This window comes from Motacilla alba, chromosome 14 (genome assembly GCF_015832195.1).
Source record: "Motacilla alba alba isolate MOTALB_02 chromosome 14, Motacilla_alba_V1.0_pri, whole genome shotgun sequence".
In the NCBI taxonomy this organism is placed as follows: Eukaryota; Metazoa; Chordata; class Aves; order Passeriformes; family Motacillidae; genus Motacilla; species Motacilla alba.
In genome coordinates, this window is record NC_052029.1 from 8,382,078 (window position 1) to 8,505,603 (window position 123,526).

The 123,526-nt window shown below is 44.4% G+C and overlaps 3 protein-coding genes and 1 long non-coding RNA gene across 6 annotated transcripts; all 4 read right to left on the reverse strand.

Moving 5' to 3' along the window:
- Positions 1-14,571: 14,571 nt before the first annotated feature.
- On the reverse strand, positions 14,572-18,864 carry RPS15A (ribosomal protein S15a). Of its 2 annotated transcripts, none has more exons than XM_038151386.1 (5): positions 18,771-18,864; positions 17,581-17,718; positions 17,348-17,427; positions 15,862-15,947; positions 14,572-14,707 (listed from the first exon to the last, which is right to left on the reverse strand). In XM_038151386.1, exons 2-5 carry the CDS (start codon positions 17,711-17,713, stop codon positions 14,614-14,616), a joined length of 393 nt encoding a protein of 130 aa, XP_038007314.1. In that variant the 5' UTR covers positions 17,714-17,718; positions 18,771-18,864; the 3' UTR covers positions 14,572-14,613. The 2 variants fall into 2 exon arrangements, with proteins under 2 accessions (XP_038007314.1, XP_038007315.1); XM_038151387.1 differs by lacking the exon at positions 18,771-18,864 and adding an exon at positions 18,124-18,276.
- A 479-nt stretch (positions 18,865-19,343) lies between these two features.
- On the reverse strand, positions 19,344-25,886 carry ARL6IP1 (ADP ribosylation factor like GTPase 6 interacting protein 1). The gene is made up of 6 exons (XM_038151385.1): positions 25,777-25,886; positions 24,080-24,213; positions 22,294-22,413; positions 21,369-21,486; positions 20,643-20,727; positions 19,344-20,418 (listed from the first exon to the last, which is right to left on the reverse strand). Exons 1-6 carry the CDS (start codon positions 25,810-25,812, stop codon positions 20,300-20,302), a joined length of 612 nt encoding a protein of 203 aa, XP_038007313.1. The 5' UTR covers positions 25,813-25,886; the 3' UTR covers positions 19,344-20,299.
- A 4,198-nt stretch (positions 25,887-30,084) lies between these two features.
- On the reverse strand, positions 30,085-90,728 carry SMG1 (SMG1 nonsense mediated mRNA decay associated PI3K related kinase). Of its 2 annotated transcripts, XM_038151041.1 has the most exons (63): positions 90,401-90,728; positions 81,341-81,504; positions 78,217-78,372; positions 75,556-75,692; positions 73,275-73,333; positions 72,364-72,577; positions 71,500-71,625; positions 71,336-71,408; positions 70,552-70,649; positions 68,898-69,071; positions 67,693-67,917; positions 67,480-67,581; positions 66,771-67,040; positions 66,083-66,213; positions 65,225-65,386; positions 64,647-64,765; positions 64,136-64,223; positions 63,952-64,053; positions 63,288-63,428; positions 62,806-63,005; positions 62,367-62,563; positions 61,548-61,715; positions 60,596-60,750; positions 59,983-60,128; positions 59,118-59,319; positions 58,092-58,201; positions 57,556-57,703; positions 57,030-57,189; positions 56,321-56,441; positions 55,418-55,666; positions 54,848-55,132; positions 53,701-53,845; positions 53,299-53,437; positions 52,777-53,007; positions 52,503-52,680; positions 51,719-51,880; positions 51,230-51,447; positions 50,900-51,054; positions 49,764-49,986; positions 48,570-48,816; positions 47,720-47,949; positions 46,914-47,162; positions 46,407-46,545; positions 46,210-46,319; positions 45,414-45,632; positions 44,791-44,981; positions 44,004-44,176; positions 43,347-43,626; positions 41,865-42,137; positions 41,523-41,757; positions 39,859-40,085; positions 39,050-39,200; positions 38,768-38,957; positions 38,073-38,542; positions 36,939-37,076; positions 35,916-36,068; positions 35,409-35,588; positions 34,979-35,206; positions 34,338-34,549; positions 34,039-34,145; positions 33,531-33,710; positions 33,309-33,415; positions 30,085-32,653 (listed from the first exon to the last, which is right to left on the reverse strand). In XM_038151041.1, the coding sequence occupies exons 1-63, from the start codon at positions 90,487-90,489 to the stop codon at positions 32,576-32,578; spliced, it is 10,989 nt and encodes a 3,662-aa protein (XP_038006969.1). In that variant the 5' UTR covers positions 90,490-90,728; the 3' UTR covers positions 30,085-32,575. The 2 variants fall into 2 exon arrangements, with proteins under 2 accessions (XP_038006969.1, XP_038006970.1); XM_038151042.1 differs by lacking the exon at positions 81,341-81,504.
- Positions 90,729-92,313: 1,585 nt separating this feature from the next.
- On the reverse strand, positions 92,314-102,562 carry LOC119706737. Its single transcript, XR_005258597.1, has 3 exons — positions 102,432-102,562; positions 96,450-96,518; positions 92,314-92,449 (listed from the first exon to the last, which is right to left on the reverse strand). It is a non-coding gene; the product is annotated as an uncharacterized LOC119706737 (long non-coding RNA).
- Between the last annotated feature and the right edge of the window lie 20,964 nt (positions 102,563-123,526).

The window sequence follows — 123,526 nt, forward strand, 5'->3', positions numbered from 1 at the left end:
TGTGTGGGAGATATGGTTTAGTGGCAGTGCTGGGTTAATGGTTGGACTCAATTATCTTAAAGATTCTGTCCAATTATCTAAAATATTCTATTATTCTAAAATTCTGTCCCAGCAAACGGCAGGAAAGTCCTTCCCCTTCAGACACAGAGACCTGTGAGAAGGCAGTGGAGCCACCATCACTCAAGCAATGTAGATTTTATCTGCCCTGCAATTCCTACCATCCATCCCAGGCAGCCCAGGCACAGGAGAGCAAAATGTCACCCACAAATGGGATATCTTGGAAAAGGGATAGCACCACAATTACATTAAACACCCAAAAAATCCTGCAGGGAATGTGCAGCCTGAGCAGGAGCAAGCCCTCCAGGGGCAGCACGGATCTGAAGGGTGCACACAGAACAGCAAGGCACAGGTCAGCAAGAATTTGGTTTCCTCTCACCCTGACTTTGATGAGGTGCTCAAAAAAAATGGCAAAATTGGAATTTGGGTCTTTTTGAAAGTCAAGGGACAGCTATAAGGTAGAGCAGTGCTTCAGCTGGTATTTAGGGGCTGGATTGTGCTCCCACTCTTAAATCATAGAGCAAAGAGCCCAACAAATGCACTGCCTGGACAACCTGCTCCTGGCCAGACATTATTGGGTGGCCACTGCCACCTCGTGGCACTGTCACCTGCAGAGGGGCCCGAGACCAAGTAAAGGCTCCTTCACCCTGTCACTCAGCCATGAACAACACGGCTAAAAACAAAGGAGCTCTCTGGACTGCACAGTGGCATAGAAGCAAGAGGAGATCAGAGTGTGTAGTCTTCCCCAGCTGGAACACCCTTGCAAAACATCCTCTGCCTAATTCCAGGCCAGTTTATTCAGGCCAGGGCTTTGATGCCTGTCTCTGTCAAGACATTTTCACCAGTACAACAGAACAAAGCAGGTTCTGCTGTATTCAAAGCACACTTGTAACTAAGATTTTTTTATGTATGGTACAGTTGCCCTTTAAAAAGGGGAAATTTAACATTTACAAGGAGAATAAGGCCTGGAGAGACACAAAGTTTTCAGTCCTGATGCATGGCTGAGAAAATGCAACACCTGTACCACTAGAGAACTTGTTCAGGGTGTGTTGGGCAGTATCTCCTGCAGATAGGGTGCTGTTGGCATTATCCCAGCTATCCCTGCTGTCTCAGAAGTTCACTCAGCACATATTTGGTAGGAGCTGATGCAGAGAGCTGTTTTCATGGTCTGCACACAGTTCTTTGGGCAAGAGTCACCACGGGTTAAGCCAGGCAGCACAACAGCACACAACATTTCCTCTAGGGACAAATAAAACCTTTTCCAACCTTCCCCTCCACAACTCAACAACATAGCAAAGCTTTTGTAAAAATGGGGATGAAACAGCAGGTTATATCCTTGAAGATGTAACACCCTCCTTCAGGTGCCCAGCAGAAGCCAGTCTGACCATGTCTTGATTTTCCTGCCAGGTTATGTGGGAGGGTACACACACAGAGCAGCACCCCTGTAATCATCACTTTCATCTGCCCAACCCCAGCTCCTGGGGAGATGGAAGCAGAAAACCTCCTCTTGCTGCTGTGTGACCCCTGCCTACTGCCTGCAGTGACATTTACTCCTGAGGTCTCCCTCTCACTGTAGGCTGACTCCCAAAGTCATTTCATTTTGGAACGTGTCAAGTAAATGGAAACACTGACAGGGAGAGTAATTTAAGCATCCAGAATCCAAACTACCATTAAAACACTGGCACACACAGGAACACACACTGATATACTAAGAACTATAGCCAATCTGGAGAACAATAGGCAATTTTCCTCTGTCTCCTGCTCTTTCTATGGCTCATACTACCTGCCATAAGTAGCTACTAAGGAGCCCATACCACAGCATGGCAGAGAGGAGGGGGAAACCCAGAGTATACTAGAAAACATTCTCCCTCAAATCCTGCCCATCAAAGGGAATTTAATCTCCAGCTGTCCAACATTTTAAAAACATCAAGTAAAATTGTGAGAGTAGACTGCAAAATGCTGGGCTTTGCCATTATGCTCACTGCTGAGGGAAACATTTTTGATGGGGTGACCTTTGCATCGAGCTGCGTTCATACTGAAATGCATTCTGCAGACCATGAAAAAAAGCTGCTCCTTTTGACAGCTGAACTCAATACATACGAACTATTTAAGAGAAGCTGCTTTACAAGCAGTGGGTGGCAGATGACAATTAGGTTTTTTCTTCTGTTATGGTACTGGGGGTATGGGAAATTATCACCATTAGTCACAGTGTGCTTGATGCAACAACAAAGAAGGACCAGGCTCTCTCTGTCTCCTTTCCCATGTTTTATTTTCCCAGTGTGTCTGCACACATTGCCTTGATTCCTCCCTACATGCACACACACACTCATTCTCCAGTCTGCTCCCAATTTTGTCTCCCTTTGCTTTAGTTCAACCCTAAATATGTTACATATTTAAATATTTAAATATGCTAAATGCAAATCTGACCAGCTTCCTGAGCTGTTGGAAGCATTTTGCTTCGGTCCTTGAAGATCAGGAAAAAAAGTTGAATCCAAGCAAGACAGGGATTAAAAGAGGAGGAGGGGGGAAAGAGAAGTGCAGGGAAGAGAGGAGGCACAGCACAGATCCTGCAGCAGCACTCAGCTGACGGGGACAGCAGGAGTGGGACAGGGAATGGGGAGATGGGACATAGGGAATGGGGAGATGGGTGAGCGGGAATGGGGAGATGGGGAGATGGGACAGAGGGAATGGGGAGATGGGACAGAGGGAATGGGGAGATGGGTGAGCGGGAATGGGGAGATGGGGAGATGGGACAGAGGGAATGGGGAGATGGGGAGATGGGAGAGCAGGAATTGGGAGATGGGAGAGCAGGAACAGGGGAGCTCCAGCTGGGCAGGGCTGGGGGGTCCTGCCTGCAGCCCCTTAAACCTTGTGTGGGCCAGGAGCTGTGCTGGGCCATCAGCCCATCCTCCTCAGGAGCAGTGAGGGCCTCCAGATGTGCCCGGCCCATCTGAGCCCACAGCTGGACTCAGCACCAGGAGAGCAGCCTGGAAAGGGAAAACATCCTAAAATCCCTGGGAGAGGGGCCCAATGTGCCCTCAGCCATGGACAGAGATGGCCTGGGAGGGAACAGCAAACCCTGGTGCTTGTTGGCCACAGAAAGGTCATTTTCAAGGTTTTGGAAGCACCATCCCATGTGGGGATCCCCAGAGCATCACCCACCTCTGTGAAGAGCTGCTCATGGCTCTCCTCTGCCCCACCAGCTGAGCCTGGAAGCACCAGTAAAGCCCAGCTGGGCTCAGGAGCACCAGTAAAGCCCAGCTGGCTTCCCACCACTTCCCCTTCCTTCCCAATGACCCCACCAGCAGGGAGCCTGCTCTGAGCTGCAGTCCTCACCAGGAGCAGCTGTAGCACTCCCTTGTTGTGTTCCCTGTTTGTATCAGCACTTGGTGACTTCATGCTGTGCTGCACTGAATTTGAGGACACTTCCTGAGCACCAGACAATGTCCTGGGCTGAGTATGTGGCCCCTTTTTGCTAAGGAAAGGACTCATTTCATCAGGCTGTCTCCAGTAAAGTGACTTTTTTCCTCAGCTTGGCACACAGCACATCAGACAGAGGGGGCAGAGGCCACGAGGGCTGCAGACCCCAGTTCAGCACGGGCCCGAGGGTGCTGTGGGGGACACACACAGAGACATTTATTGAGCACATTCCCATCAGGCAAGAGAGTACACAAAAGGGCAAGAAAAACTAATAAAAAAATCCTATCAAAAAGTTATTTGGCCATAAATGAACATCAGGGTGGCAGCATCAGATATGATGGTTCTCAAATACTTTCCTTTCCCCTGAAGGTCAGGCAGCCCTTTAATAAAATTTGAGAATCACAGCTGTAAAGTCTGCTCCTGCCTCTGTTCTTTGCCTGCAGAGAGAATATATATGCATGAGTCTGTACTTCAGATAGCTGGGGCTAAGGATAACTCAAAAGATCTTCAAAAAAGGATAAAAACATCCTTTGTCATACGGCAGCTCCCAAGCCATGATTTTGGTAGAAAATAGGCACAGTCGTATGAAAAGCTACACAGAGCACACAAAAGGCAACAAACAAAAGTATGTGAATTCAGGACACGGCTGAATCATTTTAATATCAGCTGAGGCTTTGAAAATGTGATTAGCATATAGTTAGGAGACACTTCTCCTTTGCATCTAAAAATACCATGCCAGCTCGGGAAGAGAGCAGCCACCAGCAGAGCAGGAGTTGCATAAGCCTCCCTCAGCCATTGTCTGCAGGAGCAAAAGGGCCCCAGGTGCTTCCTTGGTGTTGTGGAAATAGCAGCTAGTTAATTTAGCAGTTTGATTTTTATGACACTTAGCATAACAAACACATCAAGGTCAGCCTGAAATAGTCAAAAGATATACATATTCACATTAGACACTGACATCCTTTGATAAAAGGCTGTGCATCTCCTGTACCACTCAAAAACGAAGGAGGAAACAGCACAAGGAGCTCAGTTTTGTGGCTCTGATCTGCCCAGGTCCGTGCTCCCACACAGCAGGGACAATGACAGGCCACGGGCTGCTCTCAGGTCAGCCCAGCTGGCAGTGCTGCCTCTCTGGGCCTGCTGGGGCTGGAGCTGGGCCAGCAGGAACCTTCCCTTCCGCTGCTGGAGCCCTGGGTGGGTCTGGCTCGCACAGCCTTAGCTGTGGCAGATTAGCTGAGGAGGGGCAGCTCAGCACAGGGCAGAGCCCCAGGCAGGAGCCAGGATCAGCCCTTGTCCCTCAGACAGGTCAGAAATCACTTCATCCCTCACACTGGGAGCCAAGGCAAGCCCCTGAACGTCTCCCAGGCTGCAAGGGAACCCTGAGATCCTGATCTTCCTCTTCCCCCCGTGCCCTCCCAGCTGAGCACTGGCACGGCCCCAGCCCCGCTGCTCCCCACACCCCCTGTGCCTCCCAGAGGATCCCAGGGGCTGTTCTGGGCAGCCAGCTGGTTTCACTTAAGGCAATTCCATGCTTTTCATTGTGTTTTTAATTTTCATTTCACCGAGATTCACTCCCACGACCATGTTTTCTGGCTTCTTCCAGTTTCTGTCCTTTATTTTTACTGCTGGAGTCAGAGATGATTATCTGCAAGAAGGAGATTTCAGCTGTGCTATACTGATGGTAAACGCTGTTTTTCCTGCTCTGTCTGATTTTCCATGCAAGATGCTTTTGGTGTAGCTTGAACTGTTGCAGATTGCCTGCCACGTCTCGGAGTTTCCCTTTCCCTGCTGTGGAAGGTGCCAGCATTCCTGCAAGAGGGATTGCAGCCTCTGGCAGCCCCAGGGCAGCAATCTGCTCAGCCTTGGACAGGAGCACAGAAACCCCCCACAAATGCAGGCTGCTCTGGGGCACCCTGGCCTCCCCAGGTGGTGTCCTCAAGCACCTCTTTGCGTGTCCCAGGCAGGAGGGACCTTCCTGTGCCAGGCACGGGACGCCAGGGGATCCTAGGCTCCCAGCAGGCAGCATGTTCCAGTGCTGCTGTACAGGCTGGGACACCTCCATGCTTGACAGCACGAAATGGAGATCCTCCACCCCACTGGAAAATGCCCAGGCAGCAGGGAAGCACTGCTGAAGCCCAGGACTCAAGGCATTGATGCCACCAAAGTCACTATGAACTGGACCTGGCCCAGACTATCCTCCTAGAGCATCACTTTCTCCGCCACATGGATCTCCAACTCCGACTAAGCATCTTCCTCCTCCTTTCAGTCAGAGATGCCTTCCCCACCTCCCCAGCAGCACTCTGTGTTAGCCTTGCCCACATTTCTTTCCCAGCACCACTGCTGGGTGCTCATGCTCCAGAGCACCCGTCTGTCACTGACATGTTTTCTAAAAAATTCCCTCACGCAGGATTTTCTCCTGGGAAGCTGAGAAGCTTCAGCTTCTCCCCCTGCTTTGCTGCTTTGGAATGTGATTTGGAGATTGTTTAGCCAGCATGTGAATTGTTTGAACTTAATGAACAATCACTGTCCAGCTGTGTCAGGACTCCAGCGAGTCACAAGGTTTTATTATTTATTCTTGTTAAACCTTCTTATGTATCCTTTCTCACTCTTTAGTACAGTTTTAGGATAGCACTCTTTAATATAATATAATATCATAAAATAATAAATCAGCCTTCTGAGAACATGGAGTCAGATTCTCATCTCTTCCCTCATCCTTGGGACCCTCACAAAGACCACACCTGTCCTCAGCTGCTTCCCCAGCCCCCTTTCACAAATGAAATCTGCATTCTCAGCCACCTTTCAGAGCCCCCAGCAGTGGAAGTGCTCCCCTGCTCTGGCACACCCTTGCACAGAGGCTGGCAGTGCCAGTGTCACATCCCTGCCCTGGCTCCCGCAGCTGGGAGAGCAGACAGCCCTGCAGGGGAAGGCACGAGCAGGAGAGCAGCGTCCCCGCGTTGTCACAGGTCACCAGCAGCACCAGAGACCAGCAGGTTCCCTCAGCTGGTCAGGCTGCCCCTGCTCTGCAGGACACACTCTGTGACTCCAGCCCAGCCAGCGCTGTACCCCAGCACAGAGCTGTCCCTCCCTGCCAAATTGTCAGCCCCCTCTGCTGACATCAGCTGCCTGCTCATCCCTCAGCCCTGCAGCGCCTCCCACACAGCAAAGCCAGCAGGACTGTGCCCACAGCAGACCCTCACAGCATCCCCCAGGCTCGGGAAATAATCTCTGTCAGGGCAGTGCAACAGAGCAAGTGCTACTGCAAGTTGCTGCTGCCTCAGCATTTTATTTTCAATCAAAGCAGCATTTTTTACTTTTTTTTTTTTTTGTAATCGTTTTTCCCCCTTTGGCATTTTCATTAAAAGACCAACAGGAAAAAAAATCCTCAACAATCCCAGAGTGGAAGTTACAAGCAGCCTGACACCTGGTAATGTGATATTTCAAGCTCTGGTCTGGCACTTTTATGGTGTTTCTGAACCAAGCACTCAATCAAGTGGGCTTGAAACAGAAAGTTTGTTACTCCCAGGTTTTTCATCTTGCATTTCGGCAATGGAAGAATGCAGTACAATAAGGCAGGGAAATACCTAGCAAGTAAATACTTTTACCACAGTATAATTATTCCCCTCAACAAAAAGGCTTGTGAGATGGCTCCTGAGACAGTGCTCAGCACTCACAGCCCACCTGAGAACCCCTTGGCTTCTTATTTGAAATGCCTCATGGCTTTTCTTAAGAAAAGAGGGCTCTGGCAGTCCCTTTGTCTGCCCACCCTGCTGTCTTCCCTTCCCCAGGCAGCTGTGCAGCCCACCAGACACCTTCACTCCAAGCTGCAGCAGGACAGTAGAGCTCCAAGACTGTCCATATCCACACATTCTGACATTAAAATGCAGAAGAGGGGAGAAATGGCTGTTTCAAAGCAACAAGGCAAAGTTGATGCCCACTCACGTGCCAGATGTGTCTGGAAGCTCTGGCAAGAAGCTTCAAGAGCTCTTGCAGGCTCTTCCCCCCGTGCTGGCTGGCAGTGCCTGCCCAGCACAGACTCCCAGCAAAGCTTTCCCTCCCTCCTTGTTCCAGGACCTTGGGGAGGATATGGCAGCAGCAGTGTCTGATGCCCTCACTGCTTTTTAAATCACTGCAGGCCCTCGCTCCCTGGGGGTGAGAAAGGCCAAACCCCGTGGAAGGAGAAGGGGCAGGGCTGCCAGAGCCTGGCACAGCCAGCACCACCCAGCACCAGGCACCTGAACAGAGCAGCAGGGCAAGGCTAAGGTGGGCAGGCTCCCCTGGGCAGGAGGGAAGGGAACCTGCACATTCCAGCAGCCAGCCTAGCTCCACCTGGCTCCTCAGGAGACAAGAAAGCCTTCACCCAGCCACCCTCACACCTGGGCTGAATTCCTGAGATAATCAGAATGTTTCCACTCCCCTCCCAATCCAGGCACAGTTCCAGCTGAGCTGCTGGCTGTGGTCGCCCTGCCAGGAGCCCTGGGGAGGCTGGCAGGGCTGCTTTGCTCTTGCAGGAGCCCTGCAGCCCCCCGAGGAGAGCAGAGGCACCGTGGGCAGTCGGGCACTGAGGGGGGAGAGGAGCCAGCTGAGCTGCTCTGCTTTCTGTCCAGCTCGCCACATTCCTCTTCACAGAGAAAGGCAGGGCACAATTCTTCCCAAGAATATTTCTGGGTTTCACATTCTCTGAACCTCAGAGAAAGGAAAAACAATTCTTATCTCATTTGCTGTGCCTGTGTTTGTGCAAAGCAGAATGCAACATGGAGATTGTTTGCCCCAATTGATGGTGTTTTGTTTCCTTGGCCTGCCAGGGCCAGGTGTGTGTGTGTGTGTCGGGACTGTCGGGACACTCACGAGATTCTGTGCAGTGTGTGCAGAGTTGTGTGCTTGGCAGATTCAGTTAGCTGTAATGTAATATAGTGTAATATAACATGGACTAATATAGTATAATAAAGTAATTAATTAGCCTTCTGATAAGACAGAGTCAGATGCATCATTCTCTCCCCCTCGTCGGGGGTGAAAATATCCACTGCACTCCTGCTTGCCACAGAGAAGGGAAGGTTTGCCCAAAGCACAGGAAGGGAAGGTTTGCCCAAAGCACAGCCATGCCTGGGCCCCTCTCTCACTGCCACAGCAGCTGGCACCACCCAAACAGCAGTGCTAATTGCAGAGACAGCAGAATCATCTGCATTCCGCCCAAAACAACCCATTGTTATTTTTATGCACGCACACAGAGACACAAGTAAAGAACCCTTCTCATTTCAAGCTGTGCTATTATGCTAACTACAGAGAAATAAATATGCCACACTGTAGCTAATAAGTGTCATTCACATCAGTATTTATTCCAAACATGTTTCCCCCATCACGTCTGTTCTCCTGGAACTGCTCATCACTAAGGAGAAGACCTTTATTTCTAGTGATTTAAGCAGACAGGAGAGACTTGGCAATTAAAGCACACTTTTGTACAGTTTAATTCTTTTTATTTCAGCTATCAGGGAGCGTTATGTGCTACCTCTGTATCTATTTCTGGAGCCAGCACCCACCAGCACTGGGTTTGTAATTCAGCAATTTGCAAGATGGGCTCTCTGGCCTGGGCCTGGGCATGGGCCTGACTCCTGACGTGCCATGGGCTTGTGGCTCTCAGCCCCACGCCCTGCTCCACAAGACAGGGTCTCTCTCAGGAAAATGGGCTCAGAATCATTTTTGTTCATGCTCAGATGCCTTCCTGCACCCCAGCACTTCTCTCTCAGCCCGTGCCTGCGTTAGGTGGTGGCTGCAGCTGGCTGCTGTCCCGGGAGCTGTCCCAGGAGCTGTCCCAGCCCTCCCACAGCCACACTGGGAGCTGCCAGCAGCCCAGCTCAGATCCAGGCACCTCCAGCTCTTCCCTTCAGGGATTATTTCTCTGCTCCTCAAAGGCTGGCGAGGACTGAATGTCATTCAATAAAAGTATTTCAGAGCTAAAAATAGTCTCCTGATTTTTGCTTCCCTCCCAGAGCAAGCACCTGCCTGCAGATGAATTCAGTGGTCCCATGCACACATCTCCTCTTTCCCCTGATGGAACACACACTACACAAGGCTTCCCATAAAACCCCAGCTCCTGCTACCTGGGCTGGACTAGGATGTTAAACTGGAAATGGAACCGAGCCAGAAATCGCCACCAGGCATGGAAAACAAGCAAGGCTTTGGCTTCTGCCCAAGAGGAGCAGACCCATGAGCCCATCCTGAGCAGAACGCAGGTCCCAGCGCGAACACCACGAGGTGTGCAGCCAGCTCTGACACCCACAGCCTGCCCCAGTGAGGTAAAAATGGTTTCAAGCTTGAGGAGGGCAGATGCTTAGCTGAGGGGCTAATGGTGCTGCCCTAAGGAAGGAATCCCAAGGAGGGCCAGAGCTAATTACCTGCCCACGCAGACATGGGGATCACGTGCTGAGGATCCTGTTATGCAGGAATACAGCTGGGCATGTTACTGCAGGTGAGGAGACAAGCATCCACGTGAACTGCAGAGGGGTAGGGAGAAAAGGAAAAAATAGCCTTTAATTTCTCCTCTTGTTTTCATTCTTATGGTTAAAGGCCTGATTTGTAAAGATACTGAAAACCTAAAGTTGTCTTTGACATTCCTGGACTTTGCTTTTTAAACTGGCACAAACAGCAGTGGACCAAACACAAACTGAGCTCCATCCATGAGACTAAGACAGTGCCCAGGGGTGGGCTTCAGCTGCAGCTTTTCTTTAACCTCATCCATCACCCACTTTTCCCCAACTCCCAGATATAACCCCTGCCCCTTCCTGCTTACAGCCTGGTCCAGCTGAAAGCAGAGTTAACCTGCATCAGGGGAAGACAACAAGAATGGTTGTGCCACATTTCTTCCCCACAAAAGAAGGGGGGAATCCCCTTCTCAATCCCACTCTAATCCAACGGGGACGTGAAGATGGAGGAGTGCTGCACATACACATTTCTATCCAAGATCACATACCAAGTATTTCAGTACTTTCGTCTTTTTCATATTTTCTTACATTAAGGCAAGAGAGACATCTAGAGATGACAGGCAGGGGATTGCAAGCTCCTGGAGAAAGAGTTTTCTGGAGAATGTGTAGCACGGTTTGTTCACAGAGTGGACAATCAAGTGAATTAAATACAAAAAAAATCAACCCCTAGTCATAAATTATAGAAGTCCAAGAGGAAATAGCAATGCATTACAGAGTGGCAGGAATGTTCTTCATTTCCATGGCCTCCACACAGAATTATCCCAAATCTGTTAAAAAAGCAGTCTGAAAGCTGGGGAGGGAGGGGGTCACACACCCTGCTAGAGCACCTTGTCCAAAAGCAGACGATGCCACAGGAATGCACACACAATGAAGTGCAGCACCAGCAGATAAAAGCCTCAATAAAATAGAACTGAACTAGACTAGGAGCTTGAATCCTACCCCAGCACAAATGTACCAACAGCATCACTGTTCCCAACTCCATCACATGCCTGATCAGATGGGCTGTCCTGAGGATCAGTAAAATTACAGCCCATTACTGCATTAATAATACAAGAGCAGCACCTGAGCAGAGAAAACATCAGAAGCATCAACAAGAATGGAGGCCATCAGCCTCTGAAACCCCTTGACTTCACTAGAACAGTTCCCCAGACTAAACTGTGGTTAAATCCACCCAGATATTTACTGAGAGATGGATACTTACATTAACTGGAGTAAGACATAGCCTTGTCATAAATCTAAATCAGCTGAATAGCATCAGACAAAAGGATGAGGAGGAAAAGGTGCATTTCCAGTCCAGCCACTGTCACACACCAGGCTCCTTAGCCTGCTGCAGTATTCTGAAGATCTGCACTTATTCTCACCTCCAGTATTACCTTAAACTAGGCTCAACGCATCAAAGACAGAAAAAACTCTCCTTGTGGGCCCGGGCACAGAACACCAGGATCTCCCTGCACGGCCCCCCTCGGTCTCCAGCGGCTGCAGGTCGGACGCTGCCCTCTGCTGACACCTTCCCAGCACCAGGGAAGAGGCGCTCGGATCCACGGCAGGCAGCTCAGCTCGTCCGAGCATCCCTCATCCCCTTCTTCAGCCACGGCATGAGGAGCAATGGCACCCAACATACTGATCTGGCTGCAAGATGAGACTGGGCTGTACGGGGGCATCACCAACCCTCTCCCAAAGACTTTCAATTTACTCATTTTCACAACTAAATTAAGTTCTGACCCATTGTGTCCCTGGGACTGGACAGTGATGCTCACACGAGGCTGTGAGCAGCAGGGCAGCAGGAAGGGGCTGCAGGCAGGGCAGCAGGAAGGGGCTGCAGGCAGGGCAGCAGGAAGGGGCTGCAGGCAGGGCAGCAGGAAGGGGCTGCAGGCAGGGCAGCAGGAAGGGGCTGCAGGCAGGGCGGCTCCAGCACGGGCTCAGGGTGAGCTCCGGGCTGCTCCAGGCATGGAGAGAGGGCCCAGGATGGGTGTGCAGGGCACAGAGGTGACACCATCGCCTCCACTCCACTGTGTTAGACCACAGGGGACCCAGGACAGCCCCAGGGCAAAGCTGGTAACTCAGGGAATTCCTCAGGGGACACCCACCCTGCCTGTCAGCTGTTCTGTCCCTCAGGGACTCCTCCATCCCTGCTGTTCCCTCTGCCCCGCAGGCACCAAACCCTTCTCTGAACTGACCCCTGCCCCTGTGCAATCCACGCTGCACCTTCAGCTTTCTGCCATTTCCCCTCCCACCTCTATCAATCCTTTTCTTACCCAAAACGTTTTACCTACAAACTGCTTGCCCAAGGCGTATGCATGCCCTCAGCCCACTAAACATCACTGAGGTTAAAAAAAATTCACCACTTTCAGATTTTAAACATATCTGGGAGTAAGAATTCCTGCAAACCCGTTTAAAGCTTGTGCAGCCGTGGTCTCTCCTGTCAGCTCCCAACGTTCATGGCTCTCAGCCAGCAGCCCAGGAGCAAAGCTCTCACCAGGGAGGTGCAAGCTCAGAGATCATCTCATGAACCCAAATCAGCCACATCAGCTTCCACATGTGGTCAGCCTGGATGCAGCCACTTCTGTAGATATCCTGTGGAAAAGCTGCTTCTGCTGCTTCTGCTTCCTTTCCTCCAAGTCATTCTTGTTACATCAGAGCTCTAATTTCCATTTAGTAAGTCTATAAAAGTTGCTGGGCAGGCTTGTGGAATAAATTTACAGTTCATTCCAATTGATCTGTCAACTGAGAACATCAGAAAGTGTTACCTCAGGAGTCTCTGTGGGAGCAAAGGACACAGGGCTAAGCTGGGTCAGAAAAACTACCATGTATGTCCTGTGTAAAAGTGATTTAAAACACAACTGCTAAGCTAGCAGGGAACTTGCCATGGTTAATTCATCTAAAGGAAGCTTTGAAACTGTCATTGGCCTTCTTCCACTAGGTATGAGAAACATGTTCTATTCTGCACTTGATAAAAATCAAGACTTTATAAAAAAGAAGAGTGAGATCTTGATGCAATCTTCAGGGTTACTCTGAGCAAGTACAAAACCTCAGGTGCCAGTGCCTGGTACTGCAGAATGAAATCCACCAAGGCTAAGAAAACCCCACCTGTCACTAAAGAGCTCCATTTAACAAAGTGAGGGTTGAAACGGACTCTTGATTTGGTAACTACTCTGAATCAGTGTACAGAGCTGTAGCTAAGCAGATTTGTTTCCAGTCAAACCGAGAACCAGTGATCCCATTTGAATGTTTTGATGCTGTCTCCAACCCATCCCAGCTGTGACCCAGCAGGTAAAGCAGCTACATCCTGTGCCCCTGCTCTTCTCAGCCAGGCTCAGGTCAGGATGCTGGAGCCACCACATCCCCTGTGAGCACCTTCAGAGCTCTGCAGGCTCTCACATTCCTCGGGAAGCTCCACACCAGTGATACCGCAGTGCCCGTCCAGAGTAAAGACCTTCTGCTCAACAGTATCACCTCCTCCTTTCCTCCATAAAGAGTAACAGACTGAACCAGCAGAGGTTACAGAGTTACTGAGCTCAGACCCAGCGCCTGAAGAGCTGAAGAGCCCCTTCCATGCCAAGGTCTGCCATGAAGTATCACCTTCAAGGCAGGACACCTCCAGCCCAAGCAACTGCACCCGGCGGGCATGGGGATGCATCACCAAGCAGGAAAACTGGGTTTCCAACTGTTTGTATCAGAATCACAAATTTCACCAGCTGCTTTAGAGTGAGTTGAAACACCTGCTACATCTCCAAAGGCTCCCTCCTGGTGGGACTGACTCCAAACCAAGTGAAACAAGGCAGGGCAGCTCCAGCTGCTGTTGGAGGACAATGCCATCAGCCCAGCTTGCTGCCCATCCTCCACCAAGTTGTACAGCTCCATGTAGTGCCTTGAAGCACATCTGATTTCTCTGCATCGAGGACACTGTGCCATCATGAAGAAAACCAACTCATTCAATACTAAATATTCCCTACCTGTAGGTTCAGACAACCTTATTTCCTCACTCTGAAAACGTAAAGAAATCCCAAACAGTTGTTTCTTTGTGCCAACACACAAAGCAGATGCACAGCAACTACTCTACCCAAAATTCTGGGGTTTCAAAACACTTTCAAAGTAGAAATTTGAAGGAAAAGAATTATTCACCTCCCAACCTCAGTTACTCCTTTCACCATATGATGTAGAACAAGTTTGTGATCTGAAATCAAAACTTCAACCATTTTAATTATTCCAGAATCCCACATCCCACAGCTTTTCTAACCATAAACAGGAAGTACCTTCTGGCAAGGCATCTCTATTATTGAGGCAAAAGGTGAAACTCTAGAATCACACACAGGTAACTGCAGACACATGTCCTGGACACCTGCGAGGTGAGCCCAAGCAGGACAGCTGGGATTAGCATTAGTTCAGCATTAGAGCTCCCCTGCTGAGGCTCTCCTGTACAGTGACCCCAAAATGCCACTCCAGTGGTGACTTCCAGAAGTACATTATACCATTAACAGAAACAGGATTGTGACCAGGGATGGTGTGGAACCCAAACATCATTTGAACTGAAGCTGGACCTCAAGCATTACTGAAGAGCTGTTACAAGCACTGTCACAGGCAGTGTTCAAAGCCATTAAAATACCCACTGGAAACATCAGAGTCCATTTGAACAATTTATTAGTATCCTCTTTTTTTACAAGTTTTAGAAAAAGAATCCCAGGATTTTGCCTCCTGTGTGTTTTCGTCTCGCCTCCTCATGGTCCATGATGCCAGCTGAGGTTGTCAGTACAATATACCTGCCAAGAGAGAGCAGATGTTCAGTTTATCTCCCCGCTTCAGGCTGCTGCAGAGCTGACAGCACCAACTTCATCTGTGCCACAAACAGCAAGGCCTGTTCCTGCAAGAATGGGCCCAACACAGTGACACTGATTATCAGCAGTGCAAAGCAGCTCCTCTCACGAGCACAGCCCCGCAGCACACACAGGACACTGACAGCCTCCTGCTCCCTATTTGCCTCTTCCCCTGCATACTCCTACTGCGCAGTCCCTGTCCAGCTGCTGGACAGGTTTGTAGCCCAAGTCCCTTTCTATCCTCCACAGATGCTGCTCCCCAGAGCAGGCAGAGGTGCCCCAGTGGCAGACAGCTCCTCAGCTGGGATCTCTGCCTCAGTGCTGAACACTGCCTGGTGCAGAGCAGCATCTGCACCTGCTGCCACTGCCGATGCCAACATCTGCATCAGCAACACACCCCACCCACACAGCTCCAGGTCTGAGAACCTCCTGTCCCAGCACTCCAAATACTCGTAACACTCCCAATGACAACAGAGCAGCTGCACAGGGCCAGCTGAAGCAGGAGTTACTGCTGGAGCTTTAGGAACAGAACTGTTCATCAATCCTTCCTTTGATGGGACAGACTGGCTGGGGCCCTGGAGACTCTTCCTGCTCTGCCATCCTGTGCACTGGGAATTACAGCTCTCAATTCAATGCACTTTGTGAAGAAAATACACACTGCATTACAGTAAGATTTCCTGTGCTGTGGAGGTTCATTCAACAGAAGCTCCAAGTTCCTCCTCACTTCATATCTGATTAATGTGCACAGTCAGGACATGTGAATTCAAGCAGTACAATTTACTTTCACTGACCTGGTAACTCACACGAGTCCTTCCCCATTTAACAACAGCCATTCATAAAACCAAAACAAGTATGAGAAAAGTCCTACTTTCCATTAAACTGTGAAATGGTCAAACAAGGATTTTACCAAAGCCAAACAGAAACAGATCCTTGCTTAGCAGTGCCCCTGTAAAACTGGTTTAAAAGGGCATTGATATGGAGGATGGATTTTTACACTGGAATTTAACTCCAGGCTGATCAGAGGAAAAGGTGCCAGGTGAGTCTAACTCAGGCAGTTTGTGAGTGTAACATTTTTACATTTGACCCTTCCTCATACTCACCCAAACTGACGGGAAGGCAGCAGGTTGTTCTGCCACTTTTCCAAATCCTTCAGCTGCACATCAAATCTGGGACTGATTACACCACACTGTAAGTAAAAGAGGATTCCATCACAAACTGAAGAACTTCATGGATTTGAGGATGTGTGATCCCAGCTCCCTGCCTGAGGGACCTTAGCAAGGGCTGTCACACACGCTCGGTTACAGCAGGACCTCACACCCAGCACCTCCACTCCCGTTCCTGCCCAGCCTCAGTCCCTGCCCCTCTCCTGAACAGCCCTGAACTGCTGCTGAAGCCACACCACCCACTGATGCCCACAGCTGGGGGAAGCACTAAAGCATGCTGTAACATCAGCAACATTCCTGGGATTGCTCAGGGATATTCCACCTCTAACCATCACACACAGTTAGCAAAAAAACCAAAAAAAACCCATGTACATTTTAACCAGGAAGGAATTAGCATGTTACTGGAATTTTCAAGGCAATTTTATCACTGACCAAGGCCCCCAGTTACCTCACTGGCTCCAATTATCTTAACAACTCTCCAGCACCAAACCAGCAGCACACCTTCCTGCAGCATGCACATTTTTCTGAGCTAAACAACTGTTCCCTTACTGCAATGATTGAGAGAAACATTATATCCATTAGCCTGGAAGATCCATCTCATCCTGGAAGAGTCCAAGGAACACTACCCTCACACCTGACCTACACCACTTCTGTAACAGACACATAACACTGTCTGCTGTAACTGCTACAGTGATTGGGGCTGTCAGCATTATCTGCCTCATACACTCCGCAATTTTCAGCTGGCATCTTTATTCATCATGAGCACAGCCCCCAACATATTCTGACCAAGAAATATTTTTTATTTCTTTACTGAAGAGCCACTCTCACTGGAAGAGCTTAACTGTAAACAATGATGCACAGCAAGTCACTCAGCCCAGTAGTTTGAGACATAAGCACTTATTTCCAAAACACACACGAATGCCTCACATGCCCCAGGAACCTCACAGGCTCCAATGAATGCAACATTCAGCATTTCCTCACTGCAAGCAAAGCCCACCTGGCAGCAGGAGAAAGTCTGTCTACTCCACATCTGCAGCTACCAAACATCAACTGGAAACCAACTCAGCCCCTATCTCTTGAGACCAGTCTTCCAGACAGCTTAAACACCAGAGAAACTGAGAAAGCACTAGGTAGCCAGAAAGCCTTTGAACAGAAATACACAGCACTTGCAAGCAGACTTCCCTGAAAGCGTACCTTCCACAGTCAGAGTTCAAAAGAAATGTAATTAGTGACCCATACCACTCTGAACGCAGACAGATTAACACCCTTTAAACTGGTAACATCTGTGCCACTCTTATTTACACGATTCAACAAATACCACCGCCTCTACAAGCAGATCTTTTAGAAATGGAGCAGACAAACATTTATTTTTTTTAAGTCTAACACTTCTTCGGAGAACTGAATTCAGGAAGACAAATCCTACCTTGTTGAGTCTGCCTGTGAGGTTGACAACAATCTTCCCAGCTCTGTGGTCATCAATTATCTCGAATTCACCGATGTAACCTGCAGAGACCAGCAGACAGAGACACCCGTAACACGCAGCTACAATAGCACAACTAATCAACTGTGTTGCACCAAACTACTTCCAGCACCTCGATTTACAGCTTTTCCCGCAGCAGCAGCCGCGGACAGCGGGGGAGCAGGGCCGGGACTCACCGTGCTTCATCATCACGGTGAGGAAGCGGACGATCACCTTGGAGCACGGCCGGATGAGCACCTGGCGCTTGCCGCGCTTCTCTGCGTTGTTGATGCTTTTGAGAGCATCGGCCAGCACGTTCATCCGCACCATGGTGCCTGCAGGGAGGGCAGCAGCTGCTGCAGCGGCTCCTCGCACAGAAACGCCGAGCAGCGCTTCTGCCGGGGCCGATTCACATCTAAGAGATCCACCGCTGACAGAAAGCTGTACCAAACCTTAAAAAGCACTCTCAAGCTAAAGCGAACCGAGCCACACGCTGAGCTGTGATCCAGAAGAGTCACCACGACCAAAACACGTCAGGAAACCTGACACTGTGAGCTTGACTTTATCAAAGCACACACACGATTTCAAAACCACCCTCCAGACACCTTGGCAGCAGTGACAGCTCCTCAGGCGAATCGGTTTGGCCTTAAAACCCAATTAGGACCCATCTGCACGGTACCGATCCTGTGCAATAACTAGATCCTACGTGATATTAAACCAACAGATGCTGCTCAACTCACTGATCTGCACAAACCCTGAAGGAGGCTGCACAAACACAACGCCTCGCGAAGGAACCCCGGCAGCAGCGCTGAGAGGCTCGCGGGAAGGAGCACGGCGGGGATGACACGGCACTGCCACCGCTCCGACAGGGCCCGGGCGCCGCCAGCACCGTGCCCGCGCTGTCCCTACCCCGGCACCGATCCCGTGGTATACGAGGCGTTTCACCGCGGCGGCAGCAGCACCGCGCGAGCCGACTCCCGCCCCGGGAGGGCCGCCAGCCGCCGCGCCGGGGCCGCCTCCTCAGGGGGCCCGGCCGCGCCCGCTGCCCGCGCCCCGCTGCCCCTGCCCGGCCGGGCCGCCCGCTCCGCACTACCCGCAGCGCACCGGCCCCGCCGGCCCCGCGCCCCGCCCGGCCCGGCTGCGGCCCGGGCCCGGCTTCCCGCCGCGCATCGCCGGAGAGCGCGGGGCCACGGGCGGGAGGAGCCGTCCCCCACCCCGCGTTCCGGGGGCTCCGGACGGCGCCAGGGCCGGTGCCGGCGGCTCAAAGCGGGCCAGGCGGGTGGCGCGGTGCCCGCTGGGCGCGGCGGCGCGGGCGGGGCGGGCTCGGGGCGCGGATGGCGGCGGGACGGGGCGGATGGAGCGCGCCCGCGGCCCCGGCCGCACTCACCGAGAGCGCGATGGCGGAAAAGGAAGAGCCCGGGCCGCGCGGGATGATGGGAGCGCCAGCCGCGGCACGAGATATCGCGAGACTTCGCCCTCAAGCCTGGCCCTCCCCATTGGCCGAGCCCGCGCATCGCACTTCCGGCGCGACTCCACCGCCCGGCTGCCATGGGAACGGGGACGCTTCGCACGCGTACGGCGGGGCGCGAGGGACAAAAAGCTGCGCTCCGCGGGCAGAGTGTGCAGCTGAGCCCCCGGCCCGGGACACGGGGACACCGCGACACGGGGCTGCGGTGAGCACAGCCCCCGCTGACGGACGGGCTGTGTCCGCACTGGGCTCGCACTCCGAAGGGGCACACTGTGCCCGCAGACGGGCAGCACCCAAGCCGGTGTCAGCGCATTCTGCACTCTCGGGGACACAGCGGGGACACCGCGCGCGTCTCCGCTCGGCTGCACACTCCCATCTCCCCACCCACAGCTGTGCCGCTCAGCACGGCACCTCCTCAACCCTTCCCACATCTCCTGCTACACCGAGAAATGCACTGACACTCTTCTCTGGACACTGACGAGGAGCAAGACATCAAGTAGTTTCTCTTTAGTCTGTATTTACCTATTCAACAGTTACAATAGACACTGGAGAGAGTTCATTTAAAACAGTCAACTTTTAAAACATTAACACAGGTTTCAGCTTTTTAAAGAAAAACAGTTCAGTTTTAAAAAAGGAGGGAGAGATCATAGAAAAGCACAAACAATTCAGGCTTATTTACAGAGTCGAACTCAGCATATTCAGAGTGATTTTGTATACAGACAAACATTCATAAAACCAAACGTGCTACAAGGCTCCGTGACAACAGCAGTTTCCAGAACAATCGGCTCTTAAGGTTACACACACCTCCACTCATTTCCTACAGTCTCAGTGCAATGAGTTTACACTACAGCTAAAAACCTGAACTACAAATGTATATATTCCAGAGCCCTGCTCCACACATTCTCAGGTACACGCAGCCAAAAGAAGCAAACGGGTTCAGTGAGACAATGGAACCACCTTCTGCCCCCATTTTGGGTGTGCACCCTCAGCCACGGCCATTCTCACTCTGCCAATTGTCCTCCTGCCACAAGGATCAGTAGTAACAAGCCTCCAGGAAGCGTCAGCCTTCAGAACTGCCTCTCACACTTGCTGCAGCCACAATTAATGATCAGCAAATCTAACACGGTCACAGAAACACTATCAGGCATTACAGCTCTGCTGTCGGGGTAGTGATGCCCAGGGTCTGTTTGATGAAGACACGTAACAAGCTCCACACATCAAAGAAGAGGCTGTCTCAGACAGGATCAGCTCCAGGCTGCAGAACCCTACTCAGCACAGCAAGAGACAAACCCACAGCAGCTGCTGGAATGACTTTTTCACTTCATCAGGGAGCCAATTAAAAAAAAAAAAGTCAGTGAGCAATACAACTTCTATTGTCTTAATTATACATTAATTCTCAAAACTGTTCCCAAGAAAACCTTCTACTAGAGTGAACAGCAGTTAAGCCTTCATTCATTTTTCTTTTCCTTGTGCTTGAGAAGTTTGTTGATCTCCCTTTTCGCCATTCCGATGTACTTTGTGATGATCCCGTGTTGGTTTAGTCCAGGAAACAGTAACAAGAAGCTTACTAAAGAGGAGAAGGAGAAAAAAAAGAATTAATACTCCCTTAACAAGCTTCTGTCACTCTGCAATTCTTTGCCTCCCTTAAGCCCCATTAATTGCTTGAAAAGAGAAACATAACCCTGCAACAAAAACACCCCACCACGTTTAATCAAAAATTACTTCTGCCGGGCTCAATCCATTTCAGGCAGCTAACAAGAGAGTTCTTGTGCTGTGCGTGCCCACACTTACCAATAAGGTAGGTCAGGAAGAGATTGTGAACTTGCTGTCCAATCCAGGCAACCACAGCAAGAGTGAAGACCATGGTCATGAAGTACTAGAAGCGAAAAGAGAAGAGTTACCACAGACCTGCTGGGGATTCTCCCTTCCCTCCAGTATTTGGCAGAACTTCAACATTTCAAACTAACGTGACGCTCTCTGGCTCTTCCACACGTGCTACCTAACAGTATGTTTAACAGGCGTGTTAAAATTGAGATTACAGGATCTGCAATTGTCTATTCTCCCTTATTTTCAGACCATCAGCTGGCCAGGGTGCACGTTCTTATTTGCCCAGGTATCCCTTAGTGCCAGACTGTGCCATCCCCAGTGCTGCACCCACAGCTGCTCTTGGGACAGCAGCTCATGTACCACCTAAAGATCCAGGTTTTTGGACAGTTTGTGCAAACACTGGAAACAGCTTGTTTCCTAAAATGTACCTATCCAGAGAAATCCAGTCTTCCTTTATCTAATTATCAAGGGTATGCTCCTAAACTACAAGCACTGCAAGTTTTTAAGCTTTGTATCTTCCCATTCCAGGTCTGAATAAATGTGTGACCAGTATCAAGTCACAGCCACAAGTGCCAGTTCCTGGTTTGGAGTACCAGTTCATTCAGGCACGTGCCTTGCTAAAACAGCTCAGACAAAGGTAAATCACACAAAATCTTAACTCAGCAGAGATTAATTCCTACAACTCAGTACCATTTTAGGCTTCTCTTCCTTCAGAGTGAAGAGGCGCTTCCACCAGCCAACAATCCTGCGGCGAGCTTTCACCAAATTGCTGCAAATCTCATGAAATCTCTGCTGCTGTTCCGTGGTCCTTTTATTAAAGGGAGGGGAAAAAAAGCCAGAAATAAGAATTCAAGATTTATTTTAATTTTTTTTAAATGGAATTTTTCCAGCAGGAAAAATGTACCCAGTGCTTATCCAGCATTTGCTTTGCTTAGCTTGATACCTTATTGAGCACTGCAAGGAAGTGCCCGTGTAATTTTCCTGTATGCTGAGTGTTAATTAAACTGACTCCCTGACCTTGATCTGCTCCCAGTGTGACACACACAAATAATGCTTATCCACATAGGAACATTCATCCATCAGTCATCCTAAAGCAGATACACTAAAATCCACCTTTAACTCAAAATGTTGTTCAAATTAGGTTCTTCTTCAAGATACTGCTTTTATACAAGACTTGTCCTTTTCAAATCTGTTACAATCACATTCATACTCTGCATGACTCTTTTTTATCACACTACTGCTTTTTTCCAAACATACAATCAACACTCTTCCACATAATTTTACTTTTCAGTATATATTATCCATTTATTATTAAAAACTAGCCTAGCAGAACTAATTAGCATGCTTAATGGAGAGCAAAGAATGGGCCTACTTCTTAAAAAGCAATCTGATTTTTGCAGAAGGAACAATAAAGGTATGTTGCAGTAGTAGTTATCTTCCAGAAAAAGAATGGAGAATATGTTGCCACTGTCCTCACTTCATGTATTAGAGATTGCTGATTTCTCACTACAGTGACTCTACAAAGTAACTATTTGACAACCACAAATCACATACCCATTTTGATAAAGATCATAATTACACACTCAAATAAACTTTCAACTGAAGCTTTCCTCACCACTTATTAGAGCCAAAGATTCGAGGAGCAAGAGCAGGAACCAGGTAATCAGCCAAACAGAGGAACATAACCAAACAGGAGACACCCGAGAGAACTGATGGGTCCAAATAGTAGATCATCCTGCAGAAAGAAGAGAGATTATTTCTGAGTGCTGCAACTGCTCAATACTAGACATGCTCGGTCACTTCTTCAGACTGGCTCAGAGCTTCCAACAGCAGACCTGCTCTCTTGCCTAACCTCAAACAAAATTACAAAAAATGCCTTTTTCTCTTAATTTACCAGATAAGAATATGCTACAAGCACATAAGGTACAAAGTTCAGTAGAAGTAAAAATTCATCATTATTATTGTCTCAGAAATAGACCAACAGTGGACTTAACACTGATTGAGGGATGATGATGAGTGAACATATGAAACAACCAGGTAGAGTAAAAGCTCTAATTTTGTTGCTCAAGTCACAGAACTCAGATCTACTAAAGGTTGTCATTTGCTCAGTCTCTCCTGGGAGAGCCAGCCAAACCTGTTCTGGACAAGAGGCCATCAATCTCCACTTAAAGCAGCGCTGCATTCTCCATATTCAGTCTGCCACCACACAAACACAGCAGAAGGGCAACTGGGTAAGAACCAGCTGATCTCCTAAGTGTCTGATAACACCCAGCTGGGCCCTCTGCTATCCGACTGTACTTCACAGAACTTCCTGAAAACTGAACCAGTAAAAGCAAAGAGATGACCCAGTCCATGGTGGGGCTGCTCTGTGCCTCTGCACAGTGCTGCTGCAGGGCCATGTGCTCTGTGCATCCGCAGAGTGCTACTGTGCTGCGTGTTCAAGGTCATTCTGTTGAGTTCAGAACCTGAAGCAGTCCTGCATTTCCATAAACTATTACTCAGCACAAGATCTTCCCCTATTATAATCACAGAATTTATAACAGAATACCCTCAACTTCACACAATTACTTCTTTTAAAAAGTTACTTTTCAGTTTCTATTTGATTTCCACCTACATCATCTCCCCTGAAAGCAAAAAAAAAAATTGTATTAGCCAAAAGACCAATTATCCCTGCTTCACCTGGTTCAACATTTATTTTTGTAATTTCTCTCCTTATTGCAGGAACAGATACAGCTGGCAAACTGCAGAGCTGGCACAAAGAGCTGTCTGTGCAAGGCAGGTCATCTTTACTACCATGTTACATAAAGGCACATCCGAGTGCCTCCAGCACCTCCAATCAGACAGGCAATGTCCTTCCACCCTGCTGACTGAAGTTACCTGCAGTCTTGCCTTTTCTCCTTTCTCAAAAGACATGACAGAGAATATTAAAAAACCCCAGCTGTGCAAAAACCCCCTGAACTTATCCTGAACCCAGGGCAAAGAGGCAGAATAGGATATTTTGCCCTATGGAAACAAGCTTTCTGTAAGGATACTGCTGGTGGTGTGGGGGGGAACCAAAGCAGATCATGAGATCTGACTAAGAAGCAGGGGACAAAGAACGAGGGCAGAACATGAATGCACCACTGGAAAACATTCAGCTGAGCACGGTAAAACCCCAGCAACTACTGCTGGCAAACAGCTTTTGCAGAAACCACTCTGAGCAGGATGTGAATCATGTTCCTTCCTGCTTTCACTACTTCTGTTTTTAATTTCCAACAAAGTTCACACGTTTTCAGAAAAAGAACCCAGAGTAAAAGCCTTCCTATGAGACTTCTCCAGGCGTCCTACTAATTTTCTTAACAGGTTTGTTACCAGCCATGAAGAGGCAATGATGTTGCAGGCTCCCTCCAGAAGGTACTCACAGGAAGGAAAAGGAAACAACACTCATCAGGGCCAGAGGAAACCAGGCTCGCTCCCAGCGAAGAACTTTGTCACTCAGCAGAATCACTTCTCCCCATCCTTGCAACTGCTCTTCCAAGCTTGCGGTTTCAGCTGCCTACACAAAAAGAGAAGAAAACTCCTGTAACTAACTAGACTATCAAATTCATTCCCACACTGAAGTAGCTAAAAAAAAAAAACCCAGTGTAATAATTAAAGATCCCAGACACAAATCTGAGTAATTAAATTAGTAATAATATTGAGAGTTTTGTACTAAGTTTTGACATTGTAGCAGTGATGCCTTTAAAGAGTCAAGATCCTAGCAGCATGTATAGGCCAGACAATAGCTCCTCCCAGATTTTGCCAAGGTGTTTTCCCCTAATCTCCCATTTATCACACCCCATCCCCCCAGATTAGTAGAAAGTCAGGTTTTAAAGCCTCTCAAGTTTTCAGTGTCAATGACTGGAAAACTGTAACATGAGAACTGTTTAAAAATAAATGTGTTTTCCAAGACAACTCTACCACATTAAATTGAAGCTTTCTAGCTGCTGTCCAGTGCCAGTTTATTATGAGGCAGATGGATAAAGACTCAGAATCCACAGTAAAGTTATCCAACTGATCACATCTGGACAGCAAGTTTTCCCAAAAGCTGCCCAAGACAGCCTTTCAACTCCACTTCCTATGTGATTCCTACATCCCTCCCTACACCTCTCCTGCAAGGAGGCCCCACCTGTGCCACCATCAGCTTGCCAAGCAGTTCACCCGAGGTGCTCCACATATAACAGAGCTTAACAGTCTCCCCTCAGTGGGAGATGGCATCTCAAGAGATTACAAACCCGTGAACAGAACCCACTGCTGCCTGAGCGGTAAGAGGCGAAAAGCCATGAAGACACGCACGTCTGCCGTGCGGAGGTAACAGAACAGGTTTCACTCCCAGCTATGTGCTACACTTAACTCCAATGGGAACTCCGACGCCACTAGAATAACAAGCACAACACAGCTCACGGACTTTCTACAAACTCTGGAGCCTCCCTGCAAGCCCTGAGCTCCCGGAGCTGTTCCCTGTGCCCAGCCCGGGCGCGCAGCAGCGCAGCGCTCAAAGCCTCCAGCCTCTGCCCCTTCACAGCTTTTACAGCCACTTCCCCCGCCAGCCGCTTACCAACTGAGGCATAACTACATATATATAGCCTTGTGTTTATTTAACTATTCAAGCATATCTTGGCACGTTTAGTTAAGCTGAATCACCCAACGCCTGCCGCTCTCCGGGATCGCTGCGGCGCTCGGTCCCGCAGCGGGAGGCCGCACACACACAGACAGACACACAGGGACACGGACTGACAGACTGCCACAGACAGACCCAGCCGGGGTAACTGCCGCGGATCACGTAACGCCCAGCGCTGCTGGGGGCGAGCAGCAGCGCAGCCGCCGCTCCCGCGCCCCGGGCCTGCACCCGCAGCACCCGCGGCACCCGCGGCACCCGCAGCAGCCGCCCCACGCGCGGCCCCGCCGGGCCCCGAGCCCACCCCACACCGAACCGCCAGCGCCGAACCGCGTCACACAGCGCGGGGCCGAGCAACCGCTGCGGGTGGGGTGGGGTCGGGCAGGGCAGAGCACAGCAGGCGGGCCTGGCTCCGCCGCCGCCGCCCCCCGCAGGCCCGAGCAGCCGCCCGCCCGCCCTCACCAGCTGGTAGACGCTGTTGTTGTCCCCCTCCGCCATCTTGCGCTGCTCCCGCACCGCCGGCCACGCCCTCCCGCGCCGCGCCGCGCCGCCGCCTTTTATAGCCTCCGCGGGCCGCCTGAGCGCTGTGATTGGCCAGCGCCGGCGCCCCGCCGGCCGCCGATTGGCTGCTGGGATTCGAACCGCGCGGCGCGTGCGCGCGCCCCCCTCCGCGCCGCAGTGCGGCTGAGGCGGCGCCGGGCCCGCGCGGGGAGCGCCCTGGCCCGGGGAGGGGCGGCACCCCCACCGAAAAGTCGCGTTGGAAAACAGTCCTGAGTCCAGCCTGCGAGCGAACACCGCTTTGTCAGCTGCGCCACGGCACTGAGCGACACACATCGGCTCTTTCCTTAAAATACCTCCAGGGACGGTGACTCTACCACCTCCCTGTGCCGCCCGTTCCAATATCTAATCACTCTGTGAAGAAATTCTTCCTAATGTCCGACCTAAACCTCTCCAGGCTCAGCTTAAGACTGTCCCTTTGTCCTGTCCCTTGTTTCCTGGGAGCAGAGCTCTGCGCCGGGCAGGCTCCAGCCCCACTTGACCAGCTCCCTGAGGTCACCCCGAGCCTCCCCGTGTCCCCAGCGAACACCCCCGGCTGCTGTTCTTCACTGCACTGCTCCAGCCCTTCCCCAGCTCCATGTCCTGAACTCCCTGTGTCCCCAATAAACACCCGCGGCTGCTGTCCCTCACTGCGCTGCTCCAGCCCTTCCCCAGCTGCATGCCCTGCTCTGAACTCCCTGTGCCCCCAATAAACACCCCCGGCTGCTGTCCGTCCCTGCGCTGCTCCAGCCCTTCCCCTGCTCTGAACTCCCTGTGTCCCCAGTGAACACCCCCGGCTCCTCAGCTGCTGTCCCTCACGCCGCTGCTCCAGCCCTTCCCAGCTCCATGCCCTGCTCTGAACTCCCTGTGCCCCCAATAAACATCCCCGGCTCCTCAGCTGCTGTCCCTCACGCCGCTGCTCCAGCCCTTCCCCAGCTCCATGCCCTGCTCTGAACTCCCTGTGCCCCCAATAAACACCCCCGGCTGCTGTTCTTCACTGCGCTGCTCCAGCCCTTCCCCTGCTCTGAGCTCCCTGTGTCCCCACTAAACACCCCCGGCTCCTCAGCTGCTGTCCCTCACGCCGCTGCTCCAGCCCTTCCAGCCCCGTGCCCTGCTCTGGACTCGCTCCAGCCCCTCAGTGTCCGCTCCGAAGCGCGGGACCCTGAACTGGGCACACCGCCCGAGGTGTGGCCTCAGCAGCGCCCAGCACCGGGCCAATTCTGCCGGTAACATCAAAGCCCAGCAAGGCGTTTTACTTCCTTCAGAACTTGTGGCAGCATGGAAATAAATAGAGGAGAAAGGCACTGGGATATAAATATTGTTTCTGACTCAGCTTTCTAAATGCTTCAGGCACGTGAGCTAATGAGCGTAATCACCATGCCCAGGATGCCACCAAGGCTATAATGAGAGCAAAGAAAACATCTCGGGCACCAAAACTGCTCTGGCAGCAGCTTGATGGAGACAAAAAAAGAGAGGGACTAAGGAGGACAATATAAAAGCAAACATATGTCTGTCCTGAATGGTTTGGTCTTTCACAGGGTGCTTCTCACTCACCTTAGAATATATGTAAAGAACAGATGCCATACCGAATAACTTTCAAATTCATTCACATGCCAGTAAATGCTAACAGTATTTTCATGTAACACTTTACACTTATAAATGGTGGAGCTCATTCTCAAAATCTGTAATTTTACCACAGTAAAGCTCACACAAAAGGTGATTTTGTAAGGAAGTGATGATGCCAGCAATGATTTTATTAGTCTTTTAAAAGAGCATGGAGCCATATGGAGGCATGACCTCATAGCAACCTTCCAGTGTCTGGAGGGGCCTACTAGGAGGGATTCTTCATCAGGAACTGTAGTGACAGGCACGGAGTAAGGGGTACAAACTGAAAGAGGGGAAATTTGAGTTAGATATTAGGAGGGAATTCTTTACCGAGGGTGGTGAGAACAGGTTTGCCCAGGGAGATTCAATGCTGGGAATGTCCCTGCCCATGGCAGGGGTGTTGGGACTAGGTGGTGTTTAAGGTCCATTCCAACCCCTCACCATTGTGTGGTTCTATGATGCATTACAGTTTCTACAGACATTTGCAGTGCCCTGCAGCAACACTGCTCTGGCTGTGAGATACCATCAGCTCCTGGTTTCATCCATTTATGTGATTCTCACCACAAAAAACCCAAGCACTTACCAATGGGAAAAGCAGGCACTGCCATCATCTCCAGCCAGTCTTTCAAACACAGCTCCCCAGCCAGGTGCCTTGCAGCTTTTCTCCATCCCAGAGGGCCCGTGGAGGTGTCTTTCCCTCCCATCACATGTTGCTCCATACCTCAGAGGGGCAGTGGGACAGGTGAGCATTGCTGGGCACCCTCAAGCCCAGAAATGCCAGAGAGGCCATGGAACACAGCACAGGGCAGGGCCCTGCCACCTGCCCACCCCTCCCTCGCTGAGCAGCCAGGCCTTGAGAGGCACCACGTCAGATTAAAAAATGCGTGCCCAATGTGCAGGTATTCGCAGATTCCACTGTTAAATCTCAGCCATGGTGCAGGAGGCAGAGGGGCAGCAGCAGCTCAGTACCTCCTGCACCCTACCTGAGCTACACCCAACTGCTTTGCTTGCCTCAGTGCATGGCACAGACCATGCTGCAATGGGATCAAGTCTTCCTGCAGCAAGATTCTCTCAGCAGATGCACAAAAAATTAAATCCCCAAGAGGGCTTCAAAGCACCTTTAAAAGGGGCAGTGCAATTGCTCTGTGCACTTAGAACAGGCACACATGTCAAGCCTCCACCCTTTTCAGCATACCTAATACACATTTATTATGCTATTAATAAAAAATTAGCCTGATGAATGGCAGAATTGCTCTAATCAGCTATGCATTTATGTACACAGCAGTAGTTTGCAGCTAATATCTGTAATTTCTGTGAAATTCTTTAGCTAAAATGTTAACAGTATGCTCACAACTTTGCTGAACAAAAAATGCATTTTATAATTTGGGACCACATTAACAAACACACAGATGGCAGGTGTCATCTCAAATATTTTTCCTAGTCAAATTCTTTAATGTATAAAGTGTGTCTGCTAATTTTACGAAAAGCTTGACAAAAAAAAAAAAAAGAAAAAAAAAAGGGAGCAAAGAAACCTTTGAAGTACTTGAGTGCACTAAAACAGAATGGCTAATGTACCAGGCACAGAACATATTGATGAATAATTGAAGTAAATTAACCTTAAAGACTACAGCACTTAGAAAAACAGAGCTTGAGCTTGGGGGACTCGAGTCTTTTACAGACATTTGAAAAATTAGACAAAACATTACTATTTAAACAGAATAATCCTTGAAGGCAAAACCAATTGTTGCAAAGCAAAACCAGACCATGAAACCCCCACAAAGTACAAAACTAATTTCTGTTAACTGCATAGATCTGCTGCATTTTCCATTTGTTGTATTGACTGTGCCACTATCCCACCAAGATAACCTAGGACACCACTAACAGCTCCAGTTTAACACATCCCAGCAACCCATTTGGCAGAGCCTTGTTCACATCCCGGCCTTCCAAAAGGGCAGAAGGAACACAGGCCGACAACAAACTCAGTTTTCAAAGGGCATCTCAACCATGAGCCTTTAGAATTGTGAGGGGGTAACAAAACTGCTGAACATAGGCGGAATTTGGCTTTGAGAAATCACTTTATAGCATGGGCCCTTAGTTAATATTTAGTGCAGGGAAGCAGCAGGCAAAAAATTGCCCTCAGTTGAACTGTTTGACTTCTATAGCTTCAGCTGGTTTGTATGTATTTAGAGGTGATTCTAGACTTGCGTTATTCTAGGTGTGCCTCACTGCAGAGAAAACAAACACCAGTTCTACTGAAAATAAAGGAAGGACCCTTATGTCTTTGTAAGGAGCATCTTTTAAGAGAATGTAACTAATGCAGTCTTATTTACTATGCAGGATGTGTGAGCAGAACCTGAATTTTCGGTTTCATCAAGACTGTACCAACCTCCCATACTGTCAACATTTCCAAGAAAAATGTGTCAGCACACAAGTCAACAGTGACAGTCCCACTAACTCCTGCACATCTGAGCTGTCTCCTTTGCATTAGTTATGCAAATTTAAGTCTCTGGAGAATCCTGCTCTAATTTGGGGTTTGGTTGGTATTTGTTTGTATCAGGCACTTTATTCTCCCCTGTAATTTTCACAACCACACAGTGTTGCATAGAAAGAAATTAAAAACACGTCTTCTTTTTTATTTTTTAAAACTTTATTAAATTACGCAGTAAGAACCCATCTCCACACAAGTGTTTCATTTCTGGATGGCAGAGGTATAATACATGAGCCACAGGTGAGTGCATTACCCCTCCCTTCCCCCCAGCTTCCAAGAAACAAAACAGCAGGTACAACACACTCCTGTCACTACACTTCTCCAACAGATTGTTCATAAGGTCATTTTGAACTGGAGAAAAATGGAAAGGACCAACAGTGTCAAGTGTCCTGTTCTGCATATGAATGTTCTTCACTGCAACATTCCAACAGCTTTTCCTGCGACGAGCAGAGGGGCAGAGGGTCAGGAAGCAGTGGCAGTGGAATGCGTTTGCACGGGGACTGTTAGATGCAAAGCCTGTGACTTCCCTAGAGGTAATCAGGCAATCAGAGTGCAAGGCAGGCCATATGACTGTTGAAAACTGTTACACTTCAAAGTGCATGTCCACAAAAAGTTGGCAACAGAGGAGAAAGTGAATTCTAAGACCTACTGCGGAGGCAGAGCAGTCAGCATAGTGCAAATACTGAAAGGAACAGAAGTTTGCTGGCATTATCCAAAAACCACCAGCCAAGCTTCCTACTCAGATGAACTGCTGCAAACCCTTTCAATTAAATTAATTTTATGCCAGTAGTGGGCTTGGCTCAAATCTTTTAATACTTGGATTTTGACTGAAAAATGCTGTATTGGAAGTGTGGTTTTACTCTGAAAAGTGACTAAAATGGCATTTTGGATCTTCCCACATTTTTCAGCAACTGTCCATAATGAATTTACCAAGTTTGCAAAAGAGAAACTTTTTATACAGAGCTACAACAAATTTATCTGAGTTCACGACGCCAGGGTGCATTTCTGCTTTAGCTACCAGCACCTTTACAATTCCGCAGTTGTAGCTGAATTTTGTGAGGTTTGTTTCTCTAAGAAAAGGAAGTTGCCTTTTCCTAAACATGTCCTGCTTAAAAAATAAAGCAAGAAGTCTTTCAGACAACCAGGAGACAAGCAGGACCTTGATCCAAGGAAGATGATGCCATTTTTAGAGAGACTTTTCTGACTGTAATCACACTTTGAGAACTGATTAAAAAAAACCTTGGAAGATTCCCTATGGATGCATTACTGAAGAGCCATCTATAGAAGAAATATGGCAAAGGAAAACTACTTGGCAGAAACCTTTACAGATCTAGTTGAACAAAAATTTGAGAGTCCTTCATTTCTTGGATTATATGTATACCCCTGTGAAGTGAAGCACTAGAATTTACAAGTGTGAACTAAAAGGATTAGGAAAATGAAGTAAAAAGCATATCACTCTACCTCCACCAGAACATCACTTTATTGTTTATCTGTCATCAACAATGTAAAACTCTACTAGATACTCTATCCTGGTTTTTAAAAAGGTAAAGATTACATTGGATTAGCTACGTACGAAAGAAACTACAGCAATCACAGTAGAATGAGATTGGAGGGACAATTTGAATTACAAAAAAGTGTACACTGCAAGCAGAGGGAAGTGCACATTAAATCAAATGCCTGTAGGAATCATTACTTTTAAATGCACAGTGACAATTTTGAGAAACTGTACATAATAGAATCACAAAAATGACTTTAAAATAACCAAAATTACATTTTGCATTTGACCATCCAACTCATAAGTAATCATTGATGTTCTATATTTTCAGTGCTTTTGGAGAAACTGTTTACCAAACAGAATTTAAGTTGTTAATTTGACTAAACTGTGAAGTAGAAGGATTGAAATAAAAAGTATATTGGAAGTACGCCTAACCTACAAGAATAAGCCAAGAGGGGTGTATGCAAGGAGAGGCTGGGAGGGAGGAGAGAAAGGAAAGAGGAAAGGGAGAAGAGAACAAAGGCTTTTTCTTCTATCTCAGAAGTTCTTCCAATGCAGCGTGTATCTGATGTACAGCTCTTTGCTTTCAGTCCATTTCTGAAGTTTACGTTTTGTAGCCTTTTCCCGTACTAACTGGTCAACTCAACCAGCACTGCTGCCACAGAACAAGAGGAACAAGGATCTGAATGCATCAAATCCGCCCTTGCTGTGATTTCTTCATGGCCCCATTTTCTGTTTTTCTTTGAACAGGGTTCGGTGTTTCCTGAATTGTTCACAGGGTCAGGTGGAATTGAGTTCCAAATCACTCTGCCGTTTGTAGCATCCTGATTTCTTTCTGCAGCTGACCCCCAGACACGTTTGCAGTTCTTCCGTAGCAGAAAGACAAACCGTGTTGCTCAAGCGGTGAGCGTTCACCCTTGACCGTGGGGGTTGCAGACCATTGTGTTTAGCGTATCCCTGAGTGCAGCTATCCTGCAGGATTCACTTCCCAGTGCACCGAGATTTCCTAGGTTTCCTCAGATTAAGCCCCAGTATGCATCACCACCGACTGTGGTGCGGCTACGGATGCCTGAGGCCGAGTTGATTCTGGTGGATGTCTGACCTCGCTGAACCAGACCGAGCTGCTGTCTCCCTACTCATACCCAGGCAGTCCAACCTTCATACAGCTGAGCCAAGTTATCTAGATTAGTTGCTTCCTTAATCACAAAGTCAACCTATTAAAAAGGTCAAACAAGGAATTAAAAATAAGCTAAAATTTTAAAAGTGTTTAAGTGATCTTAGAATTTACTGTCAAATGCCACCTGCGAAAATTTCACTGAAAAAAATCTGAAGTAACTGTAGATGTAACTTCGTGCGGTCCACATAAGAAACAGGAAGCTGTACTGCAAAAACAATCACATTATCATCTCACTCACAGCCCCTATCTTGGAAGTAGCCACACCATTCTCAAACAGACGTGGACAACTGTGTCCCCCGACTCTGTTGCCCAGAGACAGGAGTGGCTGTGTTGTGTTAGTGAACACAGTAAAGTTCTGTCCCTTGGGCAGCTGTACAGATCTCGTGTTCTCCCTGGCTATCAGCAGCTGTGGAACAAATGTTAGCTTACTGACAGACAAAAGACAATTTTATCTGATTCATGGCTCTACATAAACGTCCCATATGAAAAACAAAAGCATATGACAGTTTAAAAAAAAATGCAGCAACACAAGGCAGCAGCAACCTTGATTTGCACTGCAATAGCTCCCACCCCCACAGGAATGCCCATTCACAACAGGATTTCAGCCCTGAAGGCACCCTTCAGCATACACACCTCCTAATTAGGCTATATTTAAAGCAAGGACCAGTACTGGAACTTTATTTTCAACTCACCTGTTCAGCCACAGACATTCTCCTGTTGGGATCCACATCTCGGCCCTCTAACTTGGCTTTGACCCGCTTCCACACGCTAACTGCGTAGGAATTCCTCTCCTGCACAGCTACAGGCACAAAACAAAGTTAATGCAACTTGACACTCCTGTACAGAAACCCACTGAGGTATTTTTTTGTTGCTGTCAGTGGTAGGGTTGCTGGTTTTTTAAGGTTTGTATTTACCTTTTCCTGTTTTAGGGTCCCTGGCTGTCTTTTTGGGACTACAAGCAACACTTTTGCCCGTTCCTGGGACTGTGTTTGGAGGAGTATCTGCTGATGTTGCAAGATTTTTCTGAATTATCTTTCTTGCATTCTGTGACATCACCTCTGGCTGAGTTTTCTGCCCCGTATTGCTACGAACAGCTGTAAAGAAGGTTTAGAAGTGCTTAAAGTCTTCAAAATAATAGCATATTATAGAGGCAAGAAAAAGCACAATTAAATGCACATCAAATAGACCTATCAGTTTTTCAGAAAGAAATGCATTTTAAATTTGCATTTTAAATTCTGCACCAGTTTTCAATCTTTCCATTTTCTAATTTCTTTCACTTCATAAACAAGAAGTTTTATTCCACTGCTAAGAATTTATTTATATTGAGCAAATTGTCTGCATTTCAAAGTTCAGTAAGAGCTATGATCCCTTCTCTAATATCAATTCCTGGTGGTTTCATGTTTGTACTTTTGCAAGCATTACCTGCAGCAAAGGTTGGCTGATATGTAGCAGCTGAAGTTGGGCTGGAGCATTCATTTGCTGTATCCGTGACTAAGGGTGATGCAAACCCCACCAGATTATTGTAGACACTGGGAAACATAATGGACTTGGTAAATACTCATGCAACCACTTGACTTACTGGAAACCCAAAAATTAAATTAATTCAAATTTTACAAGAGGATTTCTAAGAAAATCATCAAGCATGTTCCCCATGATGTGTCCTGCTACATGAAAGCAGATATGCAAAATGCCTTCTCACCTGAGAAAGGTAACTCTCTTACCTTTGGCTCTGTGTTTTAAGTTCTTTCAAGGTGGGAGTTATTTCCTGCAGCATTTCAGCATGTTCCTGACTGCGGACTTGACCCATAACCTGAACTAATGTAAACAGAACTGTCTGAATATTATCTTGCCATGATTTATATTCACCCAGGAACTGCCTAACACTGTTCTCATAGGGAACATCTTCACCATCTGCCAGGGCCGCTTCTTCATCCTGTAACCAAGATGTGCAAAAAGGTCAACTGCTATATTTTGGCTAAGAGAATCAAGTGGAGATTTCTAAGCCCTTTCAGTCCTTCAGTTTGTCATCTGATTACAAATAACTACAGTTTTCAGTAGTTATGTATGAAGAAATTAATTTTTAAATTATAAATTTTTTACAGATTTAGAACCAAAAGAATTTATAAACACAATGTTTCAACTGCCAAGAGAGAGAAAAGGTTCAGTTCAACCAAAGCCTGCTAAGGCTAATACTAGAAAGTGTTATGAATTCTTAAACATGAACTTTTTGTGTTGAACTCCATATGCACAAACATTTTACTGTTTCTAGATACTTTACAAAGCACATAGCTGCAATTGTTATTCTTCTTAAACTGCATGGACATGGGTTTGAGGAATAAATTTAAGGATGTTTTAGACATACCTTTGCCATAGCTTTCAGTAGATGTTTGACATCTCCAAGCTGTCTGTTATGACCCGTGAGCACAGTTTTAATACTATCCACCAGATTCTGAATTGTTTCACAAACTGTTTCTATTTGCTGTTCTCTTTCAGTTTGTACTGTTCTCTGTGTAGATATCTCCTGGGTCAACTGCTTGTGAGCTGAGTGAAGCCATTCAGAGCTGCCAATAGGATGTTCGAGACCAGTGCCCTAAAAATAACAAACATTTCTTTATCTGTACCCAGAGATAAAATGCACTTGCTGTGTAGACAGCACTGCCAAGTGTCTAACTGACAGCATGAACTCTGCAGCCACGCTCCATGTGCAGGTATACATAACACTGAGAATGGAGGACAAAGCTGAGAAGGGCCTGCAGTGACTCTGAGAGGTTTCATGCTTTGCCCGTGCTTACCACCCTCTGCAGCAGGCGGAGCTCCAGGTCGGACACGGAGCTGTTGAACTGCGATGCAAAGGAGCACATCTGCTGGCAGCGTTTGAGGAGGTCAAACAGTGCAGTATCAAGGTTCAGGGCTTCTGCTGTTCTGGTACGTAAACTCTCAAAATGAATGATATTACTGCAAAGGAAAGTGACCTGAAAATCAAAGAGTGAGAAAAATTATTTCACTTCAACTGTCTATTAGACAAACACTGTTTTTTTCATGTGCTTTGAAGTGAGGATTTTAAACACACAGATACTGCTCTGTTCCAGCAGCAGTATCATCCCAGGGTCATCCAAGCCTGCAGCAATTCTCACAGAGATTATTCCTATTGCTTTCAAGTGGGATTCCCAGAAGTATTTGGTTATCTATGCTTGCTCTTTAGATGCAGAGCAGAAAAATATCTTCTACATAAACCTCGAGTAGGAAATGAAGAGTGAACACACTCATGGAATCAAGAGCACTGTACTTATCTGTACTACCTGGCTTGCTCTTTGACTTTCTTTCAGTACAAGGTTTCTTCTTTCAGCAATAGTGGCATCAAAATCTTGCAAGACTGGGGCCAGTGCAGGATTAGCACCTCCTGCCCATTTTAAACGCTGCTCAATACTTGCTTCAAGTGCTGCTAGCTTCTCCTGCATTGGGGAAGAAAAAAGCCCATATAGCTAATTCATACTGATATACAGCATTCTAAGCCTGGCTTTAAATAAATTATGCATATATAACACATGCAGACATTTTCTTGTGCCATATATGTAAAATACTGAGGCATTCATGATTAACAAATGTTAGATTATGCTGTTTAAAAGTTTATTTCCAGTACACATCACAACTGGATTTGATTGTTTGTTATATGAAGTCTACCTGTCTAGACTTTAACTCACCAAAAAAAAAAAAAAAGGCAAAAGTAATCAGATTTCTATACTAATAATTATATATCATAGGAGTTCCTCCATTATTTTGCAAATAATTCAATGAATTATTATAAACAGCACCTTCACAACTAAAAACATAAATTAAAACTCAGGAAGCTAAGCAGTATTTAACAAACAAAAAACATTCTATATTACTGGCACCAAAGAAATCTAAAATACTGAGCAAAGCCACAGCATACAAACCTTAACACACAGAAGAATAAATTTGCCCATTTCTACAAAGGAAACTTCTGACATTTAGCTATGAAAAATAATAGTAAGGATGATCTAATGCACACAAACTTAAAGAAAAGGAGCATTAGTAGCCTTCAGAAAGAGAGGTACTTTGAAGAAAAATACCAATCTGTGAAAAACATTTACTGCCATTCCAAAGAACATTTTGGATGAGACAGCAAAATCAAACAATGTAACAGTATCCATCAGACAGACTGAAAGAGACCAATGCCAATACCCCCACATTTGTGTAAGACAGCAAGCCAGATAACATCATTTGAAGGTGGCAGATGATTTGCAGTTTGTGTTTGTCACATTTCCATGTGCTGCTGGACAATCCTCCCCAAACAGTCATACCTGGACCGTGGCAATGGAAGTTTCAATCTGACTGAGCGCGTGGAGTTTCTTTTTCATGTTGGTTAAAATTGCTGAACGAGGAGGAGGGGTGACAGAAATAGCCTGGGGGCGACTGATGAGGAGATCTTCATGCTGCCACTGTAAGAAAGCAACAGCAACACTTGAATAGCAATATTGCTCAGCACAAAATACTTTGCATCCCAAACAGCAATTCCAGTGCTCTGGTACCCTTTGTAAGTAAGAGCACTTTAAAAGGCTGTGTGTCAGACTTTACCAGCACAGCTCAAAGTGCTAAATCATTCAAGGGCATTAAATTACACAACTAGTTGTAAATGATGTTTTGCTGGCTTGGATGTTTATACCATTAATCAGTCCACTAACTTACTAGATGTGATTTACATGTATCTTTTTAATCTAAAGGAAAAGCCATCAATATTCAGAAACAATTCACTTGTGATACCTTAAAACCAAGATAATTTTGCTTATTGGTCTATGAAATGGTTTATTAACTGACCTGGAGAAAGCCTTGTCCCTTATAAAATTAAGATCACTGATAGTACAACACAACTGCATACCCGTGTAAAGGTACACAATGGCATTTATCTAAAGCCTCAGAAGAGCATTTTTCAAGACTGATACTGCTGCTGTTTAGATTTTTAATGAAGCAAAGAGTGCAGCAAGGAGACAGTCAATGCATTAAGACTTTGAAGGAAAGGTACAAAATGACATTCAGCAACTCATACCCTCTGTTCTAAGCCATCTCCTTCCTTAAAGTCATAATCTGAGAAAAAGGGGGAGCACAGGACAGCATTGCTTGTAAGAAAGCCAGAGAATGACCCATTTTCTAAAAACCAACTTAATAGCTATTGAAAAACATTACATGTATTGATTAAAAAAAATTATACAATGCAGAATTTGCTTCTTGCAAAGCAGCTAGTCTTCCAGAAAAGCTAGCAATAACACTGTTCCTTATATATTTACAGCATAATTATAACCAAAATACCTTATAAACTCCATTAAAATACCTTAGAATTTATCCAACCAAATACCATGTTTGCTGTGCTCAGACACTGTGAGTCACACTCATCTTTCCCAGAGCCACTGTGAAGTCCCCAGCCTGTGCTGGGCTCTCACCTGGAACATGGCAATGTGCAGCTGCACTCTCTGCAGGCTGGTCTTGCACGAGGAGATGCTGGTTTCCAGCCTGCGCACCAGGTCGTGCTTCTTCCAGGCCGTGTCGTAGGAGCTGGCCAGGACCGTGGCCCTGTTCATCACCAGCTGGGAGAACTTGCCAATCTGGATGTTGTGCTCCACGGCTTTCTTGCACAGGTCATCCACAGAAACTTTGCTTTCTGCTCCAAAGTCTTTAGCCTCTACCTGAGCAATGATATCGACACCCAGAGCGCTGATGAAACTGCACAAGGTCAGTCCCAAAGCTTGATTTGGAAGGCCAATTAAAAGCTGCCTCACAAAGTCTGCTGTAAAAGCCTTAATTGGCTTGGCCATTTGATCTTCACTAAAACAAGAGTTCCTGTAAAGGGCCTTCACATTTACAATTTGAACAGGTCCATTTACTGCATTCTGGTCTTCAATTGAACTGATTCCTTTTAAAGGGAAAGAAATAGTACTTTTGTTATAAATGAAACATTTGATGCATCCAGAAGAATAACACCCAAATTACAAACACAGCAAAAGCACGGGAATTCATTTTTAGTGGCTGCTTCCTTACCACTTATCCAGGGTAAGTTACAGCAAAAGTGACCACTTTATGTTCTTCTGAACAGGACAAGAAGTGGATAAAGGCATACTGAATATTTGATAACATTTACCTGACAGTGTCTTAGAAAAGGTACCACAGAGCCTGAAAAATTCTTTAATTGTTTGCAGTCTCTTCAGAAAGAAAATTTCCTCCAGGACTTGCCGATTATTGTCATCATCAAAGAAGTTCACTTGGGTGCTGCGGGCTTCCCTAATTATGTCAATCTTACGCCAAGCAAGAGGTATCTCCATCTTATTTAGCTGAGCGATGTAAAGGAAATTAATTAGTTGGGTTTTTTTAGAGGTTTCCTAATTCTGACTCAAACAGTACTCCAAAAAGAACAAATCCATACCTTTTCAATCAATAACCCAAATGCAGTTTCCACTTGAGCAAACATTCCATCAAAAGCTACCAAAAGCATCTGACCAGCTGACATTTTGGGAGTTTCATCAACTGAACCATTTCTTGGCTGAATCAGTTCACCATACTGAGCATGAAGAACTCTTAACAGGAAAAAAAGAAAGAGAAATTTACATGGTTTCACTTAGTCAACAATAAACAGAATTTTCTTAAACTGACTGATTCTTCAGATTCACTGTACCACTGACAGAGCCACCACAACTGGCTCAAGGGAAACGCCACTTGAAGATTCTGAATTGGTTTGTTGTGTACCAAGCACCTACCCAGAAATTTACTGTCCTATGTTACAAGATGCACAAGTCTTTGTTTGCTCTGTGTTTTATCTCATTTTGCTTTTTTAATCAAGTCACTGACTCGTTAAGCAAAAGCTGCTCATCAAACCTCCAGATGAGGAGTGCCATGGTTACAAGCTCTCCCTTTCACAGGTTCCTCCCACAAGCTAATGAACAAATTCCTATTTTTAGCATCCTTTAACTTCAAAATCACAACTACGTATTTTGGAAGAAGTTGACTACCAAAAGTCAGTTTTGAGCAGATGTAAGTGTAAATTGCCACAGCTCCATATTTCTGTGCATGCATGTGGATAAACACACAAACAGGAAACAAGTGCACACTTTACACCCTGCACTCTGCTGAAGGTATTCTTGGGCAAGAAAAGCCTGTACATCAAACAAAAAATAACTTTAAACATAATGTTCTTCAGTCTTCACTCTCACATAAAGTAGAAAAAAGGTGATTTACCTTGCAACATCAATGTAATGAGTGTGTGTCTCCTCCTCTATACCCATAGCAGCATTTCGTAAGTAGGCTTGAAGAGATTCAACCAGCGTTTGCAAAGGGACTCCATCAGTTGTTTGCTCTATAAGATTATCCAATTCATGGAGCATACTTTCTAAAGTATACTCTCCCTTCATTAAGCACCTAAGTGCTTCAGGGAAAATGATCTGCCGGAAGTTTGAGTTCAATTCCTGTTGGGAAGTAGGTTTGAAAAAGTAAGAACTTTCCCCCTCAAAAACGATCATAAGAAACATCTTTTGTCATTTTAGTACTACACCACCATGCAGCAGACATTATCTAAAACATACCATGATGGTGGGCAGCCAAGAGTCAAAAGTCTGCTCTTGGATCAACTTTGAAGAAATCAGGAATACATTAAGCCCCGTACAAAGCCAAAGGTTTGATATCTGTAGCAATGTAGCAACAACCATCTCCACAGCACCAGCAGCAACTCCTGATAGCCATCCTCAGCAGAGGCTGGGGGGCACAGAGTTCATCATTTTTGAATTGGTTTCATCAATGTCAGCTTTTTCCATTACATAACTATGAGCAAATTAAATTATTTATGATTTGCTGAATTGATTGGACTAGACAAAGAAAAATAGCAGAAACTTGCCAGGTGGTGATAATTTTGCCACAGAAATCAATGCTGGGAAGAAAAACAGTACCTTACGTGGCACAGAGCAATTTCCCCCAAGCAGAATGCAGCAGAGGGCTAAAGGCAGCTACAGAAAGAACCAACGTGCTCTGTCTCCAAAAGGAGAGGAAACACACCAAAGGCTGGTTATCTTGACAGCCAAGTGAGCAGGGAGCTCAGTGAGTACATCCTCACAGGGAGGACAACAATGTGTGGGTGAAAGATCCCCACTGCAATGCAGTGAAAGTGCTGCTGTGCACATTTCTGAAACAGTTCTGAAATGTTACAACTTCAAAGAGGGAAAAAAATAAACTGATAAAAATCCAAATGCACTTATGCAGCTTGAGAGAAAAATATTTCTCAAATACAATACAATTGAACCAAAAGCCTCAAAAATCTATTTATAAAGCACATTAGTCTTCAGCAGATATTCACTCAGACTGCCCTTCATGGTTTTTTTTGTGTTTTATTAATGTGGAAGCATTTCTGAACCACAACATTATAAAGGCATTTTTCTCCTACTCAATACTGGAGACAGGGGTCTGTACAAAAGCTTTTCTGAGTTTATCTGAAACTATTTGTTTCAGGTGAAAATAAGTAAAGTTTAGCAGGAGCAGAAAACAGAAAGAACACAGCTTGAAGAATTTGGAAGTCGATCTGGACTGCCAGCAACAGAACAGAAAAATGAAAAGGAAACACGAAGATGGTGTGCCTATAAAGCTGATACCAATGTCTTCCTCATGGTTACTTACTTGACAGATTTTTTTGCAATTTGTCATGTATAGATCAAAACGGTTTCTTTGAACCAACAAAAATGTAAATGACAGAAGCAAATGCCTGTTCAGCTCAATCAAATACAGCAATCAGGAGCAAGACTTACGAAAATATCTCAGCAGCATCATAAACATTTAGCCCATTAAGGAAGAATCTATTAAGAATGACTTTGCTGAAGCCTTGAAGGATGGGGGGAAAAGTAACACAAAAGAATCACCTGAAGTGAGATATATACTCCATTGGCTAAGTGAACAGCTTCTGACGCTTCCATGGGGTTTGGAATGTCTAAGTCCTGGGGTACAAGATGGCACTGCTTCAGCAGCAGCACAAGGCACGTGACATTCCCACTCATGCTGCAAAGCTCCTCCAGGAACCAGGCTCCATCTCTGGAAGTCAAATCAACCAGCTGCTCTCCAGCACTGGACGCCGCACCTTCCATCATCAGGTTTCGCCTAGATGAATTGAGACACTTAGACACCGTGCCTGCTGCCACACTCCTCACCACCACTGACGGTTCCTGTGGTGTGGCCTCCACCGGAGCTTTCCCGAGGGCACTCACCTGGTCAGGGCGCACAGAGCGGAGATGATGACGCTGGCCAAGCTGAGCGAGCCCTCCTCGCCGTTCTCATGCAGGAACACTTTGATGCAGCGCTCGATCTCCTTGAGCTGCTCCTCGCACACGGGCACGGTGACGGCCTCCTGCTTGAGGCGCTCCACCTGCCGGATCAGCCGGCTGTTGATGTCGGCCGCGTAGCGCTGCAGCGTCATCTCCGTGGCTGTGATGAACTGGCACACGCTGGGCGGCGGCTGGGGAGCGTACTGCATCTCGTACCTGGGAAACACAAGCACAGGGACTGCATTTCCCCTGCTCAGGGGGCAACAGATTGCTTTCTGCTCTGCAGGTAGAGAAACAATCCATGTTTGAACCGTTCCTAAATCACCTACAGTGTCCAGTGCTGGCCCCTCAGTTTAGTAGGGATGTTGAGATGCTGGAGCGCATCCAGAGGAGGGCAATGAGGCTGCTGAGGGGCTTGGGAACACAAGCCCTGTGAGGAATGTTTGAAGGAACTGGGGTTGTTTAGCCTGGAGAAGAGGAGGCTTAGAGGTGACCTTATTGCTCTCTACAGCTTCCTGAAGGGAGGATGTAGACAGGTGGGGTCGGTCTCTTCCACCAGGCAGCAACTGACAGAATAAGAGGACGCAGTCTCAAGCTACGTCAGGGAAGGTATAGGTTGGATATTAGGAAAAAAATTTCACCGAAAGAATAATAAAGTACTGGAATGCTCTTCCCAGGGAGGTGGGAGAATCACCATCTCTGGATGTGTTTAAAAAAAGACTGGACATGGCACTTGGTGCTAGGGTCTAGTTGAGGTGTTAGGGCATAGGTTGGACTCAATGATCTTAGGGGTCTCTTCCAATCTCATTATTCTGTGATTCGTAACTCTAAATACCGCAAGAGATTGATGACTACCCTAACAATGCTTTTATAAGGTCCTAAAATGCACCATATTCCAAACCTATTTGCAAGAACATAAGACAACTGTCCTTGAAGCATAGAATCAATAGAAGATAAAAAGAAAGGAAAGAGATTTCAGAGGAAATGCTCAAATATAATCTAGATCTTTTAAGCCTAGCCATAATAAAGTTGACTTAAGAAGAAAAAAAGAACCAGAAACTGCTTGAAAATCTACTAGATTAAAAAAAAAAAAAAACAAAAAACCCTTTCCACATTGACTTTTAAATACTAGAAGTTTCTAAAACTCAAAATGTCACTACCCTGAAGCCACAAAGGTGAATTCTCCATTTGTTCATTACAGGACATTGTTACTTGATTTTCCTGCTGAAGTACACAGATCAAATTCTGGAACGGTATTTTTAAAGCAGCTTTTCATATTCACTCCAAATTTCTAGAATTACAACTTAATGTTGGTTTGCTTTATAATTAGCTAGGTCCTTGCAAAACTACGTATTTAAACTGCAAAATTATGGTGGTAGCTTGAACATTACGTTCTTTGAACAAGTCATTATTCTGTCAACTTACTTCCTAAAGATATCCTGACAACGCTCTATTGTCATGTTACAAATGAGCTCTTCCATCCAGGTTTTCCACTGCTCTATTCGGTGCTTCTGGAACACAGCTTTTGGATACTGCAGAGCTACTGTTGCATAGTTGTGCAGTTGTTCCAGGCAACCACGTAACACGGATCTTCTCTGCTGCAGAAGAGTACCGACCTCTCCTTCCAGCTGTTCACACTGGCTGATGAGATGTGCCTGGCCTGCATTTTGCAGAAATGCTGTTGCTGGGACATAACTTGGAGGACCTTTAAAGAAAGAAGGTTAAAAATAAAGCCATGTCTGAACACACGTTTTATACCATACAAATACTGAGCATTAACACCTTTTCAAATTTATTTTTTTTTACTTGTGATAAAGGAAGCATAGAGAATTCATATTGAGAATTTTGAGCACAAGGTAAGAGAATCTCATGCCCAGGTAGGATAAGAGACAAGTTCCTTCAGACACCTTGGCACTGAAATCCTGAAGTCCTCTAAATTACCCTTTGAAGAAGCCCCTTTCTTTTAACTTATTACATATAGATCATTGCCTTTAAGTTAGAGGATACTCATAATGCCTCCTGATATTAAACTCAAGTTATTTTCAAACCATTAAAACCACCCCCAGAAGTACTGTTTTGTACCTAGGTCCATTTGTGTGCTAATTTCTTGGAGCAGACTTGCAAGCTGTGTTGCCTCTAAATTACTGAAGGCAGTTTGGTAATGGGTCATCCACTGCTCAAACTCATTCAGCTTCACCTGGATGGCTTCCTGGACAGCTCTTTGTTGAGACTGCAACTGTGTGTGCTCAGAATACCTGAATTATTGAAGCCACAGAATCAAGTAAGTACTACAAGAAAGAAAATACTTAACACTATAGAATACAGAACAATATTGAACAATACAACTGTTAACCAGGAAATGAACATGTTCTCACCAATTACATTAAACTAAGAGTGTTGCATTATTAATTAATTGTTTTCCTACAGAATAATTAATGCCTGTGCCTATTTGGGCAATTCTGAAATACTTGATTAATTTCAAATAACTTCAAAAATAACTTCAAGAGTTAGAAACTTAAAAGAAAAGATTTTTGTGCTATATATCAATAGCTCCCTTATGTGGATTATAATGATGGACACCATTTTCAGAACATTCCCCCTCTCTTGCTTTGAGGATGAAGTGTGGAACTTGGACTAGCACAAGTTATATTGATGGAGTATGAGGTGCAGGACATAAATAAGATTATTCAGTAGGAAAAGGTTTCAGTAGTTCTTCTGTACAAAGAATGACCTGCTTACTGCAAGAATGGCTTTTACCCAGCTATTCACTCGTGTACAGATTTCTAATATTTAACCCATAAGCACATTGCTAAAGCACCATCTGTATTGAACTGTGAGACTTCTGACAGAATTCCTGGCTCCTCTGTACCTGTTCTGAAGCGTGTGGGAGGGATGATCCACTCCTTCTGCACCTTCCAGAAATTCTATCTCTTCCAGTAGTTTTCCTTGCAACTTTTCTACATCTGTTAACTGCTCCTGCAGGCTCAGGTACTCTTCTAAACTACTGTCCAGTTTTGGCAGCACAGCAAGCATTTCATCTCTGTTCTTAAACCAGTTAACCTGCAATCAAGACACAGACGTTACCGAACTGCACTAAACCAAACTGGCAGCAGAAAGTAAGGACACGGCAGCACTTAACCCTTCAAAAATGCCATTCATATAGCACTGCTTCCAGTGCTACAACTGTCAAATCTTGACAGACATTCTTTATTTAAACTGCTCTCTAAACCTCTATTGTTATTCTCCTAGCCCAGATTCAGGCAAAGCACTAAAACATGTTTTAGAATTAAGCATGCAGAAACTGAAAATTAAATACTTCCAAGTTCAATATAAACACTTCCCTTCACATAAACTCAGTTTATCACAAAAAAATCCATGAACTATTGCTCATATATGACCACATCTTCCCCCATTCCCAAAATGCAAATAAATAAAATGAAAGTGCAGAGCCTACTTTGGATTAAAAATAGAAAATTACTGTAGTGAACTCACCTTTATCTCGGCCACCCTTGAGGAAAAGAGACTCCGTGTAATATCCCTTTCCATTTCCCTTTTGCTCTGTTTGTTTTCAGCCTGCTGGCCACCACCACCATAGACAGCCCCAGCAAAGCCTGCCTCTCCTCCAGCTGTCCAGTCCACCAGTGGATCATAAACAAAAGCTTCCAGCAGTGTAAGCAAAGTCTCTCTCCCACGCCGCATAATATGAAGGACCTGCATCATATTTAAACAGACTTGTTCTGATTCTGTGTTATCCTTGCAGAACAGTGGAAACTTAGAGGCAAAATACTGTACTTGAGTAGCTACAGAAATCCATAATGTATCCCTAACTACTACAGGGACAGGAAGAACACCACAGTGTGAACAAATGCAGCTAAGTTTGTAGGAAGATCTAGCCTTCCACACAAACTCTATGCACAAGCCACAGATACTTAAGGAGGAAAAATCTCCCTTCCTCAGAGCATTTTTCTTTTTAAAAACATATCTGTCACATTTGTACAGGATGAGTCCCAGAGGAAGAGGGCAAGCAAAACATCTCAAACATTTTAATCTACAGCTAAAAGTCCCCCTTTCACCCTAAATTTTAGTTGTACCACTACTTGCATGTGCATTTATCAGACAATCTCATGGTTCTTAAATACCTACCACAGGATACAACTAAAGTAAGCCCAATTAAAATCACAGCAGAAAGATGAAAGCTCTATAAACCAGCAGCAGAATGAAGAATAGAAAAGTTCTAAGACAGTATTTGGCCAGTGATGGGCCTCAGTTTTCAAATCTCCAACCATACCTGTTCACAAGAAAGCCTGAACACCCCCTCCACTCCTGTCACTCCCAGGGCTGTTTCAATGTTGTGTGTCATGCGGAACGGAACCTTCTCTGGGACCCTAAGGCTCTTCCCTTTAAGATAAAAAATTAAGTTGTTTCTTTTAATTGCCAAGAAAGAAAACCTTTTATTTGAATAACATAGAGCATTTTTTAAATTACCTTTTTCAAAGCAAACATTATAATCTATGTGGACAACTTCTCCTGTAGTCATATCTATAAGAACATTATCCAGATGTCTGTCTCCAAGACCAATGATGTAGCCAACCATGGACATAACTGCAGTGGATCTTGCATACGACTTAAAAGAGAGTTTCAGGAAAAAATTATTTGTGGGAATCCTCTGCCAACACATTGGACTGACTACCATCTTAAAACATTACTTTAAGTGTAAGTGTAAAACAAGTCAAGCCAAACTTATTCCAAGCAGTTTTCTATTTGTTGTTTCATGGTATCTTACAAGAGTTTTCATTTTTTAGGCTGATAATTCTAGTATAATAACGTAGCCTTATCATGTTTAAATTCGATGGCACATTTGCCAACATTTCATCAAACTCACAGCAGCACCAGCTCTCCAAACTCACAAGTACCACACCTCAGGCATTTGTTGCCCCTCATCCCATTAAAATCACAGCCTCTCCTATGTAAAATACAGTTGTTGTAACTCACCTGTGTAACTCTCCACCACTCATCTGGTGTGGTACATGATGACCAGAGCTCCTTAGCGAGGAGATTCGGTGGAGTTGCTTCCATCAGCTCCTCCAGAACAGCCCTCATGACATTCAAGGGCCAGTCACGACGTGACACGTCGAGACTAAGCCCCACTGCCTTTAAAGCAGGTCCAATTTTACTGTAGTAAAGTTCACTGGGTCTAGGAACTATTCCAGGGTTTTGAGGGGTTTGGTATGAGTCCTGAGCCTAGAAGAGATAAAAATGGTATTTGATGTATTAGCACAGAAACATATCCCAAATTCAGTTTTGGTGAGAATGAAATATGAAATCAATGCCTTGACTGAGCATGACTTTTTCAGCTCAGAGACTGCTTTCAAAATTCAGTAATTAAGGTCTAAATAGACTGAAAACACATTGTTTTGGCCTAATTCTACTCTCAAAATAGATCTCATAAATATAACTGCAAAAACTGTATTTAGAATGAAATGAGAATGAGTAAACAAGATACGGAACTAAAATAATTTCAACCGAGGTTAATTCTATTTGTGAAAAACAGTTCTCTTGAATTATCATGCCAGAACAGCATTTTTATGTTACATACTGTAATTACATATAAATAAGCAGAGATGCAATTTTATTGACTTCTGGAGAAGTCCCAAGATACATGAATATACAGAACCCTCCTGCATTATTATGAACAAAACACAATCCTTGTAAACCAATGTGACGTAGAACCACAAAGCAAATCAAAACAAGCATTTCCCTTCTGCCTTGTTGCACTCAGCACAGAACAGAGCCCTTACCTTTTGTGCCTGCAGAGCAGCTTCCCGCTGCTGCCAGCGCTTGTAAAGCCCAAAGAGAGGTGTGGCTCCATCCACCCACTGGATGAGGCCCGACCTTGTCCCCAGGGGTGTCACCGAGTAGTGCCTCGCGTGGAACCGCGGCGTCTCTTGCCGGTTGATGGTGGCAAACATGGTGTTCACGATGGATAAGAACTGCATGATTCTCTCATCTAGGTGCAAGTCTTCCAAACCTGCGAGAAATTTGTTTAAATTTAGCTTCTAGATAAAAAAATTCTCCTAAAGCCCAAAATGTAGCATTTTTTAAATACTACTACATTTCAGACTATGACTATCTTTATAATATGTAGATTAAGGATGAGTTCTTTGGCCTAAATCAAAGTGTTTACATGGCATTTACCTACCAGGTTATGCCAGCTTGCTGTGTGAGCAGTACACACAATAGTTACAACATAAGAAAAAGGCCTTTCCCTTGCAGGCAAAACAAGAAGTCTCTAAAGTTCTCTTTTAGGGGCTACATTAAGCTTCTGGAAAATTGCATCCAGCTAATCCTATCAATAGCCAAGCAGAGCATTGCTACTGATGAAAGCCTTGTAAAGAAGGGATTTAACAGTTTCACATGGCAAAATTCCTTGAAAAGTATCTGGTGAAGTGAGAGGTAGGGAAGAGAGAGAGCAAATGCTTCAAACTCCTCTTTCTCTCTATCATTCAGGCAAATAAAACCAGAGTTGCACCACACAATCTTCCTAACTTTAATACAGTCTAATTTGTAACAAGTTAATTTATAACAATTTATTACAATTAATTTATAACAAGAGACAGTACCTGGTATGAGAAAAATTCTATTACTTACCTTTGAACAGGTAGGGATAGTTCTTCCCATCTGAACCCAGGAAAAGCAGCTTTTTAGGTTTGGTTTTGGTCGGCAGGATGGTGATGGTGCTGCCCACACTGTGGATGGTGACTGTGTCCCTGGTGGACACCTCTCCAGGAAGTGCTATTTCAGTGTTCATCATGGCAGCCAGCCAAGGACTGATTTCTTCAAGGCGTAAGAGGTAACTGGCTCGTTTCTGTGCTCTTTGCTGCAAGCTCAGCATTACCTATTCCAAATAAATTTTTTTCTTTTAGGTTGATGTTCACCTTAACAGTTAGCAATAAGAACAAAAACACCATCAAACCACACTTAATAGTGGTCATCTTCCAGAAAACAAAGGTTTTTTCCAAAATTGTCTTGCACCTTTGCTATGCTGCTAATCCAGACACAGTTTAGGATGAAGATGACAAAAATTAAACAGCATCCTCTATGCAGCAAGTATACTCTGTGCAGTGACAAGAAGCAAAGTCACAACAAATCATGCTCCTCAAGAGGTTTGCTCCTGTATTTATAAATATCTGAGCTGTGCTTAAAGGCAGCAGCATTCAGCAACCTCCTGTTTATGTACCTGAATGCTTGTCTGTTCTGCAAAGCAGAAGAGGAAGTACAAGTAAAAGAGGTCTATTTCATGTAAAACCTCTGTTCTGGTTTTAAAAACACCAGGCTGGTTCTGGAGAGACAAGTGAATATTTAGTTTCTTATTAGACCCATAAACTAAGAGAAGATGACATAACTGACAAAGGACCTCTGGGAAGGGTTGATCATTTGAAGGTTGCTGCACAGCCCAAGGACTATGCTTAGATAAACAGAATTAACTTGTTAAAACTTAAATCAACTAAACTCAAACACCAGAGTTTTAGCAAGACAATATTTAAAAGAAAGAAAGCCCTCTGCTCCCAAAGCTGACAGCATCCCACACAGAAGAAGCTGCAAGATTTGAAAAATGTAATTTCAGTGGGCAGAAATGCAGTAACAGACAATCAATAGGACAGGCTAGAGGCAGAAATTATGGTGCTTTAGTGCCCAGTTTGCCTGTGCTGACTGCTAAGACAAAATTTCAGGCTGCAATTTTGATATGGTAAGAGAACAGCAAGAGAAGGAGAGGGTCAAGCATATGGTGCAGCAAGAGCAGCAAGTGTCTCTACATTGTACTCTTCCTCTTGCATGTGATACCTCTTTAAATGGGAGCCAGCTGCTTCCAGGTTTAGCAGGATTCAAAGGATTCTTAAGCTTCTCTAGTGCATTTTCAATTGCATCTCCATAGTTATCCTGAAACCATTTCTCATGAGGAGTTTCTGCAGGAGCTGCAGTGATGCTCCTCACATGTTCCAGAGCAAACACAATGGGCTTCATCAGAGCTGTGTGCTTTTCACGCATGATTGCTATTTTCTCCTCTCTGTTATAAAAAACACACAAAAACCTCTTCTTAATGCCATAAAACCAAGTTATCTCATAAGACAGCATTAAACAACTGAGACATTGAAGAACTCACAAAAATTATTACTTCTCTATAATGAGGTCATTGGTTGTGCTTATATTAAAATGAAGAGTATTCCATTCTACCTTGACGAAGTGTTCCTCTGAACCACACCTTTTTTTAATAAAACATTTCAAATGCATTGCTCACCACCAGAAACCCTGATTAGAAGCTCTGAGCAGATATCACTTTAAGCAACTGACTTCCTTTAATAAAGGATCTTTTTACTACTACTTATTGAGGATGCACCACACTATAAAGAAGGAAAACATTCAGATCATTCTGTTCTCCCATTCCATGTCAGTCCTGACTACAGAATACAAGAGGCATTCTTAAGTTTAGCCAGGTGCCCAGTGAATGGATCTGCTCTTCCCCTACTCTGTTCACAGGAGAACCCAGGTGAGGGAGAAAGACAGACCTGTTCAACACTGAAAACTAAAATCAGATTAAGACATTCTTGTTTGCTCCAAATATCTGCATTTACAGTGATGTCTAAATAGATTAAGCATATTGAATGGTGTATACTCATTTCATCAGACTTGGAAATGGAGAACTATAGGATCTCATCATCCACAATACAATATACATTGGGTTCTAGCACGTTATTACTAAAGAAATCACAACATGGATTCACAGGTAGCAGTTTCTCTCATATGACTGGAGAAGTAGCTGTCGCATGAAATGTTCCTGAAATAAGGTCCCAGGCTTACAAAGCAGCAGCTGGGATAGTATGGATTCAGGAACACCACCACTGCTGATTCATTTGACTGTTTACTTCCCCAAGAATAAACATTTGTTATGATTATCCCTTGTATTATGGAAACAGACATACTTCCGTAGTGTGTTGTTGTTTTGGACCCTCTTGACTTCATCTTCCAGCTGCTGAATCCGTCTGAGGACGTACATGTGCTGCTGCAGGAGAACTCCCAACCAAAGCTCATCCCAGAGAACTGTAACTCTGCGCAGCTCAGCCACAAGCATCTGAACCTGGAGAAAGCAAGAGTCACTTTTCAAAAGAACTAAAATTCAGATTTGTTTTAGTAGATGAACAAGTTGGAAAAAAGACAAGACACAGCAAACTTTCAGTAGGCTAACACCCAAGACACATAAATGACATATTTGTGGTTCAAGCACCCAAGTAACATACATTTAGATTATTTACCTGCAATACCATTGTTGGATTTGCAGCAGAGAGTTTCTCCACAATTTTGCTGTAGCAATCTTGCATCATTGCTTGATCTTCATTTAATCCAGCTTTTGTATCATCTTTACTACTTTCTTGGGAAGCTGGAGTGCTCCCTCCATCACATTCACCACCCAACAGTTCTTCTCCTTGTATATTACCAAGCAAAGTAGGGATAGCAGAAGGCAGCTTGTTTCCTAAATTAAAAACAGATGCTAAAACATTAGCTACAGTAAGATGTATCACTCCACAGTTTATTTAGCATCAGGTCCCCATTAAGTATTAGTGAAGTATAAGAAAAATTTGCAAAATCTGGTAAATCAGATTAAGGATATCAGTGAGATCCCATAATAAAAATATTTTAAAGATCAAAACTGAGAAAACAAAAAAACACCTCAGTATCATCCTACCCAGTATATAAAAATATAGAAGCTTAAGCTTATTTGAACTTTTTCATTTTCTCCATACCTGATGTCTGTGATTCACTGCTAAGTGAAATGGTTCCCACTATTGCAGGATAGAGGATGAGATGAGGAGAATCCTGAGCAACTCGACAGAGTAAGTTGCAAATGCTCTGACGAACGTACACTTCTGGGTGATTCAGGCGGGAGAAAAGCTGGGGAATAATTCCTGCAGAAAGAGGAAAAGGAAATGTGCTGATTCACTTTATGCCTCTTCAAATGAGATAGAATTTTATTTTTAAAAGCATGCCTCTTTTTTTTGCATAGGGAGAATGTAAATCACAGAAGTACAAATTTGCCAATAAACAAAAAAGTCCAAAACAAAGAGCAATTTTACAACAGGTGGCCTCCTCTTCTTTGCCTCCCACACTAACTCTACAACCTTTGAGGGGAAGTCCCTGAACAACCAGAACCTGCAGTGTAGTGACAAACAACTGCTTCTGAAATGTGTGGCTTTAGTCACACATCTTTCTCAACTATAACCAGAAAAAAACCCACCTCGTTTGTTTTTTGGAGTGGTCATGTGATGTAATACTTCACAAACCACATCTCGTTTCTCGTTTCTATGTCTTCAAGTGGGGGAAGAAGGGGATCAAAATCCGTGTTACTTATCTACTTTACAATCAGGGCATATGGCAGACTTTAACATCTTCAGTGACATCATTTAGTAAAAGACAGGGTCTCTTTTCCTCACATTTAAATAAAAATTTTATCAAAGTGCAATGAACAGCTTTCTGCATTTAGAGAAAATGTCTCAAAATCATTTTAACAGCTGGACAACATTTGCTTACCTCTCCAAGGAGCAGTAGGTGTAGTTTCTAGCCCATGCTCTAGATACTGTCTAAGTTCTCCAGCATGTTTCACAAGCAATCGTAACAGTCTCAGGGTTGCCATCACAATTACATCATCAGTGCTTTGCTCAGAGGTGTTTCTTAAGTGCAGTCTGGGATCTTCTTCATCAAGTGGAACCTTGAAACACAGAAATACTCCTCTAAGTTAAGTATATAGCTCATCCTCATTTAGAAAACTTTGTAACCTAGTTTCCACATCAACATGAACACTAACCTGCCCAGCATTGAGTTTGAGGAAAGTAAAGTATGCACTGCAGGACAGTTTATAGAGACTGAAGATTCTGTCTACAACTTTCCTCCAGACTTTAATTAATCCTTCTGTTGCATTTTCATCAAGATCTGAAAGCCAGGGACAACTTGTTAATAACTGACGCCATATCACATCCACCATATCATCTTCTTCATTGTCCTCATTTTCAGTGATTTGCAGAGTCATATCTTCATCCTAAATGCAAATAAAGGGAAAGCAGGTTTGATTAAGTCCTCCAACAATTTCTACAAGGAGTCTCAGTTCCTAAGTCAGTTTTTGCCTAGCAGCTCATGCAACTGCCTTACTTGATCACGTTACCATGGTTCATCCAACAGGTGGGTTACCACATAGCTAACAGATAGTTTCTTGTACTGTCTGAATTTTAACTTTAAGACATTTACAAGAGTTAACATGAACTGCAAGAAGAGGAAAATAAGGATCATGCTGAAGCTGAACGTTTTTGTAAGCAAATGAATCTACACTTACTTGAATCCCAGCTGGCCGACACACTGCCTGCCCAAGAATGCCATAGATTTTCTCTTTATCCTCCTCTGCAATGTTGTCTGGAAGCAAGTTCTGAACCTCAGATTTCTCCCGGGGCAGCAGCCGAACACCTTCTCCTTGACTGCAACAGTTAATGAATTATTGACCCCCATTACATGAGTATTTGTAGAGCTAGTGCAAGTCTATCTATGAAACTTTTTGCAGGAAGAAATCATCTTGATCTCAGAATTAAGTTAGCTTTGTTTTACAGAGGCAACCAGCCAGGAGAATATTCATTTCTCTGCTCACGGGAAACTTCACAACAGTAATCATAAATACACAGATAAAGTTTATCTTAAGAGAACCAATTGTACTGTACAAATTCAAGCATTAGGCTGTATTTACCTGGCATTATCAACTACTTTGCGGCCCCATCTATAAGCCCAGCTAGCCAGGGCTGCCCAAGACTTGGCTACTTCAGGTGCCTGTACTGAAGACAAGTGATACAGCTGGCCCAAGATGAAGTCTGGTTCTCCAACCCCAATGTTTACTGTGATGGGAGAAAAAGAGTAATATGTGTTACAGTGTAAAACCTATTTTTGCCTTCCTAAGCAGAAAAGGTAACACCAAAAAATTACGGGTATACAGTATTTTTTAGTACAATTAATACCCAACAGTGCAAAATTTTCCAAAATGCAATTATTTTTCAGCTCTGACAGAGCTTCAAAATAAAACCTAGTTTCCATTTGCCAACAACCACTGCTGACACTCTACAATTCCTTCCTCTTTCACAGAGAGCTGGAACTGAGGCAAGGAACTCATGACCTCCAGAGGAGCACTGTGCTCCAGAGAGAAGACTTCTATGAAGTACCCAGGGCACTGTGCTTGTGTTTATTGGTGTATATATTTATGTCCTTCACCATCAAGTCAGAAAGCACCTACTGTTTAACATCCACCAACAGCTCTACAATAATTCTGACTCTGCATGAGAGGAATTAAGTTATTTATGAAATCCAAGTTGAAAGAAACACAGAATTTATCTTAACATTTAAAGAAAAGTCTGCTGGAAATCAGGAATGAGAACACATTCTGCAGCAACAGCAGAAGTGTTCAGACTAATTACAGATTAAAGATAATGAAAAAACCTAAAGTGCTTTTCACACTTATGGGGGCCTCCATAACATAAATCCTGTCCATGCTTAAACCTGAGAGATCTAACTCAAACTTTGGCAAATACACAAGCTGAAAGCAACACACACAGGACAATAACTGACATCCTCAATACAAAATAAATATATCCCAGTTTCTTCCTCGGGCCACCATTACTTGAATGAGAAAAATGGAAATATCAGAAATATGAAATATCAATATTAAGGTGTTGGGTTTTTTAGCTGTGTATAGTTACCTTTTGCACAAAATACATATCCTTGACAGATGTATCAGGAAAACAGATACATGAGTGATGGAGCACCTAGTCTTTATCAATATAATGATGTTACCCCTCACTATATTTATCAGTAATTTTAAAAAAGAACAATGAGAACAAACATACCTGTAGATTCACTTTCAATCCTAGGATATTCATCTTCCAGTGTATTAACAGCTGGCAGCTCAATCAAATTATATATGTTTTTAGACAAGGTAGACAGGCCACTGTGATTCTGCTGCTGTTGAGCTCTATATACTTGTTTCAACTGTCCTGAGATCTCTTTCCATTCTGCTTGAATCCATTTAGCCAGTGTGAGAATAGATTTAGCAACTGCATATTCAGCTTTGGCAGATTTGCAGAAAGATATGGCACAAGAACTCAGCATTTCCATGGCATGTGTTGATTGACCTGCATATCATGAAAAGCAGATCTTCAGTACACTGCTACTATTTAAAACGGTTCTGAAATTCAGCACACTCAGATACAACTTGTAGCAATATAATTTTACACAGAAAATTCTCCTCTGAAGAATGACAAGCATGAAAAAACTTGTGAAAACACTTTCAGACAGACAACAGCTAATGGGACGAAATCAGTTCCTAGTGATAGTCTCTTACTGTGACCTCTTCAAGGTGAGGGGAATTAGCCTGGTTATAAGGAAAAAAGCTGAAGTCACTACAACATAACACTCACCTGCTGTGTATAATAACTTTGTTTTCTCAATATCGAGCTCAGGACCCCATTTTTCATCTATCTGACCTGGTGCAGACAATTTTTTAAAGTGCTGGACTAAGTCCTGTGCAGTGGTGGTTCTCCCCAGCTGCACCTCGCTGCACTGGGCCAGCAGCCGCGTAGCCAGGGCGATGTTTCCTCGCTTCCGTGCAAATTTCGCCGCTGTTAAGCCCAGTTCCATTAGATGGCTTTTAATTGGGACTGTTGGTTCTAAAGAAGGGAGCAATACATAGTAAACAAAAGTATTAAACCACTGTCTGACACAGAGAATGTCTGCCCAATATATTGTCTACATGGGCATCAGTAAAAATTGCTTCAGAGATTTAGATGACTTCATTTCTGCCTAAAATATTTATATACCCTATCTCAAACAAAAATTACATCCCTGGATTATCTGCTGGGCAAAAGATTTTTTTTCCCACTACAACCATTCTTCTTAGCTAATAAGCCTACTTCTCCCCTGACAGAATTTTTTTTCTCCCATTACTTCTTATCATACTGCACATATAAATGGCTCTCTTGACTATGTGTGAAGACTCATTATTCATAATGTTGAAATTCAAAAGTGTTCAAAAGTGAAAGCAGTTGAAGAATGAATTGATGAGCAAGTAAGGGGTTATTAGGAGAGGAGTATACAAGTATTAAACACTTCAGAATGTTGTTTTTCTTTTTGAAACTGCCTACATCACAGCACTAATCAAAACAATGAGTAGTAAAACAAGACACCCGAAGGAAAAAAACTTGGCTTTTAAAAACTACTCCATCTAAAATACTAGAAAAAGACACAGCTGCTGCTTTCAGTAGACAACTTAAGTTCAAATTCTGCATTTGCTTTTCAAAACACCATAATGAGAGCTTACACACCTTTAAGCTTTTCCATCAGTTGATTCTGGTACACCGTGTACCTCAGGGCATGCATCCAGGGCCTTACATCGTGCTGCTTGCAGGACCTCAACGCTTCATTGAAGAGAGGTATAAGACAGTCCTGCAAGAGGCACAGAGGTTGTCATGAGAGACAACTTTACTACAATGCATTTTCATTAATTAAAACCAAAGACCACTTTTAGAGCAAACATTCTTATTTATAATAGTAACCACACTGTATCATTAACTATGAGAAATATGCTTTATGTTTGATTTTGAGAGGACAACACTAAGAACTGCTGTCTTCTGAACAATGTGATTAGAAATTACATCTAGAACATTCATAGTGGTTGAAGTCTGACATTCAGTTTCTAATTGCTGAAGTGATTTTTTTATTAGAATATTTTTAAGTTGTTTTGAAAGTAAATTAAGAGAGGAAATACCAACACTCTAAAAGGCAACTATCAATAACACTTCAAAAATACTGTAAGTGTGATTGAAAGAGAGGTATATTTATAACTATAGAGAGAGGTCAAACTGAGATGTAAACTTACAAAAACTTGGGTCAAGACACATTAGAAAATCATACTGTAAAAAGACCTCATTTAGTTAACAGTCAAAACAATTAATATGTTTTATACTCAACACTCCACAATATGACGTGGCAAAAGACATTATCCCAATTCAGGTTTTAAGCACACAGAATTACCTCTGATGTCAGCCTGTTGCATACAGTGTTTTCCAAAGCAGAAGAACAGTACAACTGAAGAGTGCTCAGCACTGGTAAAGACTGAGACACGGTGAGCGTGGAAAGTCTCAAAGGCCCAATAGCAATGCGGGAGGTTTGCTTTAAGTACTTTATAAGATTTCTGGAATTAAAGGATCAGGACAGTCACTTTTCTTAGCTAGACTAAGAGTAAATAAAGGTATCAAAATTACAGAAGAAAAAACAAAATCAGTATCTTTAAAAGGATGGTCAGAAAGTGCTGCAATATCATACAAGTTACGTTACAATACTTTATTATTAAGCTGACACAGAATTACTTTATCAACTCAGTACTTGATAAACTGTATGAACTCCAATTTAAACATCAAATTATTTTTCCTCAGTAAGCTCGTAACTCACAACAGCTAGAACTGCCATGCATGCTGAAGCTTCACACAAAGTTATGTTTAACAAACTAGAACAGGGTTTCACAGAGCATTTCATCAATTCATAGCACATTTCCACTTACTCAGATATTGACTGCCACTTTTGCTCCTGTTCTATGTGGTTTACAGCTGTTGCCAGACATACTGAACTTCTCAAAAGCTGTACTTCAACTGCTTTTTGAAGTTCTCTCGGATCAGGACTTAGCATATTAGGAAGGAGCTTCTTCATGTCTACATGGAGATTAAACAATTGAAACCAAGTAGAATTGCCAAATTTCATCATGTTTCACCATCTGATAATGCATTTTTCACAGTAAAGAAGTTAGGAAAAAAACCCCCCTTTAAAAAATATATGTATTTCATATCTGTATGTATTAATAACAGAAATTCATCACAGATTACTTATAAACAGTCACGTTAACTCCAGAAAACACACTTGCATCAACGTTTAGGATGACCACTGCCAACCATTTTGAAGCTTGATTCTTAGGGGTTATGGTCAGTCCACTGAACACAGCAAACTGAATTCACAAGTTTCAGTCTGTCATTTATAGAGACAGATACACAAAGGAATATTTACTTTTGCACTTGAAGTAAATGTTAATTTATGCATTTATACCTATTTTTTCTTTGGATCCTCCTGCAAGCAGGTTGATATTTTCTCCTGGTAATAATTCTAGTTGTTCAGTGCATTCAGTAAGTTGTCCAGACTCAAAGCTGCTCAAAGATCTGCAATTCAACATTTATAGTTTTATTTTCATATTTCTTACTTCACTTCAGTTGCTAAGTACATTACACAGAAAAAGAAGACTCAAGAGAAACTCCAAATCCTACAGAGCACTTATGATGAATCCCAAGCAAAAAATCTCAATTATCACATACTTCAATAAAAGGCACCAGTTCTGCACCAAATGAGTGACTCCAGTAGCAAAGGGAAAGAAGAGCCCCTTTCTCTGACAGAAGCAGTCACCCTTTCAGACCTGCAGATTTTATTTCACTGCTTCCTTCTGTGCTTTTATTTTCAAGTCAAGAAATTTCAGCCAAAAGGATTTTACTATGTTTAGCACAATCATGCAGGAATGGAAAGCAATCAAGTTGTCAAATAAAAAGAAACTATCCTTAAACTTTGAAGATCTATTCAATGTTACAAGTATTTTCTCATGAACCAGAAAAATATCAAAGGTCAGGAAATAAATGCACAACTACAACTCTACCTTTCATTTTAAAAAGAAACAAAACTAAAAAATTCAGCACCCAAGACCACTTCTTTCCTATCCTTTTTCCATTAAATTAGTATATTAAGATATTTTTAGGAACCACTAGGATACATTTTCTTTAAGTTGTGCAAAAGGATTCATCTTCTGCAGAGTAAAGGAGAATAATTTTGGTATCTTTTCTTCAATGAAAGATTTTTTTCTTGAATACTAAGCAGCCCCAGCAGCCAGAAGGCTACAGCAGCTATTTAGAATGATGTTATCTCTTCACCCATCTGTAAATGCCACCCTCCCAAGGACACACCTCTCTTCTCTGTATGCCTCTACTTAGAAACTGACATTCAGTTTTTTAAATCCATTAAAACTTTAATATTTCAGCTGTAAAACAATGAACTCTAAGGTACTGTTGAATAAATGAATTATACCCTTACTTTATGTAGTTAAAATCTGCTTTCAGGTTGATTGAGGTATTACTGTTGCTTTTCTTCAGTTCATGGACCATGTTTTGCCACTCCTGAACAGCAGACCAGTCAGCAATGGAAATGTAACATTCACATGCTTTGTTACCCAGGTAGTTTATCACTTCAGGTGAAGAGTCACTTGGCTTAGTCAGAACAGTTTTTCTAGTTTCTCCTGTGAAATCAAAAAATGTTATATAAACACGCACTTAAGCATATATTTTCAAACAACAGTTCTATTACTCAAACATTATTTCTATGTCTTTTGTCAAGAAAAACTCTAAATTAAAAAAAAAAATCAAAGTTACACAACTTTTACAGTATTCTTCCACTGACACTTTTTCTAAGGGAAAAGAGAACCTTTTCAGATGAGGTTTTGAAAAAATTTAGTTTATATCTGTAAAGGATCATCAAAACAGAAAAACAGAACAACTAAATTAGGAACAAAGGAGGTTCATTTCCAAAGATGAAACAGAATACTGCAACCAAGCCTTAGAAGTTAAAAATCTGAGTAACTAGTGCACTTATGATACAATTATGTCATAAACACTGAGGTTTAAGTTATGATCTAAAATAAATTAGATTTAAATTAGAGGGTTACAAAATATTTTATCTATTACCTTTAGTTTCATTCAGCTAGACCTCAGTACTGCAAACCCTCCTATCTACACATAGTATTGGTTTCAAGGGCATTAAGTGATTCAGTTTAACTGCAGACAGAAACAGGTTTCCAGATTTCAGAGTCACACATTACCATGGCTGTATCACTGAACGTTCTTATTTTATGTACACACATTTACATAGTTGTATTTCTCTGAAAAAGAAAACAAACACTGACCATTCAAGGAATGCTTCGGGCTGGCATTGTTCACACTGTTTGAATTGGCCAACTTCAGGACAGTCTTGTCAAAGCCTGTTATACAGCAATCCACTCCAGTCATGGAGCAGAGGTGCTCCTGGTATTCTGCAGTTGCTTTTTCAAACCTAAAACAGTTTAATATTTCAGTCAGCATCTTAAAGAACCAAGTTGGGTTTATGTTTTCTTGTAAATAGACTAGATTTTGAGGATTATTTTACTCCAATACTCGAAAAGCTCATATCACCTTCAGCAAAAGAAAGGGATTAAAATACAATATGAGTTTACTGGCTGAATTTCCAGGTTATAGCATTTGATAAAAGCTTGCCCATAAAAGTTTTAATGTAAACTTCAAATCAAGTAGAGACAGAAGGAAATAAATGAGTTTAAAATTGTGACAGTCAAATATAAATCTGAATGAGCAGAGCTGAATACTGATTCAATACATCTCTGAAAAGATTCACTGAGTATAATTGACATGGAAATTCATCAACTGCCTTGACTCATGTCACAGTTTAAAAGACTCAGAAGCAGAACTTTCCCTAGAAGGAAAAAAATCCAAGTTTGTAGCATCCAATAATTTGTGAAAACTTACCGCCCTTCTGCTTGCTGAGCTACAGAATTGATCCAGGAGAGGCTCTTCCCAACTACAGCAGAAGACCAGACAGCAATTCCCTGAATAGCTTCAGGACAGTGAAGCTCACATAATGCTTCTACCAGCATCATAATTGTCACTTCCAATTCATTTCCCTAAATGCAAACCAAAAGCATTATTTAACAAAACTCATCTAATGCAAGAGCCACACGTCTGTGGGTGAGTACTCAGAAATGGTGAAGCACTATTTCACTATACACATCTACAAGTGCTCCTGATATCCAACCACTGCACTGCTTTTGGAAGAGCAGGGGAGCCAAGGGAAGAGTTTGAGCTGTGAACCCACAGCCTGAACACCAATGGTTAGCAATCACTGTGTGGTGGTTTTGTACCTATATGAGACTTCATAAGGGAGCACAAAGTAACAAACATCTATCAAACCACCTTTGGTAAAACATTTAAGCAAATCAAGTCATGTACTGAAGGAACTATTCAACCCTTTCAAGAAGGCTTTAACTACTACATCTACCCATCCCACCCCTGAACTTCACTCCTGGTTAGAGCAAGGATAGCCCCATGACACAGCCCTTCTTCTCACACCCACACTTAAGCAAAGACATCACTCCACCACAAGCTTAGGATGGCCTCACACTAATGCAGCAGCAGTTTCACAAGGTTTCCACTAAATTAGAAATTGCTCAGTTAAAACTGTGAATTAACTATAGCATTCATTCTTGTAATGTATTTGACCACATGTGTTCAATACATCCTAACCTCCAATCCACAGTATCACAACCACAATAACAACATACAAATCAAAAATGTGGCTTTAAATAACTCATTCTTTTACATACCACTTGGTTTAGTAACTACTGGTTGCCTTAGCTTAGTTCTTTTAGAATATCATAGTGAATATTTCTGCAACAGTCTCCATAGTTTGAAAAGAGAGTACCTGAGAGATACTATTATTAGTTTTCATTTCTGTGAGTAAATCAAATCCATGCCTGACTGTCACAGCAGGCTGGCCAGCCAGCAATCCAACTCTCATGATGGAAAGTCTAATCCGTGTCAGCCAATCCTGGCACGTCTGGCGATTGGTATAAAAGAACGTCCTGATAACCTTCAGAGACAGGAAAGAAGGTTCACAACAACATTCTTCTACTCAAAACAAAACAGTTAAGTACTTAGGATTGATATCAAAGGCAGGAAGGTTTATTTTCTCCAGTCTTCAATAAATCTTTAATTTTATTAATGTAAGTGGTCTGAAATCACATGTAGCATGTAACTGGCCAGGCACACTGGCAAGCCAGAAGTCTTAATATGAACTGACTATAAATCATGTATTACTGTCACATCAAAGTCTGGTAATTAAACAGCTTATTTCAACAGTGAAGAATGTTTTGCACTTAAAACTACACAATAGGTACATTGCTTATAAATAATTACTACACTCCCCAAAAAGCAATTAAAGCTTTAAATAACTGTGTTACTTTATAATAGGGCTGCTGACAATCTACAAAGAAGTGACTGCTACAAATCAGAGGTACTACAGTCTTGCTGGATTTGTACCACTATGCAAGCTGGTACTCCAGAAACAAAGCCTGGTTTAACATGTTCTGTAGGAATACACCAAAGTTAAAGCCAGAGTTTAAGAGCCTCAAACTCTGTTTGAGAAGTTTTTCTGGAATTTCATGGCTAAGAACTGAACAATCATGAAGACACTGCTCTTTCACCAGACTGTTCCAAGCAACATCAGCACTGCAAGACAAACCTTGGGGGGAGAGGTAAGGGCATTGGCACATCCTTCATATGCATTGTACATCAATTTTTCCAAGTTCTCCAAATACTGCAGAAGGAGAACAAGCCTGAGCTGGTTGCTGCTGTGTCCTTCATCATTGTCTGCAGTAGTCCACTGGCTGACATCTTGATCAGGGTTTAATGTGTGGGCTGCAAGGCTCCTAATAATACCTACACATTTTACCAAAACATGAGAAAAAAGAGTTACCAAATGGTACTGTATTTAAATGTGCAAAGAGATAGCAATACTATCTCTCAAAATCTACCACAAGTTAACAGTAATTATGCAGCCTCTTTAAAATCTATAAGCACTGAAAAATAAAGCCATTGTGCCTCTTGCCTTAGACATGAACACCTTTGCCTCACAAACTTACCAAAAAATTAATCAAAATAAAGTGCATTTTTTACTTTACCTTCGATTGTTTGAAATGTATCTTGGGCTCTCCCCAGAGGAGTTCGTAGCTTTGAGAGAACAGTGAACTGAGCTGCTTCCCAGACAGCCCATTGCCACAGCACAGCATCAGTCTTCAACAGGTTCCGAGGGATGGTTGGCTGATCTCTCTTATCTAGTCTTTGACAGCTATAGAATAACCTTTCTAACCAATTATCCTTCCTGAAAGAAAACATCAGTGCATTAACAAGTTTATACTGTACACACTTCATCTCCCTATTGCTCACAAACAAATCTCTCACGAAATTAACTTCCAAGCAGCAATGTGTACAGGAAAATATGCCAAAAGGTGTTTATGTAAGACATTTATAAATACTTAAGAAGAATAAAAGAAATCTGAAAGTAAAGCAACATAGTTTGTAATGATAATTACAAATTTTAAAATAAATGTAACTTGGACTTGTTTACTATAAATTAGAGTTCACTTCCACAAGGAGTTCTTACCCAGTTCGGTGGAGGTTTCCATACAAAATAAAACTAATGACATCAGAGAAATCCTGTGGGTGGAATGTGTTACTTGGAGCCTTGCTCATGTGACTTCTTATAGCCAAAGAGATTTCCTGTATTTCCGTGTGGGTACGGTTACTGCAGGAAGAGAGGGAAAACAACCCATGCTGTAATATACTTGAATAAACCAAAAAAAGCTGTGTAAGAGTTACACACACCCACTATATCTATATGTAATGACTAGAAGTAATTACATGCTTTGGTGTTAATACCAAGTGCTTTCAGAGTTCAGGTCTTCAAGGCAAATTATAGGACATAATGCTGCTGAAGCTCTGGATAACAGGGACCTTAGAGACACTCAGTGTTTGCTTCGAGAAGCGATGCACAGCTAATCAAATTTATTAATTAATTTGCGTACTACATACTGTTCTTAGACCTGTAAAAGCATAGGAGAGATAGCAACACACTTAGAATCATAGAGGGTTGGATGAGACCTTGAAGATCATCAAGCCCAACCATCAATGCAGAAGTACCACTGTAAGCTCATGCTTCCTGATATTGAACTAAGTATGATGGCACTCCACTGGAATTATTCTTCAGGTTAAGTGTCTCTGAAGAACCTAAACCATTATTTACACTGAAGCTGGTCTGAGCGACCCACCTCAACACAACATCCAAACGAATTGACTTCAGCAGTTTTCCAAAAGCTTGTCTCACACGAGCACCACTATGGACAAGTTGAACACGACACACATCAACACACCTGCAACACCAAAAAGGAAAAAGGTGTTAATATCCCCATGATCAGCATAATTCTGATAACATACAGAACTCCATGCAAGTACCTCTGTAAAAGGTCATCTGGAAGGGAGGAAGACAGGGCATGGAGGCTACTACACGCTTGAAGACAAATGTTCACATCTTCCAGAAGTGCTGAATTAAGGAGTTGAAAGGAGAAAAAAAAAGTTATTCTTGCTGGAATTAAGTAACTTCTGCACTACTCTGCATTTGTTCCCCTATTGTTTACAGACTTTGGAATTGAATACATCACAGAACTGTTCCAGGGCTTTTGATAAATGATTTGTGACTGGGAAATTGATCTACCAAAAATGTCAGTGATGCATCAAATCTCTTAAAATTGCAATTTATTTTAAGAAAATTATTTGTTTAAGTAACAGGCAGGGATCCACTTTAAAAAAAATCAAAAAAAGAGTCTAATTTCTTGCACAATACAACCTTGGAGCATCCTTAAAGTAAATTAAACAAGTACAGTTGCTACTATCAGTGGGACAAGGCTATTTAAGTACTTAATTTTGAAATGTAAAAGACAGTTAAGTAAAATATGCAGTATCTTACTGTTTGCTAAAAGTCCTTTGCAAAACTTATGAAAAGATGGGAGAGAAAATAACGGTGCATATGTTTCTGACTTCTTCATCAGAAGAGCCACTTCCAAAGCCCATGTTGTAAGTAGTTTCCTTCAAAAACCAAGAGTTTAGTCACTCTACACAGTTACAGAAAGGTACTTTTAAACTGCTTCACGTTGTACATCAGTATCACACCATAGCTCACACTTTCTAACAAGTTATTTCTTAACTTTAAAGATGTCCCCAGCTTTCACAGCATTTTGGTAACACAGGATGGCAACTATTGCAAAAGGATACTTTCAGTGAGCAAACCCTTTCTTTCACTCAAGTTTGATAGCTCTGCCTCTACTGGATAGATCTTAGGGTGGTTTAAATTTCTCTAGTTTTCATATGTAAAACCAAGCAGCTACTTTTTTCCACAACTTCACTAATAATGTATAAAAAACCCCAAACATTTGACAGGTTAAATTTACCCCAAGTTTTACAAATTCAAATTACCCTGGTTTCAGAAGTAATGTATTCTACTGGACAAAAAAAAAATTTCCCAATTTCTAAGAATATTTTTCTTACCTGGTATCTTGAGTAAGGTTATCCTTCTTAAGCAGTAGCCCCAAAAGGTTCAGTATGATTGAGAAATGTTTTTTTGTTGCTGTAGTTACAGTACTTATAACTGCTCCATCAAACAGAGAGGGAGAGGAAGAACTGAGGCTACTGGATATGAAATGGTCGTGCCTGAAATGGCAAGAAAAAAACAACTGTAAAACTACCCCAAGATTAGAGATACTTCCCTAAAGTTTACAGGAGGAGAGGAAATGTCAACAATCAGCAGCAAAAGTGAAATTAACACATACACACACAAACCACACTCTGTCAAAACCCAAATATTTTGATCCCTAGCCTAAAAGAACAAAGCTACAATTTGCTATCAGTCCATGCAGGCCAGTAACCTGTTCTCAACTGCATCTGGTATCCAATGCTTAGTGAAAAATCACCACAGCTAAGAATATAAAGAGTTAACAGTTAAAATTGCATATTCCCTTATTTTAACAACAGTTTGTATTAATAAGGTCTAAAATGTATTTACATCTGTTGTTTACATCTCATTACTCCTCCCAGATCTCTCAGTAAGCAAAATAGTAAATAATCTTTCTTAATTTACTTTCATTAGAGTTCTCCCTGAGTTATCTCTATTCAAACACAAGATTTCTAATCTGCCTGTGAATAAAAGGCCAGCTTTAAGCCAGGATATGCTTTCCTGGCTGAGATACAGCTTCCCTGCAATTAATGAAAGTAAAAACTAATTAAGGAAGTTTGGGCAAGAGCTTAATTGTAACAGCCTATTTCATTTCATCCCTCCAACAATATATTCCATTCACATCAGTCCATCCTAGTGCTCTTAAACTACTGCTGAATTCTCAAACCTCATACCTGGAGCAGTGTGAGTACAATGTGTAGAGCACTGCATACTGGACAGCAGGGAAGTGAACTGCTATGTCACCATGAACAATCATCAGGTTTTTACTCAGCAGTGCAAACACAGTCGGCGAAAGGGCCCACATCTATAAAACAATTGCAACACAAGCACAGAAACATAAAAAGTAGGATCTACTTTTAACAGTAATTTTCATACCATCAATTAATATGTTTCCCTTTTTCCCCACAGGAAATAATTTAACTCTATTGTTTTCTGACTGTAACTATTTTCTTTTCAATTTTTTAGAAGTCTGTTAAAAGTAGTTCATGTTTTTATATGGAAAGATCTGGGAAGTGTTGTCATATGGCTAATATACTACCAAAGGACACTTTACAGCTGCTTTTATCTGTCTTGAGTTTCAAAACCAATTACTATGATGATCTTAGCATTAAACCCTAATAACCCTGGTAAGATGCTCTTCCCTAGAAACTGCTTTTCATTGTGCAACAAGTAGGGATACAATCCACCCACTGTTTCCCCTAAGTTTTAACACTGGATGTTCTTCTAAAACTTACAAAGTTCAGAGACAAATATGACCATTTTAGTTATACATATGCACCCTACTGGTGTAATACATTAATTTTAAGTAATCAAGTATTTTTTACACTTATGGCATGAACTGTCTGTTGAGTTTTTACTCACCCCAATTAATGAGTTTTTAGCATTTCCAATAGTACTTAGAGCACTGAGGTCAAATATAACAACAAACTTGGCATTATCCACATTGGATATAAGCTTCTTGAAAGAGTCATGCTGGATTTCGGAGCAGGCCTCAGGAAGATGTAAACTATGGAGCAGACTATTTAAAGCACAGGTCATTTCTCCTAGAATCAACCTGTAAGCAGTCTCCAGAACAGGAATGTTCTTCAGGCTCAATACAGCTTGGTATACAGCAAGGGCTGCTGCAACGACCTTGAGAACATAATTACAGCAATAACTGATTAAAACAAATCATAAAATACACTAATCAGCAACAAAGAATTTTAAATCACTCTTGTTTATCTATGAATAGCTTCGTCTGATACATATACCCATCTTCAGTTTTCTGTACCTCTTACTTACAGAACCTACTAATTATTTTCTAGATCACCCACCTAACATGCTGAGTATCAAAGCCAGATGAACTAAGGATCTCTCTACCTGGAATGATGGCAAACTTTCCAATTTCTTATCAGATTTAAATGCTAAAACAAAGAAGCAGCTATAGCTGTCTTTTCAGAAGTTTCAGATATTCAGTTAGACGAAAAAATGTATTTAAGATGAGCTTTACAGCTTAAGTTTTACAGCTTAATATATTCTAGGAAGTGCATGAAGGCTGTTGGAATACACCTGCAGAAGTCACTTCTCTTACCTCTTTCTCTTTATGATAACGAAGAACAAGCAGTTTAGACTCTGGTATAAATAATTTCTCTACAAACGATGATGGTAGTTTTGTATTTATTTGTTCAACAATCTGGGGACAAAAACCAAAGTAAGTAACTTCACCTGAATTTGTACTAATCATTAAAGATTAATCAAAATACTGTTTTTCTAGTCCCTCACAACAATAAAAACATGTACAAACCAGTGTCAACAGATTCAGGACCGAAATGACGTAGTCAGTGCCACAAGTCTGACAACTTTCCATTTGATCTAATCCATAGGTGATGACCATGTCACAGTGTATGGTCATACTGGGATCCAGGCTGCCAAGTAAAACCCCGACACATTCATTGGCAGCTGTAAGCACAGCTTCAGAAAAGAACACTTGGTTTGCTGCAGTCACACATCTCATTACTCTGTACAGAACCTGCAAAATTAAAACCACAACCGAGTTAAACTCCATTAAAGAGAGATTCTAATTAATTGTATTCACACCCATTTGATATCCTGTCCCATCACCTGCTCTGCAGCTTGTTCAATTCTATTCTGAAAAATGTCATCCTGACATTACACTTCAGAAGTGTAAGAAAAAACAAACTTTAAACTGCTTGGTTTCCAATTCACTTAAGAGACCTACAAAACCTACGTTCATGATTCACAGTTCTGTTCAGGTCCAACTAACATCACCAGAACTCCCCTTGAAGAAGACAGATGAGTTTTTTTGAGCTTTCATTGCAAGAATCCCCAGCATATTAATGCAGAAGTTACAAAACTGTCTTGTCTTCAGCTGGGAAATCCATACACGCATTTACCCAAGAAGTTGTGTCCCTCACAAAATTCTGCAAGGGCATAAATTCCAGCTGTGCTGGTCATCCAGCAACCACAAGATTTTGACTTGCAGGTATTTTTATCTTATCTCCTCACCCATTACAGAACTACAGCAGCTGCTTAGCATATTATATAATATTTATTCTGAGTTTACACCATCCTATACTAAAGAGGTAGAAAAGTTTGCTATCAGATTTAATAGATAAAATTTCAACAGGAATAAAAACTATCACATTTAATAAAATCAAACTCATAACAAGAATTCAAGTTTCTATAGTGGCATAGTTATCTGAACAAACAGTAACATGGTTTCAAAAATAACAAGGAGACCCAGACACATGAAGTTAAAATGTCTAAAAAAGTTCGTTTCTGATACGATTTCCAAGTGCCATTACCACAATCTATACTTTAATAAAACTATTGTTGCATATTTCTTGGAAAAAATAGATTTACTCAAAGCTGAGAATATACATATTCATGTAATGTTCATAAAACATAAATCAGCTCAGTCAATGGCATTGCTGTATGGTGACTAAACAGGTGAGCAACAAAGAGAGCCAAAGCAAATGGAGCTCTTACATCAGTTACATAAGCTTCTGTAATTGGTGGTCCTCGGATGGGGCTGAAGCGCTCCCCAATGCTCCTCACCACGGTGCTGAACACGCGCAGCAGGGCGGCCAGCTTGGGCAGCGACACCGAGGGAGGAGGAATGTCCTCATCCACTGATTCCCCAGAAGCCACGTGGCTGAGGTCCTGCAGCACACAAGGTTTGTGTACACATCATGAACTTACACACGGGTAAAATACCAGAATGTGAGACTGACAATACTTCATCTCTTTTCCGGACATTAAACTGTACAACCCAATTACAGATGTATTTATCCAATATCTCTTAACTACACACACATAAGAAGGTGGAATATAGGCACACAATGACAATGAAGTCACAGAGTAGCAATGAGTTTAGCCACTGAAACAAAGTACTCAGACTCTATCTTGTAAATTAAAACTGAGGCTTATGAAGTTCCTGGTCTCTGAAACATGATCATCCGTATTGCTGCACTGTTACCAACAGTTGTCTGCACACTTTTACCACTCTTCCAAAAAACTCCCATCCCCAAACTGGAGTCATGTTTGACTGGCCATTCCCATCACACATGCAAACTATGTTGATCTGGAGACCAAGAGTTCACTAACAGACTACTCCATGCCAGCTGGCACCAGTGCCTGGGAACATTCCCAGAAGTGCTGATCTCATTAGGAGAGCTGTAGCCTTGCTCTACCCCACTGTGAGATAAACACGCTGGCTGGAAGTGCCTCCTCCATGTTAGCACACGTTATCTTAAAACTCTTCCGTGACTAAGAATACACACATTGACCAGAGCAGCAGCCAGCTTGATAAGCAGTGATTTACTGCTCTGCCCTGTGAATCCTAAAGCTGCCCCAGCAAAGGCCCTGCTGTACAGAGAAGGACACTGACCAAATCATTGATTCTGCTTTGAGTGAAACAAATTATGCTCCAAGTACAAGTTTACCTACAGGACCTGCATATTACCATACACAATGTGGTAAAATTGACCTGTAAGTACATATTCATATGAGCACATACACCTTAAAAGACAGCACTCCCCCCAACCCCAAAGCTCTTTCTTTAATGACAGCATCAGATAAACTCTATGCCCTGTTAACAAAGCAAAGGTTACCAAGTCAAAATGAAGTACATTAAATGAATATAATCTCATTTTCCATCAGTTCCTGCTGCATTATTTCCTGCACAACGTAATCTGCTGCTTTATTTAAAAAAGGCATTTATCAATAGTCTTTTGAAGTATTAAGATTTCCTCTCTCCCCCCAACAGTTACTAGTTCTGAAACACTCTGAGGTTGGACAATTAAAGAAAGCATGAAGACCATGAGCTGTCTTCACATCAGCTCTTGAAAAATACAGGCATTCCTGTTTGGTCACTTGTTTATAGCTTTATTACAACACTATATTCTCAATCAACAATGGCTGAAAGCCTGGTTGTGATACTATTTAAATAGTTCATGAGTATTTGTGCAGTTGGTCATTGTACATGACTGAATTATACTCCATAATTTGGTCCTCTTTTCCCCAGGAAAGCCATCTAATTTTATTTTCTACAAAAGTAATAGAGCCATAAAAATCACAGCTGTAGGTTTATTAAGAAAATCGTAACAGTTAACTCTGGTATATAGCAAAAAGTCTTGTTTACCTCAGCATAAGCTTCCATATCTTCCAAAAACTGACCCAAGAGTGTGGTAGAAAAAGTTAGATCAGCCACCCAGAAGGGCTCCAAGCTCTGCAGCCATCCTGTATCAAAATACCAAGCCAATTTATACAGGTGACATACAATCATTAAATTTGAGTTGCATATTTCTGAGGGAAAAGTTGCTGAGCTAAGAGGTCATCTGCACGAAAATACTAACACTAGATGTTTTTAAAAGAAATACAAATTGTATCTCCCTCCTCTGTCCTTTTGCAAAAATAATTTTAAGGTTCAGTTCTGCCCCACAGCAGTTAAACAGCAAGGATAGAATCTAGGCCTCTAACACAAGAGGCATAACAAACTTGCTGTGAATAACTCCCAAGAAAACTGATAAAGTTATGGGAAAAACTCTCCCCATTTTTTAAATGCCAGTACAGTATCTTTATGAGAAAGATTTTCTAAAAGTGCATAGGGAAAAAACATATCCTTTCACAGATGGCATACTAAGACCTATAAATTTATTAAAGATTGTTACAAAATTGCACTAAGCAAGTGGTGTTTAAATGTACCCTGAATAAAGCATCCCATTTTTCCAGAATTAGCATAAAATGGAAAATGCAAATTTATTAAAAAGTTAGGAACAAAGTATCTTGCCATGTAGCCAGAAACTCAATTTGGTTCTATGTCAACTTCCATGTTAGAAGACCCAAACTGGTGTAAGTAAACCCCCAACATCTGCAAGCCAGAGCAGGCTGTGAGATCCTCCATGAGCTCCTCTGGCCAAACTTACCAGAGACCTGCTGTGTCAAAGAAGGTTTCTGAGTATGATCTATGTGCCACCCCACCAGTATGTCCACTGTGTCCTGGAAAGCAATGTGAAAACAGTCATTGCCCAATTAATTGCACCAACATTTCTATTGTAGAAAGAAAACACAAAGCACAAAGAAAGCTTACCCTAAAATTGGTACTGAAAATGTGTGGGTAGCATCGAGACACCAAAAGGATGCACTTGACACACTTGCACAGTAACTCTGGTGTATCAACATTTTCTAGGATGGACTGCAGGCTGGTCATTACAAGCTGAAAAGTAAAGCAAAGCCACCAGGTATTTCACATTAAAACATCAGAGAGAACACATTGTAACCAACTACTTTGATTCAATCAACAAAAACTCTACTCCTTCTGCGGGAAGAAAATGTAAAAGGCATCTCATACACTGCTGAAAATGATCACTTCAAGGGGGCATTTGCCTGATATATGGCAGAGCCAGGGAACACCTTTCTTTAGCTCTTTAGCCACAAATAACTGTGTCATTTTGAGTCCTATTTCTCCTGCCAAAGCTTTCTGGCTCTGTAAAGTAACTATTAAATTGGAGCAGAGACCTGGCCATAGCTGCTCTACACCTAAAATATGAAACCCTAAAACTTGTACAAGGGGACCTCATCTTGTCTGCACACATCCTACTCCTCCTCAGATCTACCCACAATTCCAGTTAGAAATTGTAAATAGGAGGTGGCACAAAACAATCAAAAGATTGGGTTTTGTGTACCATTCCACATAGGTTCTCTTTCTGGTCTAAACAAGATTCATCTAGGATCCACCATAAATACTAGAAAGTTGCATCAAAATATGTATTTTCTAATTTAACCAATCAAAGAATCCCATTCAGTCAGAAAGTTGCCTCCCAGTCATAATGATAATTAGTTATTAAGTCAATATAGCATTACTTACTGTTCATTCTAGTTTAAAAAGTCCATTCAAGCATTGCACTGAGAAAATCATTAATAACCATAACCATGTTTTAACTTGTAGTCTTACCTGCATTAAAGATGAAAATGCTTTCTTTTCTCCTACAGTCTCTAGTGCTTTGTAGGTTGCACACAAATAAAGAAGTTTAACTTCATCTTTTGTGGATGAACTGAATTTGCTAAAAATCCATTTAAAGATCTTCTCAGCCTCGTAGCTCAGAGAAGCACAAAGAAGGCCAAGACAGCAAGCTCCTTCCTGTCTCAATTCCTGAAGCAATTTGCTACTGTATTTTTGGAGAGAAAAAAAGAAACTTGAAATCTCCAGCCATGACAGCAAAACAGAAGCACCAAATAATGCATTTTCTAAAGCAATAGAAAATATAAGCAGAAATGAAGCTGCTTCTCTCCTACTTAATGACAGCAGGGGAAAAGCTAAGATAAAATTCTAAGAAATATTATTTCTGTGGAATAAATCAACTTGAATAAAAGTATGCAAATGTGCTGTTTTACTAGCAACACATTACCCAATAGAAATAGTTCATAATAAGCAGCTGACTCTGGGAAATAACACTGACCTAAGCACCTAAGCCCACACAAACCTCAGCATTCTCTACATACATTCTTAATTGGATGTAAATGAGTCAGCTTGTAAAAAAACTCATTTCATTTTGGAAGCTACACCACCACAGCAGTGCACAGCTCCACCAGCTGACTGAACACACCTGAGACAGACTCCACACTACCCACAACATCAAAGCCACACTTGTGCCTTCACATTCTCTCCAAGGGAGGTGTACTCCAGACAGCCCGACAGTACTGCTGATATGTCTAAGAGCCTTTACTCCCTCCTAATTTCATTCTGTTCCTGCAATGGGACACCTATGCAAAACTAGTAAATTAATTTCTCTCAAACATTTCCCTCTCTACTTCAAACCTAATGTTGACATTATTTTTCCCCTTTAGAGCATTTTTTCAACTTACCTTTCATTGAGCACATCATGAATGGCAGTCAAGATATTATCCAATTGTTTAACGAGTACCTGTAATATAAGATACGTAAAAGGCATAAGCACAGTACCCAACACTGCCTCCACAATAGGCCCTGTTTACACCCACATTAAACACACCATTGCCAGTTCTCCTTGCCAAGAGAATGCCATTATGCTTTCCACGGCCACTGCAGACTAGCACAAACTATATTAAGCAACACTGCAATATTATCCTAGATGTTATATTTGATATTTATTTACAGTAGCCATGAAAATACTGGCAGCCTGCTATCAAGGTCTGTTCCAAGTTTAGTTCTTGTTGATAACATTACATCACCATGGAAGACTCATCACACAGCTCATGAGTAGCATGTACTAAAGGCCAAATCTCTAATACTAATAAATCAAATGTATCACAGGAAAATTTAATGGAACGCATAATATAATCAGAAGTATTAAAGGTTCTACTTAGGCAACCCTGCATTTTAGTGAAATGGAATACAGTTTTGGAGATGAAGAATTACTGATGAACCAGTGCTTCTCAGTAAAAATAACCAGAAAGACTTTTTTTCCTAATATGCACTAAACCCCTGCCACATTAGTGATTTGATTGAAAAATCACACATTAGCTGCAACTGCATAACATCTTAACAGGAATTTTTCTTGACAAGTTAATAAAAAGGTTTATTCTCCTTTCTTCAGAAAGACATTCCTCTTTAACACAGCGGATGGTACCCAGTTTTTGTTTAAAGTTTTGAGCAACATCATGCTTTTAAGGGTGGAGGGACAGAGATCCACATGCATGACCCCTCAGAACTCATAATGGCATTTTTAAAATGTGTCTGGTACCTGCAAGACAGGCTAAAAAGGAAAAGACATCTCTACAATTTAGAAGCTAAAGCTGGACTCCATTAGATGACAAGAGACTACTGACTTCTACTACTTTACTTTGAACTCATATTTCAGCCCTGAAGATGAAAAGAATTCAGTTAAACTACACTAGTGTCAAGGCCTGCAGGACTACTGCTAGGTTAAACACTGTGCATTATGAAGTTTTGGCCTTGATATCACTTGACATCTGATCTTATTCTCATCAGTGAGCTCAGAGAAGCTTCTAGGTGACAAACTTCTAATATTCTGACCACTAACAAAGTTTGTCATCACTGACTTAGACATTACAATGGCAATTTCAGTACATTCTGAGATACCACTAAACCTAAATAAAATGCTGTTACTAAATAAAATTTTAAAATGGGGAAAACCTCATGGAGAACAATGGAAGAACTAAAAATAACCACAGAATAACAGGGAAAGCATTTAATTCCTAAAGCCTTGTAGTAACAAGAGGAAAGCTGAAGTGTTAACAAGGCTTGCAAAGGGGCTGCTTACACCTAGGTGCACAGACCAGAATACTCCCCATATTCAAGTCTCATCTCCTTTGGAAAAGAGCACAATTATCACTGGTTAATTAACATACAATGAAAAAACAAACCAATTTCTTATAAGTAAGGACAGACACAGATCCCACAGCTAAAGTATCAAAACACTGCTTGCAAATGAGTGGCAGGATATTAAACCATCACTTCCTGCTTTTTCAGTACTTGGAGAACTCCTCAGCTTTCCAAAGCAGTGGGGGAGATGTGTCAGACAATATGCTCTTTAATATTTCATTTCAAAATACGTAATATTAAAAATTTATACCCACAGTGGGACACTTCCCTTCCCATCCCCATGTCCTTAAAAAAACACTTGAGGACATTAGAGACTTCAGCAAACCACCAGAACTCCTAAAGATGTAATGAGAACAAAGATCTACTTAGTTCTCTTCCCACATACAGAGCTGTTTAGTTAGAAAGCAGAGTAGCTCTAAGATGAGCTGTTCACAAGAATAAATACCTGTGTACTTTTAATTTAAAATACAGAAGCAGTTCTTGAACAAGACAACAACACTTTACTTCCCTTTCCCTCTGCTTCCTTTTTGAGGGATCCAGAGGCTATTCCTAAGAGCAGTCACAGAAGGCCACACACATGCCATGTTAATTCCTACAGTTCAGGCATTCAGCAGTTTAGTTTAAGGGAAAACATCCTAATAAAACATTTCCTGAATTATGGAAACAGTACAGACAATCCAGGAATACACTCTCCTTTCTTGTGGAATGAAATTCTTTGTATACAAGACAATCTCGCAGACACATCCCAATACTCAGATTTGAAAAAGACAGTTTTATAAAACAAGAAATACCCAACGCTATGGAAAAGGAAGAATTGCTGACCAGTTTGTTTTCTGGTTGCTGGATGAATTCTTTCAGTTGCTTTACAGTAGCCAGTCTTCGGTCTCTGTCGTCTTCCCGAGTAATCCTCCGCAGAAGATTTGACAGTCGAGACTCGTCAGAATAAGACAACGGTCGCTCTGAAAAAAACAATTATTTATTTTTTCCTGCAGCATTTATCAACAGTACTGTATTGTCCAATATGTGTATGAGTGGAATCAATAAGTCATAATAGTTATTTAATAATTAAAAATAATCCTGATTGGTTTTCAACTTTCACAAAAAGAAAGTTAAATGTAAAATCCAATTTAGCTACCAAAATATTTCATTTCTTCATGTGGACAGCCCAGTACCTGTTGAACTCATTCAGAACTAAGCAGAACTGTCTTACTTCTACACAAAAACCCGGACTTAGTTTCCTTCTACATAAATGGAATTTAAAAAATGGTGTGGGGTAAGACTAAACCAGACTTCTGATTGAATAAACAAAAATAATTCAACAAATAATATTTCAAGAAAACCTTGTGGAATAAACGAGCTGCTTCCTGAAGCAAAGAACCAGATGTAAGTTGAAGCAACTACAAAGAACCAGTATTTTCTCTCTGATAGGTAGTAGGGCTCTGCTTCAAACAGGAAAATAGATCTGCTCTCCATTTTCTGAGGAACAGAAGCCCCCAGTGTGAAGAGGCACCTGGCAGTTCCCTTCAGCAGATGATAATGGGGGAGAATGAGCACCTTCCTAAGGCAATGCTTCATCAAACCTGGCCAACAGCACGCGGTACCAGAGAAGGTCACAGTGCAGTTCACCTGCTTCAGGGACAAATTACCTAGGAATTCATACAAATAATTAATTGTCCTCATTTGAAAAAGGAAACAAAATTTATTTCAATAAGTTTAAAATTAGATGTTTCACGGCGGTTCAAATCAGAGGATTCATGGAATAGGATGAGGTATACTTAGTCAACATGACTAATGAGGAAATCCAAGACAGCTACAGAGCTTTCTGCTCTACTCTGCTAGACATCAGTCATCTGATATGACTAAAGCAGCTTTGTCTTTATTCACTTAATAGCTAATCTGCATCACTCCCCAAGAGTGTCAGCTAATTGTTAAGTCACAATTACAACTTTCAGAAAAAAACAGAAGCAAAAAACACTAACCAAGAACACGACTGAAGCTACACTAATCAAAGCACTAGTTAACAAATACCTGTGACATCCACTTTGTGGAAATTCAGCAAGGTCTCAGCCACATGCTAACTCACAGAAGACTATTTTTAAAATTGTTAATGAATATACTAACAAGAAAACATCAAAGAACTTAAAACCCAAAATCTTGTTGCAGCATAATCCCATTGTATTTTAAAGAAGACACAAAAGACCAAAATGACTCGCTGAAACCTACAACAATCAAAGACGGCCAAGTTCAAAAGGAGAAACTCTTGAAATCTGACATTTCAAGGAGAGAAAACATACAAGTCATAGGCAGCAATTTCAGTCATCCCAATTATATATCCTAACCTTTTAAGTATTAAAGAGATGCTCACATACCCAGGAATACAGTCTGAATTAACTATTATTTAGTACTGGCAGAAAGTTTTTTTATTTGAAGAGTTTTCTATTTCCTGTACATTGACATAAAAAGACACTAAAAGGACTGCATGATTTTAGACCAAGACACCAGAATGGGATTCTAAAGTCACATTTTTGAAACAGTCATGTCACCACTTACATCTCAGCTCTTCCACCTGTGAGGCACACCGAACATTCTTTTTTCTCCTCTGAAATATTAATTCTTGAGAAGAAACAGCGTGTCCTCATGTTTATAATGTGCCTGGCATAAAGCAGGCAGTTTTTACCAGTGGCTCAACTACTACTTATACTAAATGATGCAATAAGTGACAGTGCTTAGTCATAAAGTTTCTATTTTCATTCAAAAATGCTTGGAATAACTCCTTTTTGTTTTGTTTTTTTTTTTAACTATGACTGAAACCTCAAATAGTGGGAAGAGTGAAGCCTTCTCCCTCAAAAACATAAGCCCAGCATTCCTGCACCCTCTTGCAACTCCAAATTTGTTCTTGCTGCATCTCCCAAGACCTTGCCCACATTCTTAGGATACTTCCAGCTCCTCCCTGGCCTCTATTCCTCAGCAAGAGGGAGCAGGAACAGTGGCAGGCTCAGGAGGACACACACAGTGACAGGACGTGACCACTGCTTGTCCTGCAGCCCAGGGAGAACAGGGGACAGCTGAGCTGCTCCCAACCACTGCTGCTCTTCCCACGCTGGGGCTCATAATTACCAACTTTTTACTCAGGCATCCATTTGCAACAAATCCAAAGCAAGTTCTCCTTAGAGATGCCTCTGCCAAATCTGGCTAACCTAAGTAAGGTTTCAAAAGCCATCTAAAGGAAATTGAAAGATTAACAGCCTAAGCCAAGTAGTTGAGAGATCTGCCAAACCTTTGGAGGAAGCCTCAGCACAAGGAACAGTAAAACAAGACAAAAAATGAGCAAAACACGTTTCCATCAACACCATCTAATCATGTAGCACAAAAAATAAAATCCATACAGACTGCATAACCACAGTGAACTTTTTTTCATATTCTGAACACAAGAAATACTGCCAAAAGAGATATCCTCTTGCTGAAAATCAGCCATGTCCTTACCCTGTGATTTCCTCATGTCTTTTGTGGCTAAAGCACGATTCCCATGCGGAACACTGGTAAAATCAGGATTGGTCACATTGTTAACTCTCAGCTCTTGCCCCAACGACTTCCGACCATAAGTATTTTCCCCAGATCCTCCATTGACACTGTAGCCACCTGTGGACAAACCAATGGGATTAATTAAAACAGGCTCTCAGACCACATATTTACCAGGGTGAGGAGTTGTGAGTTATTCAGTTCACATGCAAATTAGCAGCTCTATCCTCTACCACCTCCTTTAGCTTCCTTCTTCACTTCCACATGCATCAATGTTTTGTTACATACTGTAAGTTTCCAGCTCACAGATTTATAATCTCATCTTTTTTTTTTGTACATAAAAAAAAACGCTATTGTCATAAAGTTTAACATCAGTTTTGCTGCATTTAATGTTTTCTTATTATTACTTTGACTTGAAAGGCTTTGTAGAACACAAGGTCAAACTGCTAGTACACATGGCTAGATATTTTTACTTACTTCATGTACATGAAATCTCCATTCTGTTTTTACTATGAATCCACCACACAAGCTAAGTAAAATAGCCAAAAAAGAAAGTTTTTTGAAAAGACAAATATGATCTGTTTGCACAGATAGAACAACTCTCCTTAAACATAAAGGTCAACATTTTCACTAACACTGGTATCATCCTCAACTAAGGAGTCTACATTCTACATTCTCCCACTTAAGATACATCTCTGGTAACAATATAAAATGAAAATAAAAGCATCATTTTGAGTAATTCAATTGATCTTACTCCTAGATCCACAAGAATAAACACACTCAAATGCTGAAACTGGAAATTTTCCAGCCTGCCACACCACTTTGAGGGGCAGGTTCTTCCCCTCGGTACTGCAGAGAAGTGAAACTGTCCCCTGAGCCTGCCCAATCCTTCACTCAATGTATTAGAGCTCACCTCCAAGGAACATTTCTGAAGTGCCTTCCCTGTCCAAGACAGGGAAGAATCAACTAATAAAATTAAACCCAGAACGACAAAAAATATGCAAGATTTCTTTCAGAAAAGATATTTCCACAAGTCCACCTGCTTCAACGTATAAAAGGAGGTCTGGGGAAAAGGAGAGGTGGCTCCCCATAAGAGGCTGCCTACTGAGACTAAAGGATTGATAAAAAAGTACAGTTCAAACGTTGAGGTGAACCTGGACCGTAGCAGATGTAACAAAAGTTTCTTTAAGGCAAAACATTTGCTGAAAAGCAGATATTAACTACCAGTATACATTTGTGCATTCCTATACCCATGGGGCTACCCTACCATTACAAAAAACCCTGTGCAAAGTCTCACTTGTAATTGGTTAACAACTACAGTAAAGATAGTTTGTGTCTATTTAGGTTCCCAACATTATTTTTACAGCTCAGTTTTTAAACAGAAACCAGAAAGTGTGCCACCTTCACATTATTTTGTCAGAACAAACCACACTGTCCTATGAAGGAAGTAACTTCTAACAGCAATTAATACATTTGAGCCGAAACATAAGAGTCATATCCTTGGAGGTTTTCAAGCCTGAAAAACTTCCAAAAATTATCAATTTGTAAGTGATTTTTATTACTAACACCAGAAACTGGGGGGAGGCGGATAGGGGGAGTATGGAAGCCAGGACAGAAAATCTCAAATGAAAATTCCATGCTGGCAGACTCCAACAGATGAACTGAAAAATCTTAGTCAACAAAGCAACTATTCTGCATCTTTGGGCTTACAAATTTCTCCAATAATAACAATGAACTAGATACACCTGGAACTTGGTTTTATAGTTAGAATATCCTAATCACTTCTTTTCAAGTCACGCCTGAACAACATAGCACAAAGTGCTGAGCTAGCAGAGACATGCCCTGCAAGATACAGCACTGGAGGGAGAGCCAGGTACATTTTTCTTCTCAAATAGCACTTTCCCAGCAACTTCACAAACTACCTTTCTGAATTTGTCCAAAACTTACTATTTCACTGTGCTGCCAGTACATTCTTTAAATACTAGCCCACTTCAAATTACAAGAACAACCTCCTATGCCAGTCTGTGTTAAACACAGTGCAACATTCCACATTAGCAGACAAATACACTCACCTCCTAAGCAGTTTCTCTACTGAAGTGAAACAAATCTTAAGGTTCTCAAACTATGCAGATAAGCATGCTTCATGCTTCTGCCACCTACTAACACCACCTTCTAGTTATAAAAAAGTTAATTTGCATCCAGCTGTAATTTCCCCTAAGATACAGCAATTATTTACAGTCAGTTACAGGCCAGGGAAGTGGAGGGAGTTCAAACACCTTATAGGTTCCTGAACAAAAACTCCCCCACTACTATTCCTGTGAGATTTTTTCTTGAGTCTGGCCTGCCTGAGGATTTACATAGTCAAAAAATGACTCTGCAAGTAAGAAATCCTCTAATTTGATATCTGCATTTGGCAATTAAAAAAAGAAAAAAATCAGAATATAGATTTTTTCATAATTTCAGAAAATATATGATTCTGACTGTTTAGTTATTTCCTAGACATAGTATTTACATCTTAAAAATAAAAAAGAAACCAAAACCAGTAAAAAAATGTATGAATCACACATCACATGATTTACATGAAGTCAGACTGAGGTACATGAAAGTAGAAACTGCCATTAATGATAAGAATACAGATCTGATTACTGAACAAAGATTCCAGTTTGGTGCAGTAAAGCTACAACAGGCAATAGATCAGCCTAGTAGCCTGTTTAATCCAATATCAGAAGTAGTGGAGACTATTCAAGAGGAAATTGCAGCCTGAAGACCAGACACATCCAGAATACTATTTTTCAGAAAAAAGTACTTATTCTGTTAACACATCAAGCCTTCTCTTGCATTCTTCTCCTAACACAACTGCACGTTTTTCTCTGTATTCACAACAACCACAACATTTCTTTGATCCCTGACAAACGTCCCAAAACAGTGATACTGTGACAATGAGACAAATCAGTTCACTGCCTTTTTTGAGGGGAGGGAAAAAAAAAAAAAACCACCAAAACAAAATAAGAACTTCTCCGCCATTTCAGTTTACTGCCTTTCCCTGATCATCCCCTCACAATCACACATGAAACAGCAATCTGTGTACCTTTTTCTTCATTCTGTATGTCAGTGTGGACTCTGATATCATCGTGTCTTTGCCGAGACACCACAGCTGAATTTGAGGGTTGTAATCCATAGGAGGCAGAACTGCCCCGATCTCTGGATGAAGAATATTTTAAATTGTCCTGGTCAGCTGATGCACTGTCAGTTCTACAAAGAGAAAAATATTTTTTTATGTAGGGATATAACAGGAGTGGGATTCACATTCACTTATAAATGCAACATATTTAAATGACAATCCCAAATGTATTTCACTACGTCAAAAAAGTTGTTTGTCTAACCTGTTGCTTAAAAAGTGACCTTAAATTCACATTGGGACAGGAACTGACAAATTATCACAGCAACATGCAAAGGAAATGCATTCTAGTGTGCCGTGCCTTTTCTTATGACCTTCTCAAGTCTCTTTCCAGTTGCATGCCTATACAGGGATAACATTACTTCCCAGAGGTGACAAATAAAACACAGCTAGGTCCAGGTATGTATCACAGCTGGATGATACAGTGCCTACCATTTCTGAAAGTCATCACTAATCTACAGATGAACATTTATGTAATATGCCATGGGCCTTACTCAGCAACATAAACCCTCTTATTAGATGGAAGAATGTAACTGATCATCAGCACAAAAATCACATATTAAGTTTTTACAAAATAAAAACTGCTAAGCAAGGAAGCAGGCTTTACTGTGAAAAAACTGAAAGGTAAATTAAGAGCTGTGATCCTTAAGAGTGAATGTCTGCAGATAAAAGGCAAGTTCAAAAGAATCTGCATTAGGTTTAAACCACTCTCATATCAGAAAACTGATGTAGACCAGACTAAACTTTTAAGGAGAAAGATTGAAATTATGAAATCAACTCTTCTCCCTGGACACACTAAGTGGTTTAATTTTTAAACATACAGGACTTAAATAATAAACATGTGTGCATGAGAATTCAGAACATAAACTCAACCAATCACTCTAAATGCACTCTCAGAAGCAATGATGGGGGGATGACATTAAAACAAATAAAGCAATACCCATCCAAAGGGAGAGTCAGCAGAATTTCACTCAGCTCCAGAATACCTGTATTCAGACTATTCAGATTACTTAGAGCAAGCTTTCCCTACTCTAAAGATCTACTATTTTTACTTAAAGTTTTGGATAGTTCATTCCATTATTTAGCAAAAAAGCAGGACAGATCACTCCTATAAATTAACTACAATTTGTGTCAGGATAAACACCACATGTTCATAAAGAAAATTTCTTTCATTTTTCCTTTTCAAGACAACACTGTGATTAGAACTGGTGGACAAACTCAGGAAAAAGGGAAATACATCCAAGGCCAAAAGAGAAAAATACAGGTAAACTTTTTGATAAGCAGTTGTTACTTAAGCAGTACTAAAGGCTTGCTACTGTCCAACACAGCTCGGCCTCAGTACAACTGGAAGCGGAATACCATGAGCACTGACACTTGCAAAACCAACTGGAATTAGACACACATTTTATTGTCCTGAGAATGTTAGAAGACATTATATTATCAGTTTGGAACAATAAAAAAACTGTGCTTTTTCCGTGTTCTCACAGTGCAAGTTGATATTAGATTTGCTTGGCAGGTATTATTCCCTTTTGCACTGTAAGCAAGTTCATTTTTAGACATTCACAGCAAGACACTTTTCCTCTCTTAGTATTCACTCTGCCATCACACCTACTGCTTTCTTGGGCACTTGCTTGGACTATTTAAAAAATAGGCTATGCTACTCTAGAGGCAAAGCCTTAGTAAAAGTCTGTATTCATGACAGTTAACTAGATTGTAAAAATCTTTATTCAATTGTTCCACCATCATCCACCTAAGCTATGCTGAACAGGAAAGTTCTGCACTTCACATGGTACAAACTTTAAATGTGACCAAATCATGTGCAAATTTCCAGACATACACAGAGACCCCAGAATTTTTCCCTGCCCGAAAACCTCCCAGTTCACTCTGAGCAATTACATTAGCCTTTCAATGAAACAGGCTGACAAATTTTCAGCTGGCAAATTTAAGTACTGATGGCTTCTTACATTTACCTTCCCAAAGGGCATCGCTTTTTTTAAGGCAATGTGCTGTAAACTGAATCATCTCTAATTGTCAACCATTAACACTGAAATTCCTACGTATGTAGAAAAGCTGATTAAATGTACAATTTTTAACACTGTTCTGTGCATCCCTATCAACTGAAGGACTACACATGTTCTCAGCTAACCCCACTTCCCACAGGACAGCCTTTGAACGCTTTGTAAAATTTTCCATTGTGGTAAAATACATGAGCCTATTGTTTCTCCAGGAAAACCCACACTCACTTCATTCTGGCTTCTGCAACAGCTAACTGCAAGCCAACCTGCTCACACTTTATCATCAACTAAAAGGTGAGTCCAATTTTAGTAAAAAATTTGCAATTGTTCTCCTATATATCAATTTAAGAGACAATAATGCCCACAGACAACACTGTTCCCACTAAAATAAATGTGTAGCTTCAATAGGATAGAAACTCCTGGTTATCTTTATGAAGCAGAGACAAAAATCATCCTAGAAAGATGCTGGTGTTCTGTGACCCAACCGCCTGCTATGGTAGTGCCTGGAAAGAGGATTTCCAATGGGAAGGAGCTTGCACGGAGACGCACAGCAGAAGCAGAGCTGAGGACCTGACAGACCTGTGCATTTCCAGCTGCCCAGTGGCACACACCACTCCTCAGTGGGAATGGAACTCCACAGCTGTACTGTGGGCTCCTGCAACACCACTCTGGGGACTTGTGGCATGGGCTCATTCAAGAGCTGGGGCTGTGACCCAGCAGCTGTCACCCCCCCCCCCCGTGCTCCGGGCACCTGGGTGACACAGGGCACTGCTGTGCACACTCACTGCGTGCACAGGCAGACACAATCCATTTCTAAATCCATTTCTGAAAGACACTATTTTTCATGTCAGGAGTGTGGTTACTATTTTGAAAGAAAGCCCCTCAGAACTCAAAGGCAGGCACTCTGTGCTCAGGTCCTTGCCAAAGTTTTAAAAGTAATTACTTTTTCTACCTCCCTCCAGCCATTCCACCAGGCAATGGGCAGAACTGTTCTGCTGGTTACCTCAGCTCATGCCTGCATTTCAGGAGGGCACTGTTCTGCTCACATGGTGATCTTTACACTGAAATTGCACCAAGCAGATGGCAGGTTACACGACAGACCTAATGCTCAGCATTATCCTATGTAACAATAAATTTAAGTTAAATACATTGACATTGCCACGTGCCTAACAAACATAATATATTGATTGCATCTCAATGTACAACGTTAGCAATAGATAAGCAAAAGTAAAAACACAAATGCTACATTAGACGAAGTCAAAATGGGAAACTGCAAAGATGAACATGACTGTGATTACCTTGTACCGTGGCTTCCAAAGCCTATTTGGCACTTCATGAGAGACACTACCCTGTATTACTTCTACCTGACAAGCTCACTGATGGAGAGTAAGCAAAGTACTTCAAGAGCTCACATGAGAGTTTTCATCTGTGTCTGGTTCTGGTGGAAGATTACCCATCACCACCAAGTGGCTGCAGATGCTGTTTTAGCAATATCTTCAAACAGAAGATACTGTGTTCCATTTTCTGCAGGGTGATTTTAAACCTGCCTTTGTCCAACAGGAAAGGAAAATAGTTCATCCACCTAAATAAGCAGAAATAGCCACTAGTGTGTCCTCCCTCTCCAAAAAGGCTGCTTTTTTTTTTTCCCACTGGCATGCAAAAGCAAACAGACTTTTCAAAAATAAGTCTACTATCTCATTTCATCAAAAGTATGAATATGATTTGACTTACCAATTTGTCTGACTGAAGAGAGCACAGCTAAGAGCAACTACTTTAACTTATCCAGAAAAAAAAAAAAGAAAAATAGATCAAAAATGTATTGTTATTTTTGTTATATGGAAGCCTTAAGAATTTTTGTCCAAGAAACTTGCTACAATCTGGTGTATACTGTTCATTATGTGTAGCTTTTTCAGAACAACCCTGCCATATGGACATTATTTTGAGACAAAAATCACTTAATTATTCAACTTGATTTTATTTCTAGGACCTACAGGACCTACATGAAAGATTTACTCCAAGGCAACTCTACTGTGTGAGCTCTATTATTACCCAAGTCAGTTGATTTTACTTGCTTACTTGCTCTATTTGCCAAGTTTAATTGAAGTAATGCAGATGAATTCTTCATTACTGAAATTCTTTATCAGCAAAATATTTAAAAACTTTAAAGAGTCACTGTATTCACCCAAATTAACAGCTTCCTAACAGGTTTCTGACTGTTCTGCCACTGGCATGAAGAGCTTCCTTTTGCCATGATCTTCTCATCACTTGGTCCACCCTGCCAAGCCAGACCCTGGCTGAGCCCACCCCACAGCCTACTTTGGCTTCTTCTCCTGTGCTGAGAAAATACAAGTGGCTGTGTTTTCTATTAATGAAATAACTAATTAACTAGCTTCCTACTGCAGTTCTGCCATCTCCATTGCTGGACATCTACCTGCCATCACAGCAGCATTTTAAATCACCTCTTGATTCTGTGTCACTCCCTCCTTAGACAGTAGCTGACCAATTTCATTCTGTTCCACACTGGGCGTTATTAGAAGGCAATGTCAGGGAAAGGTATCACATACACACATCCTCTTCTTTTTCCACAGGTGTATTCCAACAGACATTTTGGGGTACAGGATGCTGAGCTAGCTAAACTCTTGGTCTGATTTAGTATGGCTGCTCCTGGATGGAAAATGATCTGCACTCCAAGTTTCTTCTGCTTCCCACTGACTCATCTTCTTTAATCTTCCTCACATCTCACTCTCCTCTGTCTTCACATTAAAAACAAAGGTTTTTACATTACAAATTTCAGCTCCTCCATTTTACCAAAACCCAAAAAAAGCTTGGAAAGGTGTGAAATCAAAGAGTTATGATCATACTTAACACAAATGTGAAAGGAAATCAAGAATTATGGCTGCAACTCCAGAACTGAACCCATTCCTGTTCAGCATCTCCCACATGCAGCCCACTGAATCTCTTCCCAAGGTTTCCATTGATGTTTTCACAATGGCACCTTACAACTGATCCTGCATCTCATTCTTTAAGCTGCCTTAACATCACTGACTACTTTTCTCTCTCCCTCCCTATCTCAATCTTTGCTTTCCTCTCTCTCAGCCACCCCTGAAGGGACAGAAGTCATATCCACTTTCACCCTACATGGCTCTACATCCATTCTTAGGTAATCACAGCAACATCCTCAAACACCTCTATGCTGCCAACTTTCAGGTCTCTCATCTGTGCAAACTACAGTTTCAGCCTATTTCTAACAAAGGTTTTACAGGTAGTTTGTTGTACATGCTAGCACAGGAGAAACAGAGTCTCTGTCTCAACTTTCCTTCCACACAGCACCTGCTACTATCACCTGCTTGTCATTCACTGCCTGGATCCAGCAGCATTATGATCAGATAATTTCCACAGTGAGTGCTTGCTTTTTGTAAAATACATGCCTCTGCCCTTCACAGCCACGTGAAAAGCACTGCTCTGAGCAGCACTTTCCTGGGCCATTTGGTCTAGTGAGTTTCTTTGCTCCCTGCCAATATCTCCCAACCTGTCTGAATTAAAGACAAGGTACTTACTTGTCCTCAGTTACAAACTTGCAGCCAATATGCTGGAAGGCCTGCTTAGGCCACAGTCTACCTGGAAGGAGACCATATTTTACTGCCTAGTCTCATCAAGCCCAAACCCATGAGGACCAGGCAGTAACTTGGTTTGGCAAGCACCGCGCTAACAGAAATTTGTAATTCCTAACACTGACTTATGCTGCAGGAGAAGGACACATTCTCATAATTTTCATAATTTCAGTACTAATGATGTGAAAGATGTTGTTCTACACTTTTTCACATCCTCCCCTGCTAGCCTACATTTATGATAGGTGAGGGAGAGAGAGAGGTCCTATTAATTAAAATCTTATCTTCCTTTTCACACTTTCACCTAAGAATGCCATGCTGCACCCTGCACTGGCTAACCTGTACCCTGCACCCACACTCCTGCATTTCCTCCCAAAGAGCAGTACTGCTTGTTTCAGTACACAATTAGCCCTCAGCACTCTAACAAATGAACTCTGTTCACACACAAGGCCTGCACACTGAAATGATTTTATTTTTTGCCCCAAGAGTTGTAACAGGGAAAACGCAGTGAGATCTGCTGAACGAGAAAAGAAAGAAGCAAAGTTCTAGACAGCTGCAAAGATTAGGAGAAGGGAGAACAAGATCTCATCAAGCCTTCTCAAGAAATCCTTCACTGTTCTCTGTCACATCCATCCAACATCTGTCTACAAAGTTTTTGTGTGCTATGAACCGAGTCTGGTACACAGCAGTGCACAAAGTAATTTGCCCCTATACATCAGGACAACTTCTTCCTCTGTAGCACACAGGCAGCTCTATCTGCACACACACTGTTGGAAAATAGTCTGTGTTCATCTGATGTATGACTGCATCCACACACACACACAAAAAAATCTCATTTTTATTAAAAACTACTTTTCCTTAGAAAAAGCTCTGCGCTCCAACTTTCAGTTTCACATTCTTTTCACCACAAGCCCCAGTGCTGATTAGCATTACTAAAAACTGATTTTCATTAGTAGGTCCAGATTTCCTCTCAATCTAGTCACTTTTATACACACAAAAAAGTGCATTTGAAAACAATCCATCTGATGATACACCCATGTATCAGCAGTTCCTTTTTTTGCCCCTAGGAACTTGAAACAACTACAATTATTACAGCTTTCACTACTTGGGCCACTTCCTTCACCTCTTCCACACCCTGCAAGAAAACATTTACCAGCAGTATCACCTGAAGTAAATGAAACAAACAGCCAGCAGAAAGAGGAAGGAAAGAATATGTGGCTATATTCGTGTTGTGAGGTTTGTCCAAGATCGTATTTCAAATTATGAAAGAAACACAGACTGTCAGCTTTATATAACAGATCTCCTTTCAACCGTGCATGTGAATCACTTTTAAAAATTAGTTAACATCAAATCAACAGACTCATTTAATCTCTGCACTGTCCTTAAATTCATAGTATAAACTCAGGTTTCCCACCACCAATCTTTCTGAGATGTAAAAAAATGGAGCACTGCACATACTGTGTTCGGGACTGTGTGAACCTTTCTGATTCCTGGTATCCCCCACCATAATAACAATAAAGTAATATTTAAAGGAAATGATACAGTTAAATTCCAAGAAGTGTCAGGACCAGTGTAGAGGAGTTGACTATTTCTTAGCAGAAGCTCTGGATCACACAGTGTGATGGAAACAGAACAAGGCCCTATCCATGCTGAGGCTCCCTTAGGCTGCCACACTTTCCCTGGTGCTCTCAGAGCTTTGGTTCTGCTGTGGCTTTGGGGACAATTATTGTAGCAGCCCAGGTCACACAGCTGTACTTGAGAGCTAAGGAGGCACCAGACTACAGGGAACACACCAGAGCCACGCATGGAGGTAACTTCTTAAACCAGCCTTTTCACCACGCAAAGCATCTCTGCAGCTACACTCTTACTTTCACCCCTAACTCTACTGAACCCTCTGTAGGCAATACTACATTGGCTAAAACCAGCTTCCTAACCCTCAGAAGATATAATTTTTAGATTAAAATATAGAACTCATGACAATTTCATAGATCCAACCAAAATGCATTTATAAAAGTCATCCACCACAAAGACACATCCAATTTCTTCCAGGTGGAAAGGTCACAAGTTAGGGCCCAAAATTACAGACTGCAGCGCAGAAAACTGAAGCAAAAAAGTAGGTAAGGAGTAAAAGATCAGTCTTCTTAATTCTCTCCCCAAAAAAACCCTAGATGCTCTAAGAAAATGTCACCAATAAGGTTCATAAGTTCTTAAGCGAGGAAAAAATAGTAAGTTATGTGACCAAGTGTTTCAATCACTGAAGAAGTTAGAATTTAAATAACCATGCCCCATACACCACTAAGAATTGAACAGCCTCTAGCACTGGCCCTAGAGGCTGTGTTGTTAGCTGTTCAAGCAAAAGGAAAGCTTCTTTCACAGTAAATGCTGAAGTGACCTTCACATTCACCCAATTTTTCTAGTCCAAACTACATGAGACTGGGACCATCACCTGTCAATATATTCCGAAGCATGTGCCACTCTGTTCTCCACTGGAAAGTTTCTAAGTAGGGTCCTATATTGTGTTAAACTCTCAAAAATACTACAAAAGCCTCAAATCCACATCTTTTTAAAAAAACCTTAGAAATACCAAATTTATTTAGGATTTCTACATGACAATTTTGACGCTGAAAACAGCAAGACTGAGCAGTAGAGCAAATACATTGGCATGAGACAGATTAGAAATAATTAAGACCTGAAATACACTCTCTACATCTAACTAAAGAAGTCAACAGATTTTGTATTTTACTAAAACGTGCCAGGTGTAAACACACTTAAAGCCTTACAACACATTTTAAATAGGCTGGGGTGAGAGTTTATACAGATCAACTATTCTCCCCAGATTATTAAAAAAAAAAATTAAAAATCCAAAATAAACCTATGTAGTACGATGTTAACCCTCAAAAAACTACGAGTACTCCTGCAGCCTCAGTTCTTCCCTGGCCGCGTTCCAGCTGAAAAACAGGCTAAAAATACGAGAGCCGAGCCCACCCCCGCTCCCCCGCCACCGCAGCCCCCCGCCCGCCCCGCGGCCGCCGGGGAGGGACGCGCTGCCCGCAGGCACACACCGGCCACCGGCCGCACACGTTACAGGCCGCGGGAGCTCCGGGGGGAGCACGGCGCGCTCCCACCCCGCCGAGCGCTGACAGACCCGGCCCCGTCCCGCCTCCGGCAGCCGCGGCCCCGTCCCGCCGCCTGGGCCCGCCCGCCTCCCGCGCTAGGCCCGGCCGCCAGGAAGTGGCTCCGCCGCCGCCCCGCTCCCCCAGGCCCGGCGGTGGGGCCCGGCCGAGCCGCCCGCCCCGCTCTCACAGCCCCGAGCCCGCGCCCCCGGCCCCGGCCCCAGCCCTGCCCACCTGGGTTGCCAGTCATTCCAGCCCCGCGGGTGGTAGTGCTGCCTGCTGCCGGTGCCGCTCAGCCGAGACCCCGGGGCTCTGCGGCTCATTACCTTGCCCGAGACGGCATGGCCGGCCGGGCAGCGGCGCGGGACAGGGCGGAGGAGCAGCAGGAGCAGGAGGACGCGGGGGGAGAGGCGCGGGCGGCGGCTCCTCACTCGCGCTCCGCAGGCGGTGCTGCTGTCTCACAGCGCAGGGAGGGGACGCGGCCGCCGCGGCTGCTCCGGCTGCTGCCCGGGCGCGCAGCACGCCGGGATGGCGGACATGAGCCGCCCGCCCCTCCGCGGGGCACGCCGGGAGGGCGGGCACGGGGCGCGGGGGCGGCGGCTCCGCCTCCGGCAGCCGCGGGACGGGATCCCCGCCCGGGGGGTCCCCGCTGCTCTCCGCCCGCGCCTCCCCCGGGAGCGGCTGGCCGGCGGCGGCGCCGCCCCGGGCGGTGAGAGGGGTGTCAGCCCGCGGCCCTGCGGGGAGTCGGTGACAGCCCTCCAGCTGCCAGGGGAGCCCGTGCGGGAGGGCGGCCAGGGCGTCCCGACGCCAGCAGCGAAGGGATCGCGGAATCCCTGGGGTTGGAAAAGACCTCTGAGATCATCGAGTTCAACCTCTGTGCGAGCATCACCACGTCAACTGTACCATGACACCGAGTGCCACGTCCAGTCTTTCCTTAAACACCTCCGGGGACGGTGACTCCACCACCTCCCTGTGCAGCCCATTTCAGTGTCTAATCCTTCTTGTGAACTTCTTCCTAATATCCAACCTAAACCTGCCCTGGGCACAGCTTAAGACGATGTCCTGCCATCCTGAGGATCAGGGTACCCCGGGCTCCGAGGGCACCCTGGCGCCCCCGGGACATGGCGGGAGGCGGCGGCTTCCAGTCCCCAGCTCTGAGGGGAGCCAGGGGATCCCAGACCCCGAGTCCTGAGGGGAGCCAGGGGATCCCAGACCCCGAGTCCTGAGGGGAGCCAGGGGATCCCAGACCCCGAGTCCTGAGGGGAGCCAGGGGGTCCCCGACCCCGAGTCCTGAGGGGACCCCCGGCGCTGCGGGGCCGAGGTTTCCAAGGCGTGAGGGGGGCCTGGGGCCCTTGAGGCCCGGGAGCAGCCAGGGCTGACGGGACCGGAGCGGGGCTGGAGGGCGGACCCTGCCCTGCTGCCATCCCCCCTTCCCTCCGCGCGGGTCTGGCTGTGCTGCCCCACGCCTCGATGGAGTCTGCAGGGAGCTGTGTCCCTCCGGATGGAGCAGATCCCCATCCCCACGCTTCTCCCATTAGGGCACGTTGCCCGTGAATGAGTGGCAGGGAGTCTGATGTTCAGCAGCCATCAGCAGAAAGCTGACCAGGCCCACATTAAACACTAACCGAACCCCTAAGGTTTCCCCATCTCCCTCACAGGAACCTTCTAAAATGCATTTCAAAAGCAAAATAGTGTCCTTCTAAGCCCGGTACGTTTCCATGTATCTTCATGGCTATCCGTGCTATCCTCCAAAGCTATCTTCACAGTTGCAGGGAGGGCATTTGGTGCCCACTGTTGGCAAAGCCTGTCTGTTACCAGGAAGGCAGACAATTCTGAAGAGAGAAAAAAAGGTAGCCTCCATTTGGTAGGTATTCTAAGGACATTTCCCCAGAAAAGGCATGTACACTGCCTCTGTCATATTTTTATTTCTCCTGCAAGGTCTGGAAACTTACATTAGCTGATTCATGAAGTCCAATTCCTCACAGCAGAATATTCCTCAGCTATGAAAAATCATAATAGTTTGGTTATATTCAGCAAAGAGACATGAGTAGACAAAATCTTTTTTTTAATTGTAGTGTCTGAGGCTTGAGACCATTGCAAGACCTGAGGAGACTTCTGAAATTCTCCTGTGCCTATTTCCATATTAGAAAACCTCGTAATATGCCAGGGTTCTGCTGGAATCTTCACTCAGACAGATGGCATCCTGCCGCCTCCCTTGGACTCTGCTGGGCAGCCCTCATCCTGCTGATACACTCCTATTGCCTTGCAGTCAGTTAGCAACGCCTGCAAGACATAGAAATTTCAAGATCATTTTCAGGACAAAAAGAAAAAATTGTATCACAAGGCTTCATCACAATAAAATGCTGCTTCTACGCAATGACCCCTGGCCATCAGTCTGAGTTTCAGCTGATGTACGTTTGTGTATCTTAAGAGAATTAGTTTTGCAAAACCAATCAATTCCGTGAGCCATGACAGATTTTTTCCCCATCCTTTATAATTGAGATGGACATCCAAAATTACATAATACACCACAAAATTATTTTCTGTAAGTATAACAACAATACCTGCTGCAAATTTACTGACCCTTCCCAATAAAATCAAGCCGACCCTCTGCCCCAGTGATGCAGCAAGTGATTCTGTTCGTTTCATTACTGAGTAGCATCTCAGTGGTAACAAACATGAATCACTTAAGGAAAAAGGTAATAGTAGCAATGTATTTTTAACTACACTTCCAATTAATTTACCAAGGGGAGGCAAGAAAGCAACCTGGATACTATGACAAACAACTGCCTGTATCCACCAAGAGTTTAAGAATCACTGATTTAGTGTTCAGTAGAGTAAATTTTGTATCAGAAATCCTGTATTCTAGTGGTGAATTTGCTGCAGTCTGTGTGGTCTAATGCAGATCCCTCTTCAGAGTGCAGTTGTCTCCATTTGTAAAATGGATCAGTGATGTTCAGCTTTCTAAACTGCTTTTGTGCACAGCCTTAATATTGTAAGATATTATATAGCTACCAAAATAGAAGATATTCTAGATTTGTTTCTACAAAGATGATTATAATATGAAATTTAAATGCTATTAAAGATATTAGTTAAAAAGCTCATCAAGATTTGTGAGATAGAGTAATAATTATTCCTACAGCATTTTCTCAGTAGTAAATGTCAATCAGTCAAAGATGGATAAGGCCATTCAGATATCACACTAGGAATTAAAAAACCCAGGGAAGCTGAGGCCAGGATTTTCAAAATTGCCTTCTAAATTTCAGTCCTCAAGATAGGAACTTGGATACTGAGTAGCCAACACAGAAGTCTTGCTAAAAAAAATAAAGTGTTTAAATATGGATTCTCTCAAAATAGAAATATATGTACTTAAAAGACCCGCCTTAAATTCCAGAAAGAGTCAATGACACTTGTGGGGAGGTGCCCTGTCTCACTCCTGGGTTCATGCTCAGCCCGCTCCATCAAACTGCCCACATCCATCGCAATGCACAGCTCTGGAGTGACAGACACCGTGAACCACACTTTTCCTGCTTTGTAATTCATGCTAATGATTTCTCGATTTAATGTATCAAAGAAAGCTGCATTAATCTGAGTGTTATTTTTAGTTGGAATGAAGTGCAGATTGTATACATTTAATGTGCTGAAATAGGGTGGTGAGAACCATATTGCGTCTTTTACTCCTTGCTAATTTATTTCCTTACTAAGCAGTATGTCTGGAGAAACCAGCATGTGCTGAGGACTGCAAGTCACTCCTGGCCCTTGGCTCCCTCTGATCCATAATAAAGCTACAGATTGAGAGAAAAACAATCACCAGCCATGAGAGGGAAAGAGATGCTATTTCCTCTTGTGGAAACAGGACAGAAGCCAAAGAGCAAAACAGTATTTAACTAGAGCAGAGACGTACCAGTTGCCAAGATCCTGTGGTCTGTTTATTTCAGATAGATGCCTCTTAAAAATTAGAAAGTATTCTTAGAGGAGTTACTCCCTATACCTGCCAATTCTACTGTTTTGATGGCAGGATCCAGTTTCTATCAATAACCAACCAAATTTCCAGTTGAATGGCCCCACAGACCATTTCTGGGCGCAGCAGTCTCAGAGCACATGTGATGTGTGGCCAGTCTGTGCAGGCACTGAGAGCACAGGGTGTCCAGAACACGTTGTACTGGTGGCTCAGGCACAGCCCCCAGGCGTGCACAGGAGCTCCCCCAGGACTCCCACTGTGCTCTTCATTAAAAACCTGCGCAGGTACAAGGATGCACAGAGGTCTCTGTCCAGCAGGGACACTGTCCATCAGCAACAAATGCTGCAGCCCCTATTGAGGCCTACCTTGTCTCATCCCAAACTGGAATTTTTCCTTTTCCTGTAAGGTGTATTGATACAGAAATCCAACTTACAAATAATTCTAATAACAATGCATATTGAACCATTAGTTCACCACCAGTTTTGAGTTGAAAATCACTTCCGTGTAAAAAAGTCAATCTTTTGTTTTGGAATTCCAATTTGAATATCAACAAAAATCAACATTTAGCTTCTTTTATTTGTACAAAAGACTTGGGAAACATTAGTTTATTTTTTCTGAGTATTTATAAAGCCACTTTGAATTTAAGTGGGATAGTACATGCAACCATCTGCTCCATTTCCTCAAGGTCTTTTAGAGGATATCTTTTCCTGAACAGTATTCCTCTACAACAGAGCAACAAATATAAGATATTAAATTTCTTAGAACTTGCTCTCCTGAATTTCCTTATGATTATTACATCTTTAAGGCATTTTACATCTCCTAGGTGAGATGTACATCTTCTAGCATTATGTACACTATGTAAGTATCTGAGTTCCTGTCACAGACATCATCCTGTCATAGATTTAATACATCGTGGGCTACATTAGTCCTTGCTTGTGTGTATAAGCTGTTTCTTCATATTCTGTTTATTGACATTATATTTTTCTGTTTATTAAGTGTATACTTCCTGAAATGTCCTAGATATTATTACATGTTCCCAGGAACAGTCATACATAACATACAAACTGAGCACTTCCATTTAAGTGACAGGTTTCTAAACAAGTAGTTGTTGCAGTAATTTTCACCTGATGAATACATTACTTAAACCAGTTTCAGGTCTTTAAAACTTTAGGTCCTGAAAGTCCAAGGAAAAATAGTAGGAGAGCAAATATTTTTTTCAATACAAGCAGCCGTATTATATGCATTAAATTTCAGCCAGGGTAAAAATGGTGAGATAACCCAGAGCAGTAGTGTCTATGCTGGTTTCAGGAGAGTGGGAACTGCAGCAATCCTTTTCTGAGTTTTGGAATCCACACAGAGCTCCTTAGAGGAAAGTCATAGTCTGCCTGCAGTGTGTTACGTAGTTAAATTGACAGCATTGTAACAACTCAGTTACAAGAATTTTTCAAGGTCTCTGAAAATCAAACTTCGTGGAACAGCTGAATGTCTGATGTGTAGACAGTGCTGGCTGAGAATCAAGTGTGCTTTTACTCACAGCAACTGCAAGGTGCTCCACGAGCAGCAGCCCCCTCTCCTCTGCTCTGCGAGACAGTGCTGTCCTGCCCGAGATTTCTGATACCTGCAAGCCAAGCCTGGCTGCAGATCAGTTCATGGTGCTGCAAGAGCTGGCTGTTCAGGCAGCTGTGGGGAGGTTTGCGCTGCATTACTCCTGAGAGCCTGGGCAGAAGCCTGAAAAGCACTGCATGCTGCAAGAGGGAAAAGCTGAATCGGGACTCACGAGCAATTGCACATGATGAAATGCTGCACAGTGGTGGAGCAGAGCTGGCGTGCGCTGTACTGCACTGCAGAGAAAGGCAGAGTTGCTGCAAGAAGCAGTTATCTCTCACCATGGATGCAAGACTATTATACTGTGAAGCCCTTTTGAAAAATTAATGGTGTGCTTGATGCTTCACCTTTCTGGTGAATCTGAGAATTTCCACCTGTTAAAATAACTGCTCTCGCACATAAATTTTCATGCTCTGCAGACCCAAGTTTATGTCATGTTTGTTGAAAGGGTAATTTAAAAGAGGCTGCCAGGAAAGTATCGAGCCTTTAGGTGTAATAAGCCCAGGGAAATTTGTTTGAATGGTGTAATGAATCCAGCTTGTTAATTTAGATCAGTTTGGTGCTTATGTTGATAGTGGAGTGCTATGAAAATGAAAAGAAAAATTGGTCTAAAAGGTGCAGTGCAAATAGAAGTGAAACATACGGTAAACTCCCCCAAGGTATTTATCCTTTAATCTTCTCTAACTTTAATTGCTTTTTCTAGGCTTATTTTCCTACCTGTTTTTTTAATGTGTTCCAGATCTCAACATTACCAAGTCCTTATCTCTCCATCTTTCCTTGAAGCCTCTGGAAAAGACTTTGAAGAGATCAGTAGAGATGTCACTTGAGTCATACTTCGTGAGACAGCTCAATAACCAGTCTTTATGAGAAAAAACACAGTATCAGAGCATGAAAGAGAGAAGCCATGAGTCCAGAAAGAGAGATTCAAGCAGCAGGTCGTTGCCTCTCAGAGTTCAGTGCTTTGACCCAGACAGGGTTCTGTAGGACTAATTTTATGTGTGATATACAACCACATTTTCTGTCAGTTTTGCACACATTTCTCAAGCACCACTCAGGTTTTCTCACAACCTTTCTAGGGCATTTTTGTGGAAACTCACAAGTTGAAATGTCCAACCACAAAGCTGGCAATGGGACCAAAAGTAATTCCTAGAAGGCCCATGGCTCATCTGCTGGCCAAGGGACCATGTAAGCTCTGCTTTCACATGAAACCAGGTACAGACAAAATCTTTCACATCTCTGGATGTTTGATGATAACATGCTAACAGGGTGGGAAAACACTCATCAGTAGAAAATAAATTGAGTTGGATAGACTTGTGGCATATGGATAACATCGGGGTAAACACAGGGAGCAACAGCAGTTCCTCTGGTTCTTTTGCAAGCTGGGCGCTGCAGAGGACGGGCATCCCTGTGACAGCGGTCACTGGCACTATCTAGAGCAAACCCAGGAGGGTTCAAAGTCTCTGCAAGGGGAATTGAGGCCCCAGGCACTGCTTGGTTGAAATCTCACCTGCATAGTTGTTATTGCATGTTACTTTTGTGAGAAAGGCTGTGTCCATGGCTGAATAATGACAATTCAATCTGAATCAAAGGAGGATAAATTGCCTTTTACTGCCAGATACATGCAGTGCAAGGACTCAGAATTCCTTTGAGCCTGTGAAAAGCATGGTGTGGGAGAGCTGTCTAGCATTATGTAAAAGGGAATCTGATTTCCCAAATAACATACATGCATTGTAACCGCCAAATCATCTTCCCATAGTGCCCTGTATAAATCACTACAATTTGCAGCTTCTCTAACAACAGCCTTACAAACCACAGCTTCCTTCAAAAGCAGCTTTGACTCATCTCCAGGCCAGGGTGAAAAAATAGCATATGACTTTGTGCATGAAAAACACACATTATTCCCAGTCAACCTGGTTTCTGACTTTTTCTCTGATTTTCAAGTTTTGTTTTTTTCAGCCTTGATAAAGTTCTTTTAATTCAATTTTTATGCATGTTTACAGAGAAAACTCTAAGTATTTACTCAGAAATAAACAAAAGAAAGACAGCAGATATCATCAAACCCTATTGACATGTTCTTTCAAATTTTTATTTTGTCATATTCCTTATTCCCCAGTACTTGTGATTTCTTACATAAAAATGTTATTCTATAAACTGCTGTATATCTTTAAGCTTTCTAGGCAGAAATTACATTTTTTTAATGTTTAGAATAGTCAGACCTTGATCAGGTTGGCATCTTGAAGCATAACATAACATAATATTGTCTAATAATTCTGCTATAGAAGACAGCTTCATCATCTGAAGCAGAATGAGGCCTTAAACAGAGCGCATCTCTCTCCTTCTCTTTGTCATTGTTTTCCTAGACCACAGTCATGCTGCACTTTTTCCCAGTTCCCTGTAGCACCACCATCCTTCTTACCCACATCTTGTGTAGCCAATGCACACAGAGCATTACAGTCCTGTTAACAAATACAGTCAGCCTTTAATTCAGCTACAAATGTTACATAAACTCACTGTTTTCTCTCACATAAGTTCCTTTAAATTCTTACTTGAGATATTAATTAGATTGTTTTCAACATATGGATTGCAATTACCTGGTTCTTTCAGTTTCTTGAACTTGTTCTACAGTCTTACAGATATAGTGATTCTTCAGAATGAATAAAATAAACCTTGCAGTAATCACTAATGCACAAAGATAGTGCTTCATCATGGTGCTTTTTCTTTTTATTTCTGTTCACTGAGTATAAAAACAGTCGATGTTTTGTTCTCTCAGCTCATTCATTCAGATGTTTTTGTAAAACACTGACACTAGAAGCTGCCCTGCATTTATTCCATGTCTGATGTACCATTAGTTAAACACCTACTCTCCAGATAAATGGAATTTAGCTCCAAGCATGCAGACCCAATCCACCAACCCCTTAATGACATGTTTGCAAATCCATAAATCCTGGCTGTAAGCTTTCACCAACACACAGCTGAAGAGCAAGCCAAGCCTTTGAACGCCCAGAAGAAAACCCATGATGAGACAAAAAAAATTGCCAAAAAAATTACCTCTGAGAAATGTAGCCATATAAACCAGAGCTGCACCTGGAATTGCTGTTTGGGCATAGCTACCCCCATGAAATGCAATCCCATGTGTAGTGTGTACATACACACATTTCTATGGATACTAACTGGATCACCATAATCAACTTCCTTCAAATCTGGGATCCAAGTTGAAAACAACAAATCAAAGTTTGAGTGAAATATATCCTTTACCTTTTGAACTTTACAAGATTAAAAATGGCACAGAAGCAAATTACAAAGCAGCCCATCACTGCTGAGAGACACTGAAATGAACTGCTCAGTGTAGATTTCTAATGCATTTCCCTCCTTTTTTCCTTCTCCACTGCCCGTGAGTGTGCTGGCTCTGTAATGCAGAGGGGGATTTCGGGGTGCACATCCTACACCAGCCCAGCTCTGGGTTGTGCTGAACCAGCCTCAGTGCAGCACATGGAAACAGCCCAACACACATCAGGGAGATGCACATCAGCATTTTAAAGCAATTTCATGTGCAGCCAACTGATGCTATAAATCAGTGAACAGAGAGTGATTTGCATAAGTGCCAGGGTATATGTGAATCCTTTGGGTTTCCCAAGCCCTACTTCATTAGAAATCACGTGCCTTAGTAAAATATGTAAATTTGTACATTTTTGTTAAATGACTGAATTGATTTATTACTTCATTTTATTTATTTATTTATATTCTATTAGCTGAGTTCAGCTGTTCCCAGTACCTGTTGAATATTTATGGCCCTGCATAGCACTAAGGTGGAGATTTGGAGGCTGTCTGGCTACTCACAGAGTTCTGGGTACAGATGGACTCTGACTTACCCAGGGAAGGTAACAGAGTCACTGTCCCCGTCTCAGAGCCCTGCTGTGGCCTTCCTGCCCCAGTAGCCAAATGACAGTCTGTGTGCTCCTGAGGGGCTGCAGGGCACAGACTGACATATTAATGCAAACTGGAATTGAAGATTATGCTAATATGTCAGATTGTGCACTGGAGTGGGGAAACAGGGCAGGGAGCTGGGAACCACAGCCTCAGCTGCCATCTCAGTGTCTCACCACAGAGCCGTAATTCCCACCTTGAATATGGGACTTGATTATTTTATAGGCTGCCCTATTTATTTTCGCCTGTTTACTTGCATCAGCTTTGGAAGGGACCTTTCCATAGTATTAAGTTCCTGTGGGACCATTTTGCCAGGATCCTTCTCCCTTGTGTCTCAGCAGGAAGATGCTCTGGTCTGCCCAAACGCACCGCTGCAGGCCCTTCAGCCAGCAGCGACTGCTTTCCTGTGCAGCAGCTGTTGTAAATCCCAAGTGATAACTTCTCTTATGTCTTGCTTTTCTCATTACAGCCTACACTTCTGTGCTGGCCAAAGTGGTTTGAGTGCACACACTTGGGCTCCTCCAGGCTGCTGGTGCCACTTCTACTGCTGGGCTGCTGCTGTCTCCAGTGCAGCTGTGGCACAGCTCCCTGGGAGCCAAAGTGCCCCTGTGTGACTGTCACAAACTCCGGTGTTGCCTTGAGTGGGTGTAGCCCATCTGCAGCAGCAGGAGGTTGACAAAGCCGGCCACGGATCCTCCCTCTCACTGCTTCCCTGCCCCCTGCTAGCCCTGCTCCCTCCCTCCTGCCCCACCGCAGGGGCCAGCAAAGTGGTTCTGTTTCCCTCTCCTTTGCACTATTAGAGTTAGGCAATTTTCTTGGTTTCACCTCTGTTCAGAACGCAGCAGAATGCCAGCTGGAGACCTGGAGAACGAGAGGGATTTGGACTTGGAGAGCCATGCCAAGTAGCCAGGGCAAGGATTTGGCTACTTGCCACATGCAAGGCTTGTCTCAGCTTCCAAACTGTCCCCACTGAAGACACCTTTGTGTAGCCCTGCCCTTACAGCCATGCTGTGTCAGCTCATCTGGGCTCAGCACAAACAGTCCCTGGCATAGCCAGGCTGGACATGCAGGTGAGCAGCCAAAAATTAAACAGCACTCCTCGTTCTGAGGAGTGAGTTATGAAATACATATTCCTCATGGGGCACTGGGGAGTTGCTAAATGAGTTTATGATAGTCTCCATAGCAATGGAAAAGCACACTAAGAGGAGAAACCACAGAGAAGATGTATGCCAGAGATATGTCTCCTTGACAACAACCCAGGCATGGGACTGAGAGAGCTGCCTGGAGGAGCTAAAGCTGGATCCTCATGTCCTTCTCTCTGAAGTGACTCAGGACATCAGAAGGAGCTGCTCTTAGTAAAAGCAACAAGCACCAAGACAAGAACAAATTAAACCACTAACACTGACTTACATGAGTTAGAAATATATGCCTGGGTGTATCAGTTCCTTTACATACCTATATGAATCATGTATGAATTTTATATATTCGTTAGCTGTGAAGTCAAGTATTCAAAAATTATCAGTCTTACTCAAGGCCATGCAGCTGTCTCCAGTTCTCCCGTCTCTTTGCCTTTCAAGATATTCTTTAACAACATGATCAAGGAGACTTTTCTTGTAGGACCCATGCCTTGTTCAGCACAGTGGGCAGATGATGCTCACTGAATTGTTGAGTCAATATTTTGTCTTTTCCTTGTTCTACAATGGCTTGCCTCAGGCCCTCTTTATTTCATGCAGTGCAAACATACTCACAAAACAGAATAAATTCCCTCATGACAGTTTCTGCAGCAGTTATTATAGCAACCAAGTTGAATGCTACCAAACTGGAATAATGCTAAAAATATCAGCAAAAAACCCAAAACCCAAAAAAACCTGCAACTACAAAGGCAAAAAACCAGGAGACAGCAAGCCAAAACTTCTCCAGCTGTGCCACTCACCAGCTTGCCTGCAGCCAACAAATGCAGCTGTTACTTTTGCTCTCATGTCTCTTTCTACTTGCCCAGATTTTGATATGTTACTCCAGCCTGGGACCACTGAAAGACTCCTCACACATCCTGCTGAGTGCTGAGCCCCTTCAGGGAGAGCCTGAGATGGCTGTTTGTTCTGTAGAGGAACTACAATACTTGGGGGATCTAAAAAATATTCTTATTAAGTATTGCCCAAACAAGCAGGTCATCATTCAGTTTAGTGCTGGGTTCTCCCAGTGAACTTTGGCTCTCATAACAGATATTGCTGCACAGACTTGGAAATGTAATTTTAAAACAAAGTGTAGGGCCCTGTTTTCTTTTTCAATCAGGTGCTGAATGTTAAGCAAAATCCATACCATGGTTTATTGATTGAATGGTGAAGGTAAAGCATGGTATTTTCAGGCAGAGTATTGCAACACAGGAAGTTCAGTCACTTTAAAATAATAGCTGAGTTGGTAGAGGTATTATTGAAATTAAATCCTATCGTTTCCCTCATCTTGTTTATAATTAAATGAAGTAATTGCTCTTGGATTGTTTAGGTGATTTAAAATTAATTCCATTGTTATCCTACTGCATTTATTAGCTGACAGATGCAAATCTCCCAGGACCATTGAGTAGCTCTGTTCCTTCTCCCTCCCTCCTTGCTGACTCTTCCTTTCCTTGGGGTTTGCAATATTCCCTGCAAACCAGGAAAAGCCTTGAATTCTCCTGCAGCAATGTCAGCAGAGAGGACTTTACAGTTTGCTGCCAGCAGTCAGCTTTAATCACAGTAAAGAAAGAAAAAGAAGGAAAAGGGAAACTGCAGTGAGTACCTGGGGCTCGGCAGGCTCCAGTCCTGAAGTGCCAGGTTCCCCAGAGGAGGCTTGCTGAGGAGCCCTCCCCTCCTGCAGGTCAGCTGCTGCTCAATCCTGCCAGGTCCTTCTGGACCACAGTTTGCCCTGTGAGAGGGAAAGGGCCACCAAGGCACAAGGATGAATTTGCTGAGAGCTGGGTTCATCCTGCACCTGTAGTTGCTGGGACAGAATAAAGTACAAGCACGTTGACTTTGGGCTCACCCAGGACAGTTTCTGCTAGCAGTCAGCATTATTACTCCCTGTGGTCCTTCTGAGCATGTTTTTCATTTTCTACACAAAGCAGGGCATTTTTATTGTACTTAGCCCAAAGCTGCACACACTGCCCTACTCCCTAAGGAAGTTTTTCTTCCAGAGGCCATGATGTCATCAGTGACTTGGACCTGGCTGCTCTGGACACTGTGTGCAGACACTTGTGTGCCAAGTGAAAAAGAGCAATGGTAAAATACCTCCAAGACTGCCAACAAGACAGACCATGATGCAAGGTGCCTGCCTGCGAAGCCAATTAAATCCACAGTGCTTGAAGAGAGCTCAGAACACTTGGTGTGAGAGCACAGCCCCACACAGAACACACAACACATCTTAAAAAAGGGGGATATTTCCTTAATGCCTTTCATCCATGTAGGCAAAGCTGACAGTCTTCAGATGTCCAAACCTGCTGTGGGGTTTCAGGGATGAGCTTCTGAGAGCTCCCTCTGATGGGAGGAGGATCAGACACTCAGATATTGTCAGAGCTCACCTGAGTGCCTTCCTTTGGACACGCTGCAAAATCACATGCCCTTACAGAAATGTTTTTGTAAAGCACAATACCACCTTTCCCACCTTCTTTTAATCCAAACCTTTCCCACACTGTGTTTTTTCATCTCCCCTTCTTTCTCCTCACGCCTCTCCTTTTCCCCTCTCACCCAGGTTTCGTTCCCAGGTGTGGTCCATGACCCTGTAGGTCACAGACATCGGGCAGATGCATTCCTACCAACACCTCCAGCCACTGGAAGACACAGACTGTCCCAGCAGCCTGGGAGAGCTTGCCACGGGCCAGCAGGGTCAGCTGCTGGCTGCCACCCACAGGTACTATTACAGAGCAAGATGGTGAGCTCCAACTGGATTCAGGTTTCTTTAGATGTCAGGAAGCCCAGATGAGGCTGTCAGCCCCCTCACATCATGTGGAGCAGATCCCAGCACTTCTCAGGGTGTTGAGGTCCCTCGGGTCCCCCCATCCCGGCTACAGCTTCTGCAGGAGCCCGTGTGAAGGTGCTGACTCCTGCCATGCCCGTGCAATTCTTGCTGTCAGCAGCAGATGGCCAAATATTACCACACATCCATAACATTTACATCCAAAAGGGCACGTAATTGGGTAGAAATCGCCTTTCCTTGCCAGCATTTATTTATAAAATGGCATATGTACACTTGGCATTTACCTTTCTATATGCAACATTACTTAATGTGTGACAAATGGTGACACTCATTTCCTTTCCCACTCCTGACATGCTTGCCAAAGCAAAGAGCCTTAAGCAAACAAGCAGTAGGATAAAGCCTTGTCCTAAACCATGTAAACCTTATTTCTTATTTCAAATTTATTTTACAGGATAGAAAGAGCCCCCAAGGCCTGGGCCCAGCTGCAGCAAAGCCCAGGTCAGCAGCAGCTGGCAGCAGGTGGCAGAGCCTGACGCATCTGGAATTTGGATGCAGAAAGTGTTTCATTAAACACATCAAAAGGCCCAGCAAGGGCTTGGGTTGGCAAACGCACGGGTTCATGGTTGCAGCTGTTTTGAAGGAGAGCACACAAAGCTGTTCTCTCAGTGTCTCACGGGGCAGAGGGAGGGGCTTTACCTGCACTCTTTGGCATTGCACAATGTCTGAAAACAATCGATAGGGGCACAAGCACTAATGTGACAAACAGGAGCCAAAAGGCAAGGAATCACCTTTCCAGCACCACCCTGGGCACGTCTGTGCAGACAGTCAGGCACACACACTGGGTTTGTTCAGCCAGGACATGTGCCAGACACTGAAACAAGGCTGCACTTGCAGAGGATTGGGAGCACAGATGCCTCAGCACTGGATTCTCCATCGTCTCCTGGGGACAATGGCAAAAACACACACCTGCATTTGGCTGCCTTGGACAGGACTCTCCGCTCTGTGGTGCTGCTGTCTGTCAGATCCATCTTTCCCAGGGGTTGTTTGGAAAACCTACTTAGTAACTGGCTCCACATCCTTTACTGTACATCAGTTAAAGAGGACAAAGTGAGAGGGGAAAGTTCCACCACTTGAGCATGCTTTAAGGGAATGATTTTCCTGAAATGCTGAATTTCCAGCAGCTCAGAAATTGCCTTTTAATCCTAAAGTGATTAAAGGTTACTCCAGGGTGCCAACCATAAACAAACCAAACCACCTCTTTGTGTACTACTTGTGTAGCACAGGATTTATGTTTCCTCAGAGCTTTGAGCTCTGTGCTAGATTGCCAGTGAGCTGAGTAGCAGCACAAGCTACTGGAAAGGTCCTTGGTGTCACCATCAACTGCAGAAAATGCATGACTGCCCCATTCTCACAGCCTACTTAATTTTTGGCTGACATTTACCAACAGTGGCAGCCTATAACTCTCAAGCAGAAAGAATGTAGGATGGCTTTCTAAAAAGGCAAGATCTGGGGACCAAGCTGGAAAATAAGGCTGAATTGATATTTGATTTATGCCTTTTATGCTTAATCAATAGGACTACAGGTATGCATAGAGGGCTTTCATGTTGAATGATAGCACTCCCACCTCTTACCCCTCCCCACAGTTTAGGAGGGGTCTGAAGATGCTCCAAATGGGATCCTCTGTGTAAAACACAGTAGCATAACCTACTCCAGACTAAACAGGGTGTGATATTCAGGGATCATTTTCCTTGAGCAGAAATCCAGCCTTTGGTTTGGATGCTGTTGGACTCCTGGCAGCCTCTGACACTCAGCAGAAACCCTCTCCAGCCTTCAGTGTTCCAGCCCCAGTGCCTGGCAGAGACCTTCTGTCTCACAAGCAGCATCCTCCTGAAATAGCATCTGTCCTTGCAATAACCATCCCTCCCTGATAACCAGGCAGTGGCTTATCAAGGAGCTTCTAGACCTCCAGTCTCTCCCTCAGCTGCCCAGATCAAACAGTTTCCCACTTCAACAGCCCTCCCTGCACACCCTTCCTCTTCCCAGAGCTTCCTTTGGCTGTGCCCAAAGCCCTGTGGCTGTGCATCACCACTCTCCAGCTTGGGCACACTCCTCACATGTCTGGTGACACATGATGAGGGGATGCAAGTGCAGGAACAGGAGCTGCAGCATGTCCTGGAGGGTCTTGAGCACACAGGAATAGGATGTGCCCCAAAATGCACAGACAGCCTCAGCCTAATTTTTCAGGGTTATCAAATTATGGGACATGCTTACAATTGTGCATCAGCTTGGGCTGCTGCCATTTTGGAAAGCAGGCCCTAAAAGTCCTGTGTGTGTTGTATTTGTAACTGCAGTGACTAATTTCAGGATTTTCTTGCTTTAAGAGGAGCCTGTCAGGGCATGGAGACATAGAACAAATCTTTCTTCAGCTTAATGTATTTACAGACTTATCTGTAGCTCAGCAATCTGATTTGATCAATTTGAGCAGATATAGTTTAAATACCAGAGTTTTGAATTCAGCAGAAGATAACTGCTTTTGTCTTCTGAGAGCCTTAATTCTGAGGGTATCACTGACTTCACAACAAACATGATTCCCCTCGCAGACATCAGCAATCCTGGTAGGCAGCTTTAGACACATGCAATCCTACATTACGTCAGAGAAAACAGATCATCTGAAAGTAAAACAGCTCACAAAGAGTAAACAAAGCATCCTGCCAAGGTTTATCGCGCCGCGTTTCCTTGGCTGCGCATTCGGGACTTCCACAGGGGCGCGTTTTGAGCCCATGCCCCTTTGTCTGACGTCTGCTGCCAAAACAGCAACCCAGAGGGAAGGACCCGCTTGCCGGAGGAGTGAGTGCAGGGCAGGGGATGCAAGAGCCCCCGGGGGCTGTCACTGCCGCACGCAGGGGACGCCAGCAGCGGGGCAGAAGCCCCGGCCCGCAGGTCTGGGAGCTCCGGGCTCGCTGCGGCTGCAGGAGCCCGCACGGAAATCTCTGCACGTGTGCGCTCATCATCACCCCATCCCCGGCACAGCAGCGCGGGGCTGCTAAGCAACTAAAGCCGGCCAGGAGGCACTTCTGAGATAACGCTAAAAATAGTCCCCAGCAGGCGAGACAGCCGAGCAGCCGCTGACGTCAAGCTCTTCCCTCTGCCCTCCGTGGCACTGCCACAAACGCCTCTGGTGGCCCAGAGCTGCCCTCCGTGGCACTGCCACAAACGCCTCTGGTGGCCCAGAGCTGCCCCGGAGCTCCCCGGGGACCGGCACCGGGCAGGGACCAGCGCTGCGGGCAGTCCCTGGCACACGGTGCCCTGTGCCCAGCCCCAGCCCGTGCCCCGAGCCGGGCTCTTCCCTGCCCACGCTGGATTTGTACCTAACACAGGATGGAATAGAAAGAAGCCCCAGGGCAAATCTAGTGTTAGAAGGAGCAATTTGATTAAACCGACAAAATCATGCTCACCATTGGAAATGAGAAGTGACATCTACAGACAGGAGGCAGAGCACACACCTCCCTCTGTCTCCTCAGTCTGCTGTTCCTAGCAGCTGAAATCACTTTTGTGCCTCATCTGTACCAAACCCAGCTTGCCTGTCTCCTCATGCAGGGATGGCAGAGAACATAAACCAAAACACAGGGAAAGCTGTCCATATACTTTATGCAGCGCTGTTTGAATCTCTAGGTCTGCAAGACGGAGAAATGGCAGGAAGGAACCCTGTGTTTTACCCGTGTGGTGAAAGCACATTGCCCTCATCACAAGGAGAGAGCCTTCTCTCCACCAGCTTTGGCACCAGTCCTGCCCAAAGTGAGCCACTACACCTTTTTTGGGGAGGCACAGTACCAAACCACTCCAGTAAACTGATCCAGTGCAAGAATCACCCCACTGTGTCCACTTCTCCTCTCTTTTGGCAGCAGGGTATTTCTTGAGCACACTCTTCCTCCATGACTGCAGCCCCCCTCCAGGCCCCTTTACCACATCAGGGAAATTATCAGGGTGGAGAGAACCCCCAGCTCCCTTTCCTCAGGGTTGTTTTGGCCCAGATCTGCTCTCTCAGAGCACCATGCTGGGCACCCCGGGTTCCAGCAGGGCTGAGGTGGGATGGAGGGAGTGTGCTCCTGTCAAGAGCTGTGGCAGGAAGGGTTGGTTAGTCACAGGCATTGAGCAACAACCTCTTTCACCTCCTTGCAACACCAACTGCAGGAACAGGAAAGTCCAGGCAGGTGCTACCCCACATTTAAGGATTACTTTGAATAATGCACCCCAGAGATGTGTTAACTCCTTGAAACACCATTTTCTTTTAAAGCAGTGGCCCAAGATCCTGCGTAAGTTGTATCCAAAGTTGCATGAGTACAAAATCAGCAGCAAGAGCCCCCTGCTTCAAACCAGCAAAGGAGCACACCTGCACTGAGCAGGGCCTGGTGACACCCACACAGGGATGCCCCTGGAAACTGGGACACGCTTAACTCAGTGTTCTTGGTAACCCAGGCAAGTACCTTTACCACACATTCTCCTACCTCATGTCTTTTTCTAAAAAGAAAGAGCACAAAACCCTAGGCACCAGCCTTGCAAACTGACCCCACATCACTTCCCTTGGAGGTACCTGGGATGGTGTTTCTTCTTCCCCTTGAGGTGCTGTTGTGACCCCAGGGTGCAGCTCTTAGGGCAGGTGATGTTTGCACCTGCAGCCAGCACACATGACATGCATCATCAGCTCCATTGGTCACCCAGGAGAAGCCCCAGGAGAAGGCAGCAAGGTGTGATGAGCAGCAGGTGGCTCCCAGCTGACACTGAATTGTTTGTTCTTTCCAGAACCTTCCTCCCAGCACACACAGAAACACACTCAAATGGAGAAAGGGCAGAACTAGAAACCAAATTTTGATGTTCATTGCAGAGAAAATGGCCTCTCTGCAGCTGGGCCATAAATCTCCCTGTGAGTGTAAAGGGGATGTGGGTGCACATGTCTTCCAAATACCAATGTCATTTTCAGTGGGAGTAAAACCTAATTGATCTTTAACATGCAGCAGTTAATTTCCATGCCTTTTGTACATCAACACTACTAGTGAAACAAACACCAGATTTTACTAAAATGAGTACGTGTCAACATATTGGTGAGTCACACATACCCAGTTGCAGACTCTGAATTACCCAGAAGCTTTCTTCTTCAGCACTTTTTATCCAGCAATGGTAGAAATATCCCAGCTGGAAATCCTGGTGCATCCCCAGTGTTTCTTGTCCTTGCCCTGAAGCTGAAGTTTCAGCATGTTTGGAAAGAGATTTCCAAGTGGGAAATACCATAAGTGTCAGCCACACATATGCAGCATTGGAAACCTCAAGGCAGCAGCTGCCACTAAACCTTTCTACAAACCTGAACAGAGAGGGTTCAGCCAAAACAGGAGGTATGTCAACATTTTGGAGCAGGCTTGTTGTGACCCTTCCTGAACATCCCTGCCACCCAAGAACTCTGAGCACTTACTGGGAAAGTGGATCTGCCTGGGACCCTGGGATGCCCAGCCTGTGGTTGCAGACTGCCACAGCTTCAATTATATTTGCTGCTGTTCTTTACAGCTTACTTTGAATGAATCATCAAAAAGCTGAGGGTTTGATACCTCACAGCTGTGAAATATAAAGAAAGACCTTTAGAGATATCTTGCACCATAAATGTATTTGTCTGTGCTGGTCTATATCTAGGTGATAAATGAAGACACTTGAAAGAGCTTCTTAATCTTTGAAAAGGAAACCAAAGCCAATAATCCTTTCTAGTTTTATTATACCATCCATCCAATTTCCTTTGCTCTGCTTCCAAGAGCATTGGTGGCAGATGGGCAGTGTACAGCTTCCAGCCTGGCTGGGTTTGCTGCTGGGGTTCATTGCAGGGCGAAGGCACTGGAACCACTGAGCAATTATCCCCACCGTGCTGGCCTCAGTCTTCACCAGGGCTGCAAGCCTTCTTCCTCAAGGCCAGCTTCTGACAAAATCTCGTATCAAACCAGAAAATCCAGACTGACTTTAATGTATATAAATACCTCAAAGGCAGGTGCCAAAAGGATGGTGCCAGATTCTTCAGTGGTGCCCAGCGTCAGGACAAGGAGCAGTGGCCATAAACTAAAACACAAGAAGTTTCACCTCAACATAAGGAAGAACAACTTCACACTGAGGATGGCAGAGCACCAGAACAGGCTGCCCAGAGAGGCTGTGGAGTCTCCCTCTACAGAGACCTTCAACACTCCTCTGGATGCATTCCTGTGTGACCTGCTCCAGGTGACCCTGCCTTGACAGAGGCATTGGACTGGATGATCTCCAGAGATCCTTTCCAACCCTAACTGTTCCATGATTCTACTAGATACAGCTCTACAAGCCACCCCTCCTCTCCTGGGAAATCTTCTTGCAGAGCTCTGGTGATTCTCACAAGTCCCAGGCAGCCACACCAGTCTACAGCCACCCACAGCTCTCTGAGGACCCAAACCAGCTGACAGAGAAGACCTACCAGCATCACAACCCCACAGTGAGGTGGGAGGATGTTACAGAATTGAGAGCCTGTTGCTACGCTTCATTTTCCCTCTGGGCTCCACCATGAAGCCTCTTCAATAATGGCTTTATGGCTCCATCAATCTTATTTAAACTTCTGTACAAATAAATTGCAGCACATTCAGAGTCCCATCACAGTGCTCTGACTCACCCAGTCCCAGCAGACATTGTATATTAAATTAGTTTTGGAATGTATTCAAAAGCAATTGTTTCAGATTCTTCAGCTAACTCCCCATGCTGATGTTAGAGGAAAGCAGAGCAGGATGTCAACCCCAGTCCCCTTAGGATGGGTTATGGGGTTTGACATGGCACTGAATTCCTCCCCTTGTTCCCAGCTGCAGCAAGAGGTTCCTGCTCTCCTGTCTGGGACAATTTCCACCATGGGTCTCCATGGGGTGCAGAGACACAGCCTGTCTCACCACGCACCACAGCATGTGCAGGAACCTCTGCTGTGGCACCCAAAGCACCTCCTCCTCCTTCTGGGGAGGACTCTTCACACTCTTTCCTTGTTCCAGCATGAAGTCCCTCCCACAGGAGATTGTTCTCCATGAACTTCTCTTGTGTGAGTCCCCCACAGGCTGCAGTCCTTCGGGAACTGCCTGCTCCAGTGTGGGTTCCCTTCAGGGTCACCAGTCCTGCCAGCAAACCTGCTCCAGCCCGGGCTGCTCTCTCCACAGCTCCTGTCAGGAGCCTGCTCCAGCCTGGTCTTCCCATGGGGTCACAGCCTCCTTTGGGCACCCCTCTGCCAGACCTAAAGAGAGAGAATTGGAGTTGTGGTCCTATTCTATCACAGTGTCTCCTTCAGAAAACCAAAGGTGTATTCTTAAAATAATTCAATATTATCCAAAACATGTGGTCCTTTATGACTGAAAGAAGTTAAGGACTGAATTCCTTTCTAAAGGGTCCCATCCTTGAGATGTAATTCAGGGGCCTGTTGGATAAAAACTACAACAAAAAGACAAAACCCCAATCAAACAACAATAACAACAACAACAACAACAAAAAAAATCAAAACCCCAACACCCTCCCCAAGTAAACCCCTCCCAAACCACAAAAAACCCAACCAACCAAAAAACCCCAAAAAACCCCAAACCCTGATGTTATCTCCTCCTTTGTTTTCCTGCAGCACCAAGGAGCAAGGCTGCATGCAGTGTCACCCCAGGGGCTGGGGGTGGTTGTGTCCCTGTGTCCCACAGAGCCCGGGGAATCCATGACCTGGAACCTGGGCAGCATCCCAACAGCATATGGAGATGCAGAACTGCCAAGTATGGTCCAAGGAGGAAAAAAAAAAAGTGTGTTTAAACTGAATTACTTTTTCGCTCACTGGCTGGCAAGATAATGATCTGACACAGCTAATTAGCACATTCCTGAGGCTGTTGAAACCCTCAGACCAGAAGCATACCAAACTCTTTGTTAATTCAGCTGCTTGGTCTCCTCTGCCCTCTCTCATTGTGTACCCTTATCTCCTTTGAGAAACAAACGGGAAACACCTCCCTGTTAACTGCCTGGCTCTGGAGTGGTTTCCAATCAGTGGACATCAGCATCAGCTTTAGATGCAGAAATCCAATTAATCTGATCTGCCTGCCGGCTGATTGATACCTGAGAGGTTGGTGTTCAAGGGAGAGCCCTGGGAGAGCGGTCAGTCAGGCTGATGTGTTGATAGCAGTGATTATGCAGGCTCGGGCTCTCCCCACCCCACGGCTCCACGTGCAGCAGCAGCCCCGGCTGGGAGGAAGCAGCAGCTCTCAGCTCTGCCCCTCTAACTTCAGCCGCATCCCCGTTCCAAAGCAAGAGGCAGAGGGTCTGTGGTGATAAGGACTTCCAAGGCAAAAGGGCATCTCTACTGACCTTGGAAAGCCACTGAAATATCTACCTCTGGAGCAAACTGAAATCGCCCTTCCCAGGTCCTGCCAGCAGGTCTCAGAATCTTCTGGTTTTGCTGGTGTTAGGGGCCATACCTGTACCTGCAAGGACTTGGGTCCAGCCATGGACTCACCTTTTCCCAAGCTGTGCCGATCAAGCCTGGAAAATGACAAGTACTGAGGTTTTTCTGCTGCTTTTCTAAATCATATCAAGCTGCTCAGCAAAAGCCGCTCTGTGACATCAATGTCCTGCAGCTTTCCTGGATAATCCAGGTATTCCCCAGTCACTGGCCGTGTGTGTGTGTGTGTGTGTGTGTGTGTGTGTGTGTTCAGATGTTGAAGAGAGGGCTTGTACAGTCCTGCAGCCCTGGCACTGCTCCACTCCATCCTGCCAAGCACTGTCTTGCTCCTCCTGCCAGGAGGTTTTGGGGTGGGCAGTGGTGGTGCCTCCTACCTACAGGGCCATGGGGAACCTTGAGCATTCATCATGGAATCATAGAATAATTTAGGTTAGAAAAGACCTTTAAGACTATTTATCCCAACTGTTGATCCAGCCCTGCCAAGTTCACCACTGAACCCTGTCCCTAAGTGCCACATCTACGTGTCTTTACAGTATCACCATGGATGGGGACTTCACCTTCCGATGAGGAAGGGCTATGACCCCACCAGCCTTGACCAGCTCTGGGCAAGAGGTTTCATGCAGAGCGTTCCAGTCATGGATCTGGAGACATGCCAGGAGGTGTCTTGAATTGGGATGGGCCAGGGCACCGCAGTGCCACATTCCCCTCTCCTCACCCGATTTCCCAGGCTCCCTGAGGCAGGCACTCAGCTGCACCAGCTCAGCTGCACTTGCATCCTCACTGAGCTGGGGTGGGAGGTGAAACGCTGGCTTTGCGTCCAGGGAGGCTCTGGCAGCGCTGTGGTGGCACAGGGGTGGCCAGAGTGCAGGAGGTGCAGGGCAGGCTCAAAGCAAACCTTGGCTTTGCTTCCTCTGGCAGGGTTCTGGAATCACTACCACAACAGTTCCACGACACTCAGACGCTCAGGGGCTGCCTCTGTCTATAGTTATAATATTTTATGAAAATCCCTTTGCTAGGATTTTCTTTTCTTGAGAAGCTGAAGAGCCTCAGCTTCAAGTGTAAACAATTTGTTATCTGCTACTGTGGAATGCAGCAGGTGCTTTCTTGATCAGCCAATATAAGATGTTTCTACTTGGTGACCAACTGAGGAGGCAGCAGCTCTCAGACTCTCTGGGAGACACAGAACTTTGTTGTTGATTCCTTTCTATTCCCATCTCGCCTTCTGATGAATCTTTCTCTCTGTTCTTTGTAGTATGGTTATAGTATAGTCTTTTTTAACATAATATATATCATAATATAATAAACCAGCCTTCTAAAACATGGAGTCAAAATTTCTCCTTCCCTTCACCAAGTCCTAACTGCCCTGAAAACCACTGCAGCATCTGTGGGACTGGCGAGGCAGGAGCTCTGGGTCTCCCATCCCACAGCTGCTCTTCCATTGCATCCACTCGGACTCTTCCACAGCCTCCCATCCCAGCACTGCAGCAGAGCACTGCTTCTTTAGGTACTGAAAATAAAGCGTAGGGTGTCTGGCTCCTGAAGCCGTGTCTGCACGGAGTGCTCCTGGTTCCGGTGCTGAGGGTGGCTGGGGTCAGTCCCGCTCCAGGCGGGAGCAGCAGGATCGGCAGCTCAGGCGCTGCGAGCTCCGCGGCAGCTGATGCCGTCTGCCGGGATGACTCACTGCTGTTGATTTGGGCAGAGGCAAGAAAAACAGCCTGAATTGCTCCAATTCAACATTCTTATCCTCAGCGATGGGCTGTTAGCTCAGAGCAGATCCCCATCCCATTCTCCTCCCCAACTCCTTTCAGTACAGCATCACTGAAATTAATTTTTCAGTGTCAGAAAAGTGATTTATTGACAGCCTTATGTTTGGGAAACCAGCTTACATCACTACCAGAGACGTCACATACAAATGGATCACAACATCTGCATCAACAAAATACCTGGCACACCTTAACTTGAAAATCTCCCCAGGCAATCTTTTTTTTTTTTTTTTTTTTTTTTTTTTTTTTTTTTTTTTTTTAATGGCTTCTCAAACGTTGGCTTTATTACCACGGGAAGGGTAGGAGGAACCTGTAGAACACATGCTCGTGACAGCTGGTCAGGACGACTGTCACTGGGCTGTTCTCCCAAAAGCATTCATCCCAAAAGAGAGTTTCAGTCAGGGTGAACCCCCAGGAGGTATTTCAGCCCTGCTGCAGCCGCAGCAAAGCACCGGTGGAGCTGCACCAAGTGCCAGTGGTGGGTGCTTCCCCAGTGGGAAGGGATCACACAGCACAAGCCAGCCCCAGGGGGTTCAGAACATGCCACTGCAGCGTGGGTGGCAGCTCAGCTCCAGCCTGGTGTGGGAAGTGAGCTGTCAGGTTGCATTTCCTACATCCAGCCTCAGCAGCCACAACTACTCACTTATATTTTTAAAAAAAAATCCATTTTCTCTTTTCCTTTTCAAAGGAACATAGATGAGCTATATGGTCTCACACAAATGAAAAAGAAAGGCTGTTATTCCAACAAATAAACCCTACAGCTGCTGGTACCCTGGAGCTGTCAGAGCATAATCTGTTTTGGAAGAAATCACACTGGTGGATTTTGTGAGGATGGATGGATTGAGTCATGCTTAATTCTGGATGGGGCTCACCAGAGAGGGATCAGATATTCTACTTTCTGAAGTTCATTTCTGAAACCTGTTGTGCCTGGTGGAAGTAGTTGCCACTCAATCCTGGGCCACACACAGACAAACACTGTATATAAAATAGAATGCTCACTTGTTTGCAGCTTCTAAGCTCCATTTTTAAGCCCAGGAAAGGGCTCATGACGTGGCTCTAGATACTGCAGCGTGCCCCTGAAGCTAACAGGTGGTCCTGAAACTTTGCCTTTTTTTCAGTAAATAGTTTTCAAACTTACAGAAAATCTTTATCTATGTTGGCTTGAAACACTAACAAGCCACTTGAGCATGTTGTTTGGAAGAAAGGGCTGCTGGTGTCCCACTCCACGGTGCGGTCTCTTGGATGCTCAGCTTGGGTGCCGGGTGCCACCACGGTGACACCTCAGGCAGTGCTCAGGGCTCTCCCTCGCACCCAGAGTCACTCACAGGGAAAAGGGAGCAGAGGTAAAACCGCACAGAACGGAACAGTAGTGCCTGAGGGACATTTCCCCCGCCGTGGCAGCCGCTGCGAGGCGGCCGTGCCTCTCGGTTTGCGCAGCCGAGAGATGGCAGCACGCTCTCACGGATGGGAGATGCTCCCGCCACCGGGGACACGCGGCTCCGGCGGCGGGGCACGTCGAGGGACGCTCCTGGCCCGGCCGCTGTCGCACACGCCCAGGGTGGCCGCCGGGGGCTGCAGCGGCGGCCGCGTGGGACGGGGACGGGGCCGCTGCTTCGTGCAGCCCCCGTGCAGCCGCCGCTGCAGCCCCCATTGCAGCCCCCCTGCAGCCGCCGGTGCAGCCCCCATTGCAGCCCCCTGTGCAGCCCCTGTGCAGCCCCCAGTGCAGCCCCCATTGCAGGCCCCATTGCAGCCCCCTGTGCAGCCCCCATTGCAGGCCCCATTGCAGCCCCGTGCAGCTCCCATTGCAGGCCCCATTGCAGCCCCGTGCAGCCCCCATTGCAGCCCCCGTGCAGCCGCCGCTGCAGCCCCCATTGCAGGCCCCAGTGCAGCCCCCGTGCAGCCCCCGTGCAGCCCCCATTGCAGCCCCCATTGCAGCCCCCATTGCAGCCCCCTGTGCAGGCCCCGGTCCCCGCCCAGCAGTGGCACCCACGGAGCACACGGCAGGAATCGTTTTGCGGACCCCTCATCCATTGATGGCATTGCCATCCCCACCGGCCCTGAGCGGGTGATGGGCTGGGCATCCAGGAGTTTGCCAGGTGTCAGTGACCTGTTTTTCATCTTCAGAGTGTTGTTTGGGGGAGGAAAAAAATAATTTAACAGCATCTTTGTTCAATTTTCCACTCATCTGGAATGAGTGTCCCTTCCCCTGTCCCTCGCACAGTGCAGCTGCCAGTGCCCCCAGTGCTCACCAACTTCTTGTCTGAGTGCACCATCAGAGCTCGAGCAGAGAAACTCACAGAAAAACCTCAGTCTTAGTGTTTGACTTTCCCTAAATAATAAATCCATCAAATGATTGTTTCCATTTGGTTTTTTTTTTCTCCCCCTACTCTATCCCTATTTCTTGCCTGGCTTGGCTCTTTGGGGTGCATCCCCAGGAACCTGCTGTGCTCCAACGTGGCTCTCTTCCCATGTCACCCCACCAGGCTGTTGTCACCACCTTCGGTCCCAGCTTCATAAACAGAAGAACATGACGTTTGCTTTTGGATGCGAGGCTGTGCTGTGTAATCCCTGTGAAAACAGAAGGAGCTAAGGGGGCAAAGAGCTGCAGGTGAACTCAGCCGGCAGAGCGGCTCACAGGAGGACAGGCTCAGGGTGGCAGTGGTGCCCTGCCATGGGTGACACGGGTGCCTGCCCCAGGGGAAGTCGGTACAGAGAAGCCCATCGGTGACAGGGCGCAGCGGCTCTCCAGGGGCTGCCCTAGGATAATCTCATCTGCGGTGCATCAAGGTCCAAGCCAGGGCTGAGCATTTCCAGCGCCCGGGGCCCATCTGGCCGGTCTGGAAGCCCCGGCAGGGCAGCTACGCTGGCTCTGCGATCTTTTTGTGCCACATGCTCGAGTCCAACCCAGCTCTTCGGGGTTACCTTCCCAGCCTGATCACAACCCCACGCTCCCCTGAGCAGTTGTGTATCATCAATAACAACGGGATCCTGGCGGGAGAGGATTGCAGCAGTGGGAGCCGTGATTCATCCCCCACGGCCTATAGCTCATACAACATATGGCAATGCATTTGCAGAGACTGGGGATGCAAAGAGGGACACACAGCACGTGCCAAACCAGGGAGGCTGGCAAGAGGCTCTCTCGATAACAAAGTCGGCACGTGGCTGCAGATGGGCTCCCAAATCCCTCTGTGCCTGGAGGAGACACGTGAAGCCCAGGAAGGCGATGGTGGCTTCCATCCCAGCATGTCCCCTCGCACTGACTCACCTGTGTGAGCTGCACTGCTCACACCCAGCCTGCCTGACTGTCTAACGGGGAACGCAAGCCAGAAATACCCACAGAAAACCAAGCAACCTTTGGTAAATTAAGAGAGATCAGATTCCATCTTGCCAAAAGTATTTGTGTAGCTCCTTCTCTTTTCCTGGATGGTCTCACTTCTCCTAGAACACCAAAGGTGATTTAGCCCAAACTACAGACTGTAAAGACATGAATCCAGAAGCGATTCCACTGCCATTAACGATGGTGTTGTGTGTTCATTCCAGCACAGACAAGGAAACTGCTGGAAAATTCAGACATATGCCCCAAATGGCATATTAATAATGAGATCTTTCAAAGGAGGATCCATGACTCATCCAAGAAGAAAAATGGGTCATTCACTGCACTGAATTCTTCAAAAAAAACAGCAGCTTTTTTTGGGTTTTCCCAGTTTAAACCAGAAAAATAGAGAAAGTAATGGAAGGGAAAATGTGGGGGTGGCAGCTACCAGACAACATGAGTAGTGAGAGCCTGCGCTGGCATTTTGGGGTTAAAAATCCCACCCTGACAGGTGTTCTGTGCCTTGTATGGCTGTTTCCTAAAACCAGGAGTGCAAGGACCACCACATCCTTCATCATCACCTCACCCCTCTCCACACAAAGCCACACACTCTCTAGTCCTTCCCCAAAAATTCACCAGTGCTTTCCCAAAAGTAACATCCTGGGGATACCCAGCGTTCAAGGGACCAAAGCCACCAGCACTAGGATGCTTTGGGAGCCCGGTGGCTTTTGCCTTGGCAGTCATCCTGCAAGGGACATGCCTGCAAGGGAGCACCAAGGGGCCAGGGCCATGTGCAATGAAGGGTGAACTTGCTTTAGAAGCAGAATACAGCCAAACTCATCAAATCTGAGCAAGGATTTTCAGTAACTGTTACTGCTAGGGCAGGAGCTGCTCTGCCTCACCTGTGTGGATATGGGGCCCTGACACTGAAACCCCAGCTGGGCAGGTGCACATGGGGATCAGAGGGATCATGTGCAAAGGGACACAGCCCCCAGCCAGCTCCCGCTGATCCCTTGAGGGAGTCAGTGCAGAAAAAAGGGCAGGTTGCAAAGTTGGCATTTAAGGTGTCATTAGAGCTGTTAATCTTATTGCTATTACTATATCATAATGACTTTCACAACCCATCTAAATCCAGGACAGCTATCCGTACTGGATTATTACATTTATCATTTGCATTCAGCATTCATTTGGGACCATGATTTCATATAATGCTTTGGAGATTAATGGAGGCCACGGCCATTTCCTGTAAGCAGTTGCCCTCCACACTGATGAAATACCACATTTAAATGCTTTAACCTGTACTGCTGCTGTTTCCTTCCTCTCCCTCTGCCTGGGACACATTCAGTGTCTGCTGGGTGCAGCCTGTGCTGGTGGCATGAGGACAGAGGCAGCTGGCCATGATGGGGATGAGGTGCAGCAGCCCCTGTGCTCCACAGGGCACCTGTGCCAGCACTCTGAGCAGAGTGGGACCCCATGGAGGTCTTACATCCTCATGTGGACAAGCCCATAATTTAACTATCTCAACAAGAAAGAGGAGTTCATGGCAAGTGGCTTTTTGCCACTAAGCAAATACTTGACAAGGAATGCTGAGCTCTTAAACAGCTGCTGGGTTGTGGGTCAAATCACTTTCAGGAACCCAGGGTCATAGAGCCTAAACAGCATGCAAATCAAATTAATTTTTCCTTCAGGATAAAAAGAGAAGCCTGCCCTATCCTCTTCTCCAGCCACCTCTGAAAGTTCCAGCCAGCCCTGCAGCATCGTCCTTTCCCACTGCACCACAGTTAGTGCCAGCTTTGCAATTCCAAAATCCAGTAAACATTTAATCTGAGCTGGTATTTTTGCAAGTCTCTATGCACTTTGGAAGAAAAGGATGGTGGTTATTCACCAGTGAGCAGGACCACAGCCAGCCCATCTCACCTGGTGGGTGCTGCTCCTGGGGCCCTCACCTCCTCCCTCAGACACTTGGGGACACAGTTAAATCTCTTGCCTTCCTACCCTGTGTCTGAGTATCAAGAACAGCCAGAGGAGGATGTTTTGAGTTCTTTCCCTGCAAGAAGACAGCTTCTTGTCAAGCCTTCCCCCCACTCTGAATCTCCCATGACAAGTCACTCAGATTTTATGTTAACCCAGGCAATAGCACAGGTACAAATGATGTCAGAGGGGATGAGCAAGCACCCTCTTCCTAGGCCAGGGGTATGTTCCTGGGTGTCTGTGGGAGGGATGCTGTCATAACTCCAGCACAGTTCCCATTCAGAAATCTGCTCAACAACAGCACCACTGGCTCCCTCACAGCCCTTGACAAACAGGGATTTGTTGGCGTCCTGACAAAGAGCTTCACAAATGAGGCAATCAGCAGCCCAGTATAATTTTCAAGAAATACAAATGAGCAAATATCTAGTTGTCATGGTAACCCTGAGAGCTGGACGAGACTTTTTTGGTAGATTCCCAAATACAGCTACATTTTGCCAGCACAGCAGGAGCGCGGTGCCCAGGACCCCGCTTGGGGACAGCAGCCAGGACTGCTGAGCAGCATCAGCTCTTTGAGCATCGGCCCAGAACAGCCCTGTCCTCTCTGAGCAGCTCCAGGCAGTCGCATGCACAGTGCCAGCTGTGGATCTTTTCTCTCTCACATCACCTGTGCTTTGGCTCTGAGTCCTTCAAGGCTGACCAGCCTCTGAGCAGGGCCCGCAGTGGGAATTGCGTTCCTGTCAGATCTGTGCTCTACCTCTGATCAGTGGCAGCTCTGGCAATTTGCACTCAGGAGTGAAAGTTTCCAGCCAAGTTACTGAGCCCCAGCAAAGCAAAAGTGGGTAATAAAAAGCATAACCATGCTTTTTAGGTGGCCGTGCTGCAGAGCCGGTGCCAAACAGGGACAGGGGTGCTGGCCATCAGCCAGCTCTCCCCACCAAGGCAGTTTTCTCTGCAGACCTGGAAATCCTTGGCCACAAAAGAGGACGAGACTTTTGGGGAGCCAAAAGGAAACAATCAAAAGCACAATGGGCCCTGGCATGACACGGTTCCTGTGCTGAGCCAGCTCCATCCCAGGGCTCCCCAGCCTGGAGGAGCCCCCAGCAGTTATGAGCCTCTCTGAGGGGAACTGGTGCTGCTGGAAGTTTCACTGAGCTTTTGCAATTAGTTCAGGTACCGTTACACACCAGCAGCTTCCAGGCTGTATAAATCCAGCCTCTCTCAGGAGGCATGGCTGCTGCAGCCGAGCCCTCACGCTGCCCAGAAGGAGGCCCTTTTCCCAGCAGGTTTGTCCCCACTGGCTCCCACTGTCCCACTCGTTCCCTGGCAGCAGCAGGGAGCAGATGGCATCAGGTGAGATGGGAAAACCCTCCTGCAGAACAGCAGGAGCACCTCAGCTAAGCCAACATCCACTGGGAGCCACACAGCACGGGGCCAAACCCTGCTCACCTTCCCCGTGCCCCACCGCTCCATCTCTCCTGCTGCAGACATTTGGGATGTGCTAGAGCTGTGGGATTTAACACTAACCCCATTGCACAGATGGGTAATGCCATTTATCACAGGCCTTTGTGGCCTGGGGTTTTTGGTGGTGGGGCTCACTGTTGCAGCCAATCTGTAATGTACTCTGAGCTGCTCAAAGTACATTTTTTGGTCCCGAGATATTTTTGTTCTCCGTCAAAGGGAATCACTCTGTGGCATCCTGGCCTCAGGGCAGGAGCTGAGCCATTGCTCAGGCAATTAAATCCAAGGGAAATGCACAAGAAAAAGCTCACAATTCAGCCGTGCAGCCCTTATTCTCTCAGTAATTTAGGGGAGCAAAAAATCTTAACTGAATTAACAGAGGAAAGGACAGCCCAGCCCAGCCCAGCCCAGCCAGGCATCGGAGCAATCAAGATAATCACCGGGGAGGAAAATCCTCACCAGGCTGTGCCAGGGCAGCACCAGCATGCCCACAAGCTGTGACATCCATGTCCTGTGTCACAACATGCAGCAGCACGTCTCAGGAAACAATCAAAGCAGGAATAGAAGGAATCAAAGGGTCAGAGGTGCAGGCAGGCCCATCCCTCCCCACTGCCATGCCAGGGCTGGGGCCAGTATTGCCTCTACAGCTCAGAAATGGGGTACAAGGAGGGTAAAGACTATTTTGGTTCTACATCAGACACTGTTCACACTAGCTCCAGCTTTCATGCATTACAAAAGAAGGTGTTCAACCCCTAAGAAAATCAGTGTCATAAAAAGACCCTTGGGAATCAGTCACTTGCAAGGGATGTGCAGGAAAGGTATCAGAGTCCTGCTGCTGCCAGGTTTCCCATTGCCTGCACCACAGAGTGAGTCAGAAGGGAGAAATGCAAGATAACAAGGGAGTGAGGGGTTAGGGGACACGGAGAACAGAAAAATAAAGAAGTTCAGCCTGGAATCTGGAGCTGCTCCAGGCCATGCAGAGTCTGGAACCATCCATGCCGAGAGAAAGGGCGTGGCCCATCTTTCATCAAGCCAGATCCACTAGAAGTTCATTAAGGAGGTGAAAACTCCTGTTGTTTTCTGAATTTCATTTGATTACTGTGAAACAGAAGACACTGGCAAGGACAGAGGGTTGATTTTTAAGTAAAGACCCTGGAGCCAAAGGAGAAAGACAGGGGGGTTGGGAAACAAAGCCTCTATTAACTTAGGTCCTGACTTTCAGGTCATGCATGTTCAGTTCTTTTTACCTGGAAATGAAGATGTTAATTGGAGGTGACAGCTTTCACTGGGCTCCCCATTGGCAATATTTTTAACCACAGTAGGGCCCAGATCTTCAAACGCTTTCCCAAGGGAAGGTTTTAACCTTTCTTTTGAAACATCTCACACCACTTGCAGGGAAAAGACAGTTGTTTGGCTCAGGGCATACCAATCCCCAGCCGTGATGAACCCCCAGCCCCTCTGGACAGGAGACACAGCAGGAGCAGGGAAACAAACAGGGGAGGGGCAGCCTGGAGCCCAGCACCATAAAACAGCATCTTCCCCTTGGTGGCTGTCCCTCCAGCCCCAGCCCTGCCCTTGGGACAGGCTCGGGCTCGGCCAGCCCCAGGGGACACTGGGCTGTGCTGTCCCCACTCCTGTGACAGCTGTGACAGCTCCAGCACACAGCCAGGAGCACACTCCAGTGCCAGGAGCTCATCACACGTGGCCGACTCCACACTTGGCTCTCCAAACCCTTTTCTGCCACAGACCACATCAATTTATCCACCTTGCTGCATCCAAGAGCTTTCTTTTTAAACAGCTGGTTTCTTCACACATTGTTATCATCCATACATAATTTATCATTTTCAGGTGAAACAAAAGCCTCTAGAAAACATATCCAATGCTGAAGTCCAGAACTGAAAACTACACAAATGGCTAACTTTCCATATAAATATATAAATAGTGTGCATATTCATTTCAAAAATACAATAAAAATATATAGTTCCATTTATATGTATTATCCATTTTATATAAGTATATATATATATAAATAAAAATATGAAATCAGGGGTGACAGCACTTTCTTATTTTAGAAACTCACTCCAGCACACACACATTCCACTAACAACACCATTATTACCCCTACCAAATTTTCCAGTTTCTCTCCAAGTGGAAATATGGCTGAAAGCTCCACTGCCATCTGAGGAAGCAGTTCCAAGCTCCCAGAGGAGCCTCAGCTACTGACCTCAATTGCACCCAGTGTGATCACTCTGGAAAGGCTTCGTTTTGGAATGTTGTATTTCTAAGCTGGTGGCAACAAGGGGGACCAGACAATTTTATGGCAATGCTTTTCTCATCTTTGCAGGCAGCAGCTGAGATGGGTCAGACCCAGTGGCTTTGCCAGAGCAGGGGCAAAAGGGACTCATGGCTCCCAGGAGGGGGCAAGGAGCCCCTCTGGGGGTCCCTCTGCACAGGGCTGCCTGCAAAGCCACCTGGGTGGTACAGGGCTGTGAGGGATCAGAGTTCACAGCCCAGGATCCCTGGGGAGCACTGGATTTACTGTGCCTGACTGGGTCCAGCAGTGCCCTTGGAGCTGTGGCCCCTAAGGAGAAGCCAGTTTTTCCCTCAGTAGTGCTGGCTTTCCCTTGGGCCCCGGCACCAGCACAGCCCCACTCTCACCCAAACCCTGCAAATCCATCCTTGTCCAAGCAGGAGTGTCCATCTCCACACAGAGCAGTTCAAACAAGGCACAGGAGCTGCCACAACCGCACACACCTCCCCAGAAATATTTACCTGGGAGACAGAAATATTTCTGTGGTGCCAGAGCAGCAGAGGACACCAGCAAGGACTTTGGGGGAAAACATCACCTCAGAAGGACAAGGGGCTGCAGCAAACACTGCAAGCTCTCCCCAGCCAGGACTGGGGTGTGAGGATGGGCTCTGGGGCGCTGCCTGGCCCCTCACACCCTCCCTGGTGCCTC

Bases quoted from the DNA above. Each gene is read 5' to 3' on its own strand.
- RPS15A (XM_038151386.1), bottom strand. From the start codon at position 17,713: ATGGTGCGGATGAACGTGCTGGCCGATGCTCTCAAAAGCATCAACAAC. The intron at 17,428-17,580 runs GTGAGTCCCGGC...TGGTCTCTGCAG, and splicing joins CACCGTGATGATGAAGCACG to GTTACATCGGTGAATTCGAG. The intron at 15,948-17,347 runs GTAGGATTTGTC...TTTTACTTACAG, and splicing joins TCACAGGCAGACTCAACAAG to TGTGGTGTAATCAGTCCCAG.
- ARL6IP1 (XM_038151385.1), bottom strand. From the start codon at position 25,812: ATGGCGGAGGGGGACAACAACAGCGTCTACCAGCTG. The intron at 22,414-24,079 runs GTGAGTACCTTC...TTCTTTCTGCAG, and splicing joins GTTGTTTCCTTTTCCTTCCT to GATGATCTACTATTTGGACC. The intron at 21,487-22,293 runs GTGAGGAAAGCT...CTTTAATAAAAG, and splicing joins ATCTTTGGCTCTAATAAGTG to GACCACGGAACAGCAGCAGA.
- SMG1 (XM_038151041.1), bottom strand. From the start codon at position 90,489: ATGAGCCGCAGAGCCCCGGGGTCTCGGCTGAGCGGCACCGGCAGCAGG. The intron at 55,133-55,417 runs GTGAGTGTTATG...CATGATATGCAG, and splicing joins AAAGTTATTATACACAGCAG to GTCAATCAACACATGCCATG. The intron at 53,008-53,298 runs GTAAGTGTAGAT...ATTTGCATTTAG, and splicing joins GTCGGCCAGCTGGGATTCAA to GATGAAGATATGACTCTGCA.